Source organism: Dermacentor silvarum, chromosome 2 (assembly GCF_013339745.2).
Source record: "Dermacentor silvarum isolate Dsil-2018 chromosome 2, BIME_Dsil_1.4, whole genome shotgun sequence".
NCBI lineage: Eukaryota > Metazoa > Arthropoda > Arachnida > Ixodida > Ixodidae > Dermacentor > Dermacentor silvarum.
The window spans coordinates 168,527,321-168,642,089 of NC_051155.1; the positions used below are offsets into that span (position 1 = coordinate 168,527,321).

Here is a 114,769-nt window from a genome sequence, read left to right on the forward strand (position 1 = left end):
ACTGGTGTGTTCGGTGACTCTAATGCACATAAGTGCATACGCACGCGGTTTAGATAAACCTGAGCGATTGCGCTACGAAGAAAAAGTGCCCCCCCCCCCTCCCCCCCTTGAGCTGAAAGACGCTGAACTTCAGCGCGCTGTCGGGCTGCTGCCTCGCGTGGATTTCACCAACATCAAGGACTATCTTGTGCACGGAACAAGTTTTGTGTCGCGCGAGCAACTAAAATCATACAAATCCATGGAAGGTCATAATTATTTGACGAGCGGCTGGGTGCAGCAGCCGTTCGTCAAATTGTTGTTGTCGTTGTTGTTGTCGGGAAGGTGAGCAAGCGTCCGTCGTTTCATTTTGTTCGCGTTTTCTTCTTTTTTTGTGTGTGAAATAGCCGCGTGAATTGTGTGTGCATCCCATAACCACGGTAATGGGAGGTCGCGGTCGGGGAAGGATTAGATGCAGCAGTTGCCAGCGGTTGTTTTCAAATGGTTCTTTAGACCTCCACAACCGCTGCGTGCCGTGCATGTGTTTAAGTGCTGGTTAGAGACGCGCAGCTTTCGAAAGAAACAAGTATATTGTGTTTGTAACTTGTTTCCTATTTTAATTACCGTCATGCATTTACGTAGTCCCGTAAATGCCATTCATTGACGTCGCACAAATTAGCGTTAACATTGTTTTATTTTGAAAAGTAGTAAGTGCTCCAACTCGATCTGCAGCCACCACAATCTTCAAATTGAATTCAAATTTTTAGATCTCGACGCTTGAGCTGTCTGTCTGTACTCGCAGCTTCGTCATTCACAGTCATTCAATGAAAAGCTGCTCGCACCGTGGCCTTCTCACAAAAGAAGACGGCGACACCACGCAGTTCACCATTATGCCGCGGCTGCGTTGGCGTACAATCGCGGCACGTATATAGTCTCTCCGTGCACGCAGATACACTAACTCAAGTACTTTCTACGTAGTAACACGCACTCACGGCTCCGCGCACAAAACAATGATGTGTGCGAACTCCAATACTTTCGCGACGCACGGACTAACCGACGATCGTAAACATCCATGGCGCGACTGCCCGGCGATGCTGTCGCCGCCTCGGGGATCAAGGTTCAGTGCATACCCCCTATATATATCCTCTCAGAACACTTCAGATTTTCGTGTTGAAAGCCGACAAAAGTGTTTTGTCAAGCTGAAATCAACGCAAAGAAGTGGACTGTTGACAGGCGCTCCGCAGACGATAATTCACTGATCAGGAAAAAAAACAAAACAATAATAAATATCTCGGCCTGAGTTTTGGAGCTCTTGTGCTTGTTTTCCGCACTACAGTATACCGCCATTATTACGCACGGCTAGTACAGCGGACCTCGTAAAAAATAACCATAAATAGATAAAGCTAGCGACATTTCTGCTAAACTTGGGGATTTTCGAAGGGATGTTCTAGACAGATCTGGGCACAGGAGGTTGGCATCATTGGTCCCACCTTCCACGCGGCAGAAGCGTGTTTCCGATAATGGTCACGTTCCGCAGCGATATATCCTTGTAACCTAGAAGGACTTGTAGCTGGGCTATAGTTGGTAATTCATCTTAGTAAGTTGCTTCAGAGCGCAAAAGAAGAACACACTCACACGCACGCACGCACTCCCACGCACAAAAACGCCCCAAAAAGAACGCCCCCTCCCCTCTCCCCCACTTTTCCACACAAGCGCCTGTGTGCAAAATTGGGGGAGAGGGGGGGGGGGCGTCCTTTTTAGGGCGTTTTTGTGCGTGGGAGTGCGTGCGTGCGTGCGAGTGTGTTCTGCTTTTGCGCTCTGAAGCAACTTACTAAGATATATCCAGGAAAGCATCCGCCTCGTATGCGGCAAGTATGCACTGGGGTCGGAGGTCCCGAAGCCCCGTTGCCAGAAACTCACCGGTTTCTCCAGTGAGTAGAGATGTCGCCCGGTTTCGTGCTCAGCTCCCTCTTTTGTGGGGTGCGGGAGCGCTTTCATTCTCATACCTGAGGTCATAACAGAACTGACAGAACTCCTCCTAGAGCTGCACAGTTTCATACATTCATAAAACTAACCAGTGCTAAATCGCAGAATTGCTTCCAACTGTTGTGTATACCCGGTCGGCAAGGGCCCGCGGGTATCAGTGCGGTAAGCAGCGACACCTAGTATATATGGTCCTGCATATAAGCCCCAACCGGATCGGGGGGTTCGTCTTGTAATTTTTTGTTGGGGCGGCAAGCTGCCATAGAATAAACGTGCCTTCGGTCTGGTGTGTACGTACATACAGTCACCATAACACTTGGCCCGAATAAAGAAGACGCGTCTCTATCGCGGCTTAACATCAACAAACACGGTCTGTGAGGAGAAAACATCGAATGTTTAAGAATGCAAACGCATTAATTTAGCGCCATTCAAGTCCAGCCATCCGGAAATCTCCGGTACTTTTCGCAGGAGAAGCAACAAAGAAGGCGCTTAAGGCGTCTTCGGGTTAAGCACAATGACAGTGACTACGGTCTCTCAGAGTGACGAGACGATCGCTTTTGCGTTTATAATGTCTCTTCTACCTCCACTACCCCGCATCTCCCCTGGTCCTCCGTTTCCTATATTATATGTAGCACATTGCCATGAGTCTTTTATCAAGTAAAAAAAAAAAAAGATAAAACGACGGGGCTGATTAGAACTTTCTCGCTAGTGCTTCATTCACGTGCGCCTGTACACGGCACGCTTACCAGCTACAACTGCAGGAAACATTTGAAGAAAGAAAGAAAGAAAGAAGAGAGAAGAAAGAAAGAAAGAAAGAAAGAAAGAAAGAAAGAAAGAAAGAAAGAAAGAAAGAAAGAAAGAAAGAAAGAAAGAAAGAAAGAAAGAAAGAAAGAAAGAACGACATGCAAGGCTGGCGGGTCGATGCGGCTCCACTGACTCCGTTATGTAGCGTGATCTGGTGCAGTCCTGCACCGTCTCCTATCCACCGACCCTACTTTTTTTAGCCTTTCCCTGCGTTTTCCTTCGTCGCTGTTGGCGGTGCGAAGCCATCGATCGCTCACAGCAGTGAAATACGAGCGATACACGGGCACCACGAGCACATTGGCGCGGGTTCGGTCGTTGTTCGGCTCGAGAGGGAAAGAAAAACCGATGCGCTATACGCTACAGGGTGACGACACAGCAGAAGAGCCGTGCGGACGCTTCTGATAAAACGTTCCGGAATATGAGTAACAAAGGGGAAAAAAAAAAACTGATTAACTCGCTATATTCCCATCCCTTCCTCTTTCGCAGACCGAAAAGATCGGGAGGCTTTCACCACCACCGAAGCACATACTGCCACGATGTCTTCACTGCACAGCACCAGGCAGTACTGTGCAGAAAAGCAGATGCTCTCCGGAAAGACGGCAGCCAACGTCGAGACCAACTGGCTTTCCTGAGCTCTGCTTGGCCGCAGCTTTATCTAGTATGCATGGGACTCAGGATCGCGCTTTCTTTCTTTTCTTTATTTATTTGATTCTTTCTTATTACTTTTTAATAGATTTCACGAAACGCTGTGTGTTGCTTCTATGATGTAACAACAATGAGTTAAAAAAAAAAAACGATAAGGAAGGAGAAAAAAAGAAAGCGGAGGGGGGGGGGGGGGGGGGGGGGGTAACGAACAGCGCAGTTTGGGAGGTGGGGGGAGTAGGAAGACAGAAAGAGAGCGACAGGCTTACGCCATTTCACGTAAATAAAATAAAGGACAACGCGAAAGCCCATCGATACCTTCCAGCGTTACACAACACTGCGCTTTGCGTATTTACGTACTCCAAGCTATCCCGCTTTTAGTGCGCTCATTTCTACGCACGATAGCGAGCTTTCGCCGCAACGGCCAGCTGTTCCTTATGTAACATTATCTGTAGCGTGCACGCATAGTGTTCCAATATTTACTACGTATTTCTAACTTTATCGACACTGCTCAAGGGCACGGACCCATAGCAAAGTCGATTCTTGCGACTTACTCTTGCCCCTGTTGGCTGTACCTGCTACGGATGCAGCACAAGCAAGCAAGCAAGCAAGCAAGCAAGCAAGCAAGCAAGCAAGCATGAATGAATGAATGAATGAATGAATGAATGAATGAATGAATGAATGAATGAATGAATGAATGAATGAATGAATGAATGAATGAATGAATGAATGAATGATATCACGACAAAATTTGTCATGTTGATTGAAAAACTTAGGGCCAAAAACTTAGACACAGGGACAGGGAAAAGATGAGGACGAACGCTGCGTCTGCGTCCAATTTGTTTTGCGCTTAATGTTTTTTTAGTCAGTTTAGTCAGCGTGATGTACCGACTAGCCCAACGCTCACTCGTTCAGAATTTCCCATAGTGGCCCTACGAGCCGAATTTAGCGACGCACGGCACCGGCTACATCATCGTTTGTGCAAAGACCTTCACGCCTGTAGTGGCAGAAACTGTACCCTGTGACGCAACATACAATACCACGCATGAAACAATAGCAACGACGACGCCGACGGCAGCGTTCACGCCGCTGCAGACAACGCGCATATGACGAATCGGCTAGAATGCTTATAGCCACCTATACATATATACCGCTACAGGTGTGCTGGGTAACGGCTGTCTTCTCTACGGATTCATGCAATGAAACAAAAAGCGCTACCTAAATATCCTCATTGTAACAAATTCAAACGCCTCCAAGCGCATCATTCAACGTGAATTACTTTCTAGAAGCGTTCGGCTATTCATTTACATTGACAATCTTCATCGATAGTTCCTGCACATTTTTTTTCTTTTCGCTCGAGCGAGACGTAGTTGAAAGACGTAGTTGAAAACGTAGTTGAAAACTATGTAATCATTTTAACAGCCTTGGGCGCACAGAAATAACCGACAGGAGAATTTCAGGGGGACAGATATGAAACTTTATTTAAAGCACTTTTTATGTCGAAAGTCAAAGCTGCCATCATTTACACTTGCAAGAAAAAAATCGGCAAACAAGATGCCATCGTTGGTTAGAACCAACAATTTGACCTTACCCCTTAAACGTGAGGGTGTTAGCCATGCGACCACCAAACACCCTTTATACACCCATAAAGGAGTAAAAAATGTTTAGAGAGATAGTAAATGTGACAGTCCACTCTCGCAGTCATGGAAACATGGCGAACGCTTCTGAAACGTGGCTGGCTCCGGTTGTTGGAACGGTGTGACATGTTGGAATCTGACGGACGCTTGTTGGGTGCGTTTGCTTGTACGAGAGGTCGTACGAATGATCGCGCGTGCGGGCCGAATCGTATACCGTCCCGCGAACGTATGTGCGCGGCAGCTCTCTACGCAACGGCGGGCAACGCCCCGCGTCGTCCGTCCGTCAGAGAGCTGCTGCTACTTCGCAACGCAGGTGCGTAGCACGCCTATATATGCATGCGTGCAGGTCGTCACGAGACTGGCATGGAAAGCACTCGTGCCCCGCCGCGGCTGTCAGTGGGGGCGCGAAACGCTGCACGGCAGGCAGGCAGCAGCAGCCACCAAGCCCACGCGACCCCTGCACTGTGTCTCTAAAACGACACGACGCAGGGGGACAAAAGGACAAAAGACGGGGCCGCGCGCTGCTGTCAGCACGGTGACAGCGACTGCACCGAAACGAGGCGCTGGAGGAAAGAGGGAGAGAGAAAGCGGAAAGAAAGGGGAGGGGAAATCGGTAGGCTCGTCGTCGCACACTGCAAATGAAGCGTGCACTACATAAACCGCCGCTATACGCTTGCTGACTGAAATATTAAATCATGGCGCGTTATAACGCCCCGAAACTTCACCGCGGGTTGTGAAGGACGCCGGACAGTAGAGGGTTCCGGAATATTTTAACGCGACAGCGTTAAGGGTCCCATGTCGCAGAAAATCCGGCGTCGGCAACCGGCGTGCGATGTCGGCGGGTGGCGGAGAAAATCATCCCCAACCACGCAGGCCCTCCGAATATATTTAGGTACATGTATATGCCACGCCTTCTTATATGACATGCGCGGTATATGCGGGTTATATTGCCACACCATTCTATCATTAATGTTGCTCATACCTTGTCTTGCATTCTTGGCAAAGCTATTCCTCGGAATTTTGAGATTGACAATCCACAAACAAATGTCATGAAACAAAACACCCACAGCGCATGCCTTTTATGTTAAATCTTCTCTGACTGAAATATTAAAAGTACGAAACAAGAACGGAAACCAGAAAATTGGGTAATTTTTTTGGCGCGGCTGTGCAATATCTCCGGGATCGCCCCACGCAAGAGGCCGCGTTCCTACCAGAAAGCTCGCCTTCGTGCATAGCGTCCGCCGCCAGTGTTTCCCGGTAACCATTACGGTTGCTTAAGCTGCAGTTGTCGGGAAGCGTGAGAAGCAGTCAGGGATCTTTGAATGCTATCGCGTTCCACTCTTAAAAGCGAAGCTTAAGCGTCCTCCAATTTTTTTACCTCATTCATTCATTTCATTCTGGGGTTTTACGAGCCAAAACCAGTTCTGATTATGAGGCACAGCGTAGTGGAGGGATCCGGATTAATTTTGACCACCTGGGGTTCTTTAACGTGCACTACAACGCAAGCACACGGGCGTTTTTGCATTTCGCGTCCATAGAAATGCGGCCGGGATTCGATCCCGCGACCTCGTGCTCAGCAGCGCAACCAACGCCTTAGCTGAGCCACCGCGGCTCACTGGGGTTCTTTAACGCACACGTATAGATCCAAATACACGAGCGCATTTGTATTCCGCGTCCATCGGAATGCGCCGCGGCCGCGAATCGAAGCCGCGAATCGAAACAGCGAATCCATGCTCGGCAGCCGAACGCCATATCCACCTACCGCGCGCCGGGCCTTGCTTGGTGTATTTTCAAGTGCTGCCAAGACGAAACTTTTTTTCGACAAGAAATCAGGAGAACCGTCTCCTCCATTGTGGAAAAAGAAAGTTTCATTTTAGCAGCGCTTGAAAATACATCGATTACGTTCAGCTATAGCCCGAATTCAGTCCACGTTGGTCTTTTGCTTAATTACACTTGCGTAACATAACCGCTTGTATGTAAACATTATTGAAACGCCGACGGTAAGGCCTTTTGTATACGGCATACAGCTGCGGCTTTGATTTGGGCAACAGGCGGACCGTTCGTTTATACCAGATCGCACAATTGGAGAAAGAGGATCATAAAGCGTACACAAGCGGCTGTCTGGCAAATATCGACACACAAGTCACCGGATAACCGACTAACAAAATTATATACCGAAGGAGATTTTGACAATATAACCGATGAGGTCTTATAAGTACCCAACGCTGAACACCTGCTAGGATATCAAAGACGCACCCCAGTAAGATATAGAGAATACCGAATTTCGAATTCCTCAACCCGCAGAGACATTCCGGCAGGCGCGCATTTCGGCACTCAGTTCAACCGGCAACATTGTTTTCAGCGAGACAACGCAGTGGCGAGCGCTTAGCCATTGCATGGTGCAGGAAAGAAAGAAGAGAGAACCCATATTTGACGAATGAAGCTTTACCTTAAAGCCCAAACCGCATTCACGCGATTTTGTGCGCGACGGCGACGAGCGACGCCTTCGAGCGACGAAACGGGCCGTCGCGCGAACAGATCGCTCGGTCTTTTCGCTCAATTGCTCGGTTCTAGAAATCGAATTCGTCGCTCGTCGCCCGGAAGTACTATGAGCGACTAGCCAATAGCACGAAGCCGGAACTGGATATACATCAGTCAAGCACTACCGATTGTCGCACGGAACGAGCAAACGACTAGATTTTGATACGTGCAAGGATAATAACGTAGTGCAAGACCTTAAGAAATATTTATGCTGCTCTTTACACTAAAACACATCAACTTAAATTAATGAAGCAAGCGTCACGCCAGTTTCGGCGAGTATTTGCTGCCCTCATACCGGCAACACCGGGGAGACGTCGCTCAAGGTCGTCGCTCGCATGCGGTACGACTTGTAGGCGACGAGCGACCGCGACAGCTATCTCCATCGCGTCGCTTGTCGCTGTCGCGCGCAAGATCGCGTGAATGCGGTTTATACTTTAAAGACGATAGTCTTGCTTGGGCTACCTAAACGCGAAAAACTTCGTCACTCGATTCAACCGCCCGGCCAAAATCAAGCGAGCTACTAGCACTGGTGGCACGGGGTCATACACGTCAACATTATACAGCGCAAAGGAAACCTCAGGCCTATTTGAGGCGAAATATATGTACATAACCATGATCCGCAGCGTTCATTTAATTAAGAATACACATTGGACTGGTTTTTACGTTAGTGAATGAAAAATCAACGCGCTAGAAATGGTGCCGAAGAGACGCTGCGCGTTAAAAAACAATCCGACTGAAGCCGCGGCTCTGTAGCCGGCTTTAAGCCAACAGTAATAAAAGGTCCCAACAGAAGGCGCGAGAGCAGGGCGAACGCGGGAAATATGAATTGAATTCAGCAAAATCTCCATTGCATCCATCATGGGAGGAGTGAGAGGGGAGGGGAAGAGCGTGAGGGGTGGGTGGGGAGAAGAGAGGGCGTTACGTATCAGGGGCGGCAGAATTGAGTATCGTCTTTCGACGTCATTTGCAGCGAAGCAAGCAGACATGCGGCCAGCTTGTTAATTACATTTATAACGTTTACACAAGGTGCTCACGCCCTGGCATTAAACAATTAGTCACGGTGTAGGCATTTAAATAAAATTTCCCGGCGCCTAACGAGTTTGTCAAAACAAAGCAAACAACACTTACGAATGCCCCAACAATGACAAATGTCACAGTGTTCCACCAGTCATACAATGACCCTGATTCATTTACTCTAATTTGACCCAACAATTGAGGAAGAAGGAATAAAAATAACGGAAGCCGAAATATTTAGTATGGGGCTCAGGATAAGAGTTAAATTGGAATTTAAAAGCAGAGCTAGTGATCACGAGGATGCGGCACGGCCTCCAATAAGAGCTATATACGGAAACGACGCGGACAGATCTAACAGTGAAAAGATCCAAGCAACTAAAATGAGGATGCTGATACGGACGTACGGTATACCAAACGCGACCACATGCAATGGAATGTCAAGATCGCAGGCTTGTCATGCAGGGTACAAGGAAGACTGAAATGGCAGAGACATCCGTTTTTTTAAAGGGGTCTTCGCGTGTACACCCACCGCGGCGGCTCAGTGGCTATATACATGCAGGGTGATCATTTTTAAATTTTACAGAATTCGCCCGTGGCAGATAGCTTAATTCTAGTCATCGAGCTGGATTATTCAATAAGGTGGACGTTACTGGCCCGAGAAATCGAAACACATCATCGACTAATTGACGAAAATTCCTCAATTAACTTCTTAATTCATTACTTTACCTCACATATTGCAATTTACGAATTGTAGCCAGCGAGTTTGCATGGCATTAGAACCAATTTTGAGGATCATCATGAGTTTCGAGATATGCGCTATCAGACTAGTGGTAAAGATTCACCATTGTTCCGCTTAATATTTTAAGAAAACGCTCTTGCATTGAACGTTGTGCATTGAAGCACACAAGTCCATGCATTTTATCGCACACACTGGTATTGAAATCTCGAAGCTGATGTCATCCTGAAAATTAATTTTAACTGGATACGCCTTGAAAACTCACCGGCTACAATTCGTAAACTGCAATATGGGCTGTAAATTAATTAAGCTAATTTGTGATATTTTGTTAATTAGTTGAATACGTGTTTTGATTTCTCGCGAAAGTAATGTCCGCCTCTTTCAATAATCCAGCTCAAGGACTAGAATCAGGCTATCTGCAACAGTCGATTTTGAAATATTCTGTAAAGCTTTAAAAAGTGATCACCCGGTATATGGCGTTCTGCTGCTATGAGCACGAGGTCGTTGGTTCGAATCCACGGCCGCGGCGGCCGCATTCCGTACGAGGGCAGCTAGATTGGACGCGAAAGCGCTCTCGCGCCGTGTTTAATTTAGGTCCACGTTGAAGAAACCCGTGCTATCGAAACCAATCTATAGAGCCCCCTTCCCACTGCGGCGTTTCACAGGGCCAGTGTTTTGCTTAGAGCTATACAGGATAGGTTAGGTTAGCCAAGAAATAGCAGTCGGCTCCACTGCGCGCGCACGGACCCAAATTGTATTAGGGCCTTGTATACCATCAAGACATTGCTGTTTCAAATTTATAACTCTGGGGTTTCTCAAGAGAGAAAGAAAACTCACAGGGCTTAGGGAAGAACGGAAGAGCGATGAGGTCTAGCGAAAAGAGTTCATATAATAGGCGCTGCAAAGAACACGGGTGTACTGTATATTAGTGTACACAATCGCAATCATGCCGATCCCACACAATACAGCGCGGGAACCGCACCGCTGGCGGGCGCCACATGCAGCAACAACAGATATACGGTATATAGCGCCAACGCAGAAAAGGTGCCGCGTCCCCCTTGGCCTGCTATATAGGGGGCGCTGCAGTTGAGATTATACGAGAGCTTCGAGAAGATCGCTGCGGCGTCACGCACTAATTGGATGCGCATAGATGCGGCGTGCACGTTGCCCGCGCGGAGCAGTTTTCTTCCTCATCCCGAGCCCGCGCCGCGCACGCGTATATACGCCTCGGTGTAGTATACATACACCGTGCGTGCCAGCCGTAATTAGTCGACGCGGATTAGACACGTGACCATGGCCTGCGAGGAAAGGCGAGTCCACTTCGGCGAGCAGTAACGCCCACCAACAGTCCCCCGAGAAGAGTCATTTCGCGCGGCGCGCTTCTGACGCGTGCTGCACCTGAACCAGCCATCTTGAGGCATGGATAGATAACTGTATACGCATAGAGTTAATAATGATTGATGATTTACGGTGTTCAATGGTACAAAGGCTACTACTATGGCCATAGAGCGCCAGAGCAGTGGTGATTGGTCCGCTCAGGGTAAAAGTGTGTCCTAATACAAACTACTAGAGGGAACCCTGCATGGCACTAGTGTCTATATATACGAGAGCTGCCAGCTAGTATGGCGGTTCAGCCCATTGGAATGACGGGAAGTGCGTGGATTCGCCTAAACTTCGTCTCTCTGCGCTTCTAGCGGCATTGCGACTTCGCAAATTGACTACGTTCAACAAGATATTGCGTTATAAACGGAGAAATTCGGAATAATTACGCGTGCGCGCAGAGACCGATTGCCTTGCTGTGTGCTTGTGAATTTGGAAAGATAAAGCGCAATAAAAAAAAAATCGACAGAACCCATCTCACGATCTGTCGAAGTTAATGCGGTTAGCATTGAAGCAATGCAGCACCAAACTGCATTGCTGAAGACGCCTTTATTTGCAGTATGCAGTGCGGGGAAGTAGGCTGAGCATATTAATCACATTAACACACGCATGTGTGCCGGTATACATAGGCTCCGATTACCTATACGCATGCGCCACAGCGCTAACACAGACCACAGCGTGTGTACACATTCGAAGGCCACAAGTAAACCTTCGCTAACCGCGGCCCCCCAACCAATGCCAGTTTTGTGTCGCTGCCACTGGAAATTAGAACCGAGGTTGAACAGCCGCGAATAAAACTAGGACACGAAGAAACAAATACCACAGACAAGCGATGTGGTAATTGAAAGCAGCGCTTGTCTGTGGTATTCGCTTCTTCCTGGCCTTGTTTTATTCGCGCTGTTCAACCTTAGTTCTAAGTGTGAGCCTTCTATATCCCTCATGAAGACGTTACTAATGCAGAATTAGGGTTCAACATATGATACTTCTAACGAACTACGGCGCAATTGCATACATGCGTCTGCTATTTTAGGCGTAAAACTCTTGTGCATTGTCCGCTAGAAGAGGGGACGTTTTCGTATTTCACAGTCGGACAGGCCTTGAGTGCGTTCGCAACTCGATAATGGTTACAGAAAGAGAGATACCATTAATCCCTCGCTACCTCACCGGGAGCAAAAAAAAAATATCAGTGGAGATTTAGCGGTAAATGCGGGAGAAATGCGTTAGCATTACGGCGCACGAGGTCCCGGATCCATTAATTAAAGACCGCATTCACCACATTGCAGGTGCGGTTCAGGAGCTCACTCGACACAGGTCCTGCCTCCTATAAATTGTTATTAAATAACTGCAGATCATTTTCCCTATGCTGCCCTTGGTGTCGTTGTTTGTTGGCTTCTTGATATGACTAATAAAAAGCGGGCCCCCTCGCGTTAATTTTTCCCGTTCACACACACACACACACACACACACACACACACACACACACACACACACACACACACACACACACACACACACACACACACACACACACACACACACACACACACACACACACACACACACACACACACACACACACACACACACACACACACACACACACACACACACACACACACACACACACACACACACACACACACACACACACACACACACTAACTGGAACGTCAATGCATTTCTCCGCAAAGTTCGGGAATTATTATCTCGAAATTGGTGTCATCCCGAGAATTCGTTCCAAGTGGATCCGCCTTGCGAACTCCACGGCTACAGTTTGCAAATTCCAATATAAGGTAATTAGTTAGAAACTTAATTAGTTAATTTTTATTAATTAGTCCGATTAGGTATTTGAATGTTTTGCGCAAGTAATGTCCGCCTCTTCGAGTAGACCAGCTCATGAACTAGGATTGTGCTATCTGCCACAGGCAACCTTTAAAAATGTCTGAAAGTGTCCCCTGAAACGCCCTGTATATTCGTATAATGCCAATTACGAAGCCTCAACTCGACAGGTTGCGAAATGACTGGCTTCACCTCCAAAACATAATATAGCGCACCCTAAACCTCCAGATTAAGCGCAGACAAAACATTATCTTACCATTTTTTCCTCGTAGCGAGTTATATCTTCATGTAATGTCGGTTTGGTATACAGCAGTAACACTTTAGATTGCGGTGCTGCCACATTTTCCACAAAATAATAAAATCTAATAGTATATAAGAAAAAGAAACGCTATGTAAGAAGAAAAAAAAACACGTATTATGCAGATTGATAATCGTATATTCACCGGACGAAGAAAGTGCAGCGTGCCGCACACACTTCATTGTTTTTTTTTTTTTCGTTTTTTTTTTCACATTTACAACGCCTTATTATCCGTTTACACGTGTCGTGCACGCATTAACGGCATGTCTATAGTTACACGTGACGTCAACTATCCAACGTTTGCGAAAACAAATTTCAGTCATTCGCGCCAGCTAACGTCCATTAACCTTCGCGTGTGTATGCGCGCACGCTGCGTTGGCTCCAACAAAGGGCACCGGGCCAACACGCTTCCAATATAGAATTAAAAAAAAAAAAACGCTCTCGTTGAACAACCGCCTCGCTTTCGAAGCATCTTAAGAAGCTAGACAGCTGCTATGAATTCGGGGAAAAAAATATCAGCAAGGCATAACGATAAAATCAAGCAACAAACTCGTAAGCACGCAGAGGTGATGGCCACGAATCTAGGTCGCTGCCATGTGACGAGTATACCGTGAACGATCTGCTTCACTCTGCATAACGACTGCGCGGCTACACGAAAACTACAGAACAAAAGACAAGCACGCCAGTGCGGATTCAAGGAACGGAGGAAGCCAGCGCGGTCATCAATGCCAAGGAAAGCGAAAGCGATGTACAGTGGAATCTCGTTGATACGATCTTCACGGGAACCGGTAAATAAAACGTATCATCACAAAATCGTATTATCCGAATCTAGTCGTATATAAGAAAAATAAATGGTATATAGAAGAAAAAAACGTATTACCCCGAAAAACGTATTATGCAGAATCATATCAACGAAATTCCACTGCATACGTGTATTGAACAAAAAGATGAACAAGAAAGTTAACGACCACTCAACCAGCGATGGAAAGCAGGAATGACAGACATAACGTTATTGAGAGATCAAAAAGAGAGCACCAGTACAGACTAAACGTGAATATTGGATTTGGATTAAAAGTAGGAGATGGAAGACGACACACATGCTGTCGTCTGGTGGCCAAGCATTAGAGTAAATCGGTTCGAAGGCAAGGGCGGCAGGAAATGAGATGGAGAGATGAGATTATGAATTGTGCGGATATAAGGCGAGTAGCTGCTTCACGCAGTGCATGCAGTAATTTATCTCTGAGAATTATCTTATGCAGTCAACGTAGTTGGGCTGTGCTGATGACGAAGATGTGATAACACTTACAAACTACTCGTCAGCGCCTTCCGTGGTTTGAAGTCGAACGGCCGGGAAACCTTCGAATTCGCTCACACATACTCTTGTCCTCCAATTGGAGACGCCAGCTGGCGCCGGGAGGACCGGACGCGCTCGTCTCGGCTCCTCAATTTTTCGCCTGTTTTTGCGGTCGAAGCCCTGGCATTTGCACCAAAATTGTCGAGTGCGTGCGGAAGTATGCCGGGACCACTCTGACACCGAATTTTCGGGCCAACGAAACCGATTTCTCCCATTCTGAAGCGACTGATGACCAGGCATGCCCAGCTGGCCTAACGGCGGAGCGGGGAGCAGCGCATCGGCTACTAATAGCCGACCTGGGCACAGCGATGCAACAGCCATAAACCCAACGGATAACGATCCGGAAACGACAAGGGATAGCATGGATACGGACGATCAAGAGTTGAAAAATCAACTGGGCTCTGCAAGAAATTGCGCCGAGGACTCCCCTTCGTCTGACGAGGCGATGCAAGTGGAGTCAGCCAGCGGCGACGAGAGCGAGCAATATGAAAAGACAAAGGCAGATGAAGCCAAAAACGGTCAGTGGCAGCTCGCTATATCGTTACGGGAACGTAAACGATTAAAGAAGCAACCCACACTTTTCAGTAAGGTAGGACGAGTTGGTGCATAGCTTAACGAATGAATTGTGGCGCAAGGAATTACGAAGAAGGAAACCAAATAGGAGGCAGGATAGGGCGCCAAACTTTCAACTAGTTTTATTTCCAGCACACCACCCATGTGCTGGAGGGTGCACGTGCTGGAAATAAAACGCAACGCGACCACTTTCTACACAAAGAGAGTTAAGCAGCTTCCAGTCCATGCCCGAGTAACAACTGCGCTATGCACGTCCCAAAACGAACAGCACGGCTCGCTCCTATACCTGTGCGCTAAATGAAGCAAAAGTAAAAGCGAACTATAGTTGTGAGTTAGATGCATGCACAATTAGCGACTGTCAAAAACAGAACAGACATTTTTTTTTCTTTTTTGCTTTACTCTCTCTCTCTCTCTTAAGCTGTGGGGCAATGGACGACCGAATGGCGCATGCGCGGTCTGTAAACGACCCACTCTGGAACATCGTAACAGCGCTAACCACATTCCGACAGTTACGCGTTGTCGCATGTGGGTGACGCAGAGGAATGGCATTCGCTGCCCCTTAACGGAAACGACAAACAAATCAATCCGCAGTTGCAGCGCAGGTGTATCATACCGAGCGCGCCACAATTTACGACTGTCCAAGAGCGGCGCGGTCTTCATTGTTCTCTCCTCTGCTCGGTGACGATCACAAGCGCAGAAAACGAACGAACGACCAACTCGCACGCATGCGCTGTCGAGGGCGGGGTGGTCCTCCTAGCAGCGCTGACCGCGACCCGGACAGGTATGCGTTGCTGCAGAGAAGCAGTGCGCAAGTGAGAGAGAGAGGAAGAGAAGGCGTGCGATCCGTGCGCCGAATAAACACGCGCTCACCCACCGCGCCGCGCGCTTACATACCTGTCGTGTGCACTTCCATAGTTTCTCTCGTTAGAACCGTGCAGTGTGACGTAAGCTAGAAGACAGCGTCGCAGCTAATCGCGACGCCTGTAATACACCAGGCTGTTACCAACCTGTTGCCGTTGGAATTCCGTAAAAGCGCGGCTTGCACGCATTTAGAACAGAATTTGCTGCCCTTGTAGGTAGCGCGCGTCCACCTTTGTCGGGGGACTGCGGGAACTGGCGGACGGAACGACGGCGACAAAACAACCATCAGTCTGCTTCTCTCTCATGCTTGCCGCCGGGATCCGCTCGTCACGGCTTTGTCGGCAGATGCCCCGTCATCAAACCCACATTCCCTTTGCGGGCTGTGCTAGCTGACAGATGGTTACGGTGGCCGAGGTTATGTGCGCTTGCTCTAAAGGCGCAAGCGAGAGTAAAAATAAAATATTGCGAATACGCAAGGCGTTAAAACTATTAGCGCAGGTGCACAAGGGACAAAACAAGGAAGAGGAAATCGCAGCGCTGCAGTGTTAGGGGTCAATATATTTTGGCTTCGCGTGGCCTATATATGGCTTGTTCCGTTAGCTCGGCAACGCCTGTCTGGTGCCACCGACAAGTCGCGTATAGAACCAACAAGTTCCTGCTGTACTGCACGTGCGCGAAGTCTCGCCTCTTTTGTCTATAGTCTATCGCTGTTCCGCGCTGATATATATAGTTCACTATATACGTATATGTGAAAACAACGAGCCCAACATTCTATATACGCTTGCGCGCAGGCGCGGTTTGGCTGCCGTGCACCATTTTCCGTCATGAATGTGCAAAGCACGGGGTAACAGATTAATCCGTATGATCTTCATTCTTACCAACACTTTGACAATGCCAGCTACACTCGTTGTCAGTCAAGTGGTGTCCGCTACGATAACCGTTCTTACATAGGCTCGGCGTTGTGATAGAGGACTACAATAAGCTCTTACACAGGCACCACCAGTGAACGCCTGTTCTTGCAAATAACGCGTTAATGCATGTTCAAAACAAACTAAAAAAGAATGCGAACAGCGACAAATGCCAGCAGTGAACTCGGAATACCACTACGGCCTAACTTTCTAAACACCATTTTTCAAGACTTTCGGGGTCGGTCAAGGTTCCTCTGCGTATTTTGACAAAATACAAAATGTCTCTACATCAAATCATCTTCAACGGGGGGGGGGGGCAAGTTGTTTCTTCGTCGGCATGTGCATCGGCGACGTAAGCAATTGATGGAACGGGTTTTAGTTCGCTGCCAGTAAGGCGTACTATATAAATTCTTCGTGTTAGAATTACATAACAATGAGAATCGACTACACCTTCCGACTGGACTTCGGAATAGTTTCGTTAGAGAGAAGCCACTGAATTCCCGCGCCAAGCTTCACGGAGGGCGACGTCATTCTATAGCCTCCGCAACGTTGCACCGTAATAGCAGGGTATTAGCGACGCAGAGAATACGTACGCCGCAGCACGTCACCGCGGCTGCAGCCACCCAGAAAGGGGGCTCATGGGAAAAACGAGCAAAGGGGGAGAGGGGAGGACAGGTATTATATCGTGGGGTGCGAGTGTGTCCGGAGCACGAAAAGGCGTGCGCCGTGATCGCGTTTGCGTGTCCGGAGGGGGGAAACCGTGAGCGAGAGAGAAAGAGCAAGCAAGCAAGCGAAGGATTATGCGAAGCGGGAGAGGAGGCCGCAGCCGCCGCACCTTTGGCGGCCACGCCAACCACGTTACGCACGAAGGACTTTCTCCACGGTGCGAGGGGGAAGTTATAGGCGACGAATGGCGCAGGACGGCTGCGTTCGTTCGTGCGACGTCGTCCTTCTTTTTACTATTACACCAGTGCATCAATGTTTCGTAGAACGAAGAAACGAGACTGCAGTTGACGAATTCGCAAACATTTCTCTCTTTCTCTCTCTCCCGCATATAAAAACTGCCTCGTGATCCTTACTACAGGACCTCGGCTGGCGGGAGTAAAACCTCATAGTGAAACCCACGCGACCAAGCAATATACTCGCCCACGCGCAATTTATAGATGTGCGAATAATGAGTCACCGTGTTCTGCGTGGAAACCAGGACACACCGTAGTATTATGTAATATAAGAGCGGACGAGTCTGTGTGCAAAATCATTTTCTTCTGGGTAATATGCCTATGTCGGCTGCCCTTTCTGAGTAGACGGACAGGAATAAGTTAGCACACTGGTATCTTTACCTTCATCCTCATTCAACGCAGAAGAAACCACAGCTGCTGCTACGACAGTGTATGCATATACTATACACGCAGCAACTTAATTAAGCCCACGGCAAGAGAAAGACCTATCTCCCGGGGGTCTCTTCAGCATCGGCCCTGCGTGAGCGAAAGCCACCCTATTAACCGCAATTATTCTGCATACTCCGCCCGCTAACTATAATATGTTCTAGCGCACGGCAAGTAACAGGCACCGATTGCAACCGCAGGCGCACGCTGCTCGAACGGCGGTCGGGACACATTCCGCCAGAGGCCGACCCGTATCGTAGATGCGCGTCTATAACCACCTGGCTCGTGCACGGCGCCGCAATGCACGGCACCTCCGCTTACGCGCGACGCGGAAACGGATATTGGCGCCAAGCGGCGACCCAGTTGGCCGTGCTTTCGATGCTCGCGCAGCGAAATGAAACTGCCGCACGTGAAGCGCGCAGGCGCGCACAGTTCCGGGATCACCCGGTGAGGAGAGCTCGCTGTGTATACGCTTTTCAGGATCTCAGGATCAGGAAATATCAGGATCCTCCGTCATTTATGGGCTCCGCATACAAGTCGCTTTGTGGGATATATATTTAGGTGTTATTAAACAGCATCCACTAGAATACGAGATTTCCGACTTGCCGTTATTATTATTATTATTATTATTATTATTATTATTATTATTATTATTATTATTATTATTATTATTATTATTATTATTATTTACATTTGTATACCTTTGGTTTTGTTCCCCTGTGCACCAGCACTCAGACCGCAGTGTAGTTCTGCGCACGTTAAATAAATTACTAATTAGATTGATTGATTGATTGATTGTGAAGGCACGAACCTTCTAATCAACAGAAAACATACTGGCAAGCATAAGAGGTGACCTAAATATTTTGCTAAAACACTTGTTTCCAAACTAACCAGTTTCCGCATCGGTACGCAGAAGGTGACGTCGTGATATACATGTATATTGGCTTGCTCCGTTCATATATCTACGACCACTGCGGCTGCTGCACGCATATCGTTTATTTGTAAGCAATATCATCTCACCTAGCCTTATTGTTACACAACGTGATCAAATTTTGGGCTCTTGTCACCATAGGAGGTGAGGATAACGTATATGACGCCAGGTCCGCCGCTTCGAGGCCAACTTTAGTATCTAATTAATTTATCTTAACGTTCCACAAACATTCGTCTTACTAAGTGTCATCCTTTCACGAGCGAGACGCGTGTGGTGGAGTTTCTACGACTTTCAAAATACGTATTATGAGTATACAAGCCCGACATCGACAGCGAGCGAATGGAAATACCCATAGCGGACCGCCAAGTCCAAGTCCCCCGGCATTAGGGCTCGGATAATGCATACAGAAAAGGTCCCATCAGCGCGAAGAACACGGAAACACAAAAAGACGATAAAAAAAATAAAAAAAGATAACCGAAGGCGCTGACCTACGTGTAACGGACCCTCCGCGTGGCGACTCAGTATATATGACGTTCAGTACTACACTTCGCAAATGCAACTTGCACGCAAAAGCTTTCTGGGATCAGGAATGCCAGAAAATATGGCGGCCTAAGAATCCAGCAGAAAGCGAACAGGTGCGTTGCGTACGTCCCGCAATCAAGCGCACAATGCACCCTTCAATTCCTTCGCTGCATATTTTTATATGTAGCAACTTTTTTTGTGCAGTTTCGGCTTTCCCCACTGCGGGCAAGTGTATATACGCGGCGTGCCTGATATGAAAACGAACGCCAGATTTGCGTTAGAGGCGCGCAATTTTCCCCGATCGTGCGCCGAAACGTGAGAAGTTGCACGAGAAAGATTCTTCAACGCGAGAAGTGCCTGTTGCAAGCAGCAGAAAGAAAAGCGAGGTTCGAATTAACATGCCCGCAGGAAACACACAGATACTCTTTCGTATTAGCTCAGAGTGCACGTGGTCGCGAGTTCGATTCCCGACTGAAACAGCCCAATTTCGGTGGGGCGGAATACAAAACAAACAAACAAACAAAGGTCCGTGTACTTAGGCGCGCGTTAAAGAAAATAAAAGGCGTTAAAGACAACAAAAGACACCTCTATAATGTGATCAAATTCAACCAGAACTCTCCTACCACGGCGTCTATCATTTCTCGCGTGTACCTTTTGGACTTTTGGACAAAAAAAAAAACGATAAAAGCTCATTTGTGATCACTGATGACTTCTAAGTGCTTTCAATTATTCATCTTAACATAGGTGGCGCCGGCCTAGGAGTTCGTACTTCTGACGGTTGGAAGTCTACGCCAGCGCTCGAATGTGTGTGCATCTAATGTTCGAGGCACCAACCAACTTGGTCAGGTACAGCTTTAAGCATGGCCAAAATGGTCGGAAGTCATTCGGACGCGTGTGCTGTGGCGCCGCCTATATCAAATTTAGGTAGACAGTCGGCACAATGTACAGACATATTGTCGCGGCAACGCGCGGAGGTTAGAAGAAGACAAAGAGGTGGTGTGGAGCGCGCGCTTGAACTGGGCGGTTCATCGTACCGGACTGGTCTTCGCGTTCAGCTGCTCCCTTCATGTACTTTCATTTACCATCACCTGTAAATAAGCCCACACCTTCGTAACAATATTACAGAGTATAAGTTTTTTGCATTCCTATCAAATTTTTGCTGTGTTTTTACATAACCTATACACACACCGTGGTCAACAGCTGTTTCACCGTGCAGGTACAGTCGGTTACAAAAGCATTGCGGGACACGGAATTTCCACACACACACAAAAAAAGAAAAACTGCATTCCCGCAATGCTTGGGCACATATAGCCTCGAAATCCAAGTCTGAGCAAACACCATAGTCTTTGCTATAGCTGTAACCAATAATCTAAAAGCGTCAAATGCCTTAACACAGCATTAATTCACATTTGACGTGGGAACCGTGTGTCGAAAGATTTTGCGGCCGATTGTACATATGTCAACATATCGACTGTACTCGCTATGAAGTCCATAGAAATTGCCCATAGACAATAGGTGGCGTAACAATCATAAGCATGGTCCTCGTACAATACTCGTAAGGCTGAGTCTTGTGTGCGTGTGCGTGTGCCGGCCAACGGACTTTCCACCTTACTGCATCCGTAACGATAATCGCTGTGGCTACTCCGTTGATACATGGCGTCAGACTACGGCATCGATCACGCAGAACAAAGAGCGCGCGACAGTGGCAGGCGAAAGGTGCGTGAGAAGAAAGCGCCAAGTGAAAGTGTCGAGAGCGATGACGCTCGCCTCTGCACGGTTGGTTACAGCGAGGTTCGTTACAACTAGGTGCCGCGTACCCGTCCTGTTTCATACCTGACTGAGCTTGCGCGACACACATTGGCGTGCAACCTAATTGGACGGCCCGACACAATCGAGAGAAGGACTCTTAACAGAGTATAAATGGCCTGTTTCGACGGTGGACGAAGAAGGCTACATACTCGGACAGAGAAGTGACCAGCAGGGATCCGTGGAAGAACTGAAAAGCGTGTTTCAGCAGTTCCTAGCGACGAGGACTAAAGCCCCTCCATAATACTGTAAGCTGATTTAGGGGCTTTGAGGACATACCAGCCAAGCTCGAAGATCGGGTTTGCAAAATAATGGTCCGAGACCATGCGATGTGGCACGAAACCGAATCGATTCCGATGGGAACGTCGAGATCCCGAAGGTGCCAAGTTGATGGAACGAGGAAGTCGCGACTTGGATGCGCGCGTTAGTGAGACGAAAAAAAAAAAAAAAACAGAGCTCGCAACGACGACATCGGCGGACAAGTCAAAAGTCGTCAACCTGCAGCATCCAATAAGAATCCCTGCCGGGAAGATTTAAAACAACAAGCGCCCACGTAACAAGCAGTGCCGCGAGAGCGACATCGAGAAGTCCACTACGACCGACTCCGATGGAAAAAGAAGAGCAGGTCGTCTTAATATAATAGGCGGAAAGACAGGGGGGGACTCCTTGGCAATGGCCGAGGCGGTGGCAACACGTCAAACGCCGAGCCGACAGGCATGTAGCTGACAGAACGGGAAGGTCGCGCGCTCCCGCATACCGGCCTTGATGGGTGACCTTCACCCACAGGGAGCGCTTTGCCCGCTCAAGAGCGAAGTGCGCCGAACTAACGCCCCGTAATAGATTTCTTACTCAAGCGGTATACAGCCTTGCGCGCAATCCTCTTCCGTCGAAAATCGCTTCTACGTTCTCATTATACCGCACGCGGAGACGGTAATTTAAAGCGCCTTATGATACGGAAAAGTCTGCACGATCATTATTCTGCGGTCTCGAAACTGAGTGTGTCAGTGGAAGCAAGAATTAAAACATCTTCCGTGCTTTTAAAAGCCCACAATGATAGATTTCTATTACATTACCTTACATTGTTGGATTGCGATCATGTTACTTTTCTCGGAGACATTGTTGACACTCATCTTAGGTTTCATAAACACATTTCTTCAGTCTGCATTAGAACATCTTTTGGTATACATGCGCTCCTTAAAACCAGGTTTTACTTCCGCCTCCGAGTACTCATAACGTTATATTACGCCTTTATACGCAGCCACATTAACTACTGGTTCTCATCATGGGATCATACATACTCCATATGGCCTCGACGTCTGAATTAAATTCCAAAGGCATCCGGATGCTTTCGAAACTAAAGCGAATTGTCGCGAATTCAGAAAGTGAATTTCTGGTCGTTTAAGCGGGGATAACGTACTGGACAGACACTTTATGGTTACGTAAGTGTATATCTGAAATGATTTCAAACGTACTTTAATAACGGTCGATTGATGATGTCGCGGCTCCCCATACCGCCACTCTGCAGTTGAACACCGCTGCGTTTCCACAGGCAAACAATTCGCAGAAGAACGCGATAGATAGCAGTGACGTGGCTTCTCAAAGGCTTGCACAGCGTGGGCATATGTGCTCGTTTCTATGATGCAGAAGTAATTTGTTGTTTATTCATTCGAAAATTAGAAAAATGAAAGGAGGATGGTCGCTAATCAGTCTAGCCGAGTCTGCTGACACATGAAAGGCGGCCATCATAGAGGAAATGTGTTTGGTTATAAAGGCCGGGGAGAGATGATCGATAGCAGAAAGGACAGTATAGGAAGAGGGAAAAATATTACGTACAAAGCATTTGCACAGCGCTCAAGTCAAATCGTTCACCTTAGTTAACATTTATGGTATTGCTGATTGCGGTTGTTAAACGGCCCCGCACGCCGTCACAGTATATGTAGAGAGTTACGAGCGTACGGATCCATCCCACGCATGTATCGCCGAGAACTGTGAGCCCATGGTCCGCAAGTAAGCGCCCCAGAAGCGCTAGCCCGACTCGCCGATGAGTGTCTTATCAGCTAGGTCCCAGTGTATCGTACGAGCTTACAAAACATTTTCCTTTCGCCTCCAAGCGCCGGTATCAGCGTCAGCACAGTAATGGTGCCATAAGCCCACCTATGCCGATGGTATACGCGCGCTATTGCGTCATATATGCAGGATCAACAGAGGCACAAAGAGAAAGCGCGTTTTTAGAGCTTGCGCTGTCGCCTCATCATCCGCCCACACCCTTTATGACCCCGTTATCAGTTCTTTTCCAGCAGTTACCGTAGCAGCGCCAAAGCCCCTTTATCAGCCACGAGTCGATAGTGGGCACAAGGACCCAGAAAGAAGCAAAAAATAATAATAAACAAAATAATAATAAAAGATAAAACTTGCCAACTCTTCACGCGCAGTAGTGCATAGTCCACAGTGCCCCATTCAAATGCTGATTTTCAGCAGCCGAATGTGCGCACTGATACGAAAATGCTCGCCGTTTATGGCTGCGTACCGAAGACGTCGCGCGCATGAACTCTGTCCCAGGGACTTTAAGCGTTATTAACGGGGAAGCATGTGCTGGGTTAGAAGCCTGTTTTTAATTCAAGCGCGGAATACTACAGAATGGTGTATATTTATATTACCCTAGGTTTACAGGCTACTTTAATACCTTAAACCGTGTCAGTACCAAACAGATTTCAGAGTTCATGTAAAACAAAGGAAATTATACACTACCGGCACCGCATTACCGAAATAGGTAACAAACAGTTTCATTTAGGGATTCTCTAAAGATCTGTCGAACAAAACAGGTGTCCACTACAGCACAAGCCAACGTTTACAATAAGGCATGGTGTCTTGTTCACGCGGCGACGTCTTCAGCAAATGAGAAGCGCGGTTTACGTTCCACACTGAGAACGAGGCAGGTGTTTGACTGTGGCGAGTTCTTTCAAAATGACGGGTGAGTACAGTGCATTTGTATCGAACAGCTGGCGAGTCAGGCTCCGCACACACCGCTGTCTTCTGCGCTATTATCATATTGCTCTTCGGCTTCAAATTAGACAAACCCTCTCGTTCTTGACGATCGCATATGTTGCCACGGCGCTCATATGTCGCACCTCTATCCTCACGTAGTCAAAGACTATACATTGACGTCATCTCCGAACGGCGCTAAGATCGTGGCGTGGCAATCTCTGCCGCCGATCACGGCCTACACAGAATCATTTCATGAAATTTGACTAAATGTGACAGACCTTTAATGGGCACCTCTTACGTAGCCAGTCGGCAAGCGGGCTGTTTTCTTAACTTACTTTGCACCGAACGTCTAAAACACGATGGTTGTCCAGTAGACGTGAAACAACCCTGTAGAGCCTGAATAAAGTTCGGGCATACGGAAAGTTGCCAATGTGTACCGGCGACACGCATGACGTATTTCCGAGCGCTGACGAACTACGCGCGTTCCGAAAGCCGGGCGAAACGTAAACCAGAAATAGTCACGCTTAACCGTCGTAACAACAAACAGCGCTTGCAAAGGAACCAGAATATAGGAACACGAGAAACAAGACACTTCGCAAAATATGCAGCGAACACAACGCTTCGCCGCCTCGCTGCGCTGGGATTATCAGCGAAGGAACGAATCAGCGCCACTTGAACAACGGGAGCTGCTGCATCAGAAGGTCAAGGTATCGGGTGACGAAACAAACGGTCAGCACCTGCAGTTTCACAAGGCAGCGGCTTGGTTTCGGCGGAAACAAACCCGCCACCGGAAGAATAGGCGTTCAGTTCCGAAGGAGCCGTGAACACAGGCGCTGAGAAACTGAAAGACGGCATAGCAGCGACGATCGAGGCACTGCAGTACTTTCCGATCGGCAGCGGCTTGGCCGAGCGAAGCGGTCTTTTCAGACGGCGGGCAAACGCCCCGCGTTGCGTGGTGCCCGGGAGTCGGCGATATAAATGGCAGTGAGTTCGCGAGGTAAGCCCTTTCATTGGAGCTGGGAGGGCCCGGCGGAAGACCCATTTGGAGACGTGCCACGGGTTGTTCCCCCCACCACTCAACCCTCCTGCATGGCTCGACACGGACTCAAAACCGAGCTGCGCTGCTTCGGTCGTCCCGCGTCGCCCGAAGCACGCTCCGACGACGGCGGAAGCGTCGGAGTGGAAAAAAGAAGCGACAAAGTGGCGGGCACTTGCACGCGCTTACCTGTTCAAAACACTGGCAGCACCTTGTAATTCCTGGGAGACGGCACAAAGGTCCAAACACCGGTTCAAGACGGGCGCACCGATCGCCGACAACCGATATGCATGCACACACAGACACCGGAAGTTGGGAGATCCCGTGAGCCACCGCGAGTGCCGCAGTTTCCCAGAGACATCTGCCGGTCGAAAGTAGAGGCCGGCGAGGCGCGCAGATGACGGCGGCAAAATTGAATGAGTTTCGGTTTTGAATCGGTTGGCTGTACATCGCTGATTCAAAGAACTCCTTGCAAAGTGCACGAAGAAATAAACATGCACGTTTCTGAAGGCTCTCTAGTTATGTAAAACGAACTATGAAAACAAATGTATACAACCAAAATCGCATACCGCAAACGTTGCTGGGTTTTTTATGCCATTGTTCTGTCTAAGCTATTGTCTTGTCTCAAGGACATCGCTCTGATACATCAGTTGCGAGGTACTGCGCACAACATAAGGTATTTATTTCGCCTTCAGAACAGTGAGCTGTATTCTGCAATAATCCGCTCGTCACTACAGTTTTTTTTTTTTTTAATGAGTATATAGTTACATATTTACCGCTAGCCGAGAAGCTTTACTAACGAAATCAAAACACACCGACATTTGGTGAATTCTAATTTTTTTGTACTTGTTAGCGGAATGTATACAGTGCACGACACTATGATTAAATGAGAAGAGTTTTCCGATTGGCGATCGCTCTCTAACGACGCCATCACGCTTCGATCGGGTGTAAGAGGAAACATTTCAAGACTGATAGGCGGTTGGGCCGCTGTCTGAAACTCAACTTTGTAAATGCGAATTTGCGGTGATACTAACGGCTCATTGCCCCGCTTTTTTCTTCTAGTTCGGAGCACAAGTTTGTCTTAATCCTTCACATGATGATGGTTCTAAGCCGTAACCAAAGTGTTAGATATGAAGCAACGAAGCAAAAGAAAAAAAGAAAGAGAGAGGAGAGGTATCTGTTGCGCGGAAGAAATAAATCTTGTCATGCTGCGTTTGTCTTGATCAGTTTTCAGCAACCAGCCTAATGCTTCAACTACACGGCAGCTATCTATATTAGCTGCCGTTAAAATTCAAGCCTTTTCCTCTGCGGCCAACTTCAAGCATTCTAATCAGTCTGACCAAATCTGACGCAACCGTTGTTTATTGCTGAACTATGTAAATGGAACTTCCTCGACGAACGCAGGTATTCTTTCACACTAAGTCTTGTCTGGACGCCTCGTTCGTTTCGTGACTGATGTATTTTGCAGGCACACGTCACGCTTGAGAGAGAGACGTTGAGAGAGAAGGAGGAAGAGCCGAGGGAGCTGCAGTGTCTCGAAACTATGCATCTATTGGATAGATGGAAAGCATATGAGGACGATGGTGCTCTATTTTTTTTTCTATTTATTGCCGACTTTGACATTATACATCAACAAAAACACAATACACCAACAAAACACAAAATATAAAACGTGGGACAGAAGGTATGTTGAAGCGGACGCACCCAATCCCGTACCAGTATTACGAGGGAAATCATAGCGTGCCGTATACACTAAAGTATGCAGTGAAGAAAATGAGTAAGAGAAAACGGAACCGTGGGAAAACAAAACGAAAAGAAAAAAAAGCTGGTAAGTTTGCACTCGGTCGTGCAAAGCTTAAGCACAGCGAAAGTGTCAATCCTCAAGTCTTACTGGCTGCTACTGCTAGGTATTAACATGGTTGCTGCTAGGTCTTGGTTTAATTTAACTACGCATGTACGGAAGGTACCCTCGAGCGATCATTTTCGGAAGTACCTTCCCTTTCGCGACATTTCGCGTGACTAGCGTTGGACGCGTCGGCACCTACGAGCGACAGCGTTCCTGGCATGCCACAAGCGCACAGGCAGGCAGGAGCCGTGTCTGTGTCGGGCGAAGCGAGCGCGCACCTGCGCCGGCGGTTACTAGGCAACATGAGGTGACGTCATCGCTACTGCTTCGGCGCATGCGCGGCTAGGCAACGCGAGTGGCGTCGGCAGCAGCTCTGCGTATCTGCGCGTTGCCTCGTTAGTGCTGCTGAAATTTCTTTCTCTCTCTATCTCGCTCTCATTTTCTCTTTCCCTCTCCCGAGCATTACGCGTGCCACGCGCATGCTTTTCTTCCCTCTCCTTAACGTCCCATGTCAAGGCAACATGTGCACGGCACGCAGAGGAGGCGAGGCACACGCAGCTCCGCGAGGTGGTTGCTAGGCAACGCAGTGACGTCATAACTCGGCAAGGTTTTGCGACAGCAGGCGCCACTTTTTACGGTTAGCTAGAATACCTTCGCTGTTAAAAAAAAAACGGCGGAGGGTGGGGGGGGGGGGGGGGTTAACGAACAGCGCAGTTTGAGAGCTGTGGGTTTTTTTTTTTCCTAAGACGGTATACGAAGCGATGAAAGAGGACCTCTCCCGCGCCATAGAAGTAAATGGACAAGAATTAAACCTATACAAGAGGTGAAAAGCTCGGAATCCCATACATTATTTTGGCGAGAATATGTTTTAACACATAATAAATTATGCTAACTAACGCTGCGAAACCGCACATGATGCTGGCTAGAACCAGACACTGCGGTCTCGAGATCGAACCTACGACCTCGAGCTCAGCAGTGCAATGCCACAGCCACTATAAGCTATATATATAGATATCACGAAGGGGGGAAAATCGTGTATAAGCTGTCCGACGGAACAAATGTGCAGAAAATCACGCAATTAATCTTTCTCTTTGCCCTTTTTTTTTTCTCTCTGTCTCTTCCCTCGTTCTGCCGCAGACTCGTTTCTTGTCTTGGTATCGGCTCGTCTTGTCATGTCTTGTCTCCCAAACTTTGGCTCTATACCCACTACGGGGGATTGGCCAAGAAGCATGTGGTTTCAACTATGTTTATTAGAAATTTAACAAAAAATAAATTTGCATATCAGTCATTAGAAAAATACTAATAAGGATTAGGAGATTAAATAACTTTGGCATAAAGAAGTGAAATAATGGGAATCATTCATAATTCTAGAAATTCAGCAAGGTACTCTTGTTGTATGTTCGAATGAAATTGTAAACTGCAAGAAAAGCATCCCCGTGGCTGTGTCCCAGTGAAGTCGCCCCAAAGGAGAGATTGGTTGGCGAGGTTAGTAATATAGGCCAAGTTTTCGAAACGAAATTTTCAAGAGTTTTCTTTCTCTTAAAAATCAGCGGCACGAGAGGGAACAAAAATGTTCAATGGATTCGGGTGCATCGCAAAAAGAACATAGAGGGGACACAGCGAGACCAGACCTATGTACGTAAAAATTTACATATGGAAACACGGAAGAAGGAGCACGAGAAGAGGAAAAAGAAGAGGCGGGTCGTGGAGCGGCCGTTCCTTTCTGGCGCCGCGGAACAACAAACCGCAAGGCTCCTCGGTTCGCGGGCTGGCACAGCGCGACGACGCGTCCATGCGCAGGCAGCTCAGCAGTGGCCGCTAAAACAGCGACAGACCACTGGGCTAGTCGCGCTGAGGAGGACCGCCGTGCGCCCGCTTTACGAGGTAAGCTGCGTCCAAGGAACACCGCCATCATTGGCCCCTTTAGTCTATATGCGGGTTGGTCACGTCGCCAGCGAAACGAGACCATCGGTATATATACGCTTACAGCGATGCTGCAAGTCGCACCCTCTCGGTATTTTTAATGTGACCGGGCGTGTTATAGTGCGCCTTCATATACAAGTAGTTCCTTCCTCCCGAGGTAAAAACACGACGACTTGCTTTCCCCGTGAAGGCGCGCGACGGTGCAGGATTGAGACGATATGAAGCGCTAGTTATGTGAGCTTATTTTTCTCCACCTTTTGGCAAAAGCTGACGTGCGTCGGGAGACTTAATTTTATTGCGCTTTCGTCTATAGACTGACTGAATTCGCGGTGGAGGGGAGGTTGAACCGAAGTGCCTCGTGAACACGGTTTTTACCAGTTTGGAGAGAAATAAATTGAGGTTACTAGAGTGGAAACCGTACCATATCACGCTGTTTCTTCATTATCACGAGTTAAACTACCGTGCCTGCGGTGCCACTTTATAGAATATTTCACTATATATTGTGCCGCGAACCACATTCCGCTATAGTGCGGAAGGAAAGTTAGTTATTTTTCTTTGTCTTTAACTTCTTTCAAGCTTGTTTGCTGTTGTGAAATCCACCGATTTTTCCTGTTGGTGCACTGTTATTAATGCGACAACGCTCATAATTTGGTTTGATAGGTACGCACGCAAAGAAATGAAAACAAAGTTAAATCAAAATAAAGTAGCGGTACGTTTAGTACAAAGACTGTATGATTGAAATTTATTGAAAGTCATTCATTATGAAAGTGCGGCGCGCACACAAGAAACGAGGACACAAGGCAAAGGTAATACACAAGCGCTTGTGTGTTACCTTTGCGTTATGTCCTCGTGTCCTGCGTGCGCGCTCCAGTTTCATAATGAATAGCTACCAACTCGCCCAATTTTAAGTACTTTTACAATTTATTGAAAGCCGCTATAAAAGTTGAAACACATTCAAAATTTTAGAGAAGAGCGGCGGTACAGTCCACTATAATCGTCTTTTAGTTAGCCCATTGTATGTGGGGGCCAGGAAAATGGACAATGTTCATTTGGCTTGTGGCCCAAACTGGTCGTGACAGTTGACGCGAGAAGGGTCATCATCCGGTAGCCGCAGAAAAGACGTATCGGAGAGAAGCTGAAGCTCACTTAAACTCATAGTAAAAAGGTCAGATGGAAATCATGAGCCTTTTCATTCTATGAAGGTGGATGACCTGCGAAGCTTTTAGCACAAGACGCAGAGGTGACACAGAAGGGGGAGGCCGCGTATAGTCCGGACTCCCGAGGAACAAAGAGCGACGGCAGGAACGGAGACGAGAATGCAATCGTTGCCGGGAGTGCGCACAACACGCGGCCTTCCCATTACGAGAGAAGTGCAATTCAAAATGGAGAACGGCACTTTGACTTATATACACGCTCGACAGTGCCGCCGCCCCGGGAGAGCGGCAGGAAACCAGTCACCCAAGCGGTTGGAACGCCGACAAAGAGAGGGCGGTGCGAACGGAGACATGGCCGACGAAAGTCGGCCTTTTGGGCTAAGATCCGATCATAGTATCTGTTGTTATCCTTGTTCCTGAGACCTCTTTGGGTCCCAGGTGTGACAAGGGTAAAGGGCGCGTTACAGGGCCCTGAGCCCACCACACGGAGTCCACACGGGTATGTGCCATTGCGCTAGCACCCTTTCTGCACTATCACCAGGATCGGCCCACATTTCTGCACACGCACGCGAAAAATGCACGGAAGGCCTAGCCATAAACAGCTTCGCTGTAAAAGAAGTTCAGCAGTACCCATCTCACGATCAGTGTCGACGTTAATGGGATTAGCACACTAGCCATGTAGCGACACACCGTATTGCTGAAGACACCAGCTGTATCTACAATCTTGTGGGCGCATTCCACCGAGTCCAGCTCCTTCTTAGGTGCTACGGCCCACGGGAACTGTCTATAGCTTCCCAGCGCACACACGCACCTCGGTGCTACCGACCTCGGAGGCACACTGGCGCGCGGGCACATACACGACCCATACATGCACTGAAGAAAGGAACAAACAAAAAGCTTCATTGGTCCTTCCCAGCAAGACGTCCATGACTTTCGGGACGCTCGATGAACGGTCAGGATGCAGGCTAGCAAGAAGCGGAGGTACTAGTGCCACGGAAGTGCGTAGTGCCCTGTGTGTAGTGCCACGGCGCCCGTCACCGCTTGGTGTTCTCGGTCGTGGTTTTTGGAAGACGCCGATGACAGCTACTTCCGCTCCGGACAGCCTCTCGCAATTGTTCTTCACTGGGACCTTTTTTTTTTTTCGGACGCGGGCGGTCCCATCGGGTCCTGCTCTTCCCGAGAACACACGAGGGTAGAGCTGGATGTGGGCGGGCGTTGTGTCCCTGTATTCAAGCACACTAGGCGAACGTAGAATTACTGTATATGCTCCCTACGGGAGCAGAGTTGGCATATCTGCCCGACTGCCATAGAATCTAATGGGGATGCTCCCAACTAAGCAGCGGTCATTTCGACGTCACCGCTTTCGTCACGCCAGGCTTGGCAATGGAAATTTCGGGCCAGGTGGTGCTGGCACTATTCGCTCTACGCAAAATGCCAACCCGTAAAGAGGAGGAGAATGGACGACCATGAAGGAGGGGAGAAGGGAGCTTCAACGCGCAGTAGTGAGGAGAGGGTGGGATTCCCTAGGTGATAACGAAATTAAATGGCGAAAAACTTTGACTCGAGGTGTAGCTCGAGTCAAAGTCACACCTCCAAGTATAATTCGCGTATAACCCGCACCCGCACTATTACTTTCTTTTAATTCTCGGTGCGGGTTATACGTGCGAAAATATGGTATCTCAACGGCACATCCAGAAAGACCACGCCAGAATTTATGCTTGTTCTAATATCTTTTATAGCATAATATGAAACTAGACCACCGTGTAACAGTTTTGGGGGAAGCCTTCAATTTGCGTACCAGCGTTCCGAGGTCCAGTAGTACGTAGTCTTTGCCGAAATCTACTCACATACGCGCAGTTTGCCGAGCCTGTGCCAAGCAGCTGTTCCGTGCCCGAGCATGGCACAACGCAGCCTCACCCGTCTGCGACCGGTGGTCAGCCTGCTCTGCCTCGCGGTTCTGGCTGCGCTCGCCTCGCCCGTGGAGTCATGGAACAACCCATACTTGCTCGTACAACATCAAGTCTACGAGGAACACCAGGTGCAGCAGTGTGTTTACACTATTATAAGGAGCTCTTCAACGCGCCGTTTTACACCTCTGTTTGCCCTACGCAAGTTTCAGCCACCATCATTATGACAGTACTTTGTGCCAGTACAGTGCCAGTGCTCTCATTTTCTCTTTCCCTCTTCCGAGCATTGCGCAATGCTCGGAAGAGGGAAAGAGAAAATGAGAGCGAGATAGAGAAAGAATTTGTAGCAGCACCAACGAGGCAACGCGCACAGCTGCTGCCGACGCCGCCTGCGTTGCGTAGCCGCGCATGCGCCGAAGCAGTAGCGATGACGTCACCTCGCGTTGCGTAGTAACCGCCGGCGCAGGTGCGCATCCATAATTACTTTAGGGCGAAGCGAGCGCGCAGGGGGCCTCTTCGAAACAAGCGCGACTCCCCCTGCAGCAGAGTAACTGGGAATTGTCCTCACTTGCTTTGGTCTCTCTTCCTCAAGACTCCAGTGAGTGTTGTTACTCCTATATTATGAACCAAACGAATATTCGAAAATTTCGAAAAGGTAATTGTCGAATCGAACAGCAAGAACTAATTCGAAATTTCCGAATATTCACACACCCCTAGAAAGTTTGTAACCAGCAGTAGAAGGGCATTTCTTAAGCGATCCAAGGAGCTTCCAGGGAGAGTTATTTTGTGGCCTCTGATATCAGAGGCCACAACGTTAAGACGGACAAACGTTAAGAGACAGGAAGAGAGCGGTGTGGATCAGAGAACAAACGGGGATAGCCGATATTCTAGTTGACATTAAGCGGAAGAAATGGAGCTGGGCAGGCCATGTAATGCGTAGGATGGATAACCGGTGGACCATTAGGGTTACAGAATGGATACCAAGAGAAGGGAAGCGCCGTCGAGGTCGGCAGAAAACCAGATGCAATAATGAAGTTAGGAAATTTGCAGGCGCAAGTTGGAATACGCTAGCGCAAGACAGGGGTAATTGGAGATCGCAGGGAGAGGCCTTCGTCCTGCAGTGGACATAAAATATAGGCTGATGATGATGATGATGATGATGATATCAGAGCACATCGTAATGGAGGGCAAGATATTCACCCAGCAATAACTGCAGGGAACGTCTGCCTTTCAGAAGCGTTGGAATACAAAGCTGATGAAAGCATCAACCGATCAGCCGTCGAGATAAGCGAGACGTGTTTTAGTATTGGCGAAAAAAAAAAAAAGAAGAAGCAGGGAAGAGATTTTACCGCTTGTGATGTAGCTTTGTGTTTTTTCGATGGAGCTAGGTGGAACTACAGGTTGTTACAGGTGCAGGTACAATGACCGTACAATATAGAGATAGATGCTTTAACGAAAGCAAAGATCAAGGAGAGATATGCAATATGCTATAGACTGCGATAGACGTAGTAAAACCTAATTAGCTCAAGCACGCTAGGTGACCATTGTCACCGCCTCGTTTCCAAGGGGATGCCTATAGAAATCATCATCGTCATAATTCGGTGGTAGACGCAGTAAGTTTATTCAGGGCAAAGCCTTCTTAGGCTTTCTTCGGTGGTGTTGAGAAAGGGCTATGAGTCGGGACCCTTCCGTGAATACGGGGACAGTATATGGAAACCACCTCGTGAGCTTTACACTGCTCGCAGCGCATGTGCAATTGTCAGGCAGTGCGTTGAATCCGGCAAAGACAGGTCGAGTCCTCGCTCCAGGTTCGATGTATACTCCATTTCGGCTCATGCAAACGGGGGTCGTTTCTGGAATTCAACGCTACCTATATCACGTGTCCCACGTAACTTGCGCCAAAAATTAAAAAAAAAAATGTGCAAGTGCCACGTAGCAGGACAGAACCAAGGGCCGTATGATTTAGAACTATTTCCAATATGTGTTTATTCCAATCTCCTGACGTCAAATTTCTGTACCCGCCGACGCAAGCATCGGGCGGGGACTGGCAGCGTTGTTTGAACAAGCCAATGAAACGCTCTGCTCGTTTATAGGAGGTCACTTTTGTTTGCTCTAAAGAGAATAGCATTGCCCTACTTGAGAGGTTTTTGTTATCTAATTGGCTAACCAGGGGCGAGGAGCATGCAGAAGTGGAGAGGGTTTCGGTGTAGCCGGGCTAGCGCAGTGAAAGTAGATAACCTGATGAGGAGGGTGATGGCCAGCGTATGCGATTGGCCCGCTTCTTGTTTAGCTTTTGGTGTCTGGTAGCAAATCGCGGCGGTGTGCAACTGAAAGGTGAAAATGCACCTAAAACAGGTCCTCAGCGAATAAAATTTGGCAGAGCGATGTCGTGCACGTGCTGAAAGGGCTCGACAACGTTATACAGCCATGCAAAAATTGTTATATTACGCAAATAAACCGATCCTCCCTGGCAGCTCCGAATAGCCAGTGCAAGAGCGATTAGCGAGCAGCCATTTTCTATTCATTTCGGAACGGGGCAGACTCCCGCTATTCAAAAAAAAAAAAGTCAGTTTTGTTCAGCATATTAATGCATCTTTACTGCGTACACGTCACTTTGACGCGGTGAGTTTTGGCGTTTTAGTGAAGCCGCGTGGCGGACAGGTGAAGTAGGTGCGGCCCGAAAACTTTTCACCAATCAGAGGGACTGATGGTGAAAAAGGTGTAGAATCGGAAATAATTATCTTTCTTTTGTTCGGTCTACTCATACATAATCAGTGTGTATACGTCATACGAGATCAGGAGCTTTCGCGGTTTTCCTGACGTCGCAGGACAGACAAGTGAAGGGGCCGGGTGTGGCCTCGAAAAAAATTTGGCTAATCGTGGAGGGCTGATCGCAGAACTGGAATAGAAAAGTTTAGAATAGCTTTACATCATAGCGCCCCAAGATAATGTGGTTTGACATCACTTGGAGCACGTCAGGTTATCTTTTGTATTTCGCACAATTACATAATTAGCTATGTTAAATTAATTAACTTCATTAAATATTATACTCCGTACAAGAGTGTCAATGAGAAAATTGTAGACCATCCTCGAAAAGTCCCGATTCCAGCTTCCTGTTGCTCGATACGTGCCCCATAAATGTTTCTTCCGAGCCTGAAAGAAAGCCATGGTCGTGATGCACTAGTCGGAGCATTAGCTTGGCTCATTACTTTGGTTCTGTAAAGAACATTACCTTCGTTCTGTCCAGCTACGTGGCACTTGCATAATTTGGCTCAAGTTATACCTGGGACAACTAGTACACACATATGTTTGCAGCGCAGTTAGCGAGTACGTGAAGCCGCCATGCTCGCGCACCCATTTCCTCGCCTCAACGCTGGATGCCTCTGAGATCTCAGCCCGCGTAGAGTGACGGTATACTGCACGCTCCATACACAGGAGCACTAAACCCTCCAGGAACGGCTTCATTTGAACGTTGTCTCAAGCAGTACGGCTTTGTCTCATCCCTACTTCTGAATCGGCCCTCTCGTGTTAAACACTCTTCATACCGCTCATACATAAGCTTCATTCTGGCCGGCCTCGAAATCACAGCCGGCGGTCAGCGTCGAAAAAAAAAAGAAACGATAAAGACTGCTTGCACGAATAACGCTTGCTTCCTCGAAACGCCTACCGCAGCAGCATCGACCACATCGTCTGAGTTTGCTTTCTATATGTTATCAACGCTCGCGGTAACAAGATTGCTATTAGGTGGTGTCCGTATTGCACAACCCAGTGACGGCTGGGAGTCCTCGGAGCCGTCGCTGGGTTGAAGTAACACTAGAGTATCGCTGGAGTAACACGAGTGCTGAATTAAGTAAGAGCGCCAGGCATACATTGCTCTTTCAACTAAACCACCTGCTAATTTCGGCTGAAATGTCGCGCAGAGGAAACATTTTAAAGTAGCTTCAGTTTTATGCTTACCTATGCGAGTATTTACCATTCAACTTCTCCGTCCCGCGATAGCCTGCCTGCGTCCGTCACTTCCACGTGATCGTATACGTATAGACTGCGAAAAAGCCCAGTTTCAGCGCCGTGTCAATGCATTTTCCTCTCGCCTTCTTCGCAGGAGGTGCTCGCCAAGGACCCGTCCAAGCGGGACGCGGGCGAGCAACGAAAGGACGACGAGGAGTTGTTCGACTTCATCAAGGTGAGATAGTGCGAGCTCATCCGCGGATGGAAGAACGGGACACAAGAGACCTGTTGCACGCTTAGAGCGAGATGAATCTGCTCGCGTGGTGGCGTAGATCTCGTCAACGGCGAGAACACATATGTATTCAGGTATAGACATTTTGCACCATGCCGACAACTCTGCGAAGCACATTGGGTTCCCGCCACCATCGTGAAGGATATATAGACAAGCGGCGGGCGGGGTGCAGGGGACGCGCTTGGAAAGTTTATGAGCCGCGCACGCTCTGCTAAAGTCTCGTATACAGTTTGCCAGAGTTTTTCGATATACACGCACGGGCGTGTTCGCGGAATAACATAGCCCTGGGAACGCAAGCTCGATGGTTCCCAGTATAACGGGATCGGTGGAATGTCTTCAGTGCTCCCTTACGCCGAGCACCACGAATGGTATCGTCATGACTACAAAGTGATATACTGTATAGAGGCCACGGAAAGAAGCATTGATAGCAGGAGCCACAACTTGTTTGTCGAGTCGTGAACACATGAAATTATATGAAAGCAAACTGTATAAGAAATAGAGGATAGCAAGTCGAGAAGCGTGGCATGCTGCGATATCTTAATGTGCTGGTATATCGATCCCACGCGGTCATGTATAGCACAAGCTAAGCATGGCCTCGCAAACACTAAAGTTTACCCATACGGTCGGGGCAGCTTGTCGATGCCACCGTTGTCCGGCATCTCATCCCAGGAGTAAAAAGCGTGACTGCTGTCGCCTATATATACGCGGCTATATATAGAGGCGAGCGACGCGGCTCTTACGACGGTGCTGTATCTCAAGCGCTCCAGAAATGGGAAAATAACAATTTTCGCGCTGTACCATATTTTTCTTAAATATACTTAATGGTGAATCAAAACTGCTGCATTTATAACAGTCGCAACGGCCACGAAGCGGCCGAGTCCACAGGTGAAGTCGGTGTATTGAACACCGCATTGAATATTACGCACTCATTATGCACCTTACAGCAGGAAGTGTCCATGACGTGTAGAAACACTGATTGCATGGCGGCACGCAGGAGGAGGTCGGCATATCGAATATCGGTGAAAGGAACGCCGCAGCAACTGCGCAAGGCATACAAAACACGCAATGGCGTAATCAATCCGGCTGCTAGAGCCTGCCATGCATTTATTTAATTATTCAAAGTACCCTACAGGACTCTGTTTGAGGCATAGGGGGGCTAGTACAGTAAAGTCGGAACACAAAATTCCCCACATGGCGTATATTAACCACAATGGCTGCCGGAAGTCCGCGTCAGGCGACTGCAGTGCAGGGTTGTCAGCATTATGTAAATCCCCTATACGGAATAGAGCTGACCTTGGTAGGCTATACTTATGGTAAGGAAGCAGCCTGGTGGTAAGTGGTAAGTGGCGGTGCGACGGCGGAAATGAAAAACCGAAAGAGCCCTAGGGTGTTCGGTCACGAAGCAAATGTGCGCATATTTCTTGTTTTCTTTCTTTTTCTTGCTTATATTTAGCTTGAATAGTTTGTTAAGGCGAGAGCCTTATATGTCTCATGAGTCAGTCGACCTTGAGCGAAAACGCGTCGACGACACGAAAGGTACAAAAACGCAACGAACCCTCAACCTTTGGTGGGAGTCGAACTCACGACCTTTGGTGTTAATGAAGGCGAAGTTAATTAAGGCACAATTAAGTAAGATATAGTTAATTGAGGCATACCCGCGACTTTGGGTGGGAGTCGAACCCTCGGCCTTCGGAATTAAGGGGGACGACTAAGCGAATTAAGGATGGCTAAGCGAATTAAGAGAGATGCCTAAGCGAAGTACGCTAAGCGAATTAAGCTGGAGGTGTACGTCACGTACGTGCCCGTCTGTAATGCATCGGCACTTGGTCTTTTTAAGTCGTCATAGGAATAACATAAGGGACCCTGTGAATTTTGTCCATTTGCCTGCTCCTAAGTTGGCGTATACTTTCACGGCACCTGCGGTTGAAAGGATGTCCCGCTTCTGCCGTCGTGCCCGTCAGGCACGCTGGCTAACTCTCCTAGCGCTAGTTCTATAGTGTACGCATATACAGACACACACAAGTGCCCAGGACTGACGAAAAGTTGAGCCCCTCTTTTCTCATTATTCTTCTCGCTGACAAGAGCAGTGCGTTTTCAAACAAATTCCTTGTGACGCTTCTCTGGCGTTCCTGGCTGTTCTCGTTAGAAGTGCCTAAGATCAAGAATTTGTTTGGTGCACCTATAAAGAAACGTATTTATTTATTTATTTATTTATTTATTTATTTATTTATTTATTTATTTATTTATTATTTATTTATTTATTATTTATTTATTTATTTATTTATTTATTTATTTATTTATTTATTTATTTATTATTTATTTATTTATTTATTTATTTATTTATTTATTTATTTATTTATTTATTTATTTATTTATACCGCAATTCCCGTTGGGTGAAACCTAGACAAACTCGAGAACTCTATGGCTTGTAGGGCTAGATTGGCCCATGTAACGGAGACAGAGGCCTTAATGGCTGTGCGGAAAACTTGCTTGTAAATTTCTCGATTGAAGACGATGTAGGCAGGGTTAAAGTCTCCTCCTAGGGGAGGAGGGGCCCTCATAATGTGGCGACCAGTATAAAGGTGACATATATATATATATATATATATATATATATATATATATATATATATAAACATCAGTGAAGAGTTTAACCACACACAGGATCCGACAGTGCAACAGGTCAAAGAATAGAAGTACCTAGGAAAAGTTGAATTTAGGGCCGATTCAATCAATCACCTAAAACAAGTGGGCAATAAAGTGTTTTTTTTTCAAAATAAATCGGGAAGTAAAGGATTAAAAATATGTCAGCTCAGAACTAATAAGTCTAGCTGCAACACAGAACATTAGTTGCCTTGCTTCATTCACAACCTCAGGCACTACAACAGTATATTTTATGGTTTCACACCTACTTACCGACAAAAGGGGACAAAATTCATGCGTCTTTGGTATAACACAGCATTCATAATGCACAACTAAACGAATGAAAATTAGCTGGTAACCTAAAAAAACCAAGGTGAACCTTCACTAATTCACCTGATCTTCACACCTGCGCTTCATAAAACAGTATGCTGTGCCAAGGATCTTAGTCGAACAAGGGTGGTTACCGTCGTGTGCAATTCCTCGGGGTAATGCATGCAGCAGTACAACAATACCTATTTTCCTGTCTTTGCTCATGCTACATCAACCGATTAATCATGATTAAATCATTAATCGCAGTATTGGAGAGTTAGAATTGCCCCGCACAAAGCACTTCTGGTAACAAAATCTACTCCAGTGTTTGTCGAATGGATGTCGCAGTGCTACTTTTCACCTGCCAGGGGGGGGGGGGGGGGGAGCACCTCCTTAAACAATGAAAGCCCCCCCCCCCCCCCATCCCCTGACTTTAAGCACTGGATGTAGGTGTTGCTCAAGCAGACTCTCAGGAGGCGGCGCACCTCGTCCACTTTAACTGGCGTCCTCGAGGGCTGAGAAGAATCGTCGTCGAGGACTTCCTTGCCGCACTGCAACGCAAAATCTACAGACACCGACGTAAACACGGAATTTCATGACGTTGAAAGAAACCGTCAGATCTCGTCATCAATGGCAACGCCTTTCAGGAGTTCAACAAACTGTGTCGAGTCCCTAACGTTGGTAGGCGTTTTTCCAACCAGCGGACTCAGGACGCCATTTAAGTATTTGGGCAGATTGTGAAAGGGGGAACTTGCGAAATCCACAGTATGTCTGGGCGGCACTTCAGATTTGTGCACCTCGGGCAACCCGTACACTGCGGGAGCCGAACCGTTGTGGCACAGAAGGTTGTAGTACAGTTTCTTATTGTTGTTTACCGGGGTGACGAACCTGAAAACCTCAACCAGCAGCTTCTCAAGTTCACTTTACACCTGCCTGGTAGGATCCCAGTTTAGCTTTGCGTAGGTCTCAACTTGGACTTAAAGTCGTCAAGGTCCAAAACAACTGTGGCACTTCCTTTGTCGGTGGGGAGGACGATGATGGTGTCGTTGTGCTAGAGTCTTCTTACAGCATGTCTTCGTTGCGGCGGCAACACCGAAGATCCACTAATCACACAAAAAGCGTGCGCAGACTCGTTCTGCTCTTGCGGCTGCTGCTGACGGAGCTGCCGCGCAGGCACCGTATCTTGAAAGCAATCTGCTATGTGGCCGAAGTGTGTGCCCGCGGAGGCCTCATCTTCAAAGCGATCTGCGATGGGTCCAAAGTGCCTGCGCCGAGTGCTGGTAGCTTCGTATGCGCAGTGCCTTCGACGTTCGCGTTGAAGCGAGACGAAAAACAGCGCGAAGGTCAATTTGCCAGCTGTTGCTGGCGCGCTTTCTCACTCCAGCGTTTTGACGAGTTCCCGCGGTCATCGAGCGAGATGTGCCCATGTTTGCCTGTGCTCGCGTGACACCGTGCTTGTTTATTTAGTTAGTAAGGTAATATTTACAACTTTACACGGCCGATAAATATTATATCCTTACTTCGTAAGCTGTCTACCAATTTGCTATCGCAAGTGATGTTTCGCCTTTCGGGCGAAACTGCGACTTTTTTTTCTGCTTTTGGCGATTGTGCGTTTTTTCTGTCATTGTTCACTCGGCGCCAGACTATTTTTCGTCAAGCCCTTGACTATGTATAATTTCGTTTACTCGAACATGTTGTATATACCATTTGCCTATATATGCATAACGCCATCTGGGCTTCAGCGAGCAAAAGCAAAGCAGATAAGGTTTACTGCAAGCATGAATAAATTATGGGCCGCTTTGCCCTGAAGTGCTACCCGTGTTCTTATAAGATCGCTTGCACGTGAATGCGTCAGTATTTCCAAGAAAGGGAAGGAAATATCGAACGGTGATCGAACTCGGAGTACGGAAAGCGTTTGTGACTATAATATTATTTTACCCCGTTTCCCTGAGAACTTTGGACTGTGTATTAAGAAAAAAAAAATCTCTACAGAATGACAGTCGACGAGGCGCAGGACGCAGGCGGAAAAAAATATTAATCTTCGCTTATGGAGCATATATAGAAGAAGCCTCTTGAAGGAAGTGCGGAGCTGTGTCTCTGGCAGTCCTGCCGTTACGCTCAGTGCAAAAGATCGATCTATACCATAGGAACTTCCAGTCTCCCCTCTATCGCTTTCTTCTTTCTGCTCTTCTTCTTTGAGTGTTTTATACCGCAGTTCGTTAAATGAACACTTTGGCTATAGCGAAAAAAAAAAAAGAAAATTCTCGCGTGCTCCTGGTTCGCGCAGTTGGATCACTTACACGTTCTACCGATCTCGACGTGGCTGACGCCTCACAGTGTAATATCTTAAATGCACCACGTTTAAACATGCAACTCACGTGGCTATGAAGTTTAATAAAGACGGGATTACTCTAAAAACAAAATGCCGGTAGCTACTCTATGCGGCAGTAACGGCCTTGTTCCGTACTTAAAGGGACACATAACGAGAAGCCCGCGAATACACGCGAAAGTGCCGCGATACTGGCCACTCGAGGCACTTTGCGTGTATTCGCGGGCTTCTTTCACACGTACGCTCGGAAAAACACTTTTATGTAGCACGTATTGAGCAACAGAAAGTTGTATCGGGAGGTTTTCATGTTGCCCTACAATTTTCTCATTGACAATTTTAATCTAATTATAGTATTTCAGAAGTTGATTAAGACTGATTATTTATCTAGGCGGAATGCAAAAAATAATCTGAGTATCTCCAAGCGACGGCAAACATTACCTTGGTTCTGTTAATTCAGCTACGTGGCACTTGCATATTTTAAAATCATGGTGCTTGTAAGTTGGGACATCCTGTATTGACCCTTTTCGCGGAGCAGTTTGTTCTCGAGAAACGAGATGGCGCTTTCGGCGGCGCGCCATACGTTGCCTCAGCGAAAGCACACGAATACGAAATCATTACCGCTTCTGCCCTGTTCCCGTGCGATCAGCTGTCGGAAATACAAATCGATTTTCGCTCACGCACTGTGCTCCAATCGTGCTGGATTGAATCATGTGGATTGAAGACGTGTGCAGTAGTTGGTTCCAAAAATAGTCACTGGCATAATAAGGAATGTAATGAATCTGTGTGGCCAAGTTCGCGAACCGCTGCTGCAACTGTTCATACGTGCTACCTGCACTTCGAGATGTACGGCTTTCCTCGAGGATACAGAAATTTGCTCATCCGCCAGCCTTGTATCGCTAACCTTCAAAGAATGGGCTTCATCCCCAAAACGTAGGCAAGAGTGAGTACTACTCGTTAAACAATGACGAAAGGAGTAGCGCCGCATCCTGTCATAGTTAGTTTCACGCACAGTATCTACACACATCTACCCCAATTGGCACAGAAACTTACGCCCACTCTATCGCCAACGTGTCAAGAATAAGTGATGGGCGCACACTTAAAATATGCGCACTAAATGCGCGCAATAAATGACGGACTACACCGATAGCGCACGAATGGTCAAAGCTTAATGTTTTGTGACGGTCGACAAGAGTAAGCGAGTTACTAACGATAATACATATTTGCTACAAGGTTTTTGTACGAGATAATACATCTTTGCTACAAAATATTTACCAAATAAGGAACGAAGAGCAAAACACACTAATCAGGTTTTAATTTATGATCGTATTAAGTTTGGATAGCTTGGAATACAGATTTAGCCCCGCTTTTAGAACAAGCACCATATACGCTGCTCACGCCACTTGAACATGTCTTAAATCAGCTCCAGAAGCGATTTTGCATGTTCTCTGAAGCTGTGGCTAACGATTCATGTCGTCCACCCAGGCACCGTCTACGATATCTCCCGAAACAGAGGTTTCCTAAGCCGCACCGGTGTCATACACATCCATTGTAAACCCGGAGGCAACGGAGGCAGTTGAGGCAAGCGATGGACGCGTCACCACGTGATCAAACGTGGCAGCACCCACGGGTTTGCCGCGAGAAGGGTCAATACTATTGTCGCATTCACTATGTATGGTGTTCAACTGCGTGGTGCGGCGTCCGTGGCGCTCCTAACGCCTTATGACTTCTCAATGGTGAGTACAAGCGTTCGTTTCATTCCCCACAGGGCGTTGGAGCTTGTGGCATACCACAGGAACTCTCTTACAACAGCCTGTTGTCAGCCTGGCGGAAACAGGCTGCCTATAGCCCGCATACTTTTGACGAAGACTGTACATCTTCGGAAGCGCGTGCAAAGTGATTCGTTCAAACGCGAATTCGGCCTATATGCCGCATGGTCCGCAGGACTACCTGTTCAAGCGTGGCGGCGCGGAAAAGCTGAACAATCGCACTGGCAACGGCCGGGCGCAGTTCGTGGGCGTCGACGCCGGCAGCGCGAACGGGTCGGCGGCTTCGGGTGGAGCGGTCGTCGCCAAGGACAGCGGCCAGTCCGACCAGCGGTACAAGATGCACATCATCAAGTTCCGACTGGTCAACGGCAGCCACCCTGCCGTCGCTGCGGCGGTCAGAAACGCACAGGTATGCATGTAGTTGCAACGAAAAAGAACAACAGAGAACGTAGCAGTTGACACGGAATACACATAATGTCCGTACGAATAACCCGGCAAAGAATGTAGAATTATCGGAATGGCATACGCAAACGTTTACGTATGGGATGGGCTACACGTCGACCAAGTATAAATCCAAGTCAAAAAGCGAATGCTCCTTTAGAAACAGACTAACAAGCGCGCAAGCGATCAGAAGATAGGCAATCGAAGCAGAATTTCACCGAATCGAATGTCTAGAAACCCAGCTAGTGTGTATCCAGCGCCACCACTCACAAACCTAGTGGCGGATGTGGAACATCCTTTCTGCCGCAGGCGTCACGAGCACGTGATCTCTCCCAGGGTTAGTTCTAGTTGTACAACATAAATACCCCAGAAAGCGGATGGGAAAACGTCTTCGCGGTAGCTCAATGGTGAGAGCATCGCATGCGTAATGCGAAGATGTGGGTTCGTTCCCCACCTGCGGACAGTTGTTTTTTCATCCGTTTTAATTTTCATTAATTTATCATTTCTTTAATTCAATTAGTAAGTACAAGTAATTTCCCCTATGTTGTCCTTGGTGTCAATGTTTGTTGGCTTCTTATGATATGATTAATAAAAACCGGGCTTCTCGGTTCCCTTTCGTCTCGTTCATTACATAACGAGGGCTCGAATCCGGCAACATTGATGCCTTCAGGTAGCATATGTGGGTTTATTGACCAGTTGCCATCACCCTAAAAGATCACGTGCTCGTGACGCCTGCGGCAGAAAGGATGTTCCACATCCGCCACTAGGTTTGTGAGTGGTGGCGCTGGCTAACACTCCCAGGGTTAGTTCTAGTTGTACAACATAAATACCCCAGAAAGCTGATGGGAAAACGGCTTCGCGGTAGCTCAATGGTGAGAGCATCGCACGCGTAATGCGAAGACGTGGGTTCGTTCCCCACCTGCGGACAGTTGTTTTTTCATCCGTTTTAACTTTAATTAATTTATCATTTCCTTAATTCAATTAGTAAGTACAAGTAATTTCCCCTATGTTGTCCTTGGTGTCAATGTTTGTTGGCTTCTTATGATATATATATATTGCGAGACAGCTGTTCAACCTCGACGGTTTATTATGCAGGCCGCGCGCTGAAGCGAATGGCGCTGGCCATGATGATGAGTATATACAGATGAAGAAGATGAAAGGGTAATATAATGCTCACACAATTACCCCCGCGCATTGAAGCGGCCAACCTGGCCGCTGGCTATGGCGGCGAACGCCGCATGAAAGGCTTTAAACGTGAAACATGCACAATCTCTGTGGTACGGCAGCGGCCGTCCAAAGGCGTAACAACGGGCGCGACACGATAGTTAACTGGCGAAGTCTGTTCCTGAACTGTGTAAGGCCCGACAAAACGGGACTGAAATTTCTCGCATAAACCAGGAACGCGAACTGGAGTCCACAGCAACACTTCGTCTCCAGGCTGGAAGGAAACGACACGGTGGGATGCATCATAGCGAGTTTTGCGGTCTTGTTGACTGGCGTCGGTGTTGAGGCGGGCGTGTTGGCGACACTGGGTAATTCGCGAAACAAATTGCTCACATGCTTATACTAGGGTATACCCAGCACCTCCACCACTTGCGAGACAGCTGTTCAACCTCGACGGTTTATTATGCAGGCCGCGCGCTGAAGCGAATGGCGCTGGCCATGATGATGAGTATATACAGATGAAGAAGATGAAGGGGTAATATAATGCTCACAATATATATATATATATAACAGGGTGTCCCAGCTATCACGCAGCACGATTTAAAAAAGGAACGGCGTTACGCGAAGTAGACTTAGTGCGTATTGTTTCCAGTACAGTGGAGTAGCCGCCGGTAATTTTTTCGTTACTGAGATTTAATTAGGTAATTCTAATTAATTATCTAACTCGAGAAGTACTGTCCTAATGATCAAAGTGTCAATTAGAAAAGTGTAGAGAACCATGAAAAACTACCGATACAGATTTCTGTTGCTCAATACGTGCTACATACATATCTTTTTCCGAGCGTGAAAGAAGCCCGCGAATACACGCAAAGTGCCTCGAGCGGCCAGTCGTGCGGCAATTCTGCGTGTATTCTCGGGCTTCTTTCACACTCGGAAAAACACATTTATTAAGTAGCACGTACTGAGCAACAGAAAGATGTATTGAGAGTTTTTCATGCTGCTGTACAATTTTCTCATTGACACTTTGATAATTAGGACAGTACTTCTCGAGTTAGAGAATTACAATTACATAATTAAATCTCAGTAACGAAAGAATTACCGGCGGCTACTCCACTGCACTGGAAACAATACGCATTAGGTTTGCTTCGCGTAACACCGTTCCTCTTTTTTTAACTCGTGCTGCATGATAGCTGGGACACCCTGTATATATTGTAAAGACGAAGTAAACTTGGCCGCGGGCGCTCGCAAGGCGGGCGCTGGGAGAGAAGACGACGAAAAAAAGAATAGCTGGCCCAGGAACTGGTGTGGTCTCTGTCTCCTTTATTCCGTTACAATATATATATATATATATATATATATATATAGTCGGGAAAAGTGGTCAGCACATAATCACTGTATCAGTGATTATATTGATTGATTGCCTATACCAATCCTTATGCATATCTGCTATGGCGATTGCTTTTGCTACGACAGCCTTTGAAAGGCCACTCGGCTGTTGCGGCGCAAAATTTTAGCACACAATAGAAGTTGAGAAGTGTCGTCGGAGAGCGGTCTACAGCAAAACAATAGCTGAGATAGAAGAAATGAAAGGTTGCGAGGGATGGTACGTGCGAGCAGGTGAGCACAGGACTCAACTTTGACACTTATTCTATTCACTCTTCACCGCTTTGAACAGTAATCTCTGTCAAGCGACTTTTGAGAGTTGTCTGCGTCTTTTGATTGTCTCTGCATTATCCGCGTCTATTGTCCGCGGGCATTCAACTGGAGAACATTCGCGCTAAATTCGTCGAACATGTCTTTTTTTTTTTTTTTTTTCGCGTACGTGAAACATAACGGCAACTCCACCACAACATTGCGACGTAACGTTCAGCAATTTGTTGACAAGAGGCAGATTATTGTAGTGCACTTTAATAATAGGGAGTGCTATGACGTCACGCGGCTGCCATAATGTTGTACAGCAGAACCCGGATATATAGAACCCTCATATATAACGAATTATTGTATAGAACAAACAGCTGTAAAAATCCCCTTGAAAATTTTTGTATAAAATTTTTATGTTATATATCAAACTACCTATATATATATCGAACTTTTTGTGATCCCCTTCACAATCGATATATCCGGGTTCGATTGCATTAATAGCGCGGTGAAAAGCTGCGTGTTTTATCGATGCATCTCCAACAACGTGGTGCGAACTGTGACTAGGACGACAATACGGCGTTCGCGATGTCACGCGATGGCTCCATATGCAGTGATGGAGCTTTTACAAGGTTCACTTACAGCACTGATGACACGTACAGCCGAGCGCAAACGTTTTCGGAGATCGAGATTCGCGAGAAATTCCGCATTGCTCACTTATCCTAGAATTTAGGTAAGCGTTGTGGTAGTCGTACGAAGAAACATCCACTACGTTTAGATTCGAGGGAGGAAGCGCTGGCTGCAAAAAAACGCTCTCTCGGTACGTGTATTCCGAAAGCATTTGCGCTTGAGGTGTAATCGAAAGTATTGTAACGAAATTGTTGTAAAGTATTCCCGTTCCTGTATTGTACAAAAGGTTGGGCCAATAGCCGCAAGTTGATTCGTTTCTTAATTGCACTATCATTACAAGGACTATGAAGCTTTCCTATTGTCATAATCTTTCAGCATCGCAGCAGATGACATTGCATCTACCATGCGCACGATCGAGTGATCGGGCACACGCATTGCGGTAGCAGCGTCTGAATCCGAATCAGTGGTGCATCAAGTCGTTTTGTCTCGTATTCCGTGATTGCTCTGACAGTTTATCGTGACTTCGGTGTAGGTTCCATACGCCTGTACGTGACCAGTGCTGCTGCTATTTGAACCTATTCTACTACCAAAACCTGTGCTGCTATTTACCCGTGAGCATGCCAAAAGCAAAAGGGTAGGTGGAAGGAGCATTTTGTTAGTCAGAGAAAGAGACGTCTTCAATACAAATTGGAGTTGCTTGTCTGGCTGCAGGCCTGGCCGGCTCATCCAGGGGAGGGGGAGGGGGATATTCTTTAAGTGTCCATCTGTAGTGGACTGTACATTTCGGCTACCGCTGATTGGCTGGAGCAGTGCACAAGCGAGGAGGAGGCAGGCGCCGGCCTCGTTCTCACTCGTACCACAGCCCAGCAAGTAAGCACTTTAGCAGCATAGCAGAAGTGGGCAGTCCACTAAGTGGACGCTTACAGTATACCCCCTCCCCCAGGTTTATTGCGGACAGATGAAGCGGTGCACGTAACAACAACAACGTAGTCACATCACTCGTATTACTAACGTGGTACCCTCCTTCGACCTTGAAGGCAATGATGATGATGCACAAGAAGGGCGAGCACCACGCGAACGGCAGCAGCAGCGACAACGCCACGCTATTGGCGCGACCCTGGAGCGGCCGGTCTAGCGTCGGCTACAGGACGGCTCACCCGACCCACGTGACCACCGCTCGCACGGAGACTCCGGCACCGCCACCGCCGCGGAGGGCTGCTTCGGCGGACAACTGCGAGCAGCCCGAAACGACCAGGAGAACCACCACCACCACCACGAGAAGGACCACGACTAGGACGACGACGACAACGACGACGACCAAGAGGACCACGACGACGCCAAAACCGACGACGACCACCAGGACGACAACGACTTGCGCACCAACCACGGTGGCCGGTGAGCTACAGCGTTGCTCTTCCCCGCGTGTAGACTGGCAGCAATTTCCACGTGCCTGGGTGAGGCGTCGAATGCTCACATCGTTATCTCGATCGTCGCCTGGTCGGCACGACTTATGACGAGTAGTTTATTAAGGCGAAAGCCTTGTATGTCTCACCAGTCAGTCGACCTTGACCGAAAACGCGTCAACGACACGAAAGGTACAAAAAGGCTACAAACCCTCGACCTTTCCTGAGAGTCGAACCCACAACCTTTGGTGTTAATGAAGGCTACGAACCGTCGGCCTCGACCTTTGATGTTAATGAAGGCGAAGTTAATTAATTCACAGTTAATTAATATAGATGTAATTAAGCCACTCGAACCCACGACCGTGGGTGGGAGTCGAACCTATGACCTTGGTGCCAAGAGGGGTGACTAAGCGAAGTACGCTAAGCGCATTAAGCGGGATGTAAGCGAATGAAGAGGATGAGTAAGCGAATTAAGAGGGACGACTGAGCGAAGTAGACTAAGCGAAGTACGTCATGTGTCCGTCTTTAAAGCGTCGGCCCATGGCCTTAGCCTCCAAGTCGTCTAAGGGATAACATTTTTGTTATTTGTTTTATTCTTCGTACGATTGAGGGGAGGTAGAGGGACTACATTCACATAGCATGACAGAGGACACATGCAGCCAAGACAGTTTTTGCACATCATATGACATCGCCGCTTACAGCAGCCATCAATAGATATGTCGAAAGAAAGCGCAGTCGAAACAAATTGCACTTGAACCATCGATAACATATGTTGCAATCACTTTAGCACGTCAAGAAAATATGAACATTATACGCTAATACGCATTTAGATAGTATGCTTTACACTCTTATAAAACAAAAACGTAGAGAAAGAAACTAGTACGTCATTTATATGCTGTCCTATTTGACAGGTGGATAATAGGTAACACAGAAAATCGTAACTCTGTCCTCAATTAAAACAAAAATAATATCTATAACCTTCATCACACAAAGCATATGCATTCTCTAATGAAAATTTATTTCAAATGTTTCTTAAAGATTTCTTCCCCGCGTGTACACTGGCAGCAATTTCCACGTGCCTGGGTGAGGCGTCGAATGCTCACATCGTTATCTCGATCGACGCCTGGTCGGCACGACTAATGACGTGTAGTTTATTAAGGCGAAAGCCTTGTATGTCTCATCAGTCAGTCGACCGTGACCGAAAACGCGTCGACGACACGAAAGGTACAAAAAGGCTACAAACCCTCGACCTTTGCTGGGAGTCGAACCCACAACCTTTGGTGTTAATGAAGGCTACGAACCGTCGGCCTCGACCTTTGATGTTAATGAAGGCGAAGTTAATTAATTCTGTCAAATTCTATTACTGTCAAATTCTATCAAACTGTCCACTCCATTGAGACGTCTTGTGCATTCAAATTTCAAGTTTTGTCCTCTGAACTTGTCAAACCTATTCTTTGTGGCTCACGTTATCAGCCTCACTTGCTTTTCCTGTAAATTAATTAACATAAATAAATAAATAATTTATTTATATATTTTTGGTGCATTAGTGCAGGGGCAAATAACAGCTTTCCAAATACAAAGAGTACATACACATAACAAAACGCAGATTGATAACAGTTCATTCAGACTTATGAAGAGAACAATAAAAAAGTTAATATTGACAATATGTGACAAATTTTCACGAAATGGTAAGTATAAATGACAAAGACAGAAAAGAAAAACAAGTAACCACGCTTTACGCTGACCAGGTTGTCTGAAAAGAAAATTCTGGAGAGATCGGAAGAATCTGAAAGGGTCTGAAGGCGAGCTCGTTCGTATGCATTCGTAGTGTAAAAAAGAGCGCTGTTTTTTACCCTACGGTAGAATATGTTGGAGGGGAAGCTTAGTCAGTTTCCTGGGGTAGCTTATTCCATAAGGGGGGAAATGCGTATTTCATAAGGTGATCCTGGATGTAAACTGTAATGCCTCTTAAAGGCGCTGGGGGTATTAAATAAATAAATAAATAAATAAATAAATAAATAAATAAATAAATAAATAAATAAATAAATAAATAAATAAATAAATAAATAAATAAATAAATAAATACACTCCGGTACCTTCAAACAGTGGTCAGCACGGGCAGATAGGCAGAGTTCTCATTTTTGGCGGGAACAGAACGATTGTGCGACGTGATTCGTGTTGTCTTGTAGCGCGAAATTTGGAGCCACGCACTCCCTACCAACTAACGCAATACTAAAGCCATCGTAGCACTGTCAACTATTTGGCTTCTTCGCGGAGGGCATCGCTGCGAGATCCTGGTATTCAGTGCTTTATAGCTCAGAAGAAAACATTCTTACGGGAACTTAAAGGAAATAAATTATTACTTGTCAAAAATAAGTGCTTAATAAAATAATTTGTTATCGCTTAATTGATGACATGCCATGGCTACATTCTGACGGGAATTTAGGGGAAATAAATTATTACTTGACAAAAATAAGTGCTTACAGAATCCTTTTGTTATATCGCTTAACTGATGACATGTCATGAGTTTTCGATTCGTAATCTTACAACTCTTGTTGCTTTCGTAACGTCCGAATACAAGCATTATGGCGTTCCCATGGCACACACCGAATATCCCGTATCGCCTTGTTATTCTTTTTTTTTATTTTGGAACAGCTCGAACCAACCGTACTTATGTGCACGTGTGCGCTGCTTAATTTCGTTTCCAGTAGTTGGCTGCGAGCGAGCGCCACCGCCGCCCACAACGAAGACGACGACCACTACGACGACTACGACGGCGGCTCCCAAACCGTATCTGCACGGCCATCCGTACGTGGTCATCAAGCTGCACGAGGTGAACGGAACCCGTCGCGTGCCGGTTGATCGCCTCGTGCCGTTGCAGCCATACCTGCGGCAGCTGCTAGCCAACGGCACGAACCCAGAGAGAACGCAGCTGGCACGGAACATCTCCTCGTATCTGCCAGATTACCGGTATACGGTTTAATTTTTAGAGCTTTCTTTGGCTCTTCTCCTCGCTTTACGGTGTGTAAGTTTAAGGCTAACTTGAGACACTAGGTGCCGTTAGTTGCCACAGCCCAGCGAAGTTGGCGCTATAGCGGCTTCACGTCGTTTTCGAGCCCATTCGCGCATTTGTGCGCGTTGGCGGCGCTCCTTCAATTTCCGCTCTTCTTCCTCCGAGCGAACGACACGCGTCCGTCCCATAGCGACTCCAAAGGGCAACTGCTGATAACAGTGCTGGCGCGATCTCTACGTCACGAGACAAAGGGACACAACGATTGGTGGGAAGTGCCGCCGCCGCGTATATCGCGACACTTGTGAAAGAGGCATCGGCGGTGGCGAGGGGTATAACAATGTGCCATCCCTCATCCGTTTTGACAACTGTGCTAAGGCACTTCATACATAAACCGATATACAGGGTGTCCCAGCTATCACGCAGTACGATTAAAAAAGAGAGAGCAACGGCGTTACGCGAAGAAAACCTAGTGCGTATTGTTTCCAGTACAGTGGAGTAGCCGCCAGTAATTTTTTCGTTACTGAGATTTAATTAGGTAATTGTAATTATCTAATTTCAGAAGTACTGTCCTAATTATCAAAGTGTCAATGAGAAAGTTGTAGAGCAACATGAAAAACTCCCGATACAGCTTTCTGTTGCTCAATACCTGCTACATGAATGTGTTTTTCCGAGCGTGAAAGAAGCCTGCGAATACACGCAAAATGCCTCGAGCGGCCAGTCACGCGGCAATTCTGCGTGTATCGACTTAACAAGCATGGTGTCAGCACGCACAAGCAAACTTGACTAGGTGAGACTCGACGACCGCACACAAGCGCTGTCAAAACGCTGGCGTGAGCAAGCGTTTTGCAGCAAGCGTGAGCAAGCGCCCGCCTCGGCTGCGGGAGGTTGTAGGTTCGATTCCCACCGCCGCCGGGCACCCACTGGTTCAAATGGGTACAGGCGTACCCCGGCCTGGCGTTCGGCTTCCTTCAGGGGTGATACGCTTGTGAAAGGAGCTGCGCCCTGAATTCCCGTCGAAACCCTCGTGAGAACAGAAAACAAGTGATGTCTGGGCCGCTCCCATGGCGGCGATTTCCCATGTGGCGCCTCAAGCACCTATTGAGATGGGCACGCCTTCAGGTTGAGGTCAAAAACCGTTTTCCAAGCGTTGAGCTCCCATAATGTCCAAGCACCAGACCAGGAGCGCGCTTGTACTTATTTTACCGGTAGGCACCCGGCGGCAGCACTTCCTCCCACAGCCGCGGCGAATGCTCGTCAACAAGGCCGGCTGTGGTTGGACAAGAGGCGCCCAGAGACAAGTCCTGAAATCTCTATTGAGCCCTCTTTCGAGATGTGAACCCCCACGACAGCCGAGCACCAGGCCAGGGGACATCTCTATCCATTAGAAAAACTGGTGGGTTCCCGGCGGCACCGGAATTTGAACTCGGTACCTCCCGCATACGAGGCGGATGCTCTATACCGCTAGGCCACCGCTGCGGTTGGTACCACAGCCACGTGGTACCGCAGCGGCGAGGCATCGAGCGAGCGCAGCTGCGACGCCTCTCCGCAGCGGATCACGTGGCGCGACGTCACACCTGTCACACTTGCGCTCCGGCGGCTTGTGCTCCGGCGGCTCAAGGTCATTTCGACGCGATGAATGACCTCACGTGATAGGGCGTAGTAGAGCTTTCGCTCTAAATATCCGCCTCCATTCCATCCCGTGAAAGCGGATGTACAGTCACAGCGAAGCTGGTGCGGACTCGAGGCAAGCACAACCGACACTAGACAAATACCACCACCCCAAGTGACGTTAGACGAAGTTACACAAGCACCACCATCATAAGCGACGTACTCCGCGCGCGCACGCACGAGTGCGGAAGTGCAGCATACGTCGTCATTCTTCTAGGCCACCCGCCAAGCGCAAGTGCCTTACTGAACTAAATTAGTGTTTAAAAGTAAACTGCGTCAAAGAATTCGTAAAGTACGACTTGCACGCAACCTACAGACATGATGTCATCGGATTGTAATTCGAATATACGAGAAAGCATACTTCTCTCACGCGGAAACTCACACAAACCCCTTTCCCAGCTGCCATTTGATGTCTGTCTGAGTGGCCACGGCCGCCTGTTTTTCGGCTGAGCCCCCCTTCGCGCGGCAGCCTATTGCCTCCGCGACTAGAGAAGTAGTCCCGCTGACGCGACTCGGCCCAGTTTGAAGCGCGGGCTGCCATGTTCTCCGTCGGCGGGGACACCGGCCGTCCGGCTGTGACGACAGTCCAGAGTGCGCGCCCATTGGTGGAGGCTAGTGTGCACATCCGCCTTTAAGGGGCAAATGCCGCTGCCTTCTAAAGTTATACCCGACTATAGAGGCTAATAGCTTCGCAGTAAAACACCTTGTGTTTAGGTCTAGATGCACGGTAAAGAACGCACAACTGGTTAAAATAATTCGTGCCTTCCAGTATGGCGTCTCCATACGAAGTCTGTCCCAAAAGTCCATGCAGTGAGTTAGCAAAAATGCGGGAGAGGATGTAGCGGCTCCGTTCTCTCGCTCTTTTCACCCGAAAGGATTCAACTGACCTCTAGTACGAGCCGGACAGCTGTACGACAAGGCAGAATTTTATGCATTCACGTTTTGTACGACCCTATACGGCTTTGTCGAAATGGAAGTAGACGAACAGGCGGAACAAATGATCAAAACCAAGTTTCTCGTGAAATTACTATGGATAAATGGAAGAGGAGGAAACAGTGAATTTTGTCAAGCGGGGAGTATTTTGAAAGTGACCACATTGATGTATCTGAAATTTCGTGAAAAGGGGGGACAAAGCAGGCGGGATTTTGGGAAGAAATTTTTAAGTGTGTGTGAGGGGGGTGGGGCATGTGCCAGTGTCACCCTCCCCTCCCCTTCCCCCTGGCTATACCCCTGCACACAGGCACTGGCGTTTTTTTTTTTTTTTTTTTTGCGTAGGAGTGCTTATTAAGATTTCTTACTAGAGAGTACGTCGCGACAGCTGTCGGCCATTTCTTTCGTTATTGTGAGAGCCTGTTCGCAATATTCGCCCAGCCTTTGGATGCGCGGTGGCTCGTCGGAAGCGGGTGACGATGCGAGTGGCGGCGCATCGGGGTACCAACGCAAGGGCAAGAAGCAACGGCAGCAGCAGCAGCAGCAGCAGCAGCATCCTCGTTCGCGACGAGTGCCGGCGTACGCGGCCGAGACGGCGGCGCTCAAGCGCGAGGTAGCCGGCAACCTGATGCGAGTGCTGCGCACCATCCGAGAACTTGACTCCATGGCCCAGAAATCTCAGCAGGACGAGCAGCAGGAAGAGGTCCAAGAACAGGAACTGGAGTCCGCACCGCAACAGCAGGATCCCATCGAACTGGTGGCGCCCGACACGGCGGGGCAGATCGACCAGCTCCTCAGGCGCCGGGACAAGTCGCAAGGGCTCAGGTGAACGCCACGTCGAACGTCCACTTAGAACACGACGAAAAAGAGAGAGAGAGAAAAAAAAAAGAGAGAGACAATCCGGAAACCTACGTAGTATTTTAAGAAACTGCAGATTTTAGGTAGTGAATCTCTTTCTCGCACATTTTTATGGGGCCTTAATTGGCTTCGTTCCGTCCCCCCCCCCCCCCCCCCCCCCTATAAGCTGTTACTGTTATCGCAGTGACGACGGTGAGTTGAGGCTTGGTTCCCGTCTAGCCTGTAGTCTGCATCGGTTTGACACCTAAACTACAGCATTCGCGAATCGCTCCTAAGCAGGCGTGGACCTCTGAGATCTCCGTTGTGAAGCAACTATATATACACAGTAAAAGTTTTTACACCCAAAAGGGTGTAAAAAGGGTGTCCTTTCACACCCTTGTGTCGTTATTTTACAATACTACACCCTATATATAGGGTGCGTACATCTTTTGCACCCTCCGATTGGCACCAAGGGTGTTTCTTTATGCTCAAGAAGAGTGTAAGTGACGCACAAATATGTATGCGTACACACGTGTACGCATGCGTCTTCGACAAAGGCTATATATAACGTGCCCAGAGCATTGGTGATAATAAAGGCGCTTTATTCGGTAATACAGTATTCAAGGCAATTCGTGTTAAGTGTATCTATCGTAAACTATTAAACTCCATATGTACTTATCGTAATCGGCTAGCTTTCATTTTCAATTTAAAGAGCATGCGGTAATTACAAAATTCAAGTCAGCCTGTACGCAAAATGTACCCAGTAAGTGCGAACTTGGTGAGCGAATCAAGTTTTTAAGATATTCCTTCTAAAATAGCTTGCATGACGTTCTCCATTCTATTTTTCGAGAAAAGCTTTTTGGTGCATATATGTGGAACACCAGTGCATTATGCGACACTATTCAAGTGTATATTTTGCGATGCTGGTGCCGCTGACAGCATTTCTGTCAAATGGCCAAACTTCACATATTGTATCGCTTCAATATTGAAATAACAATATGCCCTATCAAAATATTAATGAAAAAGTAGTTTTATGGATATCAGTCCTCGTAAAATATACGTTCTAACATTGATAAAAAGTTATGACACAACTCATTATTTACCCGTTCATTACATGGACCAACCAACCCAAATTAGCACTACGCTAGACAGATTGCAGTACACTGCATTGCAACACAGGGGCACTGGGGTTTGCCATCCCCTGTAGGAAATCGGACGCTTGTCTGGTGTACCTGCTTGCCTTTCCTCTCCTTGATTTTTCTATCTCTTTGAACAAACTGCACTACCTTGTCGAAGAGGAAGCGTTATCCTCTTTCAGAGTTAAATTATTTGTCGAACAATAATTTTACTGTTCCTACAGCATAAACTGGAAAACGAAACCGAATCTGATTTGTTCTCCGTGCTCACAGAGCGCGGCACCAGGTGGCACCGTGCGCTGCGCCTCTGGTCTCGAAGGATCTAACAAGCGGTTGATGCAGCTGCGAATGTGTACTGTGTAGTCAGTCGGCTTTTATCGTTTTATGTTGTGCAGATTGTTAGTTCACCGTAAATATGTCTTGATTTGTACTGAAGAGTGGAGCAAGGCCCCAAGGAACAAAACCGCCACCGCACGCAACGGGAGCGAAGAACAGAAGCGATGGATGGTTACGCTGGTTGACTATCGGCATGTTCAAAATGGCGAAGTTACGAATTCGTCGCTGTGTGACGTGCGCGAGTGTGCTGCTGATGTGCCGTCATAGCGCGGGGATATTTGTGCTAAATGTGTTTCACTTCGTCTACAAAACTCTGCACGTAATGGCATCGAAGAAGTCGTGTGTTCAGGTGCACGTATGTGCATGCTTGGATGCGGAAAGCCTGCCCTCAACGTTAGCGCTGAGCTCAGCCGTGTTGGCTCAGCGCTACCCCCTCAACGGATGTTCAACAGTCTACGCGCTCGTTACTTGATCACGAGGTAAGCCCGTTGTCATCTTGTTTGTTTTGTGGTATGTGGTAAGCCGGCGTCGCGATCAGAAATATTGTTTAGAAAATGCCAGTAAACGGGTGTCTTACGGCAAAAAGGACGCGTGAATGGGAAAGAGGATTACGTTTGGGGTAGATTACTCGTTGGCGTCACCTATTCTCGCACGGGCGCGTTACGTCGGATGGACATACTCACGCCTGCGGCGCTCGTGCTGTATCAGTCATGCCGGATTATATAGCTTTCTCGCGCCTCTACCTTCAAAATAACATCACTGATTTTCCCGGGGGAGCAGTAGGGGCCGTAGTGGAGGCCGGGGCTACTGTCCTGGAGCCGTATTTTCGTGCATGCCAGCCTTTTCGTATGTGTTAAGCTTCTCTGCAGCCTAAATTGTTTGCTGTTAAGGCTGCATGACATTATACTTGCTTGCATAAGTGTCACAGCTGTCACCCGTTCGTCGTCGGCGCGAAGTCAATCGACGGGGTATACAAGCCGGTTGGTCATTCCGTATGCTCTCCGTGACTTTTCAAAACATATTAACTCAAAGAAAATGCCTCAACTGCTCCCCCGGGAAAATCACTGATGGTATTTTGAAGGTAGAGCGCCGTAAGGCGTGAGAAAGGTATAATCTGGCATGGCTGACCCGCAGGCGCGGGAATGGCTGTCCGAAATACCGCGCCTGTGCGCGGAGAATAGGTTACGCCAACGAGGAATTTACCACGTTTGATCTACATGGTAGTGCGGTCCCCTCGATCGCGATCGAAATTTGCTGTGTGACGATTAGAACCTCTTTTTTCTGTGTGACGATTAGAACCTCTTGCTTTGTGATTGCTATATTCAGCACATTTATAAAAGAAAGATATTGTTGAATCAAAGGTAAACAGAGGTTTTACAAGTAAAAAAGAACAAGAATTTTGTGCAATTGTATTGCACATGTCCGTGTGATCATTGAAGCTAACACGAATTGTCATCTGTTTACAGACCTCGTTGCTGTTGCAACTCTGAGGATAATTGCTTCAAATGGGAAGGAACAACCAGCAGTGCCAGCGCTATTTCTACATGAGAACGTATGTTCCTTCACATTTTTGTTAATGAAATCGGATCTAAACAATGCTGTAATTCCTCAAATGGCTTCAATCGTAGAAACAGTTTGGCAACTGTATAAAGATCCAGATGCTTTTTTTTAAATGTGAACTGAGGTGCTACCTAGTTTCACCAGCTATTTATTCATTTTTATTTATTCATGCTACCGGTAAAGGCCCTCACAGGGAGTGTATTACATAGGGGGGGGGGGGGGGGCGATACAATAATTAATAAGTGCTGTACATATTAGGAAGAACAACAACAATAAATGTATAAATAATAAAAAACAGCAATTCAATCATAAGTCAATATACAAAACGTAAGGATGAACAAACGAACAATTTTGAACTGCTCTTGCACTCAATGTGAGGAGCATCTATGCTGCAAAAATGACCTTGCTTGGATTACACAGGTTATTCGAATAATGCTGGGTTGTGTTAAGCTTTTCTACAGCCTACATTGTTTGCAGTTAAGGCTGCATGACATTATACTTGCTTGCATAAGTGTCACAGCTGTCACCCGTTCGTCGTCGGCGCGAAGTCAATCGACGGGGTATACAAGCCGGTTGGTCGTTCAGTACTCAAGTGAACAGAGTGAAAAGAGTCAGAGTCGGGAGTAAACAAAAAAAACACAGATATTTATCGACAGATAAGTATACACAATTAATAAAATAAAATAATAAAAAAGACAATACAAACACACCTGGGGTGCTATAACGTAAAATGTTTCCCAACAGTTTTGATTGCAAACTCCTGATGTCAAATTTACGTAACCACCAACGCAAGCATCGGGCGGTGACCCGCAGCCTTGACTGAACAACCCAATCAAGCACTCTCCTCGTTTATAGGAGGTTACCTTTGTTCGCTTTCAAAACCAATAACATTGCTTACACAGCAGTTTTTCTTATCTAATTGGCTGACAAGAGGATCACGCTCTAGTGGAGAGGGTTTCGATGGGGCCAAGCCAGCACAGTGAAAATAGATAACCACATGAAGAGGGTGGTGCCGGCTTCTCCGATTGGTCCGCTTCGCCTTAGCTTGCGGTGGCTGGTCGAAAATCGCGGCGGCATGCACCGGAAGAATAAGAATGCTGCTAAAACGGATCCTCAGCAAGGAAGAGTTGGCAGAGTGATGTCGTATGCATGCCGAAAAGGCTCGATAACGTTTTACTGATACACAAAAATGTTTATCATGCGCAAATAATTACATGCTCACCGGCAGGTACGAGTAGCGAGAGCCTGAGTGATCCGCAGGCAGCCATCTTTTATTCCTTTCGGAACGGGCCAGTCTATGGCTATTCAGAGAAATTTTCAGTTTTGTTCGGCATAATGCATTTTTTGTGAGGTCGCGTGACAGACAGGCGAAGTGGGCATATCCAGAAAACATTGGATAATAGCAAAGGGCTAATGGTGAAAAGGCGTAGAATCAGGAATGATTATTTTTCTTTTGTGCGGTTTAATCATGCATAATCAGTGTGTACACGTTATATCAGATGGGGAGCTGTCGCGGTTTTCGTGACGTCACGTGACAGACAGGCGAAGTTGGGAGTGGCTCGAAAATGTTTTGACCAATCGTGGAGGCTGATTGCAGAAATTGGAATCAAAACAGTTTGGAATCTTTACGTTATAGCGCCCCTGAAACACAATGATGACGGAGAAATGTGATGAGCAATTAACAATACATATACATATGAAACAGGGCGCGGATCAAATATACACGAATAACACCTAACAGCATTTCACTAAAATAAAGTTCAAAAGAAAACAACGATGTCATACGCGTGGCCGCGCAGCAGCAGCAAGACCACAAACCGTGAAGTCGGCGCGCGGAGCTTTCCCGAAGAATGCGGGCGGGCCGATCTTGCTGAGGTGGCTGCAATTGCTGGGCTGGATTTCCCGAGAGTCTAGATTTGACGTCTTCTCTCAAGCAGGTTGAGCTAACTTAAGGCGATCTACCATGAGCTTCGTTGCAGACGTTGGTTTGTAGTCTCGTACAACTAGTTCCTCGGTATTCCGACGTGGCCAGGCGGCCCAGGAGATACTGCACGGCACAAGCCCCCTGATGGCTTCTCAGCAGCACATAGGTTCAGCTTCTAGACTAATTAGCTGGGACCAAAACCTGCGCTTAAATAGCCCCTCCTTTCTCTAGTTCCCTATGTAGGGGAACTGCCGGTATTCAGAGTTCACCTAATTAATTCATGACTCCTCCCAAAAGTCTTGGCCGTGCCCCTTTCAGCATGGACGAAGGATGGCAGATTGCCCTCTCTCCAAGGTCGAGCCCCAGCACTGCATGCACGATACGGACGCACACTCTAGGTCCGTTAATCGGCGTGTCGATGTCTCGAAACGAGATGCCACCCGTGGGGCCACGACGTTTCTGACGCCCGTTTATCGGCCCGTCGCCTTCTCGAAATTATACGCCGCACAGTGAGGACACGACGTTTTTTTGGCGGCCGTTAATTGGCGTCAAAACGACTCGAAATCTTTCGAAAATATGCCGCTCCATGGCAATAAGCATAGCAACCCCTTTATATTGTGCTTACACAAAAGCATTAATATACTTTCATGATCAGTAAGCTTTCTTTGTTGTCATTGCAGGACGAGAGGGTTCTACTCACCCCCTGTGTGGTGTATTCTGGCCACAACTTGGAACAGGCAGAGTTTCTCCACCTCTGTGTCGACAAGGAGTGGCTGTTCATGGTCAAAAATGCGGAGGAAGGGGTCATCGCAATCATGAGTGCATTTTTTGTATTGAACATAGTATATGGGCCTAAATACTTCAACACCAGTGCAGTACTGGAACGATTGTTTTTTGGTTGGAATGTAACAATGCCAAGTGGTTGTCACAAAGTTTGTGAACAGAGTTGTGCAGGCAATGCGACACCGAGGTTCTTGTACGTTACCATATGAATGCTAGCCTGACAATTTTGTGCAATATAGCTTGAGCAATAGTTTTGTGCAATTTTTAATGTATCATTTTCTTTCTTTTTGATCACGATAATAGCATGATCCAGTAACTTCTTCCGCTGCCTCTTTGCCAACCACATTATCTATAGACTGCACCTTTTTTGTTCTGATGACTTGGCAGACAATGTAATAGTGCCCAAGTGTAGGTCAGCGAAAAAGAAACGTGGTGTACTGTAGTCTTCACGGATTTATGGAAAACGTTGCTGGGTGTTGCTATGTGCTGAAAGGAAGATTACAATACGTCTAGTTCTTATTAGGTCTGCTTTAACATTAATGTGTGTGAAACAATTGTCAGCAGTCTTGTACAAAGATTATAGCATGCTTGCTCTTCCTTAACATAGTTTGTTTATGAAACCTATTTGCCAGCCAGGGAACAATGCCTCAGCTTATAAGTACTGCATGATACAACTGTTAACGTTTGTATTCCCTTATAGGGCACATCAACACTGGCAGCCAGTGCTCAACTTTTCGTAACATGCTGCTTGGTCAATATTTTATATTTTGCACATGTGTTGAGTAGTGTAACCTACCCAATACAAGTGAAAGTTTTTGTGGTTTGACTGTCCTTTTATGAACTATGTTTTATGTTTATTATGTATAACTTAGCAGCTGAGGCCTGACATACTAGTCAAAACGCAACAGAGTATCCAATTTTTATAAGGTTTTACAAGGTTTTTACAAGTTTTGGATTGTAAAAAATGTTGCGTGGAACAATTATCAGGCTGAAGTACTGTTACATTGTCATGAATACCGGCAGCCTTTGCTTAACTTTTATGAATCTGCTGGCAGGTTGTAGTATCTTTAGCTTGTTTATTTTTTGTACATGTGTTGCCAATGCCTCACCCGAGTGAAAGCTATTCGCTTATATACTACATATACTGGTGTTTCTACAAAGAATTTACGTAATATTTAAAAATAGCCGTTCTGAAGTACAAGGACGGCTCGTTAGAAGACATGCTGTCAGTGGTGCCCACCATGGGTGGATGGGTGATATCTGGTAATTAGTTGCTAATTAACAATCTAATATATCTTACTTTTAGTTTCAGCAGACTCATTGTAACTAGGAAATTAAAGCAAGCTCTCTGCACAAGACACCCTTATAAAAATTTTTATTGAAAGTCTGATTAATATCTGTATACAATTCTCATCAGAATACCAGAAATTCTGGTTAAATTGTGATGCGTTTTTGTGATGAGTCCTTGATAACATTCTGCATGTATTTGGCCACCGCGTTTCTGATGAATTCTTGGTTACCGAGTTTGTGGTGCATTCTTGATTACCGAGTTTGTGGTGCATTCTTGATTACCGAGTTTGTGGTGCATTCTTGATTACAGAGTTTGTGGTGCATTCTTGATTACCGAGTTTGTGGTGCATTCTTGATTACCGAGTTTGTGGTGCATTCTTGATTACCGAGTTTGTGGTGCATTCTTGGTTGCTGCACTTCTGGTGCATTCTTGATTATTCTATTTCTGCTGACCCTCTGAGGTATGTCACAATTGTTTCTGACAATATTGTGTTCAATATGTGATAAATTCATGACTTGCATCAGCACTTGCAAAATTGCACCTCGGATCACAACCTCCGCCCCAGGTGGCAAACAGCTAGGACCTCGAGATAGTATGATCAAAGTTGGCTACTCTGCCATCCACTGGCTTTGCTGTGTACTTTTTGCAATTGTATTTAGAAGCAGTGTTAGCATGGACGGCAGTAAGCATGATGCAGTAAACAGGAGTAAATAGGTGCTAAATTTTACTTCCTATGAGTGGGTATAATACAAGCTCTCTACTTCAGCTCTCGAGCCAACATCGAAGACAGGCTATTCTTCAGGTGCAGGGTTGTCGTAGCAAACTTGCTGCATGTGTAGCCTGCAAGAAATGAAAAAGAAGAGGTTCACAGGTATACAATGTCTCCACAGCCATAAGTGCAATGCTTGACATCGATTATCTGAATGCAGACAATACTTGCCAGAATGGATACTAGACCACTTTATGGCTGTTCAAGTTGAACCCTTAGGCACCGCCCTACATGTATGGTGGCACAGATGCATTCTATAGGGCCCCCAACATTAAAAAATTGTTTAAACCAAAAATATGTTTTAAGCAGAGAATGTGTGTAGATGATGTGTTCATTAAGAAATGCAATATATTTTGTACTTAATTACTGGCTACAGGACAACATTATATATAATACCCCTGTCAAGCGGGCAAGTTAAGTGCACTTACGGGGAGTGCACTTCGGGACCTTGAGTGACACTTTAGGCTACGCGGTTCTAAACGGGAAAACAGAGTGCACTCGCAGTAAAAAAAAATGGCGACAGACTACGAGCGCGTTTTGTGAAAACGTAGTTCAAAAATAAAAGTACTTCAAAAAAGTGATTGTCTTACGTTGTATTATTAATTAAAACAAACTTAAACCTATGTTTTTTCAACAAAAAATAAAAATATTTTTTATTTAAAAGTGTGGCAAGTCAAGCCGGCCAAGAAAAATGCCTAGCCAATCCAGAACGACGTAGCGGCCTTTGATCCTGCTTGAACAGAATATGAACGCGTTTTAGGCTATTATTTGTGCGCAAGAGCTGTTCAACCACTAAAATAAACTTCTGTGTCCTTTTTTTATGCATTACATTTTGTACCATTGAAACCGCTGGTGACGAGGCTACGCACTCGGCCAGCAAAGTGCGTTCCTTGAACGCACTTCGACCGGAGTACACTCTGCAGCGAGTGACACTCCACTCGCGACGTTTAGATTGGGCAAAGTGCACTTAAACCGAGTGACACTCTCCGTAAGTGCACTTAACTTGCCCGCTTGACAGGGGTATAAAATACCGAACTGCTAGTTTAAGTGATGACACATGAGGCAGTAATGTTAGGAACACGTATAAGGCACCCTTTTGTTTCAGTTGAGACAAAGTTTAAACACTACCGGTTCCAAATACCATAATTTCAACACGTGGGATATTTATATGAGGCAGATGTTACTTGAGCAAGTAAGTGCAAGAAATAATGAGGTCACTAGCAATTATTTATCATCTGATTTGTTCACTAACACTTTGCAGTTGGCAAAATGAAGCCAATGACTTATCGAGGCTTGTCAGCTTGAAATGAATTTAGAAACTTGCTCAACTTGCAACAAAATGTACTGGCATTCCACTTATTTTACTACAGCTGAGATCGAAATACTGAATTCTGCTATCAGTCATTTTTAAAGTGGTGTTAAAGAAAAACTGGTGCTGCACGTAGTACATGACTATTTTTGCAAATGAGTTGTTTTAGATTGATTTATTTAGAGAAACTGCTATGCCATCGGCATTTTCTTTCCTACAAGGTACCTTTGAGCTAGAGTACACAGTTGCCTTTCAAAGAAGTCCCTATACCAGAAGACTTTTTCCCTAACCTCAAGAATAGTGCCATTTTTGTTCCCAACACGGGAGAGTTAGGATTACTGATGATGATGAAGGAAACCTCCATGGCAATATCAGTTACTTACCGATGACTGCATTGACCCTGACTGGGTCCAGTGCCTCCTTCACAACGGCGTTCTTATTAGCATTGCTGCCTTTTCCGAACAATGATTTGCCACGCATCTCCTCAACTGTGAAGATGCTGCGTAGGAGATGTCTGGCAAACTTGGTAGGCCCCTGGCAGTGCGAATGGAGGCGCTCCAACAGGGTGGTTTCGACAAGAACACCTCCACCGATGTTAACCTGCATACCACAGAAAACATGCATTGAGCAAGGAGCAGTGTTTTTGCACATAGCAAAGCACAACTTTGATGTCCAAATTGTAACATCAATTTTAGCCATTGCTTTTTTATAAGCTTTGGTTTTAAGTGCCATAACTATCCGGTTTACAAAGCCAAAGAAGTCATTCTTTGTGTGTCACATGAAAAGCACAAGCAGTGATGACAAGTGAAACTGCTGACTGGTTCTGATGACATTGCGCTTAGTAGTGCAAGGAACACTAAACAGTTTAGCCCACACCAAAGAGCAACAACCAGTTTTTTTTTTTTAATTCTGTGTTTTTAATTCCGTGCTGGAAAAAAAGTTGAAAATGTAGGTAAAACTTCGTAAATTGTGCACCTAAGATACAGTTCTAATACATCACTCTGTCACAGATTTAGAGGCATTTTTCCACACTACAGCTATTTTTGAGTAGACAGAAGAGTTTTCAAAAATTCCTAAGCTGAGCTTTTAAAATTATTTTCTGATATCAGTTACACCATTTGTTTAGATAAACTAGATATCCAAGCCTACACTATCAAAATGCGTGTCACATGAGCTCAATCTTATTTTTACTTTTCATCCTCACAAATTCTTTGCTCATCGTTAGACCTGCTAACTTTGTATTCTAGTCGTATCTAGAAATATAGTTTACTGTAATTTCATATTCTGCTTTAGTGCTTTATAAAGCCTGCACAAATACCCAGCTACTTTGCAAAGGAAAGGTGAAATCATGGGATAACTATAAATTGCAGGCACCATGGTCAGGTATCGACAATAGCACATACAAAAACGGAAAGCTCTGTCCGTGAATCTTTTCATTTTTTCCATCGTTAATAACAATAGAAACGTGCACAAGTTAGCCCAGTGGCAAGTGTTGCTCATATACCATGATCAGCAACGCTGCTGATGAACTCACTCAATGTTCAAATGAAAAAAAAAAAAAACAAGTGATAAAAATAGACTGGGGCAGGAACTCCCATTTCATTAGTAGAGCACCATACACAATATGTAGATTATAAGCTTAGGCCTCGGTAACAGCACGGTGGGTATAGCTTCAATGATAGCTGGTAAAACTGATGGCATCTTGAGAGCAATTTTGCTACATTGCATACCTTGTCTGTTAATGCAGAAGCAACAAAATTAAATGAATAAGAACAACCAAAATTTTCTAAAAGGGAAAACTTGCCTTGTCAGCTTCAACAGCAGCAGATGGATTTTTTTCCATCTTCCTCATCATTTTTCTTAACTTCTTGACCATGTCATAAGAGTCTAGAAAAAGGGAGCATATGAATGCAATCACATTAATCAAAATGCTTGCCCAAGTGGTTATTAAAGTAACATGTGGTCTGCAGTAAACGAGAATTCTGCAAGCCATCGTGTATATTAAACAAGTGGGATCCAAATTTTCACTTTTTGACCTTTTAGAGCACTTTTAACAGCATTTCAGGTGTTCTACTACAAAGATAATTGTGATAATTTACAGCAGTTACCTAAATAACAGGGAGTTTCTGTGGTCTAGTTCTAGTTCTTCAAATTGACAAGCACACTGCGAATGACGGTGACATGGTGTTCAAGTGAGGATGTGCAAAAAAACAGTAAATGACTAGAACTATGAAGTAAGGTACTGGTGACAGTAAAAACAAAAAGCCTGTTGGTGTGATACCTTTGTGTCCTAATTATTGGCATTTCCTTTCATTCATGTCCTATATAGCCACTTTAAACAAAGGCTGTGGTGTACTTATAAACAAGAATGACTTCAAAGTACCGGTATGCTTAGAATGTAGAGGTGCCATCCCTTATTAACAGAATGTGAGGTGTGTTAAAGCATTTTTGTTTCTCTCTTATGAACACCACCTGGAATGTCATGTGCATGTGTGCACAAGAGTGAGGGGAGTCTATCTACACAACAGCGTATACTGTGGCCGTGGCCTACACTTACAAGACAAATACTAGTAATCACTGCACAACTTTGTGCTCTTCACCTGGCGACCTTTTAAAAGATAATGTAAGAACAATGTGCACAAAATGTTGCTGTACATAGCAAAGCAAAACTTTGATGTTACGTCTAAATGAACAAATTTTAGCCATTGGTTTTTTATAAGCTTTAGTCATGGCACAACCCATGCTAGTTGTGCCGTAACTATCACTCAGTTTACAAAGCCAAAGTCATTCTTTGTATGTCTGGTGTTTTTATGCCTTGCCACCTAATAAAGGCTATGCTTAAGAGAAACTTCCACTTCTAGGAAGCAAGAGTAGTGCACCCTTAAAAATATGCATAACTGTAATGGCACAAACAGGGGCATTGTCTTGTAGCGAGGACGATGCGAGTTTAGGCACATGTTTCTGCAAGCAGGCTCTTTTTCCCAGTATTTTTTCAGGCCAGCTACAGCCTTCCTGTGCCTCTTTCAAGCAAGCTAACCATGACCTCCCTTAACTGACAAAACATTGCATGATACCGAAATAGAAACAGCGCCCTGCCTCGTTAGGTCATCTCATGCTTGCATTCCCAAGGTGTACCCACACAGAGCAGTAACATGAGAATTGTGCACGATGGCACCGGGTAAACATCGCTAGTAACACTGGTAGAAGCAATTTTGCATCAGCGTCGTTTTCTGGCAGCGCAAAAAACATTCTGTGATGCACGCCAGCTGGGGATCGCACACCAATAAACTTCCTGCAAACCGCACGCAAATTTTAAGCTAGCAAATCAAATGCAAGGAACTCCACGTAATTTCATGCCCTCTGACAGTCTGCAGAATTTTGCGGCCAAAGTGTGCAGCTTGTCAGGTTGTTTATGAAAGTGACAAGGCCATTAGACCCAATGGGAATGGTGGTCCACGAAGAAACATACTCTGCGTTGCAAGACGACGGCGATGGAACTGGAGCACATGCCCTTTAAGCGGACTACGGTAGACAGGCTTAACACCTGTGTAGCTGTCAAAAAGTGTCTTGCATCTGAACAAGCGAACATTGTAATTAGGGTGATTGGATCCCGCTCTCAACAGAATAGTGCATAATGTTAAGCAGGTGACAGCCAAAAAAAGGAAATAAACGAAAACACCTACACACACATGAAAGCATCAAACTAGACATCAGGCAATTACAAAACATGCCGCAGTCATGTATTTTCCATTACATATCACCATCATGAAGCACACGATTACACAGTGTTTACGGATGCTGGAACAGCAGCCGTAAACAGCAAACTACAACAATATCACCTTTATTAACAGCAAAGCTGTTCTAGCTAACCGTAAAAAGTGCCGCTTGCTGCTGCAAAACCTCGCCGAGCTATGACGTCACTGCGTTGCCTAGCAAGCACCAGAGGCATGTGCCTTGCCCCCTCTCTGTGCTGTGCACATGTTGCCTTGACATGGGACGTTAAGGAGAGCATGCGCACGGCGTGCGCAATGCTCAGGAGAGGGAAAGAGAAAATGAGAGTGAGATATAAATTGTAGCAGCACCAACGAGGCAACACGCAGAGCTGCCGCCGCTGCCCGCGTTGCCATAAAACCGCCTAGTCGCTAGATATAGAGCGGCTAGCCTCCAACGCATTCGGCATCAGCAAGCATCAGCGTTCTTGGCACTGTGCCAACCTTGGTTAGCCTGCCTGTGCTTGTAACATGCCAGGAACGCTGTCGCTCGTAGGCACCGACGCGTGCAGCGCTAGTCATGTGAAATGTCGCGAAAGGGAAGGTACCTCCGAAAATGATCGCTCGAGAATACCTGCCCTACACGCATAGTTAAGTTAAACCAAGTTGAGACGTAGCAGCCAGCAAGACTTGAGGATCGACAGTTTCGCTGTGCCTAAGCTTTGCACGACCGAGTGCAAACTTGCCCGTTTTCTTTTTGGTCAAAGTTTTTTCGAAGTACCCAACCATTCTCAACACTGTTAAGAGGCACACACAGGACGCAGGCCCTTTATTAAGGCTGTGGTACAGTGGACAGCATTTATTGAACGGAACTAGGAACCTTTACGAACTGCTCTGTAAAACTGGTACCAAAACCGCTAAGGTCCTCCTATACAAGATAATATAAGTGTGACAGCTGTGGCAGAATATAACGTTGAAACATCAAGAAAGTAAAACATTAAACTATTATCGTGCAGAGATGAAAAAAAAAAGTCCGTAGTAGCATTTACTCTGATGTGTTGGTATTGTCAGTGTGTCCATCTGTTGCAATTTAATATTGAAACAATGAAATAGAGACTGCATAAACTGCTGTAACGAATGTTGTCCCTATCAATGGCATCGGAAACAAGCCAGATTGCAAAGCAGCGCTGGCCTGTCAGGATAGTCATAATAAGACCTTAACCCCTGTAATTCACTACATGCTATAGTATCAGACCAACTAGCAAGGGATAGAGTTGGAATTAATGTCCTTTGCTTGACCTAAATTTGGGATGACCTTTTTCATTCGCTTAGGCAGTTCCACTAAGGCAAGGTCTATGATAAACTGAGTTTTGGCAACACTGCACACCACATAAATACAGATGATTGAGGCAGTTTGCAAATCAGCTACACTATCCAATGGCCACTCATGCTTGACAAAAAAAAAAATGGGGTGGAAGGCTGCTTACCAAGGATGTTTTCGGCATCTGCTGCCCGCTTTCGTAGCTCCCTGGCCTCATCCTCAAGTTGTTTGACTCGTTGTGAGGCAGCGCAAGCACACTGAGCTCCAGCCTGTGTAGGCCACGTTTTGTAAGTACATGGCTTGCTATATTGTCACAGCATTCACGTATAATATTGACTAGCATTTAATGAGCTGTTTCTCTACTTAATCTGCTACTTCAATGCGCACCGTGAAAACTCTGCATGCACAATTGCAGCCAGAGTGTAAAACTGCTGGTAATGGCAGTAAAGATATGTTACATATACAGACATTCAGCATGCACGACAGCCGAACAGCAGTGCAATAGAGAGGAACAAGTATAACTGCTGGGAAGCACAGAAGTGAATATGAATGCTTGAAGAGCGTGCTAGCAAAAGTTGCTCCGATCTGGCAAAATTATCAACTAAGCTGTTGCAACAGTCTATCAGTTAAACTACATATCACCTCCCAAGGACATAAAACCTTACAACTTATATAAAACTAACATCAACTATTTTATGGAGTACTGGCAGATCATCAGAATAGCAGCTTGCTGGGCTAGTTGGTTCATTGCAACTCGTGTAACAGCGCGAAAAATAACAAGGAAGGGACGACAATAGAGACATAGTGAAAAGAGTACAGCGCTCTTTTCACTCTGTCTCTATTGTCGTCCCTTCCTTGTTATTTTTCGCGCTGTTACACGAGTGGCAGATCATATCTTTTGTTATTTTGCATATAGCCCCTTCAGTCTCGAATTATGATTAACTGTTTTAAAATCTTTGAAAGATGCATATTATGCAGAAGCTACTGCTAAAAATTGTCTCATACAATAAACAATCAGGCCATTTCAGTATCATCATCTTAATTACAAAAGGTAATCTTTCAAGGCCTCTGGTGTAAACTTTTGCCATGTTTGCACTTATTTCTTTTGCTTGGAAAATAGAAAAATAAGTGGCATTCATGTGGACACTGTGACTCAAGGAGAAACTGGCCCAGTGTAATTACATAAAAACAACTCAGGTGGTCTCATTACCACATGTGCACACATGCAATAACATATCAACTCATATGCATTCGCATTCCAGGGAACACACCTGCATTCACACTTGTGCAGGAATGCATTGGTCAGAATGCCCTCCAGTAATCTGGAACAGCCATTGGTACAGGCAAGAGCTGCTATTGGAGCAGCTACTCCTGTGTTTGGAACAGGTGTAGGGTTTGCAAGAAAGCACACACAGAGAAACAAACTTTAGTTTCATGTCCTCTTTGTTTGACATATGTCATTTCCTTGTAGGAACTAGGAATGAAATGAGTACAAAGCATATAATAATTTAGAGGCATGTAAATAGTAAAACATCAACACATTTTAACTTCTGCTGGCCAATATACTTTCTCACTCCCTTAAAATACATTAGCACTACTACTTTTCCAAACAAACCACAACATGAAGGGTAGGTGATCAAGACATAATGCTAAGCAGCCCGCTTTCAACAGAAGCATACTCGCACATAAATTATCCTAAATAACAGTAGAACACTAAATTAAAAACTAAAATCATAGTTTATATCAGTGGAACAAAAAGCACCAAGGAGGTCAATGTATATATTATTGAATGATGCTTGTGTACTCTATTAGATCGGAAGAAATTGCTGAATACATGCTGTGCCTCCCCCAAAGAAATATATATATTCCCAGGCTCCGTGTTTGCCACTTTTTTCGTGCTGTGTGTACAGGTTGCTTATGTTACTCGGGTCACAACCTAACTCAAACTTCGCATCATCAATAAAGTCCGTGCTGGACTAGATGCTACTTACAGCTCTGCACTTGTCAGTTGCAGCCGTTCACTTACATTGGGCAAAACTAAAGCGCTGTAGTGGCTGCTGTCAACAAAATACAGCATTAAAGCTGCTGCCAATTGACATGTGGCATATAACAGCTTTAATGTATAAGTCACTGCACTTAACGAGTCAACTTGAGCCATCATCACGACACATGCGTACAAGTGCACTCATTCGATCGTGCCCACACTGCAAGCAGCTAGTATTGCTCAGACTTATGTGCAAAAATAACTGGAAGCTTATTCCTTGCCGTGTGCGACTTGCAGTGTCATGCATTAGTAGTGTGGCTACCGCAGCTCATTGATTTTGGTAGGGTCCTTTCTAGTACCCGTAGGCGTGCACAGATCAGCGCATGGTTAAAGGGAACACTAATGTGCGGCTATCACTTTGCTGGCACTCTAGGCTTCCAGCAGCCTAGAAAAGCCATATATTAAATATTAATGGGAATGTTATCATTCAGTTCAAATCTAGCTTTCCCTTTCTGTACACTTGCAGCTTTGTCCGATGTTCATGTGGATACCAGCCTTCAATATGGTGGACCTACTTTGCCTTCGCAGCTTTTGCACTCGCTTAAAGAGATTAACTCCGTAAGCAGCATTGCTGTTGGTGGGTCATTTTACATACCAGACTTTCCTGCAGATTATAAACACAGCATGAAATCTGCTTATTGTCTTGTGGTGATGCGTTAATCGAATGCAAGTACTTACAGCCCAACAGAGCAGTGAACAGCAATTTAGTACAATACAGCAATAAGATAGAAAGTCGATTTAAATGTCAGTAGAAAAAATAATAAATGGGGTCTGTTGGTTGAAGCTAGGATATTTACATTGCTACTCTATTGTAATTATGCAATATATCTAAATGAGGAATGCATAAAAGTATGAGATAAGATTAGCGGGGATCACATTACAAACAATTAACTAGTACCTTGTAACTGAATCTTCAATCCTAGTCCATGGTTAAGAGCAACTGTCGAAAAATAGTACTACCGGCGTGAAACAACGTGAATAGGAGAGTAAGTTGCCTAATTACAGTCCGCGCCGTATGACGTGACACGACCGCACATAAGTACACACACGTTCTCATGATGGGTGCGATACTTCTCGTACCAAGCTGGTGCGTCACATGCACTGTATTCATCGTCACAGCCCATGTACCGCGGTATCACAGAATCCATAATCAACATATTGCCGTGAATGCGGCGAGATGTGGATGCAGTGGATGCGGCGCTCCAGCAATGAAATCGAACAAGATGTAAACAAAAAATGCCGCAGAAGGCGAGCATCCCTGCGCCCTTAGTGTGAACCAAAACAGCGGTGTACGCCTGCCTGCGAACATGACTGACAAACGGCGCGGACTGCACTCTGTTCGTTCGACACACACATACAACGCAACTCGATGCGCTGTTCATGCTTCACTCACTTGGGAAATAAAAAAAAAAGGAAACTAACACAGAACTCACCTCCTGTTGTGAAGTCTTCTCTAGAGGCACTTCAGGCACCTCCTCCACATCCTCGGCACTGCCCGTTGCCGACTGCGCCATCCGCACAAGCTTTGTTCGCCGGCGCTCCATTGTTTTTTCCAATCCTACATAAAACCGTTGTCAGGCAATAGAAACAACTTTACAGCGAAAACTTATGAAAAGCGGTGTTACTTACCGAAGTCAAGCAACTCTGCATCTGCTGTTGGTTCGCCCTCCTTCCAATTCACAGCTACCACGCTGCCGCGTAATTTTTCTATAGCATTTCCGTCGCTCAAAAGCCGTAAACCTATGTTTGTATCTGCTATCGCTCGGACGTTGTACACGTCCCACAAAGAGGACGACACCCATTTAACCAGTATGTGGCTCATTTTGTTCAAATATTACCCACTTGAAGAATAACAAGAACTCGGCTGAACCTTGTGTGTACCACGCGGCAAGCACGGCGAACTCGTACACAACGTGGTCACGTGGCGCACACAACAAAAACAGGATGTGCAAGGCCTGACCAATGCCTCCCTGACAGTCACTCAAATAGATGGCGGTAGTGTCGAGTCAACATACAAAACATACAATACCTGCAGGTTTAGTGTTAAATATTGCTATTTCATTTGTAATTCGTATTAAAATATATACCGAATTAATAGTTTTATTAGCTTTAGTTTAGCAGGATAAATAGTGGCTATATAAAAATATAAACTAACGCACTGGCCTTTCATATGCCAGTGTAGCCAATCCATTGCCCTCCGAGGACGGCTGTAGTGATTATTGCCTGGGTGTTCTGTGTTATTATTGCCATGTGGCTGCTGAGTTGCAGTGCGAATGCCAAGCGTTGTCTTTGAAGCTGAGCAGGATTGCATTGCAAGAGATACACAGAGGAGGAGATTCGCAGGAGACGACTGTGTTATCCATCGACGCTTAAAGTTTTCTTCCCTTCCATGGAACGGAAGAGAAAATATAACCAATATCTCTTGGACGCAACGCACGAGGTGCCCGTGCGTTCCAGGCACCGTGCGAAAAAGGAAGCCCCATTTGACGCTTCACTGCCCACGCTGCAAGGTGACGGTTCTACATCACCTGATTTAGTAAGCGAGGAAACGCGCTGTGACCGTGGCCAACCTCCCGTGAACGACGACTCCGACGCGACTGTGAAAGGAGCGTCACCTGTCCCCATCGATGACGACTCGCCGAGCACATATTCAAGCAGCGACAGTTCGGACGCGGAAACGAGCGAAGACGAAGAGCACGCATTTGAGCCGTCCGACGGAAACGCCGATATGGTGAGGATTAGCAAGTTTCGTCATCATCGCAGCTATCTATAGTCACTTAACCGACTGGTAATACGAGTGTTATGTAATATTACACTGTAATGTAAATGATGCCCGGCGGCGTTTCAATTGTGCATGCGAACGCCGCCGCGCGTGCTGTACGCTGGTAGAGACGCTTAAAGCGCAAATAAACCCAAAACCTCTCATAGCTCCGAACCAGTCGAAAAGGTAAAATACCTCACTCCTCACAATGCCATCCCATACTTAGACCATTAGCGGTGGCTAAGTTCTTGCAATAATTCTGGCAGAATTTTAAAATTTTATTTCTCTACAATGTAAAATCAGTTTTTCCAAATAAGCCCCTGTGCGTGCCTACTGTTGTAGGCATGCATAATCAGCTACGCGGAAGCTTAAGCAAATTGCAACCAATATAGCTGTCCAAAGAACACTTCTGTTAACACCTTAAATTCACAGTGCCACCTAGTGAAAATATGCTCTTTCATGTGGTATAGTTTACTCTCTCGGTGTGTTCACAAAGGTAGTCTTTAATTCGCCAAAGCTCTAACGCATTAATGTGTCTTGACACCGAGGCACACATTTCTTTAATGGTAACGAAAATGGTGGTGTATTGCAATAGTCTACAATAAAGCTGATGGGAGATGCTTGTTTCTTATGGACTACTGAATTTACGTGTATTTCGTGTGTGCATGCATGTGGTATAAACTTGTTTGTTTCTTCTCTTTAAACAGAACCAGGAGCTGTATCCAGGTTCGAAGATAACAAAGGCTGAGAGCATTTTGCTCATTATGGGCCACAGCCTGCGGCATGATGTGTCGAAGGAAGCGACAGAGAGCTTGCTGCATTTACTGCATGCTCATCTACCGGAAGAAACGGTGCTGCCATGTTCGAAGCACAGTTTTTTTAAACATTTTAGCTCACCTGAGAGTGAGAAGATAAGGCATTTTTATTGTAGCAATTGTTACAGCTACATGGGAGCTACTGAGTGTACTACCATTTTGTGTGAACACTGCAGTGTGAACCATGACATTAGTGCACTGGTAAAGAGTTCATCATATTTTTTTTCACTTAGCATAGAATCTCAGATTTGTGATATTTTGAAAACAACCAAGGTTATGCCAGCTCAGCCATCTTCTTTCGATGTCACTGACATCGTAACAGGTGTTGCATACAGAAATATTCCCATGGGCCCTGATGATGTGTCTCTTACCTTCAACACCGATGGTGTGCCACTTTTTGAGAGCAGCAAGTTCGGCATCTGGCCTATCCTTGCACAAATTAATGAACTGACTTATAAGGACAGGATTCAGAGGCTCGTCCTTGCTGGCCTATGGTTTGGGTCAAAAAAGCCTGTGATGAATACTTTCCTTTTGCCTTTTGTGAAATCAATGAATGCGCTGTCGACAACCGGCATAACATGGGAAGATTCGTGTGGTCAGGAAAAAACTACTAAGGTTTTCCCAGGGCCATGCACAGTAGACAGCGTAGCAAGATGTGAAGTCATGGGCATGACCCAGTTTAATGGGAAGTATGGCTGTGCATGGTGTGAGCATCCTGGAGAGGTCGTTGCGAAGGGTAATGGGCATTGTCGTGCGTACCCAGTCTCCACTTGTGCACCAAAGCTTCGCACTAATGAGTCATTTCTGCATCATGCCCAAAAAGCCAGAACAAAGCAGGAGAAAGTGAGCCGTGGCGTAAAGACTACAAGTGTTCTCATGCTCCTCACTTACTTCAACTTTTCTTCTGGCTTTGTAGTGGATTATATGCATGCCGTCTGTGCAGGTTTCGTAAAAGCTACAACACTGCTGTGGCTGAACTCAAAAAGGTGTCGTAGTTTTAATATACGCACTCGCTTGAATGAAGTGAATGAGAAGCTACTTCATCTGCAACCAATCTGGGAGATATCGAGACTTCCAAGGTCTCTTAAAGACCTGAAGCATTGGAAATGTGCGGACTGGCGGAATTGGTTATTGTTTTATTCACCAGTTGTGTTGTCTGGTTATATACCAGAAAGAAATTACCGCCACTGGGTTTCATTTGTGGACATCATGCATTACTTGCTAAGTGATTGCATTGCCCTTGATAAGCTGAGCATTGTGCAAAATGAAATGAAAAAGTTTGTGAAGGGCTACCAGGAGCTCTATGGCATAACAAACATGACCTACAATGCGCACTTGCTGCTTCACCTTGTTGACACGGTCAAGCATTGGGGTCCCCTGTGGGCACATTCAATGTTTCCATTTGAATCCATGAATGGAAAGCTCGTCAAAATGGTCAAAGGGACCAGATACCCAGAGAGACAGATAATCGACAAATTCTTCCTAATGCAAGCCTTGCCTGTGCTTTGGAACAATGCTGCAAAAGGAAATGTATGTATTCAGACATTGTTCAAGACACAAATCAAAGGCTACGTATTAAGAAAACGGTTTGTGCAGAACGGAGCCACCACATTTTATGGAAAAATAGTGCAAGGTGCCGATGGCGCTCATTTCAGAAAAATGAGCCTCGGAAATATCACACTTTGCACTGCTGATCTCGACAAATCGCGAAGGATGAATTCATACGTCGTAATCAATGGGTTTTTTGGCCGCCTTCGGGACATTATTGCGGTCTGCTCACAGGGGCATAAACAGTGTGCATGCCTGAAGGAGGTAGTGCTTTCTGTTCAGGTGTGCATCCCACAGCACAACATGCTTGCAGTCTTCTGCAAAGAGGAACTTTACCACTTTGTTAAGGTTGAATGCACTACTGAAATCAAGCGTGTGCCACTTGTTTCAGTAGAAAAATGCCTTGCACTAGTTTGTGATAGGGATTTGTTCCTTTGTAAAGTGAACGAAAAGTTTCTTGCTGAGGCCACGTAGAGGCTGTTGTGGACAGGTTGCAAGGGTGTAAAAATGGAAGAGTTTGCTGTTGTAAAATTTGCAGCCCTCCTTGTGCACAATGTTTTAATATGGTAGAGGTGTTTATGCCCACCTCTGTATTTAGGATGAAGTTTGTTTAAAGGGGCCCTGAACCACTTTTTAGCAAAGTGTAGAAATGCATTTGAAGTTAAAATAGGCTATTTCAGAAATAATTCGCCCAAGCAAGTGCTCCAGTGTGTTCAGCAGAAGCGAAGTTATTGGCAATCAAACACAGCGTTCGCGGTGCTTCCACTCCTTCCATGATTTTCACTGCGAAGGCTACGGCGGAGGGTGTGTGCCCACTACACTCCGCCTACTGAACGTCGCCGCGGTGCGCAGTTCAAGTTTGATTTTGGTTGTTAATGCAAACGCCACTACTTCCAATCTTGGTGCTTACGATGCGCCAAATGTAAGCCAAACGCGGTTGTCCTCAGCGAGCCACAGTGTGGACTCATTGCGGCGGGCGCATCCAGTAGTAACATTGGCCGCAGTATCTATGCTACATAGCAGACCGCAGCTACATGCAACTGTAGAGCGTTTGCGTTGTGCACCACAGAGCTTGAGTGCGTGCTTGCGCTCAATGCTCCAGTCTGACCGTACTAATGTGGTGCGGGCTGGCGTCCTTCACCAGCTTGACTGATGGATATTAGTCGCATCCAACTTCACATTTTGAACCGCTGTCAATAAGGCTGCCAAGGCGTCTAACCAGTAGCGACCAGGAGTGGGCGCGTGCCAGAAAACATGCGTGTGGTCTGACCTTAAGTCTTCCGTGGTTTGAAGCTAGTTGAGCATTCAAAGCTAGTCAAAATTAGCGGCTGGGTCCTGCTAATTTCAATTCTTACGCGGGCGGTCAAATGGGAGCAGACTATAGTCAGCTTCTTGTGGAAGTAGGTAATAATTGTCAAGATTTCAAAGCAGATTTTCGCTTGCTTCAGCCTGTTTAATAAACTTTGTCAATAACTATACACAGTAACAGTAGGAAGAAGCGCACTGTTCCAAACAGATGCAGAAGCCTTCTTGATTGATGCCAGCTATTGGGCAATAGCAGCTGCGTTTTCCAGACGCTTTGTGATGAAATAGTGTCCGGAAAAGGCTAAGGAATGTAGCTTCTGTTGAAAAAACAGCGTTTCAGAGAAAGGGTGACTTCGCGCTCCGCTTACAAGTTCAACTTGCCACGCACAACTGGACACTTGGCCAGGATGTTCACAGCAGCGTATACTGTCCGCGGACTATGTTTTTTCACCAAGCCCGAGGGGTGGTTCACAACCCCTTTAATGGTATACTTCTGAATGCCTCGTAAACATTAATTACAATTGAGTGTAAATGTTGAAAACTAGTGAGCTCCATTAACAGTGTAATGGATTTAGTTTTCAATAATTTGCTTTAATCGAAAAAATGTCTGTTTTATGGCAACATGGTGCATGCAAAGCTTAGTCAATTATTTGCAAACTGTACACTAATTAAAGTTTCCTTGCACGGGAACATCATAAAGTTAGCACAGGATTAGAAAGCATCGCCGACTGTGTGAAAGTATACTAGTCCATGTTATAGTTGTAAAGTGTCAGGGATCAGCACCAGAATTAAACATTATCCGCTTGACAAGGCTTATGTGAGGGCTTGTGCCAATATTATGTGACAGTTGTATTACGCATTGGATGTAACTATCAAGTATATATGCATCTTTCTACTTTGTAGCATCCTATGCATATCATCATCATCAGCCTATATTTATGTCCACTGCAGGACGAAGGCCTCTCCCTGCTATCTCCAATTACCCATTTACATGTACCTAGTTCCGTGTTTATATCTTCATCTAGTCATTAGGCTGTAGGGTCTACCACATTTTTTCATTGTTTGTATTACAATGCTTACAATATTATTTTTACATTGTATTAGATCATATTTTATTGTTATGTACTATTATAAAATTACATTGCATTTCTTACATTGTTACATGAGTAATGTGACCAGATTCATCGAATGCCAAAGCACGAAGGCAGCATTGGTCGCATAGAGAAGCGAGATTCAACATTTATTCCAAGTTTTGTGTATTTTATGTACAGCATGTGTTTCGAATGCTTCTCATTATAGTGTGTCCTCTTTAACAGGTCTTCACCTTTCCTAATGTGTGTAAAGTACTTCCTGCACATGTGCATGTTAAATTTTAGAGTGAGCGTTGCTTTCAGTGTCGCTAGCTCAAGCTGTGTCTTCTATGTGGTCCATATTTTGATCATCAGAGAGAAGACTCTCTGCAGGTGTACTTGTATCTGCCACGCACATGTGGTACTTAGTAAGGGATGTTTTCACAAGAAACATAATTTTTCGTGGAAGTGGTCAAGCCATTCAATCCAGCATTCATCAATAAGTTTCTTCTCACTTTCATGCCTCCTGCTTTTTGGCTATAATGTAACGTGAGATGTGACAAACCACTTCAAACTAGTCATTTTCGTTAAGTGACATGAATGAGCTAATGCCGAAGTGCACTAGGGGGAACATTAGCACAAAGGGGCGCTGACTTGAGAGAAGCCCATGAGAGGTAGCTCGTCTCGTCAAACTGGTTGCACCATCACTTGAAGTTTCCTTGCAACGTCTTGCATTACTCCTCTTCTAACTTCTGTTCCTCTAGTTTTGTAGTCTTGAAACCCACACCTAATGGCATAAATGCCTGCTCAAGTAGATCATCTGCGTTAGTTTGCAGCAGATTGAGAGCACAGTGGACTTCCATGGCTGTCATTGTGTCTCCAATATTTAGCACGGTCTCTTGAACTATGGGGCCTTGTTATGAATATATAGCCCAAGCTGTGCGCATAGGTTTCCAAGAAGGGAATTTCTCTGCTCACATCAAACATGACTTCAACGCTGTAAAGAGCAACGTTACTAGACTAGCTTCAGTTGTAAAACTCTCCGCCCGTGTGCTTACCGATGCTGTCACCACTCCTTGGGCAGCCGCCAGATGGCGGCTCCATTCCATCGCGCTCCACTGCAGATGCCTCGCCGCAGCCTTGAGCTCGTGCGGACGGGCAGCTTGCGCCTGTTTCACGCTCGCAGTGATACCATGCGAAATCGGTATCCACCTACAGCGATAACATATATCGGGCTAGTTGGTTCATACTGAAGGAACGGTAAACTGCACGATAGGAAGAAATGCATACGACGAAGCACAGAAGCTGTGTTTTTAAGTGTCGTGTGTTTCTTCCTGCCGCGTAAATCTTTCACGCAGTTTACTTTTCCCATACAGCCGCTTGGCACGTTTTCTCACTGCTTTTCCTTGCTTAACGTTGGCCTTATATGGGTTATGCTTTTCCAGAATTTATTGATTATTGATCGATTATCGATTGGCTATCGCAAGGTATTGGCCACGTATTTGGGCTAGACTAAGCACTACCAAGTCATCCCTAGCATTTTCCGGAATTTATTGTTTATTGATCGATTAGCTATTGATTGGCTATCGCAAGGTGATGCGAGGCGCAGCTGTGTGCAGTGACGTCATCGCTAGGCGAGTTTTTGCAAACACTATGCGGGGAAGCTTAAACAGCTCCGCTGTTAAAAATTTATTGATGCGTGCACTCAGTTCCTGAAAGCGCAAGTGGCACCTAACACGACTCAGCATATTCTCGGACAGCTCTTCTAAGATGGCCCAGAACAGGTCACCAAACATCTCTCTTCGTTTGCGTTTTTTTTTTCCCGGTTGGTTTGACGGATACGAGGAAAGGTTCGGGAACACTTTCAGCACCGCACCCTCGGCAAGTGTGCACTTGTCTCATGGCATCTCAACTATCTGTCCATTGATAATATGCACAAACACTTTAAGATGTCCTGCTCATAAAAGTGTAAATCACACACCGTGGATTTTGCAGAGTTCCCAGTTGGTACGAGGAATCGCTCTATTCAATGCCGCGCGAAGTGTCGCATTGCTGGAAGCACACAAGAAGTGGCGCGCTGAACTGTCGACATCGTTCGATAGCAGCTTGTTGCAGTCAGGAACGCAGCACGTCAGCATCGTCTGCTAATATACTTAACAAACGCGGTGAAGGCTACAGTTTCGCCGATGACATGCTTCCTGAAATCCGCCGTCAACAACCAACCACAGAATACACCAACGCTGCACCGCGTGTTTCGTTCGGCCAGTTCGCATAGCCGGCTAGTGGGGAAGTGAAGCTGGGTGTGACGGCAGCGTCATGAAGGCGCGGGCGGGTGGCGGTTCCGCGCAACGCCGCCGAGTTTTACAATTGAAGCTAGTCTAGTAACGTTGGTAAAGAGCTTCAGAACCCTATCAATGGCTGATATTAATGCCAGCCACCTGGTTTTGTTGTAGCCCAGAAGTCGCTAGTATTCCAATGCAGGAGTTGCATAACACTTTGAACAACAGCATCATAACTTTGTAAATTAAAAAAAAATTATCTTATCTTCACAATTACCAGCTTTTCAAGAAGGAGATATTCAGCAGCAGTTTGAGTGGTGTTGTGCTCTAAATGTGCAGCGCAGCCAATCCCAAGTATTTTGTGATGCACATCGCTTTCCACCAAAAACAATGTTTTTCCTGTTAGGAGCAACACCACTAAATTTGGCTTTGTCAGCACTGAAAGCAGCTAACTCGGTTACGATGTTGACTGCAAGTGTTTTCTTGAGATGCTCTCACCATTATCAGTTTTACCTGGTAGGCTGTTTACCTACCTCCAGGAGCTTCGTCTGCACTTCTGTAGAAGAGTTGTAGTGCACTGTGATCAGAAACACTTTCACTGCCTTGTGATTGTAAGTAATCACTTCAGCCTTTGAGTGAGCACATGAACTCCATATTAAAAAGCTTCTGCACAAGGTTCGAAGGACAGTCCATAGGATGTGAACGGTTTAGTGGCACTGTATGAAATGCGAAGACAGCCTCAGATGCAGGAAGTTGTACCTCGTTTTCACCAGCACGTTCTCGCCTGAAGATTTTTGTTAATGGCTCACAACAGGTACCAGCTGGACACACTTTGCTTGTGTTTCACAGAGCTGACATGTTTTGTTATGTCCACGTGGCCACTGTGAGCAACAGAAAAGTCTGCTCAACGTTTATCACAGTGTGCATTTTGTTCATATTTATTCTTGATGAAGGGAAACTCTGTTCCAAGCTCTTCAGTAAATCTGCACTCGTGTTTCGGCATTATTCCACTTGCTTTCACAACCACAGCAAGACAAGCAATATGACTTGAAGATAGCGTGGTCAGTGTGCTTTGACTTGGGATATGGCTCATTATTTAACACTTTGAGAAGTCTACTGTAGCTGGATTGAGAAAACATATGAGCTGCAAGTGATCATGTGTTCTGGGAGGACATGTAACATTGCTTTACTTCTGGCACTGTTTTGCTTTGATACCTGCCTTGAGTCAACTTGTCCTGCATTAACACGTCTGGACACCTTGTTCATGAGTGCATGTGCCTCATGTAATAAAAAAAAAAACAAGTGCTCGTAACACACTCATCATAATGTGTTAATAAACAAGCAGTGAGTGCTTACAGTGCAGTCCTCGCAAGGTGTTAGTGGCTGAATTGTGATTGTGACGTGAATAGACACTGAAAAACCACAGTAGCCTTTAACAAAACACTTTCACCAGAAAATTTTCTAAACTCTCATGTGAATAAAATGTCGCCAAATAAAACTGAAAGTGATCTTTTTTTGGATGAAAACTGATAAATGTACTCTAAGATTTTCTAAAAGTGCTGTACCCAGAGCTTTGGTTTTGTGGATCCCTTCATGTACTTCACTGCTTTAGATAAGTTTCAGCTGTGATTATTGTCTATCACTGTGTTGGGAGAGCAAATGTGCTGCGAATATCATCGTATATACATAGTTTAGAAGCTTAATTCAAAATATGCTTAGTGATGCACTTGCTTTTTTTGTATTTATATAGTGCTGCAAAATTTTAAAATGTCACAAGCATGTCACTTTGTGTTATATGGCTGTTGAGGATTACATCAACCTGAAGCCTTCTCATATTTTTTCATTGTTTCCCATAATTTATTAATGAGCAGCGTATTGCTGAAGCCACTGCTGTAATTAATAAATTTTTGTTTTTCGGTACACACATATACAAAGAGCTCTACATTTGTATAATTTTGACTTTGTATTGCAGTCTTAAGTGTGGCTGATTATGGCTGCGGGAATTGTGTTTCTTATATATAGTAAAATTGTGGATATCCATGCTGCATGTATCTGTATGTGGCAAACTTGCTGAGGATTTCAATGACACGTGTCCTTTTTGAATAAACATGTTGAAAATACGTGAATTTTTATATTGTGTGTTTCATTTAGGTACACTTGAGATACTATAATTAGTAATTTGTTTAGAGAATGTGGACCTCACTAGAATTGATCTATCGCAAAATTGAACACCTTCACTCTTCAGGACAACTCCTGTGGCAATTTTTTTACCAGGTCAGGGTCACAGTTAGCAACATACGAAACATACAATAGACCAAACAAGTTTACGGACCACGGGATCTCAGAAAATGCTAAATATCCGAGCAGCCTTTAAATGTAGCCAGTAAAACCATACATCACAATGTTCGCATATGCCCGTAGAGGCCGGAAATGGGGATACCAGGCTGCGTTTTGAGGCTGCGGAGATATTCAGCTCTTTGTCAGATCCCTTGGTCCGTAAACTTTTTTGGTCGATAGTATGTATGCTGTTCTGTATGTTGTATGCATGATTCCAAAGAATGTATATATGCACTATTCGCTTCACTTAGCTGACTGCTTGAAGCCTTAATTAATGCTGCCTTACAGGGGGTACAATCCACTGCTCTTGGTCCTGCACGCACAGCTGCCGGTATCGGCCAACATTTTTGCTGACGGACGCGGAAACGAAAATGCCAACCAACTAGAGGCTAACAGCTTTGCTGTAAAAATCGCGGCAGTTGCACTTGAATTGAAAATCTGAAACTGATTTACAGTATATCAAGATAATTATGAAAGTTTCTCGTAATTTTTTTTAATACTGCATGAATGTGGGTTAGAACAAATATCTGTGCTGTATTTATACATCAGTAAACGCTACAGAAATCTGTGTACTTTTCTTTATGAAAATCATAATGAATATTCTCTACTGAGTGGCTGCTGTAAACTTGATGATAAATGTCTTTAGTGATTATACATCAGGCATATAAGCTGAAAATCTGCATAGGTTTATCTGCAGAAATTGTGATGTGTATTCTCTACTGAGTGACTGCTGCCAACTTGATGTGAAATGTCTGTAGTGTTTATACATCACGCATATAAGTTGCAAATCTGCATAGGTTTCTCTGTAGAAATTGTGATGTATATTGTCTACTGAGTGGCTGCTGCCATCTTGATGCTAAAAGTCATTAGCTGTCGAGTTTATGATAACATTCTGATGCATCATCAAAAACATATCAAGATGTAATCAGAAATTCAAGAACCATTTTTGTAAGAGCATGTGAACTTTTGGATCTGGAAAAATACAATTACCCGCAGAACTGTGGCGTGATGAATTTAGGCTGTCTGAGCACGTGAAACTGAAACTGAGATGCTGCTGAAACTCAAGGCAACATTTTGCTCACGTCGCCCAGCAGCGGGCTACCAGCGCACTGCACGAATCCCTATTGCTGCCCACTGTTGGGTGATGTGAGCAGAACGTCCCCTCGAAGGGCGCGTCTTTGTGCTCACTGCAGCCTCGGGTACAGTTTCGCGTGCTGTGATAGCCAAAGTTCATCGTGCTACAGTTGTGTGGGTAATTGCATTTTTTCCAGATTCTAAAGTCTATGTGTTGTGCAGAGAGCTTGCTTCAATTTCCCGATTACGATGAGTCCACTCAAACTAGAAATAAAATGTATTTTACTTTTGTTATATAGCAACTAATTCCCATGTATCACCCATAACCTCGTGGTCGACACTGCTTGTCTCCAAACTAACCGTTGTTTTATTTCAGAACGGCTGTTTTTACATATCAGCAATGTGTTTGTAGAAACACCCTTACAGAGTTGTGTGATATTACTGTTGAACAAATGTTATTGTGTACTTAGGTGAAAAGAGCAGATATATATGTGGTGTCAGCTCTGTTAATGTACTATAATTTTTTTGTGTGAAGGCCACCACACAGTTTTTTTTTTGCAAATGGCTGCTCTGCTTTTACTCACTCGTACTCTCTCACTTGTACTCAGTATACACATATATTATACCACAGATATACTGTGATCCATGTGAATTACTGTGATCAGTTGCAAACTATATTGTTAACTGCAGTGATACTTTACAAATAACGTTTGTATTTTATTGCTCCTTGTATGAAATACAATAAAGTTCATTCACATTTTCTTTTCAAATCGTTACATATAGGTCTCATATATATGCTTCACCATTTAGTTAAGCTTTGCATTTGTGTACAAGTGCAGCAGTGACTTCTTTTGCATGTCCATGGAGTGAAGCAGAATACATATTAGCCAGAGATCTAAGAAATGCTAAATGTGATGTTTTTGTGTGTGTAGTGCAAGTGTACGATACGTATAACTTGTGTTTGAGTTGCATAGCTTGAGCAGATTTAAAAAAAAAGTGATACATCTCCGATGACTGAGACCATGATGCATATTGAATTCCTGCATGAGACAACATGCACTTTTCAAAGCACGGCTCATGGAATAATATTTTAAATCTCCACATGCATAATACATATATATTGTTTAGCTATAATTTAACTTTAAAGAAACATTTAAGTTCAGGCAACTGTAAGCAATATACCATAGGTCTCATTCATCTATAAAGTGTTTCACTTTAAAGTTCAGTTCAAGCTATTTGACATCTGGTACAGGGGCTGTACACTCATCTGGCACCCTCCACAGTGGGTGTTAAATAAGGAAAAATAAATGAAGGGTGTAGCTGCTACCCTTTGGTTGGGGTGTTTTCACAACACCCTACAGTTTCTTTACATGGGCACCCTTGTTTTAGGGTGTGCCGAAAAGGCACCTTGTAAAATAGGTGCTAACTTATACCCTTAGGGTGTCGTCTCTGCGACAAGCCTATTTACACCCTTTTGGGTGTAAAAACTTTTACTGTGTAGATAGGCATGTTAAGAGCATGCATGCCACGTGATCCCGGCCGCGGCGGCCGCATTCCAATGGCGGCGGAATACAAAAGCTCAGTGTATACCGCGTATAAATGGTTGAACGTCGCAATTGATCGGCGTAATTAACTCTCCACTATACGGCGTACCTCGCAACACGTGAACCGTGCTGTTTCGGCACTTTAAACCACACAATACAAATTAGCTCGTTCGTTCGCTGACACCGCAAACGTCTGAACCTGTGTTGGCTGGCGCAGGTTCGTGCGTTGGCAAAACATCGTGAGAAACGGCATGCGTGTACGTAGTTCAGGCAGCAAATACGCGCAGCCCTGTGCGCGACCTAGCAGTCTTCGCGTTTTCATTTCTTGCGCTGTTTTGGCATGTATAGGTTTGGTAACTCGCTGTGTCGACGCTGCGCAGACTCATCCTTCAGTATCTGCTGACAAAGTTTGGCACGCCTTGGTCGGGCTTCGTCCCCCGCAGGTCGACGAAAAAATGGACCGTCGAGTACCCGGACGAACTGAAAGAGAACCGGGCCGAGGAGGGCGACCTCCACCAGTTCAGCATCCTGCTCAAGAAGGCGCTCGACGAGCTGAGCGTCTCGTCTGACGCCAAAAACAGGACGACGGCCAAGCCTCGCAAAGCCGCCGTCTACAGATAGCGCCTCGGCCTCAGAGACGCGCGCGCGCGCGCTGCGATCACCGCCTATGGACGGGTCTTTTTATTTCACCATGGGCAGTCTCATCACCGCGCGTTTGGCCCCAGCAACTGAGCACCTTCTCTTCCTGTAGCTTCCTATAGCGCTGGTGCTAAACTTGCGTTAACGTGCGTTTAGCTAGTGCGTGCTCTACCTAAAGCTTCGGCTTAGATGTGGGGACTATACCGCGTTTCTGCTGAGCATGGAAAAACTTAAGTATTGGAGCTCAGCGAGCCAGCCGCTCTGCTGTTTATGAGCGCATCCATCATGGTTAACCTCGTCAAGGTCATGGTGGCTCGAGTTGGCTGGGTAATCGTGCCACCTGGATCGTTAATTGTGGGTTAGTCTAAGTACCTGTCAAGCAGCGCGGCGCATCGCTTTTTGTACATCGTGCCATTCAGGGGCTGATGCCACAGCGTCATGTGATCGGCTTAATGATGTGATGGGAATCGCCTTATTCGCACACTGCTGCGCTTAGGAGTGGCCGAGCATCGACTGCGGTGGCTGTTTGAATGGCAGGTGTGACCAAGCTAGGCTGGTGGTTTATCCTGACCTTAAGTGGTGGACAGCCTCAATAGAAAGGGGATTCCACACTTGCAGCTAGCATGTCACGGCCATAGGAACTCACTCGACTCTCTCGCGTTGTTCACCATGTGATACAGCTCATCAGCGCATTGTAGATGACATGCATTTGTACCTGTGTAAATGCCAGTTAACGCTGTAACGCAACGACACTGTGTGTATGCATGTAGCGTCCTTTACTTGGTGTAGACCAACGTATAGTTGATGCTTCGACACAGTAAGAGGAACGAATGCCCGAGATACCGCCAAAATAAAAGTATTCTGCATGAATCCAAGTTGCACCGAGCACTGATCGGAGACTCTCGCGCTAATTTGCAACATCGCCCTGGGTCCTGTGAATGTGTGTACGATATTTTTCTTTGGAAGCAGCGTTTTGAGCAACGTTATGCGCCTCAACCGAACTTGTTTAATGCGCTTCCGGAAATTATCTCGGTCAACCTTCTACCTAAATTCGCAGATTTGCAGTCGGTGTGCTTTCCTGGTTGAGGATGTGAGTTTTGACAAAAATGTTGAGCGGAATTTAATTGTTAGCGGGACAAAATTGGTTTGAGCATACCGCCAACGCCAATTGTGCCGTCTGTTGTTCAGTGTGGGACAGCTAGCATACGGAGCTCAATTGGCCTTGAGTGTTCATAGCAAAGCGTACATATGAACTCTCTAATCGGATTCCATGCTGCACCCCGTGCATATATACTCTGGGTCGACGATAAAACTCTGGGTCGACGAGTGCGTCATTGAAAAGCGACATGTGAACAACCGTCTTAGCATGACATAGTTATCGCTTTGCACACGTTTTTCCAGGTCAGAGCGTCATGTGCTCGGTCTCCAGCCTCGGAGCACGCATCATATATATATATATATATATATATATATTCCACTGCAGGGCACATTACAGCGAAACAAAGCATACTTTGAAGCGGTGACTAACAATCATCATTAGGTCCCATTTGAAATCTGTGTTACGTTGGAATTATATTGCGTGTTTCAACAACAAATGTTAACCTACGTATTAAACGTATTTTGTAGAGGTTCTCGAAAAAATAATTTCCGTATAGAGTAGATGAGAATATTATAGAGAGAATAAAAGATTTATTAGTGAAAAATTAATGGTAGTTTTGTGGTCGGACTTCCTAGTTCGGAAGACCATTGGCTTTTGCCGCCGTCCGGGCTCGGTTGACCAGGGCTTGTTGCTGATCTGGGTCCGAGCTGGACAGGGTCGCCTCCAACTCGACTATCGTCAAATTATGCTTGGAGGATACTTTCGGATTCGCTTGGCACGCCCAGACCATGTGGTATAGCGTGGCCGTATGGGGACAGAATTTGCATTGCGGATTGTACGTCGTAGGATCTATCTTTGATAATACATAAGGATTTGGAAAGGATAATGTTTGTAAGCGTCTCCATGCTACTTGCGTTGCCCTATCTAATTTGGGATCAGGCGAGAAAACGAACCCCTATAAGGTCGAACCGAAAATCGAATACTTTCTCTTTTGTGAACCAACATCATATACGAATTTTACGTGAAGTCCATTTCGTAAAACAACAATGCTGCTACTACTACTACTAATAATAATGCTTTCCATACATTAACCACATGCATGTAATACCATCCACGATTAGACGTCCGAATAACTGTGGCACTTGTAAATGATAAACAACTGAATTGAATTATCTGGTGCACCCCGGCATTGACAGTAATAAAACAAAGAAATGCATGTTAATTACTAGATACACGTACAATGTTGTGTTCGCTGAACAAAATTACAATGCTACAGCAACACGCATTCTCTTAAAGTGGTGCAAGCATGATGAGACTGACTGGCGAAATATTAAATCGGAACAAATGTTTATATAGGCTTCCTAAAAGCGAGTCATTCTTATTTGATAAATGAAAATTATTGAGCAGAAGTTACTTGCCCGGCGCGGTTGCTCAGAAAGTGATGCTCCTGCGCAACATCCTTAGCTTCCCAGCCTATCCTGCAGCGGAATCGTTGGAAACAGTCTTCGCATTCATCGTTCTGGCTCCCTCAAGACTCTAATAAGTGTTTCTTTCTCTTATATATGCGAAATAAACGAATATTCGACACTTCAAATAGCGAATTCTCGAATATGAATAGCAGCGACTATTCGATTCGTATTCGAAATTTCGAATTTCGCGCACCCCTAGCATTTTATTAAGTGCTTCAACTTCACTGCATGGCAAGCGATTACTGAGGCACAGCAGAATGCCGGGAGCTAATGTTATCAAAATAAATATTGCCATAATTCTGGATAGCTTTAAAATGCTGACATGTCACTACTAGGGTGCACTGGAATGAGTGTCTTGCAGAACTACATTTGATAGCTAGCGCAATGGACCCCTTACCAAAGCGCTAAACTTCATTTTTCACAGTTACCAGTGACCGATGCCAAAAATATGGCGGACTGCACATCACTAAAATGACATGATCTTTATGTGTGGTTACTGGATTGCTCTTAATTTCGAGCATTCATTTCCGTAAAATATAGCGTACGTAGGCAAGAAAGTGTGCGCCGCTGAAAAGCCCGGTTGGCACTTTTCTAGAAAGTCTATTGCAATCACCACTTCGTTACAGACTTTGCTGCAATGCAAGATATCACTGAGGCAAAGTAGACTAACGTTCATAAGGCAACGTCGTGGAAACTTTCTGTGCGTCCGATTTTCCCACATCGAAATTGGAGATCGTGCCGTCATCTGAATACTAGGATATGGAATGGATATGGAATGAGTGCTTCCTCGAAAAAATTTTTTGAAGGCTAAGTCTAACATAATTGCAAATCTAACTTCAGTTATTTAGCCATTGATACAACGGTCTAACTTTACCGCTGCGCAAATAATTACCGAGGCAGAGCACGCTTTACAGGGCCCATAGATTCGTTCAGGTCGGTGGCGCCACCTCTCCCGCAATCGCGAAGTTAGCGTTGACTTCCGCGGCCGGACTGGTGCACGCGCCGAGCGAGCGCGTTTTTCAGTCCGGCTGGCGGCTGCAAGCCTTGTGGCTTCACCCTCTATGAAGTACTGCCACGCGTCTTCAGGTTAGCATGGGCATAATACGATCAATCCTTCCATATAATCGTAGCTTCTGTGGAGAACAATATTTAAAAATCGCATGTGGCTGCAAAGAGCACAATTGTAGTATTTGAACTGCTCTTCACGCTGAGGTGGATATTACTTGCACGATAAAAAGAAAAGCATAATCGACTAATTAATAAAAAGTTTGTTAATTATGTTTTTAACAAATTACCATAATGCACATATAGCAATTGACAAATTGTAGCTGGTGAGACCACAAGGCATATCCACTTAAAAATAGTTTGGATTACACCATTTTTGAGATATACGCCATCAACCTTGCGATAAAGTGCAGTTTCGTTCCACTTGCTCTTTTATCAAAACGCCGTTTACATATTGAAGCACAAAAGTAACTGGAACGCCACTGTATTTCATTGCACACATTGGGAAGGAATATCTCGAAACTGCATGGTGTCATCCTGAGAATTCGTTCCGAGTCGATCCGCATTTTGAACTCCCCGGCTACAATTTGATTAGTAAATTGGAATATGTGCCGTAAAGTAATTAGTGAGAAAACTAATTAATGCGTGTTTGTTAATTAATCGCTTATGCATTTCTATTTCTCGTGCAAGTAATGCACGCCTCCTCGAGTAGTTAAATATCGCCTGTGGCATCTGCCACGTGCGATTCTTTTTTTTTTTATCTTGGAGGACGCTTAAGCTTCGCCTTTAAGAGTGGAACGCGATAGCATTCAAAGTGGTAGCACTCAGAACTAATTCTTGTGTTGGCACAACACTAGAGTTAGTATACAGTAACTACACAGTTGAGTTACTGTATAGTAACTCAACCTAACATAACCTAGAAACGTGTTCTAGGTGGTGTTCGGTAGCCCGGAGGGTGTGGGCATTCCCAGGTGCAGTGATATACTCTGGGCTTTGCTCCACACTAGGGACAGTGTGAGGAATATTGTGCGGGGTGGAAGAGCCGAAGGCTAAAAGAGAGAGGGGAATGAATCAGGGTGTAGTTGTCGCCACGCGAAGGCATCATCTCGCTTAAGGGAATGGCGTGGTGGGAGGAAATGCCTCCTGCTTTGTCTGTAATATTGTAGCGTTTCAGTATAAATTCAGTGGGTCAGTCGGTGCGTCGTCGGGGTTAGACTGCCCTTCCAATGTTATTATTTCTTTTGACGGAACAAGATTCATTACAACCATTGAAAATAAACGACAAACTTGCGTCTTTTATATATACAGGGTGTTCATTTTTAAGTTTTACGGAATTTTTAGAAATCGCCTCTGGCAGGTAGCACAATCCTTATCAATGAGCTTGGTTATTCAATGAGACGGACATTAGTAGCACGAGAAATCGCAACACATATTCAACAAATTAACAAAAATTAACTAATTAACTTCTTAGTTAATTACTTTACGACATATTGCAATTTACGGATTGTAGCCGGTGAGCTTTTCAGGCGCATCCACTTGGAATGAATTTCCAGGATGACACCAGTTTGGAGATATGCGCCATCAAACTCGCCGTAAAAGTGCACTGTTGTTCCACTTACTTTTTACCAAAATGCTGCTTTATACATTGAAGCTATTCGGAGTAGGGATAGTAGTTTTATCGGTTGCATAAACTTGGACACATTTGCTTACTAACTGAATTAACAAGCGTGGTGTCAGCGTGCACAAGCAAACATGAATAGATCACACTGAATGACCGCAGACAACGACTGTCAAAACGCTGGCAGCAAGCGCAGCCGCCGCAGTGGGCGAAGGTTCGTGTGGTCTATCGCTTCAACGGAAACTCAGCGGCGAATGCACAGCGCATACTAAGGTCATAGCCGTGTGGAGGTAAGAGACGGTGCGGGTGACCGCCACAGCCGGGCAAAGTACAAACATAGTTGTTGGCAGAGTAGAAGCTGCCCCCCCCCTCCCTCCCGCGCTGCCTTCCCGCTTTCTTGCTTTCGCGTGGGAGATTGAGTGGCCAGTTCCCCTTGCGCCCGGTTGCAAGATACGCATTTCGTGCCACAGCACAGCGTCGCCCCGCCTACCTCCCTCCCATACCCCCCCCCCCCCCCCGGCCTTTCGCGCGACGGTCGCGTTTGCTATCCGCCGTGCGTTCGCTCTCCGTGATAGCGCGCGGGGGAATACGGCGCGCGGCGACAGCGACGCCGACGGCAGAAATCTGGTTGAAGTGTCCATATAATTGCTATCGCAATAAAAGAAAGTGGGTACAGTAGCTCATTCTTATCGTATGTTTCACGGCGCATATCTCTCATAGACCCCGTGCCAACCTTAAATTCCTTTCAACTGCACGTGCCTTGCAAACTCATCGGCGACAATTCGTAAATTGTAATATGTGCCGTTAAGTAATTAATGACGAAGTTATTTAGTGAATTTCTGCTAATCAGTTTGATTATGCGTTTCGATTACTCGTGCGAGTAATGTCCGCCGCTTCGAGTAATCCGTCTCAAGCACTACAATTACGCTATCTGCCCACAAACGATTTTAAAAAATTATGTGGGGCAAAAAAAAAAAAAAACACTACATGTTTCAGCGAGTATTCAAGTCTGCGAGTGCGCATTACATTTATTTCATTTATTTTTACCCTCTGGGCCTATCGGCATTACAGCTGAGGTGGTTCATGCTAGCGAGTGCTCATCAGAAAGTGCTCATCGCCTGTGGTGTGGCCGTTCGTCTTCCGTGGTGGCTTTAAATGTGTAGCACTAACGCGAGACATTTGCTAGCAGTTCTTTATTGTCCTGTCATCACACTATAACTGCTGGCGCATGACTGAATGAACGAAACTCAATCGTAATAACAATCAAACATACGGCACTGAGAAAAGCCACCGACGAAACTTAAGTAAATAACTCATGGTCTCTCCCTATATATGAAGAACTGCGGCTTTATCAGCGAAATTATTTATAGTATCGCACGTAAAATGCGACTCTATAGCACGACATCGCCATCTCCAGCTACCACTACTGGTCACCTGAGCGACGGCATAGCACGTATCTTTGAGACCTAGGTTTTCGTGCGCTCACAGAACGGGTACGTGTTTCAAAAGCCGTCGTTAGGTGGCGTTCATTGTAGCAAAAAGCCACGCGCGCCGCTGTTCGAATATCAATTCTGGGTGATAACATATAGTACATTACGCTATACGCTCCGTGCATTTAGACGAGCGAACCAATGTGTTTAATGAATACAAAGACGGGTGTCTCGCCGCACCGCTCTTAACTCGGCGATAGCAAAAGTATAAAGACTCTCGAAACCGGATTTCTCTGCCTTCTAACGGCAGCCGGTTTTTTTCTTAAAGAGCGCTTCCAAAGCGTATTTCACATCGGCCCGTTGGTCTAGGGGTATGATTCTCGCTTTGGGTGCGAGAGGTCCCGGGTTCAAATCCCGGACGGGCCCTTTCTTTTGCCGCGTTGTTTGGTGTTTACTAGCGGTGCCTCAAATTAATTTCACTATAGTGAGGGATAAATAACCTTACTGAACAAAAGGCAGATAAGTCGCGAAGGCAGAGTAAGTTGCGAATACGAATACTTAGTGTAAAGTATTTGTATTCGAAAATGAACTGCCTGGTATATTCAAAACTATAACCAAATATTTCGCAACAACTGACTGTTTAAGCCTATAGTTACCATTCTCCATCTGCTAAACAAAGTATTCTCTAGGTTTGGCAACGACAATAGTTTTCGAAGCAATGCAGTAACAAAATGGGTAATACAAGCATTGTTTTCGGTCGCGGCAGAAGCCTACATGACAACATGTGAACTTTTCCTTGCACTCTGTCATTTAGTGTTTTCGGCTGTCTAGCTGTGTAGCAGTTATCTTTTACGCTATAAACAGTGATGTTTTCATCGCAACGGACCGTTTTACATGTGTCTACATATCTAAGGCAGAGAAGTCCTTCGGTTATTTTTATTTTTCCGCAACCTGCGATCTTTTTTTTTTCGGCAATCATTTATTTAGCATTTTTGGCAACCTAGCCATACAACAGCCATTTAATTACGTAGAGTTTGTTTGCAACCGGCCGACTGTAATGTCATTGAGAGGCTATTCTTACATTTTTTCTAATGGCAATTGATGATATTGTGTTTAAAACTGATCATATTTGTCCCTGATAGCTGCCTTTTTCACACTAGTCAGTACAGGAGCGGCACCTCACTATGCTGAAATAAATAGCCCTGCTGTGAATATTTGCGTCTGGGCTTGACTATTCGATTCGATATTCGATACTTACTGTTCATATTCGAAAAAAGACATTGATATCAGCCCACCTCTAATTAAAACATATATGCAATCTCTATCCTGTCCTAATGTGAAAAGACAGGGGAACTGAAAAGGAGACTGGTGGAATCAGCACCATTATGATGACGAACAAGTACGAAGAGGTGGTTACAGCCACTGTCGAAACTTTAAAATCCACTGCGCTCGTGATAGAAACTGTCGGCCCACGCCCCGGTGCCTCTGTAGAATTTTCTTTGCTTCTTCTAAGCAGGCGATTGAAACAAATAAATGAAACGGGCCGTAGATTAAGCTACTCTTTCTTTTTGATGAACTCAACTTCTTTTTAATGAAACAGTTAATAGTCTATTATCGCTTACTACGCCCCCTTTGCCGGCTTACATTATTTTGACTACCTGCAGCAGTGAAGTATGGCACTCTGTTGCCGAGAACGAGGTCCCGGGTTCGATTACCAGCTGCGGCTACTGCATTTCAATGAATGTGAAATGGAAAAAATACCTATAACGAGCGCTCTGTGCTTAGTTTAAATGCGCGTCCAAGGACCTCAGGTGGTCAGTTAAACTTAATCCAACGCGCCAGGCCAGGTTGAATTGAATTATGGGGTTTTACGTGCCAAAACCAGTTCTGATTATGAGGCACGCCGTAGTGAGGGACTCCGGAAATTTGGACCACCTGGGGTTCTTTAACGTGCACCTAAATCTAAGTACACGGGTGTTTTCGCATTTCGCCCCCATCGAAATGCGGCCGCCGTGGCCGGGATTCGATCCCGCGACCTCGTGCTCAGCAGCCCAACACCATAGCCACTGAGCAACCACGGCGGGTTGTGCCAGGCCAGGTGTGGCTTTGCAGTCTGAAACCTGACCAAAAGGGCACTTGTCATTTTTATTATTGAAAGAACAGATGGCCATGCGCGTGTTTCAATTACGTTGATGCCGTGTCGAGTTGAAGGTCAGTTGCTCACATCCACCAGCTGCTGCGAAGCGCAACGTGCTCCTCCAACAACAGTGGCAACGCCAACTGCTTCGAGCACAGGAATACGCCGATCACGCTCTTATATTGGTGACCGCCAGTTAAGGTCCCGGACACGATTAAGAACGGATTCGTCGGTTGCTAATGCGAATAGTACTTTTGACATTGTCACACCAGTTTTTCTTTCCGGCTATCTAGCTATATGTAGCGACTCCACCAAAAAGAAATGTGGGCCGATCCCGAAGATAGTGCAGTTTAAAAACGTGGGCCGATTCCGGTTGTAGTGTAGTCTAAGGGCCCATTCACACTTGCGACTAGGCGAGGTCGCGCGACCAAGTTGGTCGCAAAGCGACCAGTCGCAAGTAGTCGCAAATGGTCGCTTTTCTCGAAATGCGACCATTTCGGGCCAGTCGCTCACTGCTCCATTTTTCAGTCGTGCGACCGCAGTCGCAAAACAGCTGGACCAATAAGATGCGAACTAACAGGACGTCCGTATACGCAGACGCTTATTTTACGCGGCGATGACATTTCAAGCAGACGTGAACGCCATATCGTGATACATTTCGGTTTAGCGACTCGTCGGTCGCATTTGTAAGTGTAAACATCTTTTGTCTTGAGTAGTTTACTGGTCGCCAGTCGCAATTGGTCGCGCGACCTCGCCTAGTCACAAGTGTGAATGGGCCCTAAAACTGTAGGCCGTTCTCGTCGCTATGTGCCACTGCGTATGTGCCTCTGAGCACGTGCTGCTTTTCAATGAACTTCCTTGACGCCAACTTAGGTAACTGTGTACGTGTTACTGGATATGCGCGAATTTCACGGCGGCGCCGCGAGAGGGCGCAACGTGTCTACAGGGAAGCGCGAGGGAGGAGCCCCGTCTGCAGTATACCCGCCTCACACAGGACGCGTTTGGGATAATTTGCGTACTTGGATAGCCATCGTCGTTGAGTTCTGGCCGAACTTTTGTCTGTGGAGCTGACGAAAATTCATCTATGCCCCGTTTACACATAGCAGGCAACGCTATACGGAGGCTATAGAGGTACTTCTCTCAACACTCAGCACGTCCGTTTGTTCTCATGATTCACACTTTTTTTGCGTATTTATAAAACTTTGTGCATTTCCACTTATTGTGTTCAATGATGCATAGTTGTCGTCTTGTACTTCATATGATTTCTTCCGAATTGCAATATCTTGTAAACTTATATCTGAGATCAGTAGTTTATTACTTACCTTTATCTTGCTGCTGTGTCTTTTTATTGTTACCCTAATTAGTATAGACTTTTGTATTTGACCCCCCCTTATGCAATGCCTCTGTTGATGCCTGTAAGGTATCTGTAAATAAACAAATTAAAAAATAATAATAAATAAATACTCGTATTCGCGACAAAAAAAAAAAAAAAAAAAAAAAAAAAAAAAAAAAAAAAACATACGGCAGGTCCGACGCACTCGTTCTACACAACGTTGAGCGAAGCTTTCAATTCAATTTCATGCAAAAAGACTCATGCTGCGGGCGAATTATTCCTATCCAACCCGCACGTTAGATTTCATGTGAAGCGAAACGTTCGTGAAACGACTATTAAATGTTATATAACTTAATTGAATGCGTACAATTGTCCTTATTTTAATCAAATATAAGATGTAATCTCATGCAATGTTTATGTTTATGCACCGTGCCGGTTCCAACTTTAACGTCGTGTTATTCTTCTTCTTCTTTCTGGGGTTTTACGTGCCAAAACCAGTTCTGATTATGAGGCACGCCGTAGTGGAGGGCTCCGGAATAATTTCGACCACCTGGGGTTCTTTAACGTGCACTACAACGCAAGCACACGGGCGTTTTTGCATTTCGCCTCCATCGAAATGCGGCCGCCGGGGCCGGGATTCGATCCCGCGACCTCGGGCTCAGCAGCGCAACGCCTTAGCTGACTGAGCCACCCCGGCGGGTTTTAACGTCGTGTAACTTCTATGCTTATGCAGTACGCCGTTCGCAAACTATATGTATACGTGTATACATACGCTGAAATGCGGATGCTCAGCGTGGAACGTTGACGCTTGACGTTTTTTTTTTTTTTTTTTTTTTTTTTTTTTTTTGCGACCAGTGGCCAGAACGGCATCGCTTGCGCTCCCGATTGAAACACCGCATGTCGTATACTGTTACAAACACAAAGGTGCACAGACAATGCGTAAATCAGCGTAGCCTTACGTCCAAAGTTGTGATTGCAGTATCTGAAGTATATAGTCATTCTGCAGAAAGCGTCGGTGATGAAAAACAACTGCGTTGCGAAACTGTTTTTCAGGGGCATTATGCAAAACGCGCGGAGCACGTGACGCCTACATGTGACCGCACTACTGACCCATTTCGCGGCGATTCCATGGGCGCCACCGTATTTGATCACGTGGTGACGCGTCCGTTGCTTGCCTCAACTGCCTCCGTGTTTACAATGGATGTATATGACGCCTGGAGTGGCTCAGGAAACATCTGTTTCGGGAGATATCGTAGACGCTGATTGAGGGGACGATACGAAGCTTTGGACACAGCTTCAGAGGACACGTAAAAGCGCTTTCAGAGCTCATTATAAGCTATGCCCAAATGGCGCGACCCGTCTTTACGGTGCTTGTTCTAAAAAGTGGGGCTAAATGTGTATTCCAAGCTAACCAAACTTTCAGCTCATGAATTGAATCAGGATTAGTGTGTTTTGCTCTTCGTTCTTTATTTGGCAAACATTTTGAAAAAGTGGCTTCTCACGTTTCTGTCTCAGTAAAGTTCCTCAGCGCGGTCACTATCTGATTATTTTCTGCCTAATCGCTCGCTGGTGTGCTCAATTCCTATAGATTTGTTATTGCTGCGCGTATGACTTGAAATGTAGCTGTTCTGTACATTGTAATACCTTGTAGCAAAGACGTATTATCGCTAGTAACTCGCTTACTCTTGTGGACCGTCACAAAAAATTCAGCTTCGACCATTCGTGCGCTATCGGTGTAGTCCATCATTTATAGTGCGTATGTATAGTGCGCATATATATTAAAATATGCGCCCATTCACTTATTCTTGACACGTTGGCGATAGAGTGGGCGTAAGTTTCCGTGCCAGTTGGGGTATACGTGTGTAGATACTGTGCGTAAAACTTAATAACGAGCGGGGCTCACTCCTGCCGACGTCCCGGGGCTGAAGCCCTTTCTTTGAAGGTTGGCGATACAAGGCTGGCTAAAGTAAGCTTATCGAATGAAAGAAATGGTCAAGAGAAAGTATGTCGATGCGGTGTGTTTATAAGGTCTATCCGCAGTCGTTCTGGTTCAAATGCGAACAGCTTAGTACATGGCTTAGCGCAGTCCAGCGAAAAGCAAAAAGCCGTGGAGATGTAGTACGAACTACTGGGTTGTGCCCCAAAGAGTTTGCCTGACAGATCAGCGTTGGTCGTACATCTTCGCGCTTATTGCTTTTCTCTGGGTTGCGCGAAAACCACGCGCTCTGCTGTTCGCACTTGAACTACTGCATGTAGTAAAACATTCTATTAGTAGCGATGCTTCTAAACCAGAACAAAGTTGGCCCGAAAGCTGTTTATGGATATTTCGACTGTCTATATACACGTATTTTCCTCTCGCATGTACAAACTATAGGGGCATCATTTGTACAATGTTAATTACAGGTACAAGTCCCTAACTGTCTAGATAATTCTAGATATAGTCCATAAAGTTGTGGCCTTGTGTGAAGTCACAGTTTATATACTGCATATGAGACTTCTAAGCGGTGTAGACTGCATTTGAAGATTGTCTACACACTGAATTACAGGCTCAGTGAAAGGATGTCTATATAGTTTCTGCGAGCGGTATGCATATGAATAGGGCCAAAAGAAACACAGACATATTCCTTGCAAAAATCATTGTGGCATTTCACAGAAATCCCGTTGAGCTAATTCTATAGCCTTCAATAGCGCTGTTCAGAAAGTTACCGCATTCCAGACCAAACTTTTGTGAGGAGGGAGGCAGCGGTAAGGTAGACTTGCCTTGAGCGCAGAGAAAACTGCAACATTTACATCTGTGCTTGGTTAGCTCATTTATTACCCTGTCTAGGAAAGAAAGACAAATACTGAACGCCCTTTTGCAGAAACTATACTGTTGACAACTTGCCGAGTTTACATTTGCTTCCAGTAAGCTTTAATGCAATTTCCTTAGAGAATCTATAAAAATACAATGTAAATTTTGTAAGCGTGGTGATAGATGTCTGTGGCTCCCCCGCTGCACGTACTATGTGGGTGGTGAGGGAACCAGTGACGTCACCGCGTAATTGTTAATTGGACCATAGAGCTGAAACGTCGAAGAACAGCAAAATAATAAAGAAATAGCAAGTCTAACAATGTCATTCCCTGGAAAGAGAAGAACGGCATACGGGCGTCTGTAGCGAGGGCGGCGCTTTTGGAATACATTTGCTTTCCCGTGCGTGCGTGCGTGCGTGCGTGCTGATGACGTACTCAAGTCGAAGGTGGCCCCCCTGTTCGTGCGTATCAATTGTAGGCACAACAGGATGTGCGGCGCAATACAGACCATAGCCAGAGGACGTTAATTTTCTGCACACAGAAAAACGCAAACCTCAGCGATGAGGAGACGTTCTGCCGACAGGATGTCGTAGTTCGTATTGTTAACGACTGTGGTTGCTTGATGCTGGCTTCGTCAGCAGCACAGATTTAGTAAATGAGTCGAAGTGAGGTGGTGAATGCAAAGCAGAAAAAAAAACAAAGACAAAAAAGAAGAAAGAAGCTCGACAGTCTAGGAATCAGCTAGCGGATGACCGGAAACGCGCTGCACAATAACAAAGGAACGGAAAGCGAGACGAATGACAACGTTTCTACGTATTCCCCAAGGTCAAATCGACGACAAAAGAATCGCGAGAAAATGCGAAAGCCAGATGGGAAACTCTCGGCAAGGCAAGTTGAAGTTGGTGTGGGAGCGTAGTCTGCCACGCGATGATGTAGGAATGCATAGGCCTGCTGTACGATCACCGAAAATTAGGCGGGAAAATGTTTAGTTGCTAGCGGAGAAAATGAAACCAGAACTTGCCATTCAGAATTTCACTTCCATACCACAGAACTTGTACACGTCAGCATGAGGTCACGGATTTCAAAGTGTCTTCAGGCGTTCGTACCATTTGTGTGCTGAAGAAGTCTTCAATGTTAGCTAGTCTGTGTCCTTGCTTCATTTAAGACGAACCTTATTTATCAGTAAACTATTAACTAGTTGATGAGAAGATGCTGTGAAAATTCGTGTCGTATATGACGGGTAACTGACGCGGCAACTTCTAGATGGCTTCGGCCACCTCTTTGTCCTTAGCCGTCTTCGATTTCACATCCCGGACTGCTCAGGAGTGCCCGAGACGCTTAGAAGCAGCGGCTGGGGCAGTTAAGGGGCCATGTGGGGGCGAAAAATGGAAAGCATCTTTTAGTTCTTGCGTTTATTCCTGCTTACCAAGCCTGCACTCGTGTTAAGAGAGATTTTTTTTTTTACTACTCCCAGAAGTGAAATTTACAAATTCAGCGTTACCTAATATTCCCATTTAATGTACCTTTTACTTAGCACTGCTTTTGCAGCTACGGCGTTATCGGTCATTCCAAACAATACCGAGTATGCATTGGTGAATGCAACGCATTCAGGGATAGTGCAATGCCTTTTCGTGCTACTGTCCGTTCTTTGAAAATGGAAGGCTTGCCCTCCGTACAGCTCTACACCAGCCAGACGGAAGTCCGTTCTCGTTGCACAGGATCTAGGAGGCCACGGTCTCGCACACCACAGCTGCAGAACACCACAAATGTACTGTTGTGATTCCTGAGGCATCCAGGCTGAGCGAGCGTCTGTGATGCACAGCAGAGAACTTTCACTACGCTGGCGACAACACCGGACTTTCTCTCCTACTCCTAATCTTTTCCTCCCCTTGCACCCAGTACAGGATAGCCAATCGGGCTCAGTCCTGGTTGACCTTCTTTGTCCAGAAAAGGATAAACGAATCATTTTTCCCTCTCTTTGTTACCCCCACGCTCTAAGTGTCTCTCTGTTCTCTTTTTATTGCGACAGCAATTATATGGACAGTCCAAAGCGGATTTCTGCCGTCGCCGTCGCCGTGAGGTTCTGTATGACGTCAACGGCGATGAAATCGTCGCCGCGCTCCGGACGCTGCATGTATGTGGGAGTGAAAGGGCGCGAGGGACGCGCGCTTTCACGGTGAGCGAGCGCACGTCGGAGAGCAAACGCGCGTTCTGCGCCGTGCTCCCTGAAGGGCTGCAGAATTAAGCGTCTCTTTCCTCCTTTACAATCACCATATATAGAGAGCAAACGCGACTTATTCCGTCGCGCGATAGGCCATAAAGGGACGGGAGGGAGGGAGGGAGGGGAGGCGACGTTTAGCGGCGGCACCAAATACGTATTTATATAAAAAAGTTGCAGTGGCTTAGCTCGGCTATGCCAGGATATACGTAGCGTTAGCAAAGGTTCATGCTGATTATTCTTAGCTTTCCTGGTTGTCTCCTACGCTCAACCGCTAATTGCCAGGCAACTACTTCGGGATCCGATGAGTCAAGCTTCTCCGTTCTTCTGCGCTGTTGAGCAGCATTTGCGCTCTCCTTCTCCATGGCTATACCACACTGGCAAACGCCAGTCAGAAGCGCAGCGGCTCCAGCGCAGTGTCAGACGGCGACTGCACAGCGAGCGCGCGCCGGCGCCAGTGCGTCTACCACGGCTACGACGTCACTCCTCTGGAAGGCGCAGACCGGCGGCGGTGAGTCGCGCGCGGCGGCGGCGGAGTGCGCGAGAGGTGCCGGCTCCGGTGGCTCCGGTGCGCAAGCCGTGTGACATCACTGATCCTTGCGCATGCGCAGCACGGCTCTTGATGTGCCGCGCGAAACGGGCTTGGCTAGGCCAGTGTAGCTAACGCTACAAAACGTTGCGAGGCGAAAAGGTGGGTAAGATTTCCGACGTAGCTCGACGAGTGTCCCATTCTCATCTCGTCGAAAACCTCCGAGCCACCCCCAGAGGCACCGGCAACAGTCACCAACGCCGCGCGCGTTCGGTGCGAGCGCAGGCAAAACGCCGACGGCGTCGACAACAGTTCTGCGCGTTGCTGGTGCTGCTGCATGTCCAAGTTTATACAGCTGATAAAACTACTATCTTTACTCCGTATAGCTCTCTACTAATTTGCTATCGCAATTGATGCTTCGCCTTTCGGGTGAAACTGCGACAATGCAAAATTTGGAAATCGAACCCACGACCTCTCGGTCCGCGACGATAGATCGCCGAGCGTTAACCCATTGCGCCACAAACGCATTTGCAGAGAGCTACACAGACGCGCCTTATATATCTAACACTCCTCCGTGTACCCGCGCTCTTGCTCGGGGCGGTGCCGCCGCCTACGAGCAGAAAAGAGAAGTACTGCATTATGACACTAACGCGCACCGACAGTGAACGCTTCGGTGGTCTCAGCACTACGACGCCTCGATGCCAGCATTCGAAGGGACGCTGGCATCAAGAAGCACTACCAACGCCACCTAGGTGGCGTTCACCGTACTCAGCACAGCGGAGCGTGGCCTCCGCAATTAGCTCTGAAAATGTTTCTGAAGTTGATCGCGGAGGCTGGAATTACGACGCGCTGTACGCGCTGATTTGACTCGGTGACGATTCAGTTACGTGCTTTGTCTTGCGCGTTGTATTAGTGTGTCAGTTACGTGCTTCGTCTTTCGCGTTGTTTTTTTTTCTTGTCTTCTTTTTTTTCCCCGAGGGCAGAAATACGCGGTGAAAGCATTTTATTCGTACGCTGGCTCCAAAATGGCTTGGCGCTTGCTTTATCAATGCAACCTGTAGCTGCTATATGAAGCCTCTAGAATGACGTAACATGGTACCAAGGGGAGCATGCACGGAAGAGCGACAAACGTGGTAAATGCTTCGCGGGCATCCGGTCTTCATTGCCTGCGCCTCCTCTATTTGAGGAGGCCACGTCACACCTCGCGCGGCACAGTGTAAAATTTTAACTTCACAGTCGAGAAGAGAAAGACACGCTAACATACGCGTGACCACTGACGAGACGGGACAACTATAGCTTGGGTTGCTGAAGTCAGCGTCTGGCCTCTGCTTGAGTAAGCTTTGCCGTCAGATCCCAAGACACTGCGCGAAGCGTGCTACGTCACTTGTATGCGTTGCGTCAGTGCGGGGAGAGTGACTTGAACTGTGTGAATTACGTCGCGAATGAACGTAAGTAATAGTTCTTGCAAATATCCGTCAAACCAGCTATCCATTTTAACCGGAGGGAAGTGAATCCGGTCTCGAAAACCGGTCATCCTGTTATCCGGATTTCAAGAAACGGATATTCATGATATCCGGTTTAAATATCCGGTTTAGCCGGATATTCGAATATTCGGACACGAATATTTGGTGTTTAAAAAAGTAAAGGTAAGGGGGTTAACCAGAGCAGATATCGGGCTTGCACGAGCGGTTGCAAAAATAACTACAAATATAAGAATAAAAGAGAGAAAGAGGTTAGTTCAGCACAAGTACATAAGAATAAATATCCGGCTATCTGAATATCCGAATATCCGGATACTATTAACCGAATGACCAACCGAATAACCGATCACTCCGGTTACCCGGTTTTCAAATTTCGAATAACCGGTGACTCGAATAACCGGATAACCGGTTTGATGCTGCAGCACTAAGTAACAAGCACTAAGTAACCGGATACTGGTACACGATTTACATGATTTACACGATTTACCCTCGTGTGCGGTTATATTAAGTTAACCTTTATTTTTTTTTCTATGCAGCATGTGGTGCCACCATCTACGAGGAGTGGATATCACCGGGGTTATGGAGGCAGTTGCACTATAAGTGCTGAGGTCCGGTGAGGTCGGTTCTCAGTGGCGAATTCCCGTACAGATAGCAGACGACGTTTCTGCGTGTCCAGAGGGAGATCAGGGGCCCCATACCTGATACCCAAGCCACGTAGAGTCATTCCTTCTGCAAACAAATGTTTCATTAGGCTATTCATTCTTTCATTCTACTCTATACTAGGTCGCGGATTAGCTTCTCAGAAGAGGTGGTATCACACGAAAATGAAGGCTTGAAGTGAATGACAGTAGTGGAACAATGTAGCTGGAGCCAACGTTTCTACAAGGGGACTTGTCTTGACATTGAAAAGTCCCTGACGATAACAAGTCCCACTGCGGAAACGTTGGCTTCGGCGACATTCCTTGTTCGACCGCTTTTATACTCGGAAGAGGTGAAGTGTTTCGCAATAGGAAAAAATACGATGAAGATTTGAAAAAAAAAAAAAAAAAAAAAAAGATATTGTGCATAGAAAGTTCTTTCACTGAAAATTTCAGTACGGGCAAAATTCGAATAACTTGAGCTCCCACATATACGTGAACGGAGAAATAATTTTCCTCGGCATTCGCTGAACATATTATGATGAGGTCTGTTGCATACGAATAAGAAAGCTAAATGTAACGACTATGTGAGCAGTTATTGTGCTTTAACTTGTGGGAGCTTGACAAAACAAAAAAAGAATAGAAAGTTCACTCAAAGGCGGGAAATATATATATATATGAAGCGTCAACTTTACAGCGACGCATTTTCGCATTGAAAACATGTCATCGTAAACTTCATCGATTACAACTTTTTCAAAAAAGACACAATTATTATGTTATACAGTTGTGTGAAGTTTAACGCTAATTTGCTAACAGAATTTCTCACACTGTATGTAAGCGACGTAGCGATTTCACGTGAGCTCTTAGGTGATATATAAAACTTATCCTAGAGTTTTTAGAATTTTTCTATACACACAAGCTTTCTAGTGCTCGCCAAGCGTATCTAAGCGCCACCTACGTGCCCTGGATCGTTTGTTAAGGCTCCAAGTACCCACTATATAGAGCCTGGCGAGAATGCAACGCTGCTCTACCGCCTGTGGCTTGGTGTGGCATTTACGAACGCGCATACTTTCCGTCCCGGAGTGGCCGATGCACCAATGTGCGACAACTGTGGGTCTGAAGAAACTATCGAACACTTGTTGTGGATGCACTTGCCCTCAATACGACGTCCAGCGCATCTCTTCACTCACCGCACTATAAGCCGACTGGACTGTAGTAGAACAATTTCTGAAACGAAAATTCTTGGACCCTGACCACATCCGTCGATGGCTCAGAAAGCTATTCGCGCGATACTGCAGTTTCTCAGAAACACTGGCCTCAATGAGCGAGTGGTAATCCTGCTGTGCGTCCTGCTGTGTGCTTGTAGGGAACACACTCTCCACCTCTTTCTGTTCTCCCCTTAGCCTCAGTGTAGGGTAGCAAATCGGATGCTCGCCTGGTTGAGCTCCCTATACCTTTCCCCTCCTTGCTTTCTTTCCTTGCTCTCTCTCTCTCTCTCTTCTATAACTTAAGGAATTGCGATATCTTTTTTTTTTTTTTGCGGAATTGCGGCGTTTAAACTTGGTGCTTTTATTTGTTTTTCCCAAATTTCACTGGTTTTACTTAAATTTTGAAAAATATTCGAGGCTCTAAATCAAAATTATGCTTCCAATAGTCGTTATGATTTGGCTTACTCTATTAATTCATACAAAGTTCATTAACATCGGTCCAACAGTTTTTGCAATGAGCGCAATTATGTGTTCCCCGTGTATCTAAATGCGTAAATCAGAGTCTGCCCCGAGCTAACGCTTCATCTAAATAGTTGACTAAGGTAGAGCAAAAAAAGAGAAAAAAGACACCCCCCCCCCCCCCCCCCAAGAAAAAAAAAAGTTCCTGTGATGACGCACCAGGTTGCGTAGCACTGCTGGTGCGTCATCACAGCACACTATTACACTTTAGTGACACGAGCACGGTAACCAGTGTTAAACAGAACCTCAGTGACGACCGACATATCGAACACAATGTTACACAATGTTACAAGAAAAACCCAACCGCGATAATTCCGTTAACCTTATCACGCGCATATATTAACGGTTCTATGGGTTTTCCTCGCAACTGATCATATCAGGAACAGGCTCTAATTGAAGTGTATCGCAAACGCAGTTAGCGTGACCGCGTCTAACCAGGATATTATAAGCGCAGCTAGCGCGAGTCGCAGCACTATTCATAAACGTCACTCAAGCAGCTCATATATTGTCCCTTCAACATGCATCAGTATTTGACAACTATGGAGCTTCACGTGTGAAGATTGCACAGTGAGCCGTAACTAATCCTATGTCCCTCTCGCTTACCTCCTTGCTCAAATATGCCTCGAGCCATCATTTAAATATATTGTTATCTCTGGCGCAAGTACTTATGTTGAAGTCATGACATGTCCCAGGAAAGTCATCGAAAAAGAGCATTGCGGGCTTTATTTTTGCTTTTTTTTTTCAGATAGCGAAGCTTTCGTTGATACCATTTAGTTAAAGTGGCTGTCACTCCACTTTAAGCCATTCCTGTGCATGAATTTATTTAGCTTTAAGAGTGATTCCTGTTTTTTGCTCTATTTACATGCTATACATATTGTTAAGTTTCATTTATCTGTAGCTCTCGTATGTCTGTTGTTATTGATAAATCCTGTGCTGTATTATTACTTGCTTAGGTAGCCATCACCGGCTACCCAGAACTGCATTAGGAATTATTTGCATCGTTGTCGTTGCATTGATTGTGCCGTTTGCTTTCCAAAAGTGTTGTCTTTCTCTTGATTGTATTTCTGGGATGCTGGAGCCAATTAAGATATTTATTCCCAGTCTCGTTCATCTTTGTGATGAAATCAAGAAACTAGTAACTGTCATTGTTGGTAAGCAACACACTCCTTAGTACTCAAAAAGTGAACGCGTTGCTGCCAACCCCAGCAATTCCGGACATCGCCTTTAGTTCACAGCTTTTACACCACGTGGCGTACGGACCTTTAAGATTCGAAATTCGCGCGATGACGCACACAGTGTACTGGACGATAACATAACACACGTTTTAACAATAAAAAAAGAAAAAAAAAAGGACCGCTGACACCGTCGAGCATGGACGAGTGCGAATCAGGAATGGGTGATCTGATAACCGCTGCGCGTATAAGACGAGCGGCCAGCTAGTCTACTGTGAATCAGTAGTTTTGCTGCTATTGATAGGCGTTCAGAGGCTCAGCCCTGCTTCGAGAAAGCGGATGCAGAATCTTGAAAGAGCGGCCTCCGCCCCCCCCCCCCCCCCCCTTTTCCGTCCATCTTTTCCTCGTCCAACTTTTTGTCCGATCGAATCAAAAAAGCAAAAATGCCATTTTTTCGCTTCATTTCTCGAAAGCTGATTCTAAAATAATAATGTAAGCTTGCTAAATGATGGCGATGGGCGCATGTTTCAGGATATGCAGTCGCATGATTGACGCCCTTAATCTCGGTTGGCCTCAGTTTACGAGTCCTTTTGCGCATTTGCGTGCAGGTGCCTGGCTGAGTTATGTTCACTGCCACGGAATTTCCGTTTTTCGAAGGCGAAAGCCTTAGGTGCATGGCTATACTTTCGGTGCCATTGGCGGTGACCTTGGTGAAACCGCACCGTAACGAAAATGGCCGACGCCGCAAAGAGTAAAATCACGTCAACAAATGCTCGGATTGATGTCAGTTTTCTCAGGGAGGTTCCTGTGAACAAAGTAAATTAGTGGCTTTGTAAAGAAAATTTGGTACATTTCAGTCAAACAGCTTTTCAAAGCTCTTGGTAAGCGACGGGTGTAAATGCTGAAAATCATCTGTAACTGGTCAGTGTTCGAAGACCTGCTTCACTGCACAGTGGCATAGCCAGAAATTTTGTTCGGAGAAGGGGGGGCTCACGGTTCAGCGCGGCCTCCTCCTTATAGAATTTGTCGAGGGATGAAATACACCAATAATAACTGCATTGTCATTGCCAATGTCATTGTATATTAGAGGCTGCAAACAAACTACCGAATGCTACCCACTGTCAAGTAAAATATGTATTTCTTCATAAAAGAATATATTCGTATGTCCCAAAAATTGTGGCAGAAATAACTGATATCAATGCTTTCGCGTTTTTTTGTCTATTTAATAAGTAATGAAAATATCACACGAACTTTAGAACTATATCAGTTCCAAACCAGCAAAGCAGTGCATACAGCTGGTGTGAAAAACGTAAAGGCCATGAAAATAACAAGTTGAGCACAAATATTTTGATAAATCTTTGTCATTAAAGAACCTTGTTTACTTTTTTGTACAGTTGCGAGCAGAAGTTTGGAGACCATGGCATCAGAAAAAAAATTAGATATATTAAGCGCAGCTGCGCGGCCCCGAATTGGCGTAATACGTTGTATTTATCCAACACGCGCACCTAGGCTTGCGCTCTTGATTTCAGCCGGAATGCCCAGGCTGCGAAGGGAAAAAAAATAAAATCGTGGCAGCAGAGAGGCTCGGCCTTTCTGTAACGTTGTGGGAGCGGCCCGCTACGTGCTGACGCGCGTTCCGAGGGACCGTAATAAAGTTTTATCATACCTTCATACCATACCTTTGGTCCACAAACTTTTGCTCGTGACTGTACATATGCAACGGCCAGGGAAAAACCTCGATGACGCTGTCCTTCGTTGAAATAGATTGCGCATGAGCAGTTGTTACCGGTCGTGTATTGTAATTACACCGATAATATAGTTGCAACAGTGAGTACATATAAGAAGTGGAGTTCTGCAAGATGTATATTAGAAATACGAAAATAGAATGGAATATACAAATGCGAAGATACAAGTTTATAAAGTGGCACAAAGGGCAGTGGCACAAAGGTGTCACTGGAAACAAAATGCACTGTTTGCATACACAAAGCCTCGCAACAAGATGTTTAAATATATGTATAAGTTTCCAATAAATCTACGTATTTAAGCAAACGTCACTGTATGTAATGCGTCAAACAAGACAAATAGACATGTTGTGCAGTCACACATAGTAGCTCTACGCATAGAAAGACAGACGATCCAGGCAAGAACAAAACTATGATCGCAGAAATCGTGATACGTTCCGGAAGGACCGCCTGTTGGGCTAGCTGGTCTAACATAGTTACTCTCAGTTTGGCAGAACAGTTTGGTTGTCCTAGAAGCTGACAAGGAAGGTGGATTTGTTGTTATGCCGAAAGGCATGTTCAATGAAAAAGCCCAAGCGGCAGTGGACAAGAACTTTGTGGCTGTTTAGAAAAGTGCAGTGAGGGTTAAGACTAAGGTCATCAAATTTTATAAGGACTTGGAATTGAATGCTCTTGCTAGTTCTGTTAGAAATAGTAAGGGGAACAGTCTGAAGGTTTTCTTTTCTACAAAAACGCATAAGGTAGATGTCCCTTTCAGAACCATTGTTAGCGAAGGGGGGGCTTGGCAAAAGAATGTTAGTCAGTTTTACTGAAGAGCCTTAAGTGACTGACGGTTGTTGATTCTTTCCGCGTGAGGAAATCTGAAGAAGTCACTGAATGTGTGAAACACAACGAGAGTATAGATTATGGCTTGTCTGTCGACGTTGAGGACTTGTTTTATTCAGTACCTCAAGATAAGCTTTTAGTTGCTGTTAGGAAGTGCATTGAACAGAGTGGCGAATGCGATTTCCAAAACTCCGCTTGCTTGTCGGTTCATAATTTAACGCTTTTAGAATTTTATCTTGGTGTAACATTTATTGTTTTTAACGAGCAGCCTTTTCTGCAACGTAGAGGAGCGTGTATTGGGCCTTGCGTGGCTTCGATTCTATGCGACATATTTTTAGCTGATATTGACAGTGCGCTTGATTTTACTTTTAATGGAGGGAAGTTATTCAAAGTGCTTCGGTACGTCGATGACTTTTTAATTGTTTTAAACAAAGAGGACGGTTTCACTGCCACTGGGAGTATTTTAGATGTTTTTATTCAAGCTGGACAGGGTTTGAGTTTCACTCTTGAATTGCTTGGAACTGAGGGGTTAAAATTCTGGATCTCAGGCTAACATTTAGTGTAGGCCAGGTTTGCTGAGAGTACCTCCCACGGTTTAAGAAGTGTCTCCTGCCCTTTGACTCTGTCCACTCTAAAGCAGTAAAAAGGGGCATTGCATTACAATGTCTGGATGCTGCGCTCCGTATGTCATGCCCGCATTATTCAATGCAGCATAGCTTTGACAATCAGATTGGTCGCCTACTAGCAGTAGGATTCCCTGAGTTGCTTGTTGTTGCGGTGGCCGAGTCTATTCTGCAGAGGGTAAAGAACAGAGCTGGAGCGGAAAGGGCTGAGACCCAGCGATGGATGGCGAGACCCGTAGCCATGCCATATATGCATCAGGTTTCGCACAACCTGAAGAAGGTCGCGAACAGACATCGTATTCTTGTAGTCTTCACGGCTCCTAATAAGCTATCCAGGCTCTGCCCTCAAATTTGCGGTGACAGGAAAGGAGGTTGCCAAACCACCCATGATAGCCGCTTCGTGGGGTGTGCGACAAGAGTAGTATACTCCGTCCCCTTGTTGTGCGGGAAGGTGTACATCGGCCAAACCGAACGGTGCATAAACGACCGGCTCATGGAGCATGCGCTAAAAGTTAAGAAAAGAGAGGACAGGTATGCACATTTGGTTGCCCACATCATTACGTGTGGTTGCGAGGCACGATTTTATGAGACCACTATCTTAGGCAAATCAACAAACTACACGGCTCGAGTGGCTCTAGAAGCATTCTACATCCACAAGAACTCAGATATTTGTATAAGCGAAGCGTCAATTCTTTTGCACGTTGCCGAACTGAACTAAAAAAAATAAATTATGGGGTTTTACGTGCCAAAACCAGTTCTGATTATGAGGCACGCCGTAGTGGGGGACTCCGGAAATTTGGACCACCTGGGGTTCTTTAACGTGCGCCTAAATCTAAGTACAGTCAACCACAAAAGTTTGCGGACCACGCGAGCGCGTGGCCAAGAGCCTCTTCGCGACACTTCCGCTACGTCACCAGCGATCGACAGCAGCGCTACGTTGAAGACGCATCCCTCCTTAAATCTATGGCCTGTCTATTTTCGCACTGTGCGCAAATATTTTCTACCTATCTCTTTCAACGTGACACGCTCTTTGTTAGCCAGGGCTACTTGCTTATATTTTGAGAGCAGAATATCAGTACAAGTAATCAGACAGCGTATTCTTCGGCTGTTATCAGTTCTATTTTCGCGTAGCCACGCTGTTTTTTTTTTTTCGTGAGTGCGTGAGTGAGCGGTGAGGCAGCCATGGGACACAGATGCTTAGTCAGTAGGCAGAATTTTTCCGTTCCTCCCCAATCGCTAAGTGACAGTAGCGGCCGGGATTTGATCGCCTGCGCCCAGGTTTTGCTGCGCAAAGCCCCGAACCACCGCGCTGCTATAGTGGTTACATTTAGAAAAATAAGAAATAATCGGGTGCGATGACTCTTTTATAACCCTTTGCGACACGGCGTCCTCGTTTGGGGACTCGAACTTCGGAGGCGCGTCCCACGCCACGTGTTTCTTCAAATGACCTAAAACTCAGTGTGCACATTCGTGTCCGCTTCCTGATGGGACAACTAGCGGTCAGTTAACTTCATTGTCCTGCGTATTGCTGCAGATGATCACTTTGCTGGAGACACTACCATGTTAGACAATCGTTCGACGTGCCGCGTTCCAAGACCAACGTCAAGAGTATTTTTTTTCTCCGGTCGACACGAATACAACCGAAAAAGCAAGTGTGCATGCGTTTCGGGCCTAATAGTTGATTCTTTTTATGCAAGCATTGAAGCTGACGGATTTATGAATAATTAAATAATGAGTTATACGCTAATTAATTTTTTTACTGAAACTCGCACAAAACAGCACATTGCTTCGTCTTCTTTCTTGGAATGTAATAGTGAGCGTCTTGAAATGATGCCATGCGCATTTGACGCATTTGCAGACAGTGCATCATAATTCGTGTCTGAAGGGGATGAATTTATTCACAAGACATTTACAGAAGTGTCATGAAACATAGGTCTCTCAATGATCTAGTAGGAAGTGAAATGTCCGCCGTTTTCTAGCACCTTATTGATGCGTGTGGGCATCGACTCGTACAAAGATTCAGTAATCTCCGGTCGACCGCGCAGGCTTTCCCATTCTTGTGAGATCGCTTGCCACAGCGTATCGGCCGTGCGGCCGCGGTTGGCTCGTGTGGACAGCCGTTTCTTCAACATGCCCCCGACATTTTCTATGGGATTCAAGTCGGCGCCACATGGAGGCCACTCAAGCTGGAAAACAGCATGTTCTTCTAGCAATGACTGGACGATACGTGCTTTATGGATCGGGCTGCGGTCGTGTTGAAAAAAATAGCAGCCGTCGCTGAAGGGACCGTCCAGCGCATACGGAACGAGGTGTCTAGTGATGACGTCGCAGTACCGTGACGCAGTGAAGGGCCCTTCCAGACGCACAAGGGGACCAAGGCCATCTTTGCTGATTGCTCCCCACACGCTCACGGAACACCGTCCACTGGATAGAACACTCTGTGTGTAATTAGGCAGATATCTGCAAGAAATAGCATACAATTGGGTTCCAGCGGCGCGTCTAAAAATGTTGTGATTCCTCTTGCGTATGAACTTTATAATGCTGTTATAGAGTTGCAATAGAAAACGTGCAAACATCATTAGATAGTACTGAAAGACCCACTGGCAGCTTTTAATTAGCTTCAGAGTAAGTAGTACTATGAAACAATCGTTAATGTTTTCAACATAATACCACTACAGAAAAATCTCGTAATGTCCAAAAGCTCATTTTACGTGAAACATGTTGTGATGCAGAATTAGCTTCGTGAATTAACTGCCAATACACTGTAAACACACCTGCAGTTTAGTGGACGCCAAACCCGCTTCCGTTGGTCCCAGCGCGTGGAAAAAGTTGACTCGTCGCTAAAGATGACATCGCCCCATTTCTCTGTTGTCCAATCTTTCATCGCTGTAGCGAACATGAGTAGTTCTTGTAGCTGGCTGTCTGAGAGGCAGGGCTTCTGTGCTGCTACGAAAGACTGCAGGCCAAGCTCACTCAGCCTTCTTCTTACAGTCTCAGACGATACCGTGAGCGAGAGCGCTTCTCGGATATCCTCTGCACTTTGAAAAGGATCAGCCACGATGGCGGCCGTAATCAGGCGGTCCTCTTCCTCAGTCGTGGCCCTTGGACGCCCACTGCGCTCCATATCTGTGAATCTGTCATCGTCGCGGAAAGCTTGAATAATCCTATTCACGGCAGTCCGGCTCCTGTTGGTTCGGCGGCAGATTTCGCGCTGAGGTATTCCCTCTATAAATAAACGCACAATGTGCCTTCTTTCGTCAAGTGGAACACGCAGCGGCATCTTTCCAAATAGCAATCACCACGTGGCCTGAAGCAAGTCTACTACGTTTTCAGCGACTGATGCGAAGATGCGCCTATGTGTGAAAGAAAATTTTCTATGCATCCGCTTTTTCTTTATTTTTGATGACAGTGAAACACCTCCCTACCCTTTCTCTCAAGACGCAGAAGCAGCAACACTCATTGGACCAAGATGCTGCCAACCAAAGTGCGCCAGTAAACGTCGCGTAAAAAAATCGTCGCAGCGCTTCGTGAAACTTATCTACCCACTGGCACACCAGTCGACAAAGGTTGCAGTGATTGCTCCGATACTGCTATCAAGCCAGATATGTGGCGGTCTTATCGCAGACAGCGCTCTGCGTCAACACAACGAACTAACAATGTCATGCACGGGAATAAAAAATTAACAGGCAGGCGAGTACCAAGAGGGCTCATATCCGGGAGAGCGCCCCTGTCGCCGCTAGGTGGCGTACCGCTAGGTGGGCGCGGATAGGCAGTCTGGCACGCGCTCGCGTGGTCCGCAAACTTTTGTGGTGACTGTACATGGGTGTTTTCGCATTTCGCCCCATCGAAATGCGGCGCCGTGCCGGGATTCGATCCCGCCACCTCGTGCTCAGCGCCCAACACCATAACCACTGAGCAACCACGGCGGGTTGCCGAACTGAACTATTTGAGCTCTGTTGCTGAGGAGATACTACTGTTAACTTTTTAGATTTATTTTTATCACCTCGCATGGGAAGGGCCGTGACACTGGTGTACGTCGTTCACATTATAAATGGGATGGTTTGTTGACTGAAATAAATGGTTAGTAGTAGCGCTCGTCCGCGTCTGTCGTGTCTTCGTGTGTGTTGTGCGTACTTTTTGCGCTATGTCTGAAAGTAACTCGTGATATGTACTTAGGCCGTGCGGTGGTCGCGAAGCGCCATATGGTAGATAATAGAGGAATAATGCAGAAATCAGTACTAAAATGTGTAATTTAACTGCCTGCCGAGCGGCGACAAATTTTCTGCACACAAAAATAAGGAGGGTATTGCTTCTGTTTCAAAAAAA

The 114,769-nt window shown here is 45.9% G+C and overlaps 2 protein-coding genes, 1 long non-coding RNA gene and 1 other non-coding gene across 14 annotated transcripts in view; 2 read left to right on the plus strand and 2 right to left on the minus strand.

Annotated features, from left to right (window-relative positions):
- LOC119442078 (endophilin-A) overlaps positions 1-25,533 on the minus strand; it is a 105,637-nt gene extending 80,104 nt beyond the window's left edge. For all 9 annotated transcript variants that reach the window (XM_037706807.2, XM_049661867.1, XM_049661866.1 and 6 more), the window contains exon 1: positions 25,401-25,533. The gene's annotated coding sequence lies outside the window, so the exon portion shown is untranslated. The remainder of the gene's footprint in view (positions 1-25,400) is intronic.
- A 3,229-nt stretch (positions 25,534-28,762) lies between these two features.
- Positions 28,763-87,510, plus strand: LOC119442082 (PH domain-containing protein DDB_G0287875-like). 3 transcript variants are annotated; one of them, XM_049661868.1, is made up of 8 exons: positions 28,763-28,941; positions 31,992-32,172; positions 36,144-36,224; positions 43,504-43,737; positions 48,239-48,596; positions 51,313-51,574; positions 54,657-55,040; positions 86,349-87,510. In XM_049661868.1, exons 2-8 carry the CDS (start codon positions 32,032-32,034, stop codon positions 86,587-86,589), a joined length of 1,701 nt encoding a protein of 566 aa, XP_049517825.1. In that variant the 5' UTR covers positions 28,763-28,941; positions 31,992-32,031; the 3' UTR covers positions 86,590-87,510. The 3 variants fall into 3 exon arrangements, with proteins under 3 accessions (XP_049517825.1, XP_049517826.1, XP_049517828.1); XM_049661869.1 differs by having other exon boundaries at positions 51,316-51,574; XM_049661871.1 differs by having other exon boundaries at positions 86,412-87,508.
- Positions 65,999-75,287, minus strand: LOC125943213 (uncharacterized). Its single transcript, XR_007465649.1, has 4 exons — positions 72,669-75,287; positions 70,463-70,562; positions 69,358-69,460; positions 65,999-66,047 (listed from the first exon to the last, which is right to left on the minus strand). It is a non-coding gene; the product is annotated as an uncharacterized LOC125943213 (long non-coding RNA).
- Positions 87,511-93,582: 6,072 nt separating the features above from the next.
- Positions 93,583-93,654, plus strand: Trnap-ugg (transfer RNA proline (anticodon UGG)). Its single transcript has one exon. It is a non-coding gene; the product is annotated as a tRNA-Pro (tRNA).
- The last annotated feature ends 21,115 nt before the right edge of the window (positions 93,655-114,769 follow it).

Excerpts from the sequence above, each read along its gene's own strand:
- LOC119442082 (XM_049661868.1), top strand. The coding sequence starts at position 32,032 with ATGGCACAACGCAGCCTCACCCGTCTGCGACCGGTGGTCAGCCTGCTC. Across the intron at positions 32,173-36,143 it reads AAGTCTACGAGGAACACCAG|GAGGTGCTCGCCAAGGACCC; the intron begins GTGCAGCAGTGT and ends CCTTCTTCGCAG. Across the intron at positions 36,225-43,503 it reads AGTTGTTCGACTTCATCAAG|GACTACCTGTTCAAGCGTGG; the intron begins GTGAGATAGTGC and ends CATGGTCCGCAG.